At 36.5% G+C, this 144,179-nt stretch overlaps 1 protein-coding gene and 1 pseudogene across 1 annotated transcript; one reads left to right on the forward strand and one right to left on the reverse strand.

The window, feature by feature from the left end:
• Nucleotides 1-6,112: 6,112 nt before the first annotated feature.
• Nucleotides 6,113-96,108, reverse strand: LOC123237825 (galactocerebrosidase-like). Its single transcript, XM_044664987.1, has 17 exons — nt 95,881-96,108; nt 81,774-81,842; nt 78,486-78,549; nt 71,827-71,940; nt 68,592-68,731; nt 67,738-67,776; nt 59,272-59,402; nt 46,829-46,984; nt 45,942-46,066; nt 39,317-39,444; nt 35,359-35,448; nt 33,400-33,486; nt 31,659-31,803; nt 29,127-29,307; nt 24,961-25,124; nt 20,661-20,737; nt 6,113-6,878 (listed from the first exon to the last, which is right to left on the reverse strand). The coding sequence occupies exons 1-17, from the start codon at nt 96,106-96,108 to the stop codon at nt 6,738-6,740; spliced, it is 2,079 nt and encodes a 692-aa protein (XP_044520922.1). The 3' UTR covers nt 6,113-6,737.
• A 36,160-nt stretch (nt 96,109-132,268) lies between these two features.
• On the forward strand, nt 132,269-134,102 carry LOC123236637 (annotated as a pseudogene).
• The last annotated feature ends 10,077 nt before the right edge of the window (nt 134,103-144,179 follow it).

The raw sequence follows: 144,179 nt of genomic DNA on the forward strand, positions 1-144,179 counted from the left end.
GTGTAAATTCATTGACTACTAGTTAAAAATGGAATTTCTGTTAAATTTAAGAATGCACAAAACTTATATTGAAAAGCTATCTATTAGGATTTGCAGTGTGGGAATGAACAGACTTACCAAAAATGCTTATCGAACTGAATTTAGGGAAAACATATGAACATGTAAAATTGTTACTCTAAGATCTGTACCATCATATTAAGTAATAGGTAAAAATATAATTAACATTAGGGTTTCAAATTTTGGTAATTCAAAAATAATATTTTTGCATTAGGAATCTAGTATATTATGAATATAAAAAATTTGGACAGCATTGTAATTTATTAGGATATAAAATTATTTTAAAAGTATGTGCAATGTATTAGAAGAAATTCATGATCTAAGGAATAACATGCAATTTGTTTAAAGAAAAAAAATATTATTATGGGTAAGAATAAACATGTAGAATAGCTTCATGTGAACAGACTCAGAGAGGTACAGTGACCAATCAAGTGTGACTTGCCAGCTTAGCTCTGTAAAGTGAAAAAATGAACAAGAAGCTAATAGCAACTTTATAACATCAATAATGATTGTGCAAAAATTCAGGTTTCCCTAATTCACCACAATTGGAGCATAAATTTAAAATAAAAAGGGAAACTGCAGATATTATAGAGAATAAAAGACAGTTAATACAAAGGAAATATGGTTTGGAAATTTATAAAGCAAATAACATATGTTGTGACAACTTAAAATTAAGCCTTAAGACAAAAGGGAGATTTTACTCCACAATTAGAAGTATTTTTCATGTAAGAACTGATTTTAAGGGTTGAGGATTGCTAATGATTTTCGATATGATACAATGTAATTTATTTATTGTGGTAACAGAAAAAAAGTTGTAATGTTAGAGAACTTATTCCAGAATTTAACTTGGGATATTTCAAATGAGATGTTCTTTTAATGTATGTGCTGTCAGAACTAGCAGCAAGTAATCATGATACACAAGAAGTTTTTAAAGTGGTTAATCTATGCATGGGTTTTAATAATACAGGTTCTAAGAATTTGGTAATTTTCAAAAGATGGAGTTTCTAATGGATAAATAAATAATAGGTGTGAATTCTAGTGCAAAATAGACACAAAAAATGATGAATCAGAATAATCTTGATGGTATTTGATCAGCTATGTAGCAATGTTTTGAAGTAAAAGGAAACTAAACTGGAGATTCTATTATATTCTGTTTTAAAGAGAGGTTTGAAAGGAATAAGAGTAAATGCTTTGAAATTCATTTTGTTTACATACTGAAAGATTGCTAAAGGACTTAAAGTTATTTGTAAGTTATGGAGTTCAAACTAAAATCTGTTTCAGGAGATAATACAGCCCTGTTTTACATTTACTATGAAGCTACTCAATCCAGCACTCCTGTTCCTTAATTCAGGTTTTGTGACTAAAGTGTGAGATGTTAATTATTACCAAAATATGTAAGAATAACTGAGTGATCAGTCTTGTAGGGATATGAGGAAATGTTTTCCCTGTTTGTTTTTTGTGACAAGTCCCATAATCAGCACATGAGGCAAATTATACAATTAAAGTTTCCATTTCCCCAAACAACCTATTAGGTAGATAATTGGAAATTATCAAATTGTTAGGGAACATGCTTTGAGAAGTAAATGAAGTTAGTGATAGATGACTTGTAGCTTGCAGCTTTAGTTTACCACAATTGAAGTATTAGATCTTGAGCTTGGAAATATAACCCGAAACTTTCTGGATTTCCTCCAGAATCTGGGAGATAAAGAAATTTATTTGTAAAATAATAATTCAAGTATTTATAGATGTCCTATTAATGTGAGCTTTGCAAAAGGATATTTTGTAACAGAAACATCACTTGTCAACTCTGCAAACAACTTAGGAATCAAACTTCCTAGAAGGATCAATTCTTATCCAAGAATGATTTCTGGAGATGAAGTATGTTGGCAAAGATACCCAAATGTTAAGGTTTAATATCAGTTTCTCTTGTACTAAATTTTCTTGTGTTACTCTTTTGCCTGAACCCCATCTAGGGATTAACCCCCGTGGCCTTCTCCCCGGCCACCTATGGCAAATGGACGTCACCCACGTCCCTTCTTTCGCTAAACTCAAGTATATCCATGTTTCCATCGACACGTTTAGCGGTTTTCTTTTTGCATCTGCACAATCTGGCGAAGCCACCAGGCATGTTATCAAGCATATGTTCCTTGCCATGTCCATGATGGGAAAGCCCCTCTCCCTCAAAACAGATAATGGCCCCGGCTATACCAGCCAGGCCTTCAAGCAATTCTGTTCTCAGTTAGGCATAAAACATGTTACAGGAATCCCTTATAACCCACAAGGACAAGGCATTGTTGAACGAGTAAATCAAACCCTTAAGAACACCCTTTTTAAACTCAAGTCCCAAGAGATCCTTTACCCATTGTGTGGCAATCAGACTCTGCTTCTTGCACATGCCCTTTTTGTTCTTAACTTCCTTACACTGGATGCGGAAGGACGTTCCGCTGCTGATCGCCACTGGCATCCACATTCCACATCCAATCTGGCAAAAGTCCTTTGGCGTGACCCCCTAACTGGGCGTTGGCACGGTCCTGGCCCCGTCCTCACTTGGGGTAAAGGCTCCGCTTGTGTTTTTGATTCTACTGAAAACAACGCCCGCTGGGTCCCGTCTCGAATGATTAAGAAGATCGACGCCCCGGCTCTTCGCCTCCCCCTTGCCCTCCTCCTTAACCCCTCCTTTCCAGGGCCTGTCCCTGAGAACCTTCTCTCTGCTTTCTTTCAGGAATCGCGGGAGATGGCCCTGACAGCTCCTTTTGCCTTGGCTATCTCGCTGAACCCCAACACACTCCTAGGCCATCCTCCCTGCTGCATCACATCCTCCCATCGCCTTACTCTACCCTCCCTCTTTCACCCTCCGCACATTTTCTCAAGGCCCCGAACAATACTTTTTGGGCCTGCAACACTGGACTCACCCCTTGTATCGCCCTCCTGGTTTTTGATACTTCTTCTGAATTCTGTATTCTCGTTCAATTATGGCCCCGCATTTCTTACCACGCGGATGACATTGCCCTGTCACTTCTCTCCCCGTCCCCTAGAATGCGTAGAGAGCCCTTTGTTACTCTAGCTATCTTCCTAGGAGTTGGTGGTCTCGCCGCGGGCATTGGCACCGGCACCATCGCCCTCCTAAAGGCCCAACATCTGGCCGCTCTCCATATGGCTATGACATCTGACTTAGACGCATTGGAGAAGTCTGTCACGGCCTTGGAACAGTCCCTCACTTCTCTTTCAGAAGTGGTCCTGCAGAATAGGCGAGGTCCCAACCTCCTTTTTTTGAAAGAGGGCGGACTATGCGCAGCCCTGAAAGAAGAATGTTGTTTTTACGCAGACCACACTGGCATTGTAAGGGAATCTATGGCAAAATTACGAGAACGCCTTGCCCTAAGAAAAAGGGAGGCCGAGGCTCAGGAAGGATGGTTTAACAACCTCCTAAAAGGTTCCCCTTGGCTTTCCACCCTGATCCCCACCATTTTAGCCCCCCTTTTTATCTTCCTTTTAGTCCTCACTTTTGGCCCTTGGGCTTTCCAACGCCTGACCGGATTTATTAAAATGAAAATTGACTCAGCCCTCACTAAGTACCCTATGGTCCAATACCATCGCATAGAAATAACAGACACTGAACGGCCACCCACCTCGCCTGACAGTGACCGTCTCCGTTTCACTGGCAGGGCGGTAACCCAATGACGGGATTAGCACAGGTCCTTGACCTTTGATGGTCAAGTAACTCCCCCTGTGTAGCCTAAGACAGGGGCCGTCGCTGCGGTCCTGGCAAAATCACCTCTTTAAAAGAAAAGAAAGGGGGAATTGTCAGAGACCAAGGAACGAAACCGAAAAACCATAGAGACCATAGAAACAAAACCATAGAGACCATAGAAACAAAACTTATAGAGACCATAGAAACAAAACTTAGTGAAGGGTTTCCCAAGAAACGAAAATAGAAACTTATCCAGCTTTACCCGGGATAGGCGTGGCGAGACCAACGGCCTAAGACCATCAGGAAAATTCTTTACCCCAGCCCTAGAAGTATATAAACCCACTCCCTGCACACAATAAACGAGCCTTGTCACAATTAAGACTGATTTGTCTTTATTGCGCCTCGGTCTCCCTTCTCTCCCCCTATGGTTCTTTCAGGTGGCTGACTCATGGGTCTCGCGGTTGTATCCGGCTGGATCCGGATACTAGTTGTTAGGAAAGGCTTCATGGCAAACGGGAAATCCTAAAAATTTCATCTTCTTAATTAGGACAAATATTCATTCTAATTTTGTTTAGCCTTAAAATCTGAGGAGCAAAAATTTTCTTTACAAATGAAAGGCCAAAGTCAATTAATCAAAAATTAAAAATTAGCAAAATATAAAGGAGCATAGCAAAGCAATTCTCCTTTTTGATGCTAAAAGATATTCTATAGTATACCTAAGTTTAAACTATTCATTTTATAGTTGTGAAATGGTTAAATAAATTATTTAAGCTCTTCTAGAATCTAGTTGTTTTTTTTTCCTTCTGGACTATATAAAAAATATAGTCCATATAAATAACTGAGATGCTCCTAAAAAGAATGCTGTCTTTTAGAAGAAAAATGTATTATATAAAAAGCATATGGGACAGTGGCTCAGTGCATAGTGTCAGGTCAGGAAACAGGATGTGCTGGGTAGCACATTCAGCCTCAGACTCTTCACACTTCCTAGCCTTGTGATACCAAGAGACTTGCTCAACTGTCTAGACCTTATTGCTCTTCTAACTTGGAACCAATACTAAGTATCAATTCTAAAAGAAATGGTTAAAAAAATTAAAAAGCACATATGCTGGGGCTGCTAGGTAGCATAGTAGATAGAGTGCCAGGTGTAAAATGGAATTCTTTGTTCTCTGAGTTTACACTTGTGAAAGGGAATCCTTATTCTCTTTACCTAGTTGGAGCTAACACTTTGGTTAACAATAACTTGAGTACCCCTACTTAGTACCTCACTAGATTATGAAGACAGAATTAACTTTCCTTTGTCTACCTTTTGATTGAATCAACAAAAGGCTGAACTAGGTGGAGGAGCTCACAAACCATTTAGAGAATTCACACCCTCAGAAACGAAATCATTCAGGAATGGGTGAATCCTTTTGATGCGTATTTACCCCTCCAGAAGGTGAGAAGTGGTTCCCCAAACACTGGCCCCTGGGCAGTGCTGGGCAATTTGGAAACTGTGATTGGCCCTTGTGAAAAAGGAAGGGACAAGAAGTCCTGAATTTCTGGGGCTAAAAAAGTCAACTCCAAGAGGGAAGTCAGCTTCAAGAAGGTCAGCTCAAGGAAAACAGTCAGTCTCAAGAATCACCTTCAACTTGAGTCATTGTCTTGACCTGCCTCTTGGAAGGAATTTAGGTGAGTGAAAAACTGGCTTTTTCTTCTTGTCTTCTGAAGAGAGTTTAATTCCTGTTGAAGGTCAATAAGCCCTGGCTGAGTTGAGCACCAGAGAAATATATAGTTAGATAGGCTAATGTCTTTTCTACCCTTTTGTATTTCTCTGCTTTCACTCTTTCCATCTCTTTTGTAAATAAAAGCTATTAAAGTCATTTTGACTTTGAGCAATAATACTTTGAATTGGCAACCACAACTATTATTTATAATCTTCATATATTTTAGCCAAATCATAAAAATGTAATCCTTACAGAGACCAGGAGTCAGTAGGAAGTAGGTTCAATTTTGGCCTCAGATACTTTCTATCTGTGTGACTCTGAACAAGTAACTAAACCCCCGATTGCCTAGCCTTTACCTTATCATACTGATACTAAGTCAGAAGGTATGAGTTTAAAAAAAATGTATATGCTTCACTCTTCAAATATACACTGATCGATGAATTAAAGAGTTATTCAATTGTAGCCAGTTGTGATAACTCAAAAAGTTATTCAGCAATTTCATTTTGTGTGATAAAGCAAGGCACAATTCTTCCTATCTTTCTGAAAGTAAAAATATTAAGCAATTCTCCTAGGTTATTAAAAAAAACTGCCAAGAAAGAATTTATTTCACCAACAAAGGGAAAATAATTACATAATGAAGATTCCAAATTATCCATTCATTTCTTTATTATTGACTGAAGAAAGTTTAGGAGGTAATTTATTAATAAGGCATTTTAGAAATGGTCCCACCTTTGCTTTCATTACCATTTTTTAAATGTCTATATACAATGTAAGGATGAAAATGCTACCGTAATTCACAAAACACTGAAAAAACTGCCCTTGAGGATCCCTTGGGCATTGCATAAAACTACCTGGAAGAAACAAAAGACTCTGATTAAGACATCATTTTTTTCACCATGAGATGTGATGCACATGAGTATATTAAATACTAGCAAATGAATGTTTAAAGTTCTTTTTACTAGTTATTACAACACAACTAATTGCAAAACACATAAAAGAACTCAATTCCTTCAACATTAGAAAAATTTTTTGTGAGATCTGAAGGGCAAAAGTGCTAAGAAATGGAAGCAATATGATACTCTGAAATTAAAGGGGAAATATAAAATAAAAAAATTAGAAAATATTTTTAAAAATCAATAAGATATGCAATAGTGTCAAGTGTAAAAATACAAATTCTTTCAATGTTTTCCTGTCTCAAAAATCCCAAAGGAAATGACTCTAAATCCAAACTCAAAATAGGTGTGGAGACAGGAGTCATTATTTGAAAGTTTCAAGATTTGTAACTTTTAAATCTGGATATGAAAGTTATCAAACTGTCCAAACTCGAAGCTACGTGTTCCAATTGCTACCCAACCCTTCTCCGGAAATGAATTCAGTGGAGCTTTCCACAGAACTGTGGCATTTAGCATGCCATAAACAGAAGTCTCCTGTCAAAAAAAAAAAAAGAAAGAAAAATAAGAAAGAAAAATGTTACCATATATTCATACATGTTTCTCCTCCTTAATGGTATGTAGAACTATTAGTACCTAGCCTAGCTAGTTGAACAAAATACATTTATCACTGCATATCTAAAAAACAAAATCATAATTTAACAAAGTTTAGTTCAAAGGCAAAAAATTAAAGAAAAATGAGTTTTAGATCATTTTCTTCATTTAGCTCTGTCTGGCACATAGAAGGTGCTTAATAAATACTGATCAATTAATTAATTGATTGATCTCTTTTATGTATACACACACAGTTACACACATATACACACATACACACACACATATAGTATTTGGGTGAAAGAACTACCTGAATATTATAACAATTTTTAAAATATAAATGATAGTTAAAACTGGAGACGAATTTAGCAACAAATTATAATGCTCTCCAAATAAATACTAAATTAAGAAAAATACTCAAAATCAAATCAATTCATAACTTCATGTTATATGTTAACTTATTTTTATATATCCTCTGGCACTTATAATTATCAAAAGCTTCAAGTCACTGTGAACAATTCTACTTCAATTTAAAGGATCAATGGCACATTTGTAGGCTATTAACTAGCCTTTAAAAAAATTTTTTTTTTAAATTTTTACCTTCCATCTTAGAATCAATACTATGTTTTGGTTCTAAGGCAGAAGAGTGGTAAGGGCTAAGCAATGGGGGGGGGACGTTAAGTGACTTGCTCAGGGTCACATAGCTAGGAAGTGTTTAAGGCCACATTTGAACCTAGGACCTCCTGTTTCTAGGGATGGCTCTCAATCCACTGAGCCACCCAGTTTCCCATTATTAACTAACCTTTTATCACCAAAAACGATTTAAGACTCACTACCATTTGATGTGGGCAGGTAGGTAGAGTAGAGAACAGAGTGCTTAACCTGAAGTCTTGAAGATTAATTTTCCTTGATCCAAACCTGGTCTCATACACTTACTAGCTGGGCAAGTCATTTAACCCTGTTTGCCTCAGTTTCCTCATCTATAGAATGAGCTGGAGAAGGAAATGGCAATCCACCCCAGTATCATTGCCAAAAAAAAAATCTCTAAAGGTGGTAATAAAAAGTGAGACATAGCTAAAAACAAAAAATGTGATGAAAGAGTCTAGAAAAGGGCTATTAATCCAAATATTAACTTGAGAACAGCAAGGTAAAGAAAGGCGTACTCAATTAACTTCATGGAATATAGAAATCCTGTTAGGAGAGATCTTTTCAACTCATCCCTCCCATAATAACTCTAACTTTCTTTTCTCTCTTCCTCTAATGAGCTTTCATTTGAACATCCAAAGATAAGAAAACCATTCACTTCCTCAAGGACCAAAATAGTCCATTCCAACTTAAGCTCTAATACATTGTCCCTTACACTGGATAAAAATGTTTCTTTAACTTCCTTCCACTGTTCCTAACCTGTCCTATAGAGCCAAGCAAAATAACTATAATTTTTCTTCAATAAGACTATTATCTTCAAGTATCTGAAATACTTAATCTCTTACTATCAAAAAAATATATATCTACCATTGCCCCTACATTTTCCCCCTATTCTCCAGAATAAAAAAATCCCCAAGATTAGCCAACTTTCTTGAACTCAGTTTCACGACTGCTATTTAAGTCATCTTTCTCTGGATGTATTCAATTAGGGCAATATTCCTTCTCAAAAGTGGCACACAGAATTGAATGTAACACTCCAGACATGCTCTGTTTAAGGCAGAGAGCACAATAGAATTACAAACTTCCACATTTTGATCAGCATGCATTTATTTTGTTTTTTTAAAGGAAAAAGTATTTATTGAAAACTTACTTTGTGCCAAATATGAAGGTTAAAAATGAAAACATGAGAGTCCCTGTCCTCAAGGGGCTCACATTTGAAAAGAGCTAACACTCTCTTTCCATAAGAGGTACTTGTGAGGCTGTACTGGTAATATATGTAAAACACTATGGAATTCATTTTAGCATGAAAGTCTGCATCATCTTTAGAAAACAGCATACATTCAGTCAATAATTTCATGTCCTGAATTGTAACTTTTTTAAATATATTAACTTTTAGCAGTCTTTTAAGTTTTTAGATATGATTCCCTCTCTTCCTCCCACCTCTCTCTTCCACTGAGAAAAAATTAACAATTACACATGAGAAATCACACAAAACATATTTCCATATTAACCATGTCACAAAAAATTAAAAATAGAAAAGCAAGAAAAATAGACTTCAGTTTGCCCTCAGAGTTCATCACTTCTTTCTGTAGAGATAGTTGGAAATTGGTTATAATATTTCTGAGAGTTTTCATTTGGGGATCACTTTCAGGAGATAATCAATGGATTCTTTCTATTTCTATTTTACCCATTGCATCTAAGACATCAGAGTGATTTTTCTTGATAATTTCTTGAAATATGATGGTTAGGGACTTTTCTAATCACAACTTTTTTAAGTTATCTCACCTTGATGTATTTTTCAGATCAGTTCTTTTTTTTAATCAGATATTAAAATTTTTTTCACTTTGTTTTGTTGTTTCTCATGCAGCCATTGGCTTCCATTGACCAATTCTAAATTTTAAAGAATTATTTTCTTCAGTGAACTTTTGTACCCCTTCCATTTAGCCAACTCTGCATTTAAAGAAGATCTTTCTTTTAATGATTTTTTTGTAATTCCTTTTCCATTTAACCTATTTTGCTTTTTATGGAGTCCTTTTCTTCAGTGAATTTTGGGGACTGTTACCATGCTGTTAATTATCTTTTCATAATTTTCTTGTACTACTTGATTTCTTTTCCCAGTTTTTTGTCTATCATTCTTATCTCTTTCTTGAACTTCTCTAGGAATTTTTGCTGACTTCCAGTTAGCATTTTTCTTTGATGTTTTGCTTGTCACTATTTTCAAACTGTTGGCTTCTTCTAAATTTGTCTTGGTCTTACCTGCCACTACGGTAGCTTCTTATGTTCATATTCTTTTGCCGTTTTGGTTTGCTCATTTTCCTGACCCATTTCTTGACTGAAATTTGTAGTAAAGTGGAAGTGGGGAGACATTGTCTCAATTTCAAGCTTTTTTCTGCTACTGTTTACAGAGCTAGTTCTAGGAATATTCAAGTTTTCAGGGTTTCCAAAGTGTATTATTCCTGGAAGAGGAGTGGCCACTGCTCTCCTGATCTACTCTCTGGGCTTTACCCAGGAAGGGCCTCTGCTCTTCTGTAGCCACAGGTACTTCTGCTCCTCTCTACCCTGGAACTGTAACCCAGAACTGATTCTGGGCAGTAGAGTTGCCAATTAGCAGCAGCTGAACCTAGTGCCAACAAAATGCCTTCTGTAATCCTTTCCCAATACTGTCTCTGAGCTGAGTACTCTCAAAGCAGCTGTTCTTTCTTCTGCTACTGTATCAGCTGTCTTCTGGGTCCACCACTGGACAGTACTCAGTCAACTTGTCTCAGTTCATAACTATGCTTTTATTAACATAGTCCAAGACTACACTGCCTTTTTGGAGTGGGGTGGCAGAAAGGTACTTCGTGTCATATTATTTATTAGACTGAGTGGTATTCCACTAAAGCCCATAGGTATTTTTCATATAAACTGCTTATCCAAGCATATCTTCCCTATCTTGTACTTATGAGGAAATTTTGAATGCAAACATAATGATTTATATATGCCTCTATTAATCTGCATTTTTGAATATATTAAGTCTATTGTCTAAAGTACTAGCTATCCCTCCTAGATTAATTTCATCTGCAAATATGGAAAACATGCCATCTGTAACTATACCCAAATAACTACTAACAGTGTTTTAAAAAACTATAGCCCTTAAAGTTTGGTTGTACTTACATTCCCACCAACATAAAACTGACACAATAACTATCACTTTTGGGGGTGATCACTCAACCAATTCTAAGTTCTCCTAACTATATTAGCACCTAGTCTTTATGTCTCCAACTTCTCAGAGAAGACACTAGGAGACTGACCAGTGTTTTACTTAAATTAATGTATATTATAAGTACAGTAGGAGTAAAGTGTTTTTCCTGATCAATATTCTAATACTGTATCTACATTTTTTAATGAAAAACAGAAATAGGATTAATCTAACATGAGTTTTTCATAGAATAAATTGGATAATAATAACAGCAAATAGAATTACATATTACTAAACAATTGATCTCCATTTGATGCTCCCAAAAATCTGTTGAGATAGATATCACTACTATTATCCCTATTTTGTAGTGAAGAAAATGAACTTGCCCCAAGGCATACAGCCATTAAATGTCTGAGACAGAATTTAAACTCAGTTCTTTCTGGCTCCAAATCCAGTGTTTTAACCATCATGCTACTTAATCAAATGACATCATAAATGTAAAGCACTTTGTATCTTCTAAACACTATATAAATGTTAGGGATTAAATACAGTACTATCCCATAAAATATAAATTCTAAACCAATTAATTCCAAAATAAAAGCAACTAATATAATACTAAGAACTAAAACTCAAAATAAACTAGTTATGTTTCTATGTCTACAACTGCAAATACTCATCTGGATTTATGCTCTCATTCACTCAGCTGTGTACAATGCTGCCAATCACAACTAATTCATGAATGCTTATCTATGTGACTCTTGTCCAAATCTTCTCAAAATATTTCTAGAGGAATGGTGAATTTGGGCTACCTGTTATCTCTCATTCTCACTATATGACTGGTCTATCTGTACTTTTAATCATACATTTATTTACCTGAAAACATCCCTTATTGTATTTCTTCTTTCAAGGTCCTTTGGCACATAATGTGGCCTGTTCAAACCTGTAGGAGTCTCTGTATTGCCTTCTTAAGTGATACTCAATTTATATTCCTTAGAATCTGCCATGGTGCATGGCTTACAGTAATACAACACCAAAAGAATGTTGTTATTGAAAAATGGGTCTTTGTTTCCTGGGGAAGTTTTGGGTTATTAAACGGGCTCAGAAATTTTCTGAAGGCAATTCATCCTATTATCATCCTGCTTAATCCTAGATCCACTTTGTTACCAACTTTTAATATCTGTCTAAGACACATATTGATAAAGGAGCACTATAGATTGGCCATCTTACTTCCAATCCATAATTAGATAATGATTATTCTTCATAATCTGGAATTTCTTTGTGAATGGGTAAAGCAAACTTTTTTGAATGGTTACTAGTCTCCTCCAGGAAGCACTACAATGTTGTAAGTAAGGTTTAAAACAACCAGCAAAATGTCGTCCATGAATAGGAATACATGAACCCTAGGTAAGTCTTTCTTGAACTAGATCTCAATGTCCTCTGGACCAAATGGCAAACAGTTGTCATAAGCAGAGATCCCTTTGTCTCATATCTTATCTGAAGGATTATGGTCAGAAGTTCAGTGCGCAGTTAGCCCTTTTGTTTTTTCAGGAATCTTTTATAATTTTTAAACATGGATGGAAGACATTTTGTTAGAATGTCCTGAAAACAGAATTTTACTCTAATGATTCAAATGTGCTTTTATAATCAACAAATAATAAGAGCAGTTGTATATTCTGACTCTTCCAGTCAATCACATTATTTTAAAGAAGAGGTCTACTTTAGAAGGGTGAAAGATTACTAATTCATATATGTGATTTTTTAAAAACAAAAGTAGATAGGAAAGTAGTTATCAAGTGAGTAAACAGTGGTTACTTTACCTTTTCAAGTACTAATAAGAGTAATAATATTAATGAGATTGTTTCCACCAACATTTTATCTTCCTCTTCTTTGGATTCTTTGTATATTGATCCCTCCACACCTTCACAAATGTATCCTCTAGGTATAACTGATCTACTAATTCTTCCAGATGCATTTCTGGTCTTTGTTCTCTTATCTTCTCTTTAAGGACCTCTGAGAATGTGATGTTAGTATGATGTCTCTTATTGTCCTTGATAGTGAAAAAAATTGGTAACTTAAGAATCTGCAGATCTTTGCATTGCTCTTCTGTTTTATTTCTTCCACTTATCTTTAAAAGCTCTCAAGATTACTCCGTATTTTCAGCCAACTTTCTTCAAGTTAGTTTTACTATATGCGTTTTCTGTTTTATGAGGTGAAAGTACTCATAATCTTCTGTCATCATCCTCAATAAGTTTATTTTTTATTCATTAATTAAGAAAATTTTTCCATGGTTACATGATTCATGTTCTTTCCCTCTCCTCCTCCCACGCCCCTCCCATAACCTACACACAATTCCACTGGGTTTTACATGTGTCATTGATCAAGACCTATTTCCACATTATTGATATTTGTGCTAGGGTGATCATTTAGAGTCTACATACTCAATCATATCTCCATCGACCCATGCGATTAAGCAGTTGTTTTTCTTCTGTGTTTCTACTCCCACAATTCTTTCTCTGGATGTGAATAGCATTCTTTCTCATAGATCCCTCAGAAATGTCTTGGATCATTGAATTGCTGCTAGTAGAGAAGTTCATTACATTCAATTGTGCCACAGTGTATCAGCCTCTGTGAATATGGTTCTCTTGGTTTTGCACCTTTCATTCTGCATCAATTCCTGAAGTCCAATTCACAGGAATTCCTCCAGTTCATTATTACTTTTAGCACAACAGTATTCCAACACCAGCAGACACCACAATTTGTTTAGCCATTCCCCATTCAAAGGACATCCCCTCATTTTCTAATTTTTTGCCACCACAAAGAGCACGGCTATAAATATTTTTGTACAAGTCTTTTTCCTTATAATCTTTTTTGGGGTATAAACCCAGGAGTGGTATAGCTGAATCAAAGGGTAGGCAGTCTTTTAAAGCCCTTTGGGTACAGTTCCAAATTGCAATCCAAAATGGATCAATTCACAAATCCAACAGCAATGCATTAATATCCCTATTTTGCCAGAACCTTTCCAACATTTATTACTTTTCTTTGTTGTCATGTTAGTCAATCTGCTAGATGTGAGGTGATACCTCAGATTTGTTTTGATTTGCATTTCCCTACTTATAAGAGATTTAGAAAACATTTTCATGTGCTTATTTATAGTTTTTATTTCTTTATCTGAAAATTGTCTATTCATGTCCTTTGCCCATTTATCAATTGGGTAATGGCTTGATTTTTTATACAATTGATTTAGCTCCTTAAAAATCTGAGTAATTAGACCTTTGTCAGAGGTTTTTGTTATAAAGATTTTTTCCCAATTTGTTGTTTCCCTTCCAATTTGGGTTGTACTGGATTTGTTAGTACAAAACCTTTTTAATTTAATGTAATCAAAATTATTTATTTTACTTTTTGTATTTTTTCTAACTCTTGCTTGGTCTTAAAACCTTTCCTTTTTCATAGATCTGATAGTTATACTATTCTATGTTCACCTAATTTACTTATGGTTTCCTTCTTTATATTCAAGTCATTCACCCATTCTGAGTTTATCTTGGTGTAGGGTGTGAGATATTGATCTAAACCTAATCTCTCCTATACTATTTTCCAATTTTCCCAGCAATTTTTGTCAAATAGTGAATTTTTGTCCCAAAAACGGGAATCTTTGGGTCTATTATACACTATCTTTCTAAGGTCATTTACCCAAGTCTATTCTACTGATCCTCTCTTTAATATCTGATTTAAGATCTGGTACTGCTAGGCCCCTATCCTTCACATTTTTTTCATTATTTCCCTTGATATTCTTGATCTTTTGTTCTTCCAAATGAACTCTGTTATATTTTTTTCTAATTCAGTAAAACAGTTTCTTGGTAGTTTGATAGGTATGGCACTGAGTAAGTAAATTAATTTGGGTAGTATTGTCATTTTTATACTGTTAGTTTGTCCTACCCATGATCAATTAATATTTTTCTAGTTGTTTAGATCTAGTTTTAATTGTGCTGAAAAAGTTTTGTAGTTGTGTTCATATAATTCCTGTGTTTTGTCTTGGCAAATAGATTACTACATATTTTATATTGTCTAGGGTGATTTTAAATGGAATTTCTCTTTCCAACACTTGCTGCCAGGATGTTTGGAAATATATAGAAATGCTGATGATTTATGTGGGTTTTTTTATCCTGCAACTTTGCTAAAGTTGTTGATTATTTTCACTAGTTTCTTAGCTGATTCTCTAGGATTGTTTAAGTAGACCATCATATTATCTCTGAAGAGTCATAGTTTGTTCTCCTCATTGCCTATTTTAATACCATCAATTTCTTTTTCTTCTCTAACTGCTACTGCTAGTGTTTCCAATACCATGTTAAATAGTAGAGGTAATAATGGGCATCCTTGTTTCATTCCTGATCTTATTGGGAAGATTTCTAATTTATCCCCACTGCAGATGATGTTTGCTGGTGGTTTTGAATACATACTGTTTATTATTTTTAGAAAAGTCCCTTCTATTCCTGTACTTTCTAGTGTTTTAAATAGGAAAGAGTGCTATATTTTGTCAAAGGCTTTTTCTGTAAATATTGAGATAACTGTGTGATTTTTCTGATGGTTTGCTGGTTAATATGGTCAATTATATGGATGGTTTTCCTAATATTGATCCATCCTTGCATTCCTAGTATAAATCCCACCTGATCATAATGAATAACTATTGTGATCACTTGCTGGAGTCTTTTTATTAGTATTCTACTTAATATTTTTGCATCTATGTTCATAAAGGAGATTGGTCTATAGTTTTCTTTCTCTGTTTTTGATCTGCCTGGCTTTGAAATCAGTACCATATTTGTGTCACAAAAGGAATTTGGTAGAACTCCTTTGCTTATTTTGTCAAATAATTTGTGTAGTATTGGGATTAGTTGTTCTTTAATCATTTGATAGAATTAACTTGTGAATCCATCTGGCCCTGGGGATTTTTTCTTAGGGAGTCCTGTGATGCCTTGTTCAATTTCTTTTTCTGATTTGGGATTATTTAAGTATTCTACTCCTTCTTCTATTAATCTAGGAAATGTATATTTTTGTAGATACTTATCCATATCATCAAGATTGTTGTATTTATTGCCATATAATTTGGCAATATAATAAAATAGTTTTAATAATTACTTTAATTTCCTCTTCATTAGAGGTGAGGTCTCCCTTTTCATCTTTAATATTGTTAATTTGGTTTTCTTCTTTCCTATTTTTTTTATCATATTAACCAGTACTTTATTTAATTTGTTTTTTTCAAAGTACCAGCTTCTAGTCTTATTTATTAATTCAATAGTTCTTTTACTTTTGATTTTATTAATTTATCCCTTAATTTTTAGGATTTCTAATGTAGTTTTTATCTGGGGATTTTTAATTTGTTCACTTTCTAGTTTTTTAATTTTCATGCCTAATTCATTGACCTCTGCCCTTCCTAATTTGTTAATATATGCACTCAAGGATATAAATTTCCCACTGAGTACTGCTTTGGCTAGATCCCATTGAATTTGATAGGATGTCTCATCATTGTCATTCTCTTCAATGAAATAATTAAATGTTTCTATGATTTCTTTAACCAATTTTGGAGAATCATATTAATTTCCAATTAATTTTTGATTTGCCTCTTCATGTACCCTTACTAATTATTATTTTTATTACATTATGATCTGAAAATGTTGCATTTATTATTTCTGCTCTTTTGCACTTGTTTGCCATGTTTTTATACCCTAGTACATGGTAAATCTTTGTGAATGTACCATGTGCTGTTGAAAAGAAGGTGTATTCTTTTTTGTCCCTATTTATTTTTCTCCATGTATCTATTAACTCTAATTTTTCTAAGATTTCATTCACATCTCTTACTTCTTTCTTATTTATTTATTTTGATTTATCTAAATCTGATAGAGGAAGGTTCAGGTCTCCTACTAGTATGGTTTTACTGTTTCCTCCGTAAGCTCCACTAATTTCTCCTTTAGAAATTTGGATCCTATACCATTTTGTGTATACATGTTAAGTACTGATATTTCCTTATTGTCTATCCTGCCTTTTATCAGGCTGTAATTACCTCCCCTATCTCTTTTAATCAGATCTAATTTTACTTTGGCTTTGTCAGATATCATGATTGTGACTCCTGACTTCTTTTTCTCAGTTGATGCCCAACAGATTTTGCTCCAGCCTTTTACCTTTACCCTATGTGTAAAACCTGCCTCATGTGTTTCTTGTAGACCACATATGGTAGGAATTTGGTTTCTAATCCACTCAGCTATTTGTTTTTGGTTTATGGGTAAATTCATCCAAATTACATTCAGAGTTAAGATTGCCACCTGTGTATTCCCCAACATTTTTATTTCCTAGTCTCTCCTACTCCTGTTCTTTCTTCATTTGTTATTTCCTTCTATACCAGTGGTTTGCTTTTAATCAGTCCCTCTAATCCCCATCCTTTTTACTTCCCTTTCTGTCCCCTCCTTTTTTATTCCCCTCTTATATTTTTAGGGTCTATTAAATTCCTCCCCGCCCCCATTACCCTCCCTTTTTGTACTCCCTGCCCCACTCTCCCCCCTTGGTTTTTCCCTCTCAACTTCCCTAAAGGGTAAGATAGAATTCAGTGCCCTAATGGATCTAGATGCTCTTCCCTCTCAGAATTGATTCCACTGAGAGTAAGGTTTGAGTATTACCTATTAGCACTCTCTTCCTCTCCTTATCATAGTATTCTTCCCCTTCCCCTCCCATGCACCTCTTTGTGAGGTATAGATTATCCTATTTTTCTTATTCCTTAAAGTTTCTCTTGGTGCCATCTATTCCCCCCTCTCTTTTCTCTTTTTGTATATCATCTTAAACCACTTAGTACCCCAATACCTATGAATATTTCTTCTAACTACTATAATAGTGAATACAATTTTTGAGTTACAAATAACATTTTTCCACATAGGAATATAAACAATTTGACCATATTGAAGCCCTTAAAGAAAAAAAAATTCCCCCTCTCTTTCTTATTTAACTTTTCATTTTTCTCTTGGGTCTTGTATTTGGATATCAAATTTTTTTTGTATAGTTCTGGTCTTTTCTTTACAAATATTTGGAAGTCTTCTATTTTGTTGAATGCCTATACTTTCCCTTGGAAGTATATAGTCTATTTTGATGGTAGGTGGTCCTTAGTTGTAGACCCAATTCTCGTGACTTTTTGAATACCATATTCCTATTGCCTTGCAGTCCTTTACTGTGGAGCAGGGGTTGGCAATGTATGGCTCTCGAGCCATATTTGGCTCTTTTGAGGGCCAGATATGGCTCTTTCTGCAGGAGCCATTAAGTCAATTTTTTTTCAGGCGCTTTTACAGGAGAGCACACTGTGAGCACTGTACAGCTCTCGCAAAATTACATTTTAAAAAATGTGGCGTTTATGGCTCTCATGGCCAAAAAGGTTGCCAACCCCTGCTGTGGAGGCTGCCAGATCCTGTGTAATCCTGATTGGTGCTCCTTGATATCTGAATTGTCGCTTTCTGGTTTCTTGTAATATTTTCTCCTTAGCTAGGAAGCTCTTGAATTTGGCAATTACATTCATAGAGGTTGTCTTTTGAAGATTTAATGTAATGTAATGTAATGTAATGATCTATGGACTCTGTCTATTATGCCCTCTTGTTGAAGAACAACAGGATAGTTTTCATGGATAATTTCTTGTAGCATGATATTAAAGTTTCTGTTTATTTCTGGGTTTTCAGGTAGGCCTATGATTCTCAAATTGTCTCTCCTAGATCTGTTTTCCAAGTCAACCATCCTCTCGATGACATATTTTGTGTTTCCTTCTAATCTGTCATTCTTTTGACTTTGCTTTAATAATTCTTGGGTCTTGTGAGATCATTGGCTTCTACTTGCCAAATTCTAGTTTTTAATGACTGGTTTTCAATTAAGATCTTTTGATTTTCCTTTTCAGTTTGATCTAACTTGCTTTTCATGGCTTCCAGAAGGTTATTTCTGGTCTTCAGTTTCCTTATTATTTCATTTGATTTTGGGGGTTTCATTTTCCAAGTGGGAGATTCTGTCTTTTAAACTGTTATTTTCTTTTGGAACTGTTTCCCACTTTTCTTGCCAAATCTCTTCCATCTTTCTCATAATCTCAGATTTGAACTTTTCAAGAGCTTGTGATTAATTTCCATTTTGGGGGGAAGTTTTTGGTGTGTTTACTTGTTTGTCGTCTTCTTTTGCCTCTTCTTTATACTGGATTTTTTCTGCATAAAAATTATCGAGGGTTAAGGTTTTCCTTCTTGTTTTGGGTTTTTTTTTTGATGGTTATGGATTGTAGTTCCAGGGAGTTGGTGGCCATTGCCTTGTTCCTTCCCAGTCAGAAGTCTAAGTGAGGAAGGTGGGTGATCTTTATATGAGCTCCAGAGATTTTTGCACTGAACCTATTTTTCAAGTCTCCACAGCAGCATCTGCTTCACCCAAGTTCCATGTTCTTCAGCCTCCTGGAAACCTAAGTGCTCTTAGGGGCAAATCCAGTCCCTGAGAACCGAAAGATTGTCCCTCATAGGTCTGGGTGTGGAATGTAGACAAGTCTCTGTATTGAGCTCCGGAGAGGTTTATTTCCGAGGCTATTTTTTGAGTCTCTGTAGTGTCTGCTGTGAGCCACCCCTGCCCAATCTCTGTGCCCTATCTCCACATTTCCTCAGCCTCCTGGGTTCCCAAGTCTTGTTTATCTTAGGGGTAAATCTGTGTTGACCTCAGCCAGCCACCTTCCAAGAACCTAGAAGTTGTTCCACTCTTGCTCCAACTCTGGCACCATAGGTGGAGTGGGGGAGGTATAATGAGCTCACCCCTTGGTGGGGGTAATTTCGCACCCTTTTAGCATGGAAATAGCCAAGCTTTGCCTATCTTCAATGCTGCACCCTATAGTGGAGCTCGTTCGCTCATCTGACTGGTTTTGTTCTTTTGAGGCACTTTATTTCGGGCAGTGGAGAGGGGAGGAAGAGCCCTGCTTCTACTCTAGGGCCATCTTAACCCAGAAATTTCAAGAGTTTATTTTCTAAAATAGTTTTGTCTACAATCTCTTTCCACTGGGCAAGTCAAATGTTTACTAATCAAGGTACTATTTAGACTCTTTTATCTTATGGCTATCTAATCGCAGACATTAAGTGAGACATAAGGCAAGGAGACAAATACTCACTAAAGCCAGGTGCCAGAACACCAAGCTCAGAGCTTTGACCTCAAAACACAAATCTTTGCTACCTCTTTTTTAGAAATTAATGATTCTGAACTATCCAGTATTTTTGAACTTAAAATTACTGCCCAGTGCTGTTTGTTCACTGCTATAATTAGCATAAGCTGGAAAATTAAACTCCCAATTACTTTTACACAACAAGTAGTTCCTTAAAATCTGAAAAAAAAAAACTGCCAAAAAGTAGCATCAACAATAAAATTATTCACATATAAACCAGAAGCTATTCTCTTCTAACCTGGGGACCAGGTTTATTAATGTAGAGCACCCAACTGGTACCAACCTAAATAAGCAACTTATTCTGTTTCCTTTTCTTTGTGGCAGTGTTACTCTCCACTGACAAAAATAAATCATGAATCAAAGTAATAAAAGAGGTACTATTGGCAATTAAGTGGCACAGTGGATGAAGCCCTTGAGTCAAAAAGATATGAGTTCAAGTCCAGCTTCATTTCAAATACTAGTTATGTATTTGAATTAAGTCATTTAATCTATTTGTCTCAATTTCCTCTTTTGTAAAATGGGGATAAAAATAGCACTTACCTGCCAGGGTTGTTGTGAGGATCCATTAAAATTATAGTTGTAAAGGACTTAGCAGTAGTGCCTAGCACATAGTTGATGCTGTATAAACATTAGCTATCATTATTTTTTTTTTTTAGTACTATAAAAGATTGCTTTGGCTGTGAGCATATTGAATGGTATTACTTACACTAACAATCAGAGTGAGAGTGTACCATTGTTCAGCTGTGAAGTTAGAAATTCCTCTCTCTATTGTCGATACACCTGCTGCAAAAGAAACAGCATATAGATTATTTTTTTAACCTAAATCAAAGAAACAATAGTCAAGGTGGGAGCTTAAGAAGGCATTTAATCCTTGCCTTTCAAAAAATGATCCTTTATGAAATTATTATCTAGCTTCATTTATAGATTTATAGTTTAATTAATATAAATATTAACAAATATTTCAAACACCTTCAAGTTGCTGACACTCTAGTGGGGAGAACAATCAAATTAACCCATCCATTCAAGAAATATGTATTGAGAACCAAATCAGTATTAAGCACTGCATTAGGTATGCAAGGAGAATCAGAAAATCTCTGTAGTTAAGTGTTTGAGAAACAATATGGATGGGCATTAAGTATATGGAAAGCATATTATGTGGGATTTTAATACTTGTGAAGATATTTATCAACTTCATTAGAACGCCCAGTTTTCTGGGGTGTAATTGTATATATTAGTTAATTATTTTTATTTCCTCTCTGCTCACTGTCAGTTCAAGTTTGCAAATATGATTTTCCATTCTATTACTTAATCAGGTTAGTAAATTTGTTATTTTTATAAATCTGGTTCTCCCTTGTCAAAGTCTGTCTCATTTATCAACTTTCTTTTAACAAATTATCAAATGATTTTGCTGGTTGCTATGATAATGAGATTTGCCCATTCTCAAATCTAATCACCAAAAGTGTAAACAACTCCACTTAACTCACAAGTTGGATGGTCTATGCTAGAGTGAGTGAAGAATCAGAATTTACTGACTGCCTCATGGACAGTTCTAAGAAAAGCGTCCGTTGTGATTGGACACATAAACTAGGAGGAAGGCATAGGAAGTGATGCAAAAGCCCCTTTAAAAGACAGTTCAGTGAGTTCAGTTTGTGTCTTGGATCTCAAGGATCTTTTCTTGTTCGTTGCTTGGACGTGGAGGAGCTCTGGAGCTGGGACCTTGAGACTTTGGTGAGGCTGTTTTTAAATCTTTCCTTTGGAATTCCACGTGGTGAATGTAAAGACTGAATCTTCCTGAACTTCTCTTAAGGAACTTCCCTTTCAAAAGAGACGCTGTGACTGAAGCTTTTGCTTCATTCGCCTCTGGGCCCTCCAGGCCTCTGACTTTCTGGCCTTGGGCTCAAGGCCAAAATTCCCTCAGCTGAGGGTTAATTAGATCTGCCTGGGTCAAACTAGAGGATCAGAGCAAATTACCTAGTGTATTAGATTTCTTATCTTATCCTCTCATTTCCTTATTTCCTTTTCCTCTCCACATTTGTAAATAAACTTCCATAAAAGTCATTTTGGGGGGCAGCTGAGTAGCTCCGTGGATTGAGAGCCAGGCCTAGAGATGGGAGGTCCTAGGTTCAAGTCTGGCCTCAGACACTTCCCAGCTGTGTGACCCTGGGCAAGTCACTTGACCCCCATTGCCTACCCTTACCACTCTTCTGCCTTAGTCAATACACAGTATTGTTATTCTTAAATTGGGGACTGATAATTATTTTATTCCCTGGAGACCAAACCTTTTAAAATTCACCCAATCAAAACCCATTTTTACCCCTTACACTGTTGCTTGATAATGTAATTTGTGGTGTAGATATACTAATGCCCCCTTCATTTCTATCTTTTATCTATTATTTCTCTTGATTCTAGATATTGCTCCCTTCTCCCAGATGAATGCTATTTTCCTTTTATCTAAGTTTGTAAAGTATCCCTTTGGTAATTTTCAAGATTCATTATAATGTTTTTCCTTGTAAATTAAATCTGAGGGGTTCTAATTGCTAATTGCTTACCATCTGAGAGAGAGCAGAGAGCAGAGAGAGGATGGAGAGAATGTGGAACTGAAAATGTTAGAAAACAAATGTCAAAAACTGCCTTTACATGTAACTTCAGAAAAATAAAACATTATTGAAGGGGGAAAAAGAAGAATGTACCAAATAACAAAAAGAATTGTTGGGGTGGCAGTTCTTTCAGTTAGTCTTTTATGGATTCTCTCAATCTGTACTGGACCATTATTCTTCCAGCATAGCCTCCAGGGCTTCTTTTGCTAGATTTTTCCTTCCTGAAAGACCCATATATCTTAGACTAACTCCATATCCAATTTCCAAGTCTAGTATGTAAGTTTTTCACCAATTTCATATATCCTTCCAATCTTATTTGGTGTTTTAAAATTTTTTTCCATAACTTTTTCTTCTGCCTTTTAGTCTTGCATTGTAATTGTTTTTTTTTCTCTTTTTTTAGAGAATCCACTGTTTTCTGAAAAGGTTGAAAAATATCTTCTTTCTTAAAGTCTTTATTATTTAGACTTAATGATTTCGGAGCTTATTTCTTTGACATTTTCATTTTAGTTGGTCTGATTTACAGACTTCAATCAGCCCAAAGAAATTATGGGATTATGATGAAGGAGTTAACTCCAATAGTGATAAAAATCACAGTAGCCACAAGAGTCACAAGACCATCCTGAGCCACTATTTAGCCAGGAATAGGACACTGGGGGAGCAGTAAAGGGGTGTAAATTGTAGTTTTTGGCTACATATGACCTCTTCCCAATACACTTTTTACTTTAACATTTCAAAGGATGCTTTATTTCAATAAAGTGAGCATTTTCCTAAAATAGTGTAAATAAGAATTTAAACATAACTTCTCAATCTATGGAACTAGAAAATTACCTAAAACATAGGTGCTTTAAAAAAAAATCCTTTACTGACTCATTTACAACATCTGCCCTAGAAGTGGAGTTCTAAATCCTAAAGGGGGTCTACCTAATGAATCAGAGGCCTTCATCCTTATTTCTTAGTATTATTAGCTATCATTAGTAATTAGCTCTTTTAATACTACTAATAAGTAATAATATTAGAGTAGTAGGACCTCGTTTAACATGAACTCAACACACAAATTCAGGTATATACAATTAGCAATTTTAAAAAAGGCAAAATAATGTGGAAAATAAACAATTTTGATTATACTAAATTGATGCCATTTTTCCTGTAAGAGGGAAAATTATAAGACTGGCCATGAATTAATAATTTTATTAAATTAAAAGTGGTAGGGAAAAAAGATGGAAAAATAGGAGTAGCAGTAGTAGTAGCAGTAGCAGCAGTAAGCAGGGTCCCAATTCAGACAACGCTGATGCTGTCATTAGCCGTTGCTTTTGCTATCAATAACCAGCTTTGAATGGAACGCATCATTTTCAGAGCACAAGAGGTCAGGGAGTACATGGTAGGTGCCCAGGACAGCCACTGTAAAGGTGAGGAGGTGGGAGAATGGGTGCTGTATGGGAGGAGCTGCAAAGTCAGTCTGTGTAGAGATGGTAGAAGTCTGGAGGAGGAGTACATGTAGGAAAAACAGGAGGCAGCAAACACTCACTAAACACTTGCCATGGGCCAAGCACTATGCTGTTCTGGGGATACAAAGACCAAAAAAGGAAAGAAACAATATCTGCTCTGGAGGAGCTTTCATTCTAGCAACCAGGCTGTAAAGGCTTTTTTTAGCCTCACCTTCCATCTCAGAATCCATACTGTGCATCAGTTCCCAGGCAGAAAGGCGGTAAGGGCTAAGGCAATGGGGGTTAAGTGACTTATCCAGGGCAGTGTGGACTGTTGAATAACTAGCTCACTTAGTACAGACTCACAGAAGACAAATAGCCATTCAACAGTTTAACAATGTTTATCAAGCTCATTTGTTGCTATCCTGAGCCACCAACAATCCCACTCCTGGCTATTCACTGCTATTATTCCCCTTTCTTGGAATATTCCTCTATACTCTAATTCTCATAGCCTAGTAAAAAGTTCCCACTCCAGTCACACCTCCTCCATGAAGTTTTATATAACTACTTAATTCCTCGATGGTTCTTCTATTTGCTGGATGCCTAGACTGATGTCTTTATTAATGAAACACAGTCTTTTCACGTTTTCATGTATGTTCCTCTTTTCTGCCTAATCAACTTGTAGAAGAATCATTTCCATACCTTCCCACCACAGCTATACACAGCAAGTGCCTAGGAATATAAAACAGTCAATGAACACGGCAGCTTAGTGGAGCAGTGAGTAGAACACTGGGCCTGAAGTCAGCAAAACCCAAGTTCAAGTCTGCCCTCAGACACTTAAAAGCTTTACCCTGGGTAAGTCACATAGCCCTGTTTACCTCAGTTTCCTCAGCTGTAAAATTTGTTTGCCAAGAAAAGCCCAGATGGGGTCAGACAGGAGTCAACAAACAGCTATTCATCAAGTCACACATAAATATTTACTTACCAAGATCACTTGTAACTGAAAAGGACCCATCTGCAAAAACCCAGAAGAAAATTCCTTGGGCATGTCGAATGGATGACCCACCCTTATTTACTCTTGCAGCAACGAATATACCCCCCGTATTCGGTGTTTCCATGTAGACATCACAAGTTATTTTTAAATCCTTCCTAAGGAACAAAATTGTTCATTAGTTCCAACCAAAGTTATATTTTTCTAAATATGAATTAAAGGTATTAATTAAGCACTTGCTTTTGCACTTATATTTAATAGAACTGACATTTTCTAGGAATTAATGCCATCTACTAGTTAACTATACCACTAATAGTAATAATTAACACTATTATATATTATATAGCACTTTAAGAATAACAAAATGCTTTGTAGGTACATCGATATGATTATCTTATTTCACCCAAACAGCAACCTTGAGATTGGTTCTTTGATTCCTTTGATTTTACAGGTGAGGGAAACTGAGGCAAACAAAGGCTAAGTCCAAGGCCCCAGAGCTTTGTGACAAGGCTTAAGTGCCTAAAGCAGGATTTGGCCTAACATCTTCCTGACCTGAGGTCTCTGTTCCCTCTATTCGCTGAACTCCTGCCTCAAGAGGCCTAACTAGCAGGAATCCCCTCTTCTTAGTTATAGTAATGCCTTCCATGAACTAAATCAAATAAATCCATTGCTTCTGTTATGTGTATCTGGAGAGAAGCATTTTCCTCTCAACTTAACAAGGCTTAAGTGTCCAGAAGGAGGACAGCTTGATGACTCCTCCATGAAGTACTTCCCTGAAGGTTGACTCTGAGAAGAAGGAGACGATGCATTCTCAAAAGCGGTGGCAGGAGCTCATACACTCTACTGAGTTCTATCCACCATTCTGGAAAGATTAGTAGTATGTAGGTCCTGGCAAAAGCTGGGTCTAACTCACAATCAAGAGACTGATCACTGATGAAGAATTCCTTGGTCAGGGCATCCCCGGAAACAGAGCTTTGATTAGCAGCTAACATGCCCTCACAGCCTATATGAGCAGCTATGCAGCACAGTAGGTAGAAGGCTGGGCCAGGAATCAGGAAGACCAGAGTTCCAATCTAGTCTCAGATGCTCACTCTCTATGTGACTCTGGGCAAGTCATTTCATTGCTGTTTTAAAATAGAAGTAGTAATACCTAACTTGCAGGGTTATTGTAAGGATCAAATGAAATAATAATTGCAAAGCATTGAGCACAGTGCTTGGCACATAGTAGGTACTGCATAAATGCCGACTGGCTTCCTTTCTCCTCCCTCTGATCCTGGTGCAGTAGGTGGTGTGGGGGAGGGGTGATCAGCTCAGTATTCGGTAGGTGTGATTTTACCCCTAGTAGAAGGGAAATGCCCAAACACTGCCTGCCTTCAAGGCTGCTCCCCCTGGCCGAGCTCTTTCACTCATCTGATTTTGATTTTTGTCCTTTTGAGATGGTTTGTTGTGATTGATTTTGAGGAGAGTCCTACTGTTCCTGCTACTCTGTGGCCATCTTGGCTTCACCCTCCATCTCATTTTTCTATTTAAATGGACAGAGATCTTATACTTTTTTCTTCATATATACACACATATATATATATATGAGAGAGAGAAAGAAAGAGAGAGAGAGAGAGAGAGAGAGATCACAATCTATAAGTACTTAGGAAATTTTATAGATAATAGATGAAATAGAAGAGAGCACAGTTCACTCTTCCACAGCCTTCCTCTATAGTGCTGACAAAAGCAAAAACATTATATATATATGATATACATATATAGCTATCTAACAATAAAATAAGCAAATTTGATACTCAAGATACAGAGTTCAGATATATGCCATGAAAGACAATTTTCTGGTTGACAATCTGATTACAATCAATGCTTGCTAACAAAATGGAAAGTTTTACACAGCTTCAGTTAAAGTTCCTCAGTGTTAAAATGATTCTGTTTGCACTCCATGAAAACTAAACAAGAGGGGCTAGTCTCCTGCAAACTGAAGTACTTTTACAATTGTTGGCACTATTTCTTTACTTTTCTAGAAAATAAGGTTTGATTTACTTAAGAAGAACTGCAAATAAGCACTGGAAAGTTCCTTCTATATCCTACAATTTAAAAAAAATTAGCCTTTTTTTTTTTTAACCAGCCTATACTGCCCTTAGAAAGTAATCAGTAAATAAATTACCATTTCTTCCTAATATTTCTTCCTGTCTGGTAGAAAAAATTTTTTTTTTCTAAAACAGTTTTTCTGAGGTTTTATTTTTTTTAACCTCAGGACACTGAATCTCCTATCTTGAGGTGGAGTAGCTACTGAAGGTTTCACACAGGAGACTTGATCCCCTCAGCTTCCAACCTCCACAGGCAGTCTGATGGCCTCCACTCCCACAGTCTTACCATATTGGTATTGGACTTGGGGTACATACCCAATTCGCTTTAGGCCCCCATAACTCAGAACACTCAAGCTTCAGAATTCCATGAGCCTTTGTCTCCCCTTTAGGAAGGATTAATGATGTATGCTATCACACCGAACCACTGGTAGAAATTCTTGCTCAGAGGTGCACGGCACTTTTTGGAAAGCTATCCTACCAGCTTACCAAATGGGTGGCATTTGCAAGTCAGAAATGTCATGTGACCTGCAATAAACTGTAATCTAACTTACTCAAACCAATAGTTACTTATGAGAACCAATTAATTGATTTCAATTAGGTATACATTAATGTAATATAGTGCCTCAGCCATTCCTCAAAAACTTTGTCACCTAAAATGCTTACTAGACAGATTATTGAACTGGGAAGAAATTAATGTGGAATTAAGTTTGGAAAATGTTTCATGGAAGAAATGGGATGTAACCCTCATCTTGACAGGTGAACTATTTGCATAATGGGAGAGTAATGGTACTCAAAGCAAGGACAATGGTAGGAACAAAAACACAGATATAAAAGAGTAATGGCCTATGTAGAAGGCAGACCTGTGTGACTAGGGGGGCAGCTGGCAAGTTGAGGGAATTCAGGCAAGGGACCATTTCAAAGACAATTTTGAAAGCCAAGAACAAAAAAAAAAGACTTGATATAGTTGGTAATGAAGAGCCATTGTGGGTTCCTGAGCAGGAAAGAGATAAAGTAAAAGTAATATTTTAGAAAGCATAATAGGACAATGATGATTAAACCAGAAGTAGGAGAAACTCAAGGCAGGAAGGTTATGTTGGAGGATTAAATTATATTTCACTCTATATAGAGATATTAGGACATAGATCAAAGAATGTTAGAACTGAAAAGGATTTAAAATTCAACCTTTTGGTCATTGAGATTGTGTGGTCTTCAGCAATTCATCCAACCTCTATGGTTCTTAGTTTCTCACATGTAAAAGGGAAGAAGCTGGATTAGATATGACTCCAGAGGAGCAAATGCCAGTGTCATAGTTTTAACTTCTATTTCCTAACTCTTAACACTACATCTCTCCAATTTAATATTGCAATAGGTAGAGAAGACGACACTTGATTCAATTCAATAAGCAAAGTTCAGAGTCGTATTACCTCAGAGTCGTATTACCTCTCCAGCTATAAAATCTGCTTTTGCCTCTTACCATTGCTATCTAGTGTATAAAGACAATACTTGGCCTTTAATTCCAGAAAAGGAATTTTCAATACAATCCTAAAACCCATCCAGCAGGTGGCATTATGAGACCAACAGCTACAAAATGAGACTTACAGAATCTAAAACATGGAACTTGTGAGCACATAAAAGCCCATTGTCAAATGAGTCACAAGTTACATTTCATCAAGGATCCTTTCATTTTTACATTCAAGTCAAAATGCCATTGTAACAGACACTGTTGAATGATATCTAAAAACAGCATACTCTTCTCTTCAAAGGAAAAGGGGTTTGCAATTGTGTCATCAGAGACTCAGAGTGGAGAGCTCAAAAAGATGTTAGAGCCTGCTTAATCTAACTTCCTCATTTTATAGAAGAGGAAATTTAAGCCCAATTAGGGAAATGTAGTTTGCCAAAAGTGATGAGAGCATAAATCTATGAAATGGATATTTAGCCACTCCTACATGGTAACCCAAGAGAGACTGTGGGAATTGTCTCAAGACTGACCACAGAGATAGAGAGCCAGCATCTGGCACATGTATATACCCAAATCTCCACCAGATCAATATGAGGTAGCCCCAATGAACATACCAGTTATAATCTCCTATAATACTGATAGTCTGATCTGCATCCTCAGCCCAAGTGATAGGTCGTTGATTGAGCATTTGTCGAAAGGTAAAAGTATGATCCCCCTCGACCAGGTCATTGGTGAAGTATTCGAATACACCTGTCTGATCTGCAAAATGTGGAGCTCCACTAAAATATGGATTGCCTATTTTGAAAATAAGAAAGTCATCATTTTGAATATACTATTAAACTCTTTTGATTTATATTTCTAGTAATTCATTGAGCAATTATCAAAAAACCTTTCAACTTCAAAATATATAAATCACATGTATATAGGCCAGTGTACAAATAAAAACACTTGCACAAACACATGGATGTGCATGTACAGGAATGTACCCACATACAAACAGACTGGCTTAAGATTCCGTATCAATGAGGAACTAGCAATTATTATTATCTATGTAATGAATTAAGTATATTAATTTTTGTATAACTGTTTTACCCTATTTTTTGAAATCAAATACTCCTTTCCTTTACTAGGAGATAATCACAATTTGTTTCTAATGTCTTTTGAATGTACTTCTCAGAGTTCTTTGCAAAAATTTCAGATTTCTTTATGTGTAATAAAGAACCTAAAACTGCTGAACTTGGGTATTTTTTTCACTATTAAAATGAATTTACAGTTTTTGTCTCAAGCTACCTCCCTGTCAAGGCTTCTACAAGACCATCTTCGTTATTAAATAAGAGGCTCTCATCCTTGCTGAAGGTTATATAGAACAGCAGTTCTAACAACAATCTCTACTATTTATTTGTATAGACGTTTTTATTTGTCAAAATCTTTTCACATTCATTACCTTATTTCAGTCTCATAATAATCCTGTAAGAGGTATTCAAGGATTACTTTTGAATTCTAACTTTTCTAACTAATTAATAATAACTTAAATTTTAGATTTAATGTCTCAGGAAAGCCTGATAGCTTCAGAGATGAGAGGAAAAGCAGCTTTGGCACAGGAGTTCTACCACATCTGTAACTAGCCCAAACTCTCACACATGGATAATCCATGGAAGTCAGTGAAAGCTAAACTTCTACATAGAGAATTTGGGTTAATGAATTCTTCCAGAGACCTGAAGTAGAAAGTTAAACTAACCAGGCTGCTTCTAAGAGAGTTGCTCAATAAGCAACCATTAAGCTTTACTGAACATTTGTGGATATTGTGGCTGGTCTTCTATCAAGCCATACCTTGGTGGAATCATTTTGAAACTGAAGACACTATGGACAAGGAGAGCAAAGTATGCAGCATTCCTCTGCTCCAGAGAACAATTTCAGTGTCATCCCCAACTCTTCATTCTTATCTACTCCATATCCAAGTCTTATCCTTTCTACTTTCCCAGAACTCTCCCATGCATCCTTTCTCTCTTTTCACCAGCCAATACTCTGGAGCCCTCATTGCATCTAGCCCAGAAATGTAATCCAATGCAATAACTGGTCTCTCTGCCTTCAGTGTCTCTTCCTGAAATTTTGACTATCCACTCAGATGCTCCCATGATCTTTCTTAGGTACAGAACCAACTATATCACATCCCTACTCAATACCCTCCAGTGGCTTCCTATTAATCCCAGGATCAAATATAAAATTCTTTGTTTAGCATCCACAGCTTTGTGTAGCCTGGACCCCCTCTGCCTTTCCCATTTTCTGACACTTTATTCCGCCCCCCCCCCTCGTGTTCTACTGGCCTCTTTGCTACATTTCCCTTTCTATACTCCATCACCCACCCATGTGCCTCTAAATTAGCCATTCTCTTATGCCTTTTGCAATGTATTCCTTTCTTTTCTTTTTAAAATTAAAACCTTACCTCCAAGGCAGAAGAGCAGTAAGGGCTAGACAATGGGGGCTAAGTGACTTGCCCAGGGTCACACAGCTAGGACATGTTGGAGGCCAAATTTGAGCCCAGGATCTTCTCTCCAGGCCTTTTTCTTTATCTACTAGGCTAACTAGCTGTCCCAATGTCCTCCTTTCTCACTCCTGTCTTAGTTTCTCTGGCTATCCTTCAAGGCTCAGTTTAAATCCTACCTAGTACAGGAAAACTGTTCTAGTCCTTCCAGCCTGGTAACAGTCACCCCTTTGAGATTAACTACCCTCTACTGTTTGGAGAGCTTATATAACAACACACAGCCTCCTCATCAGAATGTGAGTGCCTTGAGATCAGGGACTTAATCTTTCATTGTGTCTTCTGCACTTAGCACAGTGCCTGGCATATTAATACTTTCAATTGATTTATTACCAGGTACAGTAAGGTATGTCCCATAAGATCCCTTACCATAAAATTAAAGTATCATCTAGTGAAACATCTATTCAAAGCTAAGACGGTTGGAGGTCTTCAGTAAAGGCTTAAAGTCAACTTTACCCTCATAAAAAGATAAAAAAGACTCCAAAGACTAAATCATTTATGATTAAAGTTTCACATCGACTTCACAATGAAAACAAACTGGTGCATGGCATCTGACACAATTCTAAAATAAAGTCTATGTTAAGATGCTTTAAAAAAAAACACTTACCAACATCGAAATTATCTTCAAAGGTAGATGGAAATGGCCGTGACTCTGGAGGAGTAGGATGACTGCCCTTTTGACCTGTAGTGAGGGTTGTTAAAGTATACAATTCATCTATACCCAATTGTAATGTGACTATTCCTTCAATAACCTGAAAGGAAAAAGTGAAATCAATAGTTAAGTACAAAAGGAGCTCCTACGTGGACAGATTACTGGGGCCACTGGGAGAACTTCAGTGAGAAGTTCCTAAGTAGCTGTGAGAATCAAACAATTTATCATGGAAGGTTATAGAACTTCTCTCCCTAGAGGATCTGTGAAAAGCACAGATAAGATTGGACACTTTAGTTATTTTTCAGAGTGGACAAAAGAGGGGCCTGCCTCAAGGAAGGAGAAGGAAGTAGTTATGAATTCAATGAGAATAATAAATCATAAAGCCCTTTACTCACAGTAAATCTGAAAAGACCTGGTTAAAAAAATATCATTCAACCATTTTGTCAGTCTCATAAAGCGGAAGTGATTTGGCCAAAGTTCAACCAAGATTTTCTGAGATCAAATCTGGTGTTCTTTTTTTTTGGAAAAACACTGTTCATTTCTCTCTCTAACTCCAAATATCTATATATGTATATGTATATATCTCTATACACACACACATACACACACGTGCATTTGTAATACATAGTCTCTATATGTATATTCTCCCTCTAAACATGTGTTCTCCATATACATGCTCTCTCTCTCTCTCTCTCTATATATATATATATACATATATATATGTATATATATATTTTTTCTCTCACATCCTTTCTCCTTCCCTCCCTCTCCCCTTACTCCTCTCCTTCTCTTTCTATTATCTCTGTTCCTCCTTCCCTCTCTCCCCTTTCCCTCTCTCTCCCTTACTCTTTTCTCTTCCTCTGTATATTCTATACGCTTCCTTCCCTCCCACCCTCCCTCTATCTCTCCCTTCCCCTTTCCCTCTCTCTCCCACCCTCTCTCTTCCCCTTCCTGCCTTCTGCCTCTTTCCCTCTCTTTCACTCACTCTTTCTCTCCCCTTCCCTCTTTTTCCTTCCCTCTCTCTCCATGGCCTGTCCCTTCTACTTGTTTTATAACCATATCTATCTTTATGACTCCACTAAGGGAGAAACGATATGTTATTGTTTACTCAGAATTTGTTCATTTAAATATTTTGTAATTATTATAGTTAGTATATAAGTTTTAGGTAAGATTTATGATAGCCATATTTTTATGTGCTATATGTATATTTTGGAGTACACTGAGCCCTTTTTTAGAATAAATGCACAAAACAATTTATGTCCACTGGACATAAATTGTTTTGTGCATTTATTCTAAAATTTACTAAATAGTAAATAGCAAAATTTACTATTTTAAAGTTTTCTTAGCTTTGCTTTTGTGATAAATTATTGGTCATAGCTATGATTTCACACCAAATCTCTAGTTCAGAAGACAAATTAATAGCGTGGAAAAGCAATTTGTTTTATGAAAATTCACTTTACAAACTTTTTTTTAGACCCACACTATGTCAAAGATAATATGCATGATATTTTACATAGATGACAGTGTTTAAGACTAATAACTAAGAGTCAGATTTTATCAACAGAGAGAGAAGATGAGATGCAAAAAGATGAAATGGTTTGTTTGCTAAGGACGGACAGACTCCAAAGCTATTGTCTAAGAGTACTGTTTTGTTTGAAAAGAGTTTTATTTTCTATAAAATGTCACTAATTCCTACCTTTAGAGGCTTTTGTTTTTCGAATGCATAATTCCTATTACCTTTCCCGACTTTGGAAAACCATACCTGTAGCGTTGTTAATCCTTTCTGGGAAGATAAAATCATCAGAAAAATAGGAAGAGTTTTCATTAGTCTAGACCAGTTTTAGAATTTAAAAAATGAATGTTAATGAAAGGCAACTCAATTTGCTAAACTTGCTAAATTTACCAGTCACCCTCAACTTTGAGAAGAAAACTTTAGATTTTTACTTTTCTCCATAAGAATCTTCCCCAAATGCAGAAAAATACAACTCTAAACCTTGGAATGTGGAGTCAAAGAAGCAGTTGTAAAAAGTAAGATATGACGTAAACATTTTTCATCGGTATCACATAGACAGCTGGCATCCATTGAAATGCTAGACTTCCTTTGGGGTGCTTGGATTTTGATGTTAGTTTCCAAGGGCTTTTGCAAAAAAACCAATATGTTTTGACAACAATGCATATAGAAGAGAGCTAACATAACTTGTTATGAATTTTTGTTAGTGGTAGTGATTAAGTAGTTTTTGTCTTTTTTTAAGATCAGAAAGAAACTTGGGGAAGGACTAGAAGCTATTCTTTTATGCAAATGTTGCTAACCTATAAGAGCATGGTTCATCTTTCTATAGAACAATATTAAATTCTAGCTATCTCATTTAGCATAAACTGCTTTTAAATTCTGATTAACCAAGGGATGACTTCTACCAACTGGCATATAGTGATGCCAAAGTATGTGGTTATAAAATCCAACAGCGGTGCTATGCCCTGTTCCCTTTCTAACCTCCTCCTTCACACTGCTTCATTTTAACAGCAACATATACAAGGAGAATTCAGATAAACAGGTTTAAATCATATAAATAAATATATCATTTTTTTTAAACCCTTGTACTTTGGTGTATTGTCTCATAGGTGGAAGATTGGTAAGGGTGGGCAATGGGGTCAAGTGACTTGCCCAGGGTCACACAGCTGGGAAGTGGCTGAGGCCAGGTTTGAACCTAGGACCTCCTGTCTCTAGGCCTGACTCTCACTCCACTGAGCTACCCAGCTGCCCCCTAAATATATCATTTTTTATGAATACATGAGAATTTAGAGAATTCTACTACAGTCAGAACTTTGGGGGAAAAAATACCTAGAATAGACTATTTAGTACCTTGTTAGAATGCCCATGTAAAAAAAGTTCATTTCCAAAGTGTTTACATATGCTTCACTTATGCTTAATTAGAAATTCCAAGTCTGAGTGACACTATTTTCAGTGTTTTCTGTCTTTAATGCAACACTGTGTAGAAACTGTAATACTCTTCTCTCTTACTAGGTACAAAAGTTCTTGAGATCTTTCATGAAAAGGTTCATCTTAAGCAATTAATGATTATTTACAAAAAAAGTTCAAAGCACATGACCTTGCAATTCTTTTGGAATTATAAAACAGTTTCTATGCCAAGATTCTCAATAAAATGACTAATATTAGTCAACAAGAAATAAAGAATGACATCTCGCATAGTTGTCCAGTCATTACATGTTGACGTACTGCCAATCTGAAAAAACTGATAATTACTAATGCAGTTAAAATAGAATCCATCATTAATCAAAACACGGGAGACAAAGCTAATTGACCACTATGCAGAGTCACTACTCTGGGAATACTGCATATACATTTATACACACATACCTTACAGAGCAGAGGCAAGGAGGAACAACAGACTGGTTACAAGACACTTGGGAAAGAGTTTGTAGCCAGAGCCTAGAATACCTGGGAGCCCCCTAGATATAATAAGAGAAACTAAAGAGACAAAAAGGGTACTTAGTCCCATCTAGGGTATTCAATGGATTGTTTGATGGTTTATTGTTCAGGCAGGAACAAGGACAAGGACAAGAGGTTTCTTGAAAGCAAGTTACCAGGGACAGGTGTTGATTGGGCGTTTCATGAAACAAGGCTTTCAGTACTTACAAATTTTCCCTGAAGAGAGAAAACGATATGTTGTCCAGACAGAAAGTAATAAGGAAGCTCTGGCTTTATGCATTTTGAAACACGATGAGACTGAAAAAAAAAAAATCAAACAATCCCAAATAAAAAATAAATTGATTAGACATCTCTTATTTAAAAAAAAATTAAATAAGAAAGAATAGTACTAACATTTGTATAGCACTTAAGATTTACATTTTATATACATTATTCCACTTGATCTTACCACCATTGTTCAAATTAGGCAGCATAAATATCATTTTATAGAAAACATTAAATGGAAAGAAATAAAACAAAACAAAACAAAAACAAATGGAAAGAACAAAAACATTAAAATTGCATCCTGTCTAATATAATTAACAAGTTGGTTATGTATATACATATATAAAACATAACCAACTTGTTAAATTGGTTCCAAAGAAGAGGAAAAAGGAGTTGAATATGAAATAGGACATATGCTGTCAACACTCAGATGACCAGCTAGTTATTTTTGTTGAACTAGTCAGTCTATAAACATTTGTTAAGCACCAGCTATATGCCAGGCACTGTGATAACCAATAGGAATTCAAAAATAGGCAAGAGTAGTCCCTGCCCTCAAGGAGCTTACAATCTAATGGGGGAAATGACATGCAAATAAATATATGCAAAGCCAGCTATACACAGGATAAATAGGAGATAACTAACAGAGGATAGAAGAGTACATATTGGAGGAAGGTGTCAGAAGACTGAAGAGGTAGGAGGAGGCTAGGTAATTAAGGGTTTTGACCACCAAGCAGAACATTGCCTAGAAGCAATAGGGAGCCACAGGAGTTTACTAAGTTGGGGAGTGACATGATCAGACATGAGTTAGGAAAATTACTCTACTGGCTGAATGGAGGATGGAATGGAGTGGTAGCAGACCCACGAAGAGGTTATCACAGTCATCCAGGGTCTGCACCAGAGTAGCAGTGACAGTGGCAGAGGAGAGAGGGGGTGTTTCAGAGAGACGTTGCAGAGGTGAAATCCACAAGTCTGGACTACAGCTTGGATAGAGGGGGGGAAGATAAGGAGGAATCCGGGATAAATCCTAGGATCTGTTCGATGATGTTGCCCTCTACAGTAGTAAGGGCGGCAGGAGAGGAGTAGTATTTAGGGGAAAAGATGATGAATTCTGTTTTTGACATATTGGGTTGAAGGTATCTACTATAAATCCAGTTTGAGATGTCTGAAAGAGATCAGCAGAGAGGTCACAGCAGAGTACATAGGTCTGAGAATCATTAGCCTAGAGATAGTAGTAATTAAATCCGTGGGAGCTGAGGAGATCACCAAGGGGAGTACTATTAAGGGAGAAAAGAAGAGGGGTCAGTGCAAAACCCAAAGGGACACCTATGAGAGACTGTGATTGGGAGAAGGATGCACCCAAAGAACAGAGAAGGAGCAGTCTGAGAAGCAGATGAAGAACCAAGGGAGTGTGGCACCCCAAAAACCAAGAGAGAAGAGAGTATCCGGGAGAAGGTGATCATCAATGTCAGAGGCTACAGAGAGGCCCTGTTTTACTACTTCTCTTCCTTCTGAAGGCTGAATATTAGAGAAAATTGCTCTGCAGAAGAAGGAAGTCCCCCACCCCATTGATTTCTTCTTCCCTTTCCCTCAAGGGAGAGGCACAGGAGTCTTTAGCATTATGGCTGGGAGATCAAGCTGGCCTTGGGAAGCACAAAATGCCTTTTGTTGGTACAGCTGTTCTTCAACATCTTGCCTCCTTCCCTCAGGGACATGTAGCAGAAGATGGAAGGCTCTGGATCAGAAGAAGGTCTCTACTTGCTTTTCCTTCTTTTTTTTTATCCTTTTCATGAGACTTTAGTCAAGGAGGTGAAAATGGAGGATAATATAAAAATATTTTAAGATCAAGTAGTAAAGAGGAGGATTTTACAGCAAATGGTTACACAAATTTTTCTAAAATTTTCATATTGCACAGGTATAATTCATTATGTTCATGTGACAGTTTGTTCATATATTTCCAAACTGAGAGAGAGAACATATTTTTGTTATCAAAAATAATTTTCCTATGAAATTTTTTATGTATAAATATTGTTCTTGGTGTCTACATCCTCCTGAATGTAAGATAATAATAGCAGTGGAATCTCTGGTCAAAGGATATTAACAATTAATTAATTTTTCTTGCATAACTAAAAAGTGTTTTCCACAAAGCTACACTAACAGTTTGGACTGCATTGGGTAAACTGACCAATTCTGTAATGCTTCCAACAAATGCTTATTCCTAAAGAAAACCTTTCTCAATCCTAGCATTTTCTTGGTATTACCAGGAGGTCAAGAACCATAAAATTTCAGAAGAATTAAAATTACACTCTGGAGGGTAACTGAGAAGACAGTGGCTAGAAGCAGGCTACAGCACATTACCAATGATGCTTGTTGTGCTATTCAACATTTTACCAATAAGTTTGGATTATACCAGGGGTCAGCAACGTATGGCTCTTTCTGCAGGAGCCATAAAGTCAATTTTTTTTTCAGGCACTGTTATAGGAGCGCACACTGTGAGCACTGTACGGCTCTCAAAATTACATTTTAAAAAATGTGGCATTTATGGCTTTCATGGCCAAAAGGGTTGCCAACCCCTGGATTATACCATAGAAAGCACACTTGCAGAAGATACAAAGCAGGGATGGAAAGCTAGGAAACAGGATGGTTAAAACAGAATCCGAAAAGATTGCCTGGCAGAAAAATTAGCCAAACATAATATGTTGAGATTGATTAAAGATGTTCTAAATTTGTATTCCAAAATATCAACTTCCTAATTATAGAATAGGGAAGATGTGGCTGGGTAAAAGTTTATCTGGAAAAATATCAGGGACAAAGGGAAGGGGACAAATTGATTAATACACAATTGATATTCAATAAACCTCTAGTATCTGAGCTCAAAATGAATCAATAATGTGAAGTGACAGCTACACTGACTGGCAATAGGAAAACAGTGTCCAGAACAAGGAAAGTAAGAATTGCTCTGTTCTTTGTCCTTGTTAGACCATACCTGGAGTATTATATATTCACTTCACAATGCCATATTTAAGTAAAGACACTGAGAAACCAGAGTATCAAAAGAAAGGCAAAGAGAAAGGTAAAGGTACTAAAAGCCATGTCATAAGGGACTTAAATGAAAAAAAAAAAACCTTAGAATGTTTGACCTAAAGAAACATAATTGCTGCCTTCAAGTACTTAAAGGATTATTAAATAGGATTGTCAAAGCAGTTTCAGCTTTCGTTGCTATGAAGCCACCATCTTGGCTCAACCCCCAGGACTATTAAATAGTACAAACATATGGTCATATACATTTGTTCTAATGTGGTGGGAGGGAGAGGAAGGGGTGTCAAGAGGAAATGGCAGAAGTTGAAAAGCTTCAGAGGAGCAAATTTAAGCTTGGGATGGGGGGGGGGGGAGTTTCCTAAATTAAAATGGAATGGGCTTCCTCTACAAATAGAGAGTTTCTGTGAAATGGAAGCTTTCAAACAAGAGCATGACATTCCGTTTCATAAGTCCATAACATAAATAGTAAATATCAAGGAAGTAGAGAATATTGTCACCCATGTAGGATGGGAGTAGTCACAGAACACTTTACATAACAGGCAAAATTTAAGCTGGTTATTAAAAGAAGCAGAATGTAATTTAGTGGAGAGGAAGTACATTCCAGGCAGATGTTAAGGACATGAACCAAACTATGGAGCAGTAAAGAATATATTCAGAGCACAGCACTGAGATCAACTTAGCCTAAGGAAAAGCCTAAGAAAAGAGAAGTAAAAAAAAGAAAACTATTCTGGAACTGGTTCAAATGCTCTGGGAAATAAAGTTATATAACAACAACAACAACAACAACAAAAAAATATATTTATATATATATATATGTAATCACTAATCCTCTTTCTTGCAATTAAATGAGCTTTAGAAATCTTACCATAGTTTCAACGATAATAGTGAGGTTACCTAAGCCATCTGTAAGAGCTACATAGCTTCCACCTTCTTTTAAAAGGCCAACTGTTTTCAGGTATTTCCACCCTGGTTGAGCAAACTGAGTGGTATGAGCTATAGAAAGGCAGAAAGAACAAGAACTCAAGGTTTGTTTCAAAAAACATAAAGAGCATTATCATTCTATGTTACTATATTTTTTGCTCTAACATAGCTTTCTACATATGTAGAAATCATCTATCAAATCCACTTCTCTTTTGGGGCAACTAGGAGGCCCAATGGATAGAGAGAACACAAAGGCAAGAGTCAGGAGGACCTGGGTTCAAATCTGACCTCAGATACTTTCCACCTTTGTGCACTCTCTCCCTCTTGAAAAATATTAATGATTTCTGTGCCAATGAATCTCTATGTTATTAGTCAGTTGTTTATGCTTGTCCAATTCTTCATGACCCCATCTGGAGTTTTCTGGGCATCTTCCATTTCCTTCTCCAGCTCATTTAACAGAGAGGAAACTAAGGACAACAAGGTTAAGTGACTTACCCAAGGTCACACAGCTAGTAAGTGACTGTCTCACGCTGGATTTGAACTGAGGAAAATGAGTCTTCCTGATTTCAGGCTAGGTGTTCTATCCATTGTATCACCTACAGGTCTCATATATATCCAGATTCATTATCTCTCTCCCTAAGTCCATTCCTTCTTCAAACTTTCCTTTTTAGAGAAATAGATTCATAACTACATTCTTTTCATTGACTTCTTCAGAGATTATCTGGGTGTTAATTCAAAGTAACAACCAAGTTTATAACTTTGGAATAATCCCGAAGTGTTCCCTTTCAGGATGAAATAAGTAACTAGAATATACAAGGTGTTTTATTGGAAATTTTGGGGTCTCTGAACTATATTTCCCATGAGCCCATTGGCTTCCTGTCTTATGTAATGACATAGACAGTTACATAATGACATAGACAGAAGGATAAATTATGTTGTTTTTTTTTTCATTTCTTTTGTCAATTGATTCACACAACCCCAGAACTCAGCCATGTATCCTTAGCTGATCTGGGTGTTGGTCTTTACCCTCTTCAGGGGGTAATGTGTTATTAATTCTCCTCAGAAGATATGTATGTATTATAACCTATAATGCAGTGATTCCCAAAGTGGGCGCTACCGCCCCCTGGTGGGTGCTGCAGCAATCCAGGGGAGCGGTGATGGCCACAGGTGTATTTATCTTTCCTATTAATTGCTATTAAAATTTAAAAAAAAAATTAATTTCCAGGGGGCTAAGTAATATTTTTTCTGGAAAGGTGGCGGTAGGCCAAAAAAGTTTGGGAACCACTGCTATAATGTAAAGTTTAAATTCTTTTGAGAGTAATTTCAGGATAAGAAATTTGCCACCTCCCCAGAATCCAGACAACAAACCTGTTTGGAGAAGGCACCATGAAGATGCCTGCAGAAACCTACAATGCATCGAGAAGATCCAGAATGAACTTTGGGGTGCACTTGATTGAACTATGGGGAGGGGTTGAATACAGTTATTTTGAATGTACACTCTTATGCCAAAGGGAACTGCCCCCAATTGGCTTTTTGTCAATGTGCCTAGCAATCATTGGATCATTGATTTTGTCCTCTTTTCTTCTATCCCCAAATTTCTGGAATTTATAAGTTAATTATGTTTTTATGATCCTTTTGGAGAGACTGGTCTCCCCAAGAGGATCACAGGGGGGAATGTGTTTTTGGAAATTTGGGGGTCTCTGAACTACATTTTCCATGAGCCCACTGGCTTCCTGTATTACGTGATGATGTAGACAGTTACATAATGACGTAAAAAGGAGGATAAAATTATGAGGCTGGACTTTTACTCTCTCTTTGCTATCCATCCACCATGGAGGCGACAGGCAAGGAGCGTGATCTTTTTAACTGACTTAGCTAGCATGGCATGTGGCTTCATTTTCTAATGGCTACCAATAAATCATTTAAAACCATAATATTTTTATATTCATTTTATTTCTTACAAAGGGTAGTAAAGGGATGTTGGTAGGTTCAAGAAATGGTTACTTAGGGCCAGTATCAGTAGATACACAGGGTTTGGGAAGGCCAACAGGATAACAAATATAGTCTAAGCCTGGGTTAATAAACACAGGGATGGTTTGGTTTATTTAAGGGAAGGGAAGATAGGGAAGCAAATTTGGATAATCTTATCTCACGTATCTAACTAACCCTCCCCAACAAATCTACAGTTGTCCCCTCACAGGAAGCCTTCAGAGAGAGTGTAGCTACACTGTCCTTTACCTCTCTACCTGAAGTCTCAGTCCCTAATATAAATACACTCCACTAACCCAAATCCCTTGAATGGTAATATAGTTATTTAGTTTGGAAGCTAAGCAGGAACAGGGCTCAGGGAGAGGTTCTCACTGACAGATGCTTTAGATGATTCAAGCAGCTCTGTTGATGTTATCTTTCAGCCAGCAGGAGCAGGATAACCACAGGAACAGGTAAGATGATAAGGTGAAGTAGAAGGAAAGCCACAGGAGAGAATAGCCAAGCTCACAAGGTCCACCCCAGGAGACAAGACAAGACTCAGCCTTAGGCTTAACTGTCTCCTAGAAGAGAGCCCAGTCACCTCTGCAGAATTCCAGAACCTTTCCTTTCTCTGTTCTTTTCAGCAGATTGTGCCCATATGCTCTTTCCTTATAACAAGGCACATGCCATCCAATTAGGATGTCTACCTCCAACCAGATACTACTATTTCCAGACATTTCAATTTACTCTTTCAACTATTCTATGAATCAATCAACCAATCAGTCTGGACCTACTTTCTGTTACCTCAACTCAGTTCTGTCACCTACCACCAAACCTTTGCATATTGTTCCCTCTGCCTGGAACACACTTCTCACTTCTGTCCCTAATACCTCTTACTTTCTTCAAGGATCAGCTCAGGTGCCATCTTTTGAAAAAATATTTCCTGAACCCTTTGATTATTAACATTCTCTCCTGCAATTATCTTACCTGTGTTTTTCTGTGTAAGAATTATATATAGCAGAGGTCGGCAACCTTTTTGGCCGTGAGAGCCATAAACACCACATTTTTTAAAATGTAATTTCGTGAGAGCCGTACAGTGCTCACAGTGTGTGCTCCTGTAACAGCACCTGAAAAAAATTGAGTTTATGACTCCTGCAGAAAGAGCCATATCTGGCCCTCAAAAGAGCCAGATATGGCTCGAGAGCCATACGTTGCCGTCCCCTGGTATATAGAATATAAAATTCGTCAGTAAAAGGGTTATTTTTCATTTCTTCTTGGCTCATTGTTGGTTCTTAATGAAAATGTGTTTAATTTAATTATTAAGGGGTTTCCTCTCCAAGATCAAAGTAAAGTTACCACACTATGATTCACAACGATAGCAATTTAATTTGGAAAATATGAATTACGAAAGATTAACTTGTATAGTATTTAACTAGTTTTAAAAACCCTAGTTCCATTCATTTAAAAAAGGGGACATTTAAAATATAATGTCCAGAAATAAACTGGCCTTCAAATTAATCAAAGAATAATATATAACTGACCTTACTAGATTATTCCAAGACCTTAATCTAATCTATAGCTTAAAATTCAACTCCTATTATTCTATAACTTAACAGAATTTTGTCATTCAACTAATGTTTCTCCTTTTTTCAATTTTGTAAAAAATAAAATGAATCTATAAAGATAACTTTAAAAATATTATGTTTTTTTTTAAAGATTTATTAGTAGCCACTAGAAAATAAAGTCATCTGCCATGCTAGCTTAAGCTGTTTAAATAAATAGGATGCCATTGACTGCCACCTCCAGGAAGCCAGTGGGCTCATGGGAAATGTAGTTCAAGGACCTCAATATTTCCAATAACACAATTTCAATATTGCTACTGCTGCAAACTTAATTTCTATTAAGTTTTTTCTCCTTTGTAAAAGGTGAGTCACTTTGAATTAACACATAGATAATCTCTGGAGTCAAAAAGAACATAGTTATGAACCTAAAAGAAAAACTTAATTTAATTTCTAACTACTCAATACTTTTTTTTAAAAAGAATTCAAATAAAATGCTATTAATGGTAACCAAATTTGGTGTGTATGATCTTACTCAGCCAACAAGAGGCACAATGGAGTCTCTAATAGAAGAATAACTGGAGTAAAACAAAAATATAAAAAGGGATGAAGAGGCTGTGATCCTACACCAGTATGGGAAGTAAGCCTTATAGTGATGAGATTGATATTGTGTGGGATGAGATTCAGAGTGTAATTCTCAGAGTAGTATTTGGCTCATAACCCCAATTCTCAAAACCCCTTAGTATTACTATTCCTTAGAATAAAACTGCCCCACCCCATCCCATAAGATTTTTTGTCTCCCTTACTTATTTACAAAAACCTTGAGAAGAGTTTATCTGTAGCTTGGGATACATGCAAGCTCTAGGAAAAGGGGCAAGATAAGCTATGGAGGAAAGAACGTGGAGTTTCAACCGTATCTTTACTGTCCCAGGCTGAAAATCCCAAGATAGTCATAGTTTTTTTTTTGATTGGGAGGGTCTTTAGGGGTACATAATGATGAAAATGACACATTGAAGATTAGAAATAACACAACCCACCTCCCACCCGGGGACTAGACATAGGGAAGGAGGAGAATCATGCTTCAGAATATTATAAAAGTCTATGATTATACTATACATAGAAGGAGAGAGGACATTTTCTCCCCAAAGAAGCAGCTTGTGTGGGTAGAATTCTTTTTCCTTCCCTTCCCCTCCTTCTGCCTCCCCTTTCTCTGCTGTCCACTGTTTCCTCCAAATAAAACCACTTTTTTTTCTGCCAGTACCTTATCTAAATCTCCTGTCTGCTCACTAAAGTGATTTCTGGGGGTACAAGTTCTCTCAAAATTCCACTCCACACAATAGGATTGCAAACCTATGCTATAACCTCCCAAAGGGCATTTTTTCTTAAACCCTTACCTTTCATCTTAGAATCAATACTGTGTATTGCTTCCAAGTGTTATGAGGAAGAGATAATTATAGTAAGATAGATGATGGTTTGCAGAGGACAGATGCATGAGACCTGAAGATGGAAGATTCTGGAATGCTAGAAGGAAGGGTTAAGCTGGAACTGAAGGGCTGTTAGCTCTCTCTCTCTCTGGGGCTGCTGACAGCATGTGGACCTGGAAGGAGTGACTGCCTAGTACCTGGTGAAGACCTTAAGTTTCTGATCCTGTCCTTGTTGCTGTGGCCTGTGCTTCCCTGGAAGAAGATCCTGTTAACCTGATGCTAGCCTGAACCAGCACCCAACTATCTGCAATGACTGTAAGCAGAGGTCTGCGTCCAGTTGGATCTGGGACCAGAACCTCTATTAATACTCAAGAGAGGTTTGAATAGTGCATGTTAGTCAGAATAGGGCCTGGGTTCCAGGTTATAAAGGATAGGGTGAAAAGTGTAGGACAGCAAGATCTCTGAGGGCCCCTCTTGCTAAAGTTTAGGTTTGGATTTTATTAGCTAGTGGGAACCAGTGACAGGGAATCCCCTTTCCCTGCAAACCTCTCTGTGGAAAAGAAATTAAATCTTCCAGTGACTTTGTACTATTCTGTGACTGATTAACCTGTATGCCAGACCCAGATCAGGCTCTAGTTTGTCCAGAACTAACTGCTGGACACCTTCAACCCACAGTGGGCAACACTAGTAGTGGTCAAAATACTCAGTTGGTCCCTCATCTGACCATGTCTACCAAAACCACAAATACACAAGGCAGAAGAGAGGAAAGGGCTACGCAATGAGGGTTAAGTGACTTGCCCTATAAGGAAGTGTCTACAGCCAGATATGAACCCTGGACCTCTAGTCTTTGGGTCTGGCTCTCAATCCACTGAGTCACCAGGCCATCCCACCTCCCTAGGACTACTTTAATTGACTGAACATACTATCAAGTCTTGAAATAAATCAATCTTACATATAAAGAAAAAGACATCTTTAATCGAGGATCCTTTGAGCCTGGGACATTACTACATGCCTTAGTACATGGTTATCCACCAAGAAAACTGACAGAAATATTTTTATGCATTCAAGAGGAAAGAGAGGGAAGAGTCATATGAGAAGTGAGGCCTATGAGAAGTGAGGTCTAGTCATGAAGTTTTGGCTGCCTCTGGCAATTTTAGCAGAAAAAAATTAATTCATTCTCATCAGTTTCTCCTTCATGATCCAACTAGCCTAAAATCTTCATGAGGGGGATAAGGGCAGCTGAGTCACTTTGGTAGCTAGGAAAAGCCCAAGTTAGTTCTGTGTCTAGAGTAATAAGCAGGGTTTACAGGACTCACAGTGTCAAGCCCCAACCAATCAAGTTAAGAGCAAAAATGCCCTAATGGTGGGAATATAAGGACTTTCCTAGAACTGCTTAGGAAGGAGAAGGGAAGGATTTATCTTTAAACAACTATCAGGATGGTCTTTTAAACAGAAAAAGAATAGTACAAATTGATATTAATAATCAAATGATACAATAATCAAAATCATTCTTTTCAATAGCATTACATAAAAGCCTTACAATAAAAGCTATTTACGTTTATTCTAACTACATTGTATCTCTTTGAAGGAGGATTAGTGGGAGAAATCTCCTATATACCTGAAATCCAAATAGGAGTCTCTACAACATAATGCCCACTCCAAGGCTCCTTAGCAGTCAGCATCCCGTCTCTCTCAGAAGGTATTCGAGGATAATAGCTAGCCACTAAGTTCCAAGCAATTGTGCTGAAAAAAATTGGTTTGGCAAATAAGAAAGACCAAAATTACTTTATGATACAGTTTAAACTTGTAGAAGCTTAAACTTTCTCAACCCAAACAGATTTGAAAACTTTCAAACTTCTTTCCTTCCAAAAGAAAAAAGTCAACAATTGTCAAAAAAATCTAGCCAAAAACAATCTTCTTCCCTTGCTTCTGATACTTCTCATTAAACAATAATTATATTTTATTTTATATTTTCTTCCTTAGAGCTTATAATTTATATCAAACTATGGAACACTAATACCCAAGGATCTGCTGGTATTTATCAACCAGCTTTCCAGAAAAAAAAATATGCACAACATAAACTTAAGTTTAATCTAATTTTCTCCATCACTTTTTAAAGTCTAGACCAGGGGTCAGCAACATATGGCTCTCGAGCCATATATGGCTCTTTCGAGGGCCAGATATGGCTCTTTCTGCAGGAACCATGAAGTCAATTTTTTTTCAGGCACTGTTACAGGAGTGCGCACTGTGAGCACTGTACAGCTCTCACGAAATTACATTTTAAAAAATGTGGTGTTTATGGCTCTCATGGCCAAAAAGGTTGCCGACCCCTGGTCTAGACAATAAACAAAACATAAATCAAACCCTGATTTATAGCATTAGGCAGTTTCCAAGGCATAAATGATCACAATTAACATTTTAACAATCAGCTCTCCCAGTCATTTGAGCTAGTCCCAGCACACCCCTATATATTATTTAAGTGCATTGCTATGAAAAGGTACTCACGCAGTCATTTGACCTTTCACATAATTCTGATTCAAGATGCGGGGCCAACAGCCTGAACCTTCATCATTATTAAAAATGCTGCAATCTTCAGAAGACCAGAGTTTTTTGTTAGTCTTCAAAGAATCATTTTCAGTACGTGCTCCAGGATAATGAACCCTAAGACAAAAAATGAGAGAAAATGATACCCATTCATTTCTTAGATATTTCCATTTCTTAGCTATTTCAAAACAATGGTGAAAATTTTGAGAAAGAATTGTAAATAAGCATACACACATACATAGAATCACTATGGATTAACTAAAATAAGGTAAAATTTCAGCTATTCAGAACCCTTGAAGAAGGAGTCATTCCAGAGATTGGAAAAGCCAAATATCTTTTACACCTGAGGTTTAATCCTTTAAAAAAGGTCAAACTTCACTCCCCAATTGACAAATGCTCAAGGGATATTAATAGGCAGTAATCATATAAAAAATGTTCTAAATCCCTCCTGATTAGAGAAGTGCAAATCAAAACAATTCTGAGATACCACCTCACATTCAGCAGGTTGGCGAATATGACAATAAAGGAAAATAATAAATGTTGGAGGGGATGTGGCAAAATTGGGACACTAATGCATTGCTGGTGGAGTTGTAAATTGATCCAACCATTCTGGAAGGCAATTTGGAATCATGCCCAAAGAGTTTTAAAAGAATGCACATCTTTTGATCCAGCAATATCACTACTAAGTCTGTATCCCAAAGAGATAAAATAAAATGGGGATGGACTTGTTTGTACAAAAATATTTACAGCTGCACTTTTTGTAGTAGAAAAAATTGGAAACTGAGGTGATGTCCATAAATTGGGGAATGACTGAACAAATTGTGATATATGATGGTGATGGAATACTATTATGCTATAAGAAATGATGAAACTATAGATTTCTATAAGAACTGGAAGGACCTAAATGAACTGATGCAGAGTGAAAGAAATAGAATTAGGAGAACATTATATACAATAACTGAAACATTCTGTCTGTAAGAAGTACTTCAAGCATACCTTAATTCTAACCAAGAGAATTCATAATAATATCATTAATAGACTTATTAAAACCCACAGAATCACACAGCCTAAAAGCAATGTTGCATGGACATTCACTTGAGAGCTATTATATCTATGAACCTAATTTCACCCCATAATCTGTTTCAATTAATGCTGTGCTTTTATGAAACCAATTTACTTCAATAAATGTTAATCAGCTGTTAGATGTAAGGGGCCAGGCTAGCACTGATAATATAAAGATAAAAAAAAATGACACAGTCCCTAGAGTGTAATCTAAACAAAAAGCAAATTATTATTAAACACTCTAAGAAATCTTGAGAGAGAGAAGAGGGAGAGGGGGATCAGGAAAGACCTCAGAAGGATAAGACATCTAAGCAGAGTCTAGAAGGAAAGGTTTCAATAACAGATAAAAAAGGAATCAATTTCAAGAACTGGGGACAGTTGAATCAGGAGTCAAAAGGAAAAGATAATCAAATAGCTACTAACCCAGGTCTATCTAAAGGCTAGAAGAAGAGCTCTTAATTTGGGGTTCATGAGTTTGTGGTTTTTAATATTTTAATAGCTACTTCAATATATTTATCTTTTATGTTAGGCATTTAAAATATTCTTTTGAGAAGGGGCCCATTGGCTTCAGCAGAATGCCAATGGGGGCCATAACACCTTAATTATTAAGGACCCTAGATCAGAGGGGATGAGTAGGAGGAAAGGTACAGCCACTACTATATATGGATTGCTTAAGAGTGAAGTATTTTTGAAACTGGGCAATCCTCAAGGGCAGGTACCATACCTTATTTAATTCCACATTTCTACCCCTATCTAATATTACATATCCCAAATAAATAGTTAGTAAGAGAATGCCCACTATTTCTTTGAAAGAAAAAAATAAGCTGATTTCTCTTTCCCAGCACCAAGTACCTCTTAAGAGTTAGCATTTAATGGTGATATTTGTTGTTATTTACCCAATGTTTCAAAGATGGGCTAGCCTCTAGTTCACATTATATCATAAGTAATTTAGAGATGAAATTATAACAGCACTCCCACCTCCACTTAAATAACTTCTAGCTAAAACATATTCATCATTAACATGAATGGCCTTTTTTTTTAAGTTTCAAGCTATTTTATAAAGCTCTTCAGCAGGTAGAAGGGCACTATAGAAATTTCCATTTTAATAATAATGTATGCAAAGTTTAAAAAGATTTTTAAATGCTAATTTTAACTACTCAAGCTCTGAAGCTTTCCAAATCTAGGGACTAAAGTGACTACACCAGTAAAGTTTCATTTGCAGAGAAGGGTTCAAGTGTATCTAAACACTTGATAGCCTCTACCAACAAAAAGACCTGCATCCATTATATCTAAAGCCAAAAAGAACCAGAGGCTTTGTCTTCTCTAGGACTGGAGGACTGGAGGACTGGAAAGCACAGTGCTCACCTGCCATGAGGTCATCTAGCTGTAGTTATTCCCATCTCTTCTACTCCCATTCTGGGATTGAGATCCACAGCTGGCAATGAAAGTGAGGTCAGGAGTGCTGGAAGGACCCTAATATTTGTTGTTTACTCATCCAGAGGCCCAGACAAAACTCTCTTTCACTTACACTCTGAAGTACCCAATGCTTAGAATACAAGCCATTTGTTACTAACAGCACTTGCCTACAGCAACAACACTGCACTTGGCCATCACAAGGTCTCAGAAGATGGGGGTTCCAAACAAGTTGTGGTTCCTCCATCTCACAAATGGTGAAAACTCCCTCTTCTTGTTCCCTCCTTACCTCTGTGACTGAGTTAACAACATTATCCCACCATGTCTTAGTAGGCCCTTCCCCTTCATATTTCTTATCTTCTCTTTCCATCATCTACCAGGCCCTAAGAAACTCCTATTATTAACAAATCTTTCCTCTTCCTAGATCTCTCTCATATCTATCTTTCTATCTTCTGGCTTTCTGGTACTTCCAGAAGACACTTGCCACCTTCTTTTCCAAATAAAAGGAGTGATCATACCTCTTCTCACCTAGCTAAACTGGACTACCAGCTATTCTCTAAGTCCGAGCCCCACAGAATCAATTTTTCAAATTGTAGTGATAGAGAAGACTTTTGAGAATCCCTCGGACAGCAAGGGGATCAAATCAGTCAACAGCTAAAGAAATTAATTCAGGCTATTCACTGAAAGGTCAAATATTGAAGCTGAAGTGTAAATACTTTGGTCACATAATAAGAAGCCAGGACTCATTGGAAAAGACCCTGATGCTGGAAAAGACAATGCTGGCAAATGCAAAAGGGAACAGCAAAGGATGAGATGAATAGAGAGTTGTCACAGAAGCTATGACCATGAACTTGGGACAGACTTAGGGAGATAAGGGAGGATAAAAGGGCCTATCATTCTAAGGTCTACAGAATTATGAAGAGTCAGACCCAATTGAACAACAAAAACAATCTTCCATCTCCATGCAAATCTCCAGTTTGAACAATTTAGGCTGCGTGCCTGAATAAGTATTCCTTCTTCACCTCTACCTCTTAAGAATTTGGAGCTTCCTTCAAGGATCAGTTCCAACACCATGACCTACACGAAGTCATTCCTGAACCTCCCAGTTAGTTGTTAAGCATTCTCTGTTCTCCCTCAATTTTCCTGTATTTATAATTCATAGTATAATCTTCTAAAATGACCTAATCATCTTCTAGGTACTGTTTTATCTTTGTATTACTGGCATCTATCCAGTGTCTTGGATTAAGCAGGTACTTAATATGAAATGTTGTAATGAACTGAATTGAGTAAACAATGTCTTCTTCTCCACTGTTAATCATAAAACTAATTTCACTTGGAATATCATCCTCATCTTACATGAGAAATAATGACCAAAAACCTTTAAAAATAATCATCAGGATATTAGAGGTCAGTCACTTAAGCTTTTCCAAGTGGTTTCTGTTAACACCATAGACTGACATAGGAAATAAATTAGCTTTAAAATTTGTAGATTCAGTTTCCTTATTCCCTTTTGAAATCAGAAGAGGTTGCTTTATTTGGAAATTATGTCCTTCCTACATAACCTTCTCCCTCTACAGGTTATACATTCCTTCTCCCATGAAACTGTCTCCTGCTCAGGGGTTCCCTAAATTATTTTATAATAATAATATAATAAATTAAATATATATATATATAATGAAGAATAAATAATTAAGATTATCATAATAAAATAAACCCATTTAAAACTGAATCCCTTTCACAGGCAAAGAATATATATGAATATGTAAATCTTTATATATACATATATATGTATAGTAGCTAAAGTTTATCAGCTAGCTACTGTTCATGAAAAATTTTTAATATAATCTGTGTTGACATTTCCCTTCTCATGCAAATGTTTTGTTTTCATCATTAGAGACTCTAAGCATACAAAGAATATTTTGAAAATTAGCCCTAGAAAGGAGTAAACAAGCAAAGTTTATCACATTGTCAGGTTTAAACACTACTTTAATGAACTACCATTCTCTAATGAAGACAGAAAGTATTAGCTAAACAATTAGACTGCAAATACATGTGTCAACACATAAACAGTTTTTTAGTCTATAGCTAATCATAGAAAAATAGGATTTGATGTATTGAAGGAACCTTAAGGACATTCTAGAGCAGTGGTTCCCAAACTTTTTTTGCCTACCGCCCCCTTTCCAGAAAAAATATTACTTAGCCCCCTGGAAATTAATTTTTTTTTAATTTTAATAGTAATTAATAGGAAAGATAAATGCACCTGTGGCCATCACCGCCTCCCTGGATGGCTGCAGCACCCACCAGGGGGTGGTAGCACCCACCTTGGGAATCACTGTTCTAGAGTGACCTGCATATTTTAGAGAAAAAAGAACTAAGCCTAGAGAAAGGAAATGATTTGCCCAGGACCACCCATTAAATCAATAGAAGAGCTTAGGACTCAATTCCAGGTCTATTCTCAGTCTCATTTTCTTTCCACTCTACCAATATGATATCATATATCATTACTTGACTGAAGGACAACAGGACAAATAAATAGTATCATGTTCACATTCACTCGCTTAATCTGTAATTTTAATTTCATTGGATCATACGATTAAAGTTAGAGCTAGAAGTAATTTACAGGTCACCTGGTCCAACCTCCTCACTTTATGCATGAGAAAACTGAGGTCCAGTGAAATTAAAAGAATGCCCAAGGCTATATAGGCCATAAGTAGCAGAACTACTATAGAAGTGTAGTAAAGGAAGAAGAGAAATGGGTTGCAAGAAGTAAGAAAGAGGGTTTTGCAAAAGCCAGTCACATGCCAGAAACTAATGATGATCACCCAGCTAGGGTGAATCCAACTATCCTGGGTTCATTCCTAATTATATCTGAAGACCTGTTACATTCTACAACTCAATCTGGGAGGATTAAATAGTGTCAAGTTTAGCTAGTCAGCCATTGGGATCTAGACAGATAAGTTAGGGCCTAGGGAGCATGAAGAAAAAGAAGAAATCTCCGTGAGGAGATTTTTAGGAAGGTGGGAGGCTAGTGAGAATCCCTAATTCCTTAATCTTCCCTGTCTAAAAACCTTCTTTTCCAAGAATAAATCCCTGTTCCTGTTTTTAAGAACATGTCTGGTGGATTGAACAGAGCACTGGTCCTAGTGAGAGAGGCTCACAGGCATATCTCACTAAGAGATACTAAGGACTTCAATAACCTTAGTCTCTCAATAACATCTTCAACACCATCCCCATTAGGTCAGTATTTCAGAAGTAAATTTCTCTCTTCCCTGTGTTACCTTTTTAATGCCATCTCTCAGAGACCTGGAGGTCAAATACTACTGGATAAATTCAGGTATAGATAAGCCTTCAGAGAAAGGAAGCTAAAGAACCAAGGAACCAACAAGACTTAAGCTGATTCCACAAGCACTGCCCCCCTGGTTCTTGAGATGTGACATGTGAGAGTTGGTGGGTGGAGAAAAGACCTAATAAGGTCAGACCAGGAGCCAGTCTTGGTCTTCTTGCAAGAGCGTGGAAAGCAGAATGAACCCTCGTCAGTTTTAGCTAGAGGTCCAAATGGTGTCTGCAGATTAGAAAAGCTAAGTCTCTCTCTACCTCTCTCCTACCCATCTCTCTCTTTACTACTACTACTACTACTACTACTACTACTACTACTACTACTACTACTACTACTACTACTACTACTACTTTGATTTAATAAAGTTATTGAGCTATTATAAGCCTCATAATTTTAATTATTATACTACTTATTTATATACATACACAAAATATAGCACCAATATGGTGGGGTGGCTGGAGGGAGAGGGTGGGTGGCATAGAGAAATCAAGTTGCCTAAAGAGAGAGGAACTAGCCCATAATGTATGAAATCGTTAAAGCTTAAGTGCCAGTCTTTGGGGAGGTAGGAAGTTGTTGTTTTTTTAATTGTTTCCAACTCTTTGTGACCTTATTTAGGGTTTTTTTTGGCAAAGATATGAGAAGGTTTGCCATTTTCTTCTCCAGTTCATTTTATAGATGAGGAAATTGAGACCAACAGGGTCAAGTGACTTATCTAGATTCACACAGCTAGTAAGTAGTTGAGGCCAATATGAATTTAGATTTTACTGATGCCAGTTCTGGAACTGTCCTAGCTACCATTGAGATAGGAAGATTCAGTGTCAAATAAAAAATTAGATAGATGGGGGCAGCTGGGTAGCTCAGTGGATTGAGAGTCAGGCCTAGAGACAGGAGGTCCTAGGTTCAAATCCAGCCTCAGCCACTTCCCAGCTGTGTGACCCTGGGCAAGTCACTTGACCCCCATTGCCCACCCTTACCACTCTTCCACCTATGAGACAATACACCCAAGTTAAGGGTTTAAAAAAAAATTAGATAGATGGATAGAAGGATGGATAGATAGATAATCATTAGGTGGATGGATGAATAGTTTGGATGACTGGAAAGATAGATTGGATGGATGGATAGATAGATGATAGATTAGATAGATAGATAGATAGATAGATAGATAGATAGATAGATAGATAGAAAACTAATTTAAATTTTGGAAAAGAAACACCCAGAATTAATAGTCAGATACAATATCATTACACTGGGATATAAAAATATGCTGAGTTGAGGGTTTCATGAAATGTTTACTTTATTTAACACTTGTAAAGTTTAGAATAAAAATAAATTTCATGAGTAAAACATGTAGATTTTCAGATATCTCTCAAGAGAATGATGGGATCTGAACTCTTAAGTCACTTTAACTACTAAATCATAATAAAGAATTCTGTAACTATTCTGTAAGCAGAACAGTAAATATGTCCCTTCAACAGCTTTATAAGAAAAAAAGTACTGTAAAATGAAAATAAATTTTAAAATATGTTATAGATTTTTTACTCATTTTAATAAAAGTCACCTCCTGAGGTTGCTTAATAAAATACCTACCAGCAATGGTATTATTGACTTCATTACTATTAAAGCCCAAGTTATGGAAAAGTTATTACCACCACATTAAAGAATTAAAAATCATGAATTAAAAAATTCTGATTTGTCAACCATATTCAGCAAATAAAGTAAATTCCAGATGCCATTTCTCCATTTCTGCTGCTCACAATTGTTGCATAATTTCTAACCACAGGAATACAAATTAAAGTTTCCAAGCCATAGGTTTATAATAAGAGGGCCAGTCTTATAATAAAGCTGGACTTCTGACAAAAGCACTGTGAAAGACTTTCCTATATACCCCCCAAAATATCACAACTTATATACTAAGTTAAAAATAGATCAGAACATAATTCTCGTTTGCAGAAGAAGTCTTATGATGACTTAGAAGTCACTTGATGGGAAAAGGGGGTAGTGGTGGAGCCTTGACTAGTGACACAAAGATAAGAGTGGGTGGTGTTAGGTGGTACCAGGCTTCTAACCTGGATCAAGCCTATTTCAAGACTATGATGATTGCTGAGAGTGCATGATATAGCAAATTTGAAGCATGGGGCTGACAATAAGGTCTATGCTAAAGCAGTTATTTATTTAATTCAAAACCTTAATACTTATAGCAAAATAATCACAAAAAGTCTACTAAGATAATGACCTATGTAACTATCTTAGAATTAAGATGCTGCTAACATAAAAATCTAATCCTTATACAAGGGGGAAGGGGATTTTTCTTTCACACAATGAGATTTTGATACTATGCTCCAATCCTTGCTCTACATATATTTTCTTTAAGAATAGATCTGATCAAATTGTTCTATTCAAATTTCAGTAGTATCCTTATGACACCTACAAATGAATATAAATTCAGTTTGGCTTTTAAAGCCTTTCACAACTAGACACCAGCTCACCTTTCCAGCTTCATCATACACTGGTCCCTACTCCTGTCTTGAACTCTACAATCCAGCTAAATAGGACCTCCTGCTGGACCTCACACACAACCCTCCATCTCCCATCTCTATTTCTTTGCACTGACTGGACCCCCATACATAGAATAATCTCCTTCCCTCACCTTCATAAAATTACCTTTTTTGTTCAAGAACCAGTTCAAGCACCATGTACAACTCTTCTGCTTCTACTCACAAGCTGCTGAACAAGTTTGAAGAAATCATGCAAATGGATTCAGTCAACTACATTTGATTTGCTCTCAGTGAGGCATGCAGCAGAGTGAAGGATCTTTTTATTCCTCTCTAATTTATTTATTCGTGTATTTATTTATTTGTTTGTTTGTTTGTTTGTTTGTTTATTTAAAACCCTTACCTTCCCTTTTGGAATCAATACCGTGTATTGGTTCCAAGGCAGAAGACTGGTAAGGGCTAGGCAATGGGAGTCAAGTGACTTGCCCAGGGTAATACAGCTAGGAAGAAGTGTCTGAGGCCAGATTTGAACCCAAGACCCCCCATCTCTGAGCCTAGCTCTCAATCCACTGAGCCATCCAGCTGCCCCCTTCTCTAATTTATTTTCTATCCAACAATACACAGAGGCTATTTCCAATCACCTCTTCTAGCTTCAAGCCTCCCTTCTATAAATGAGAAAATAGAGACAATTTGTCATGGGATCCCTTTTCTTCCATTCTCTGTATCTCACACTGCTTTTGATATCGTCTCACTTCTTCCTCCCTTACCAGTCTATAGAAGTGATTCTTCCTCTCATGAAAGTTAACCTCTCTACATGTACCACATGCTCTCCAGAATAATGACCATAAAAGAATCCGCTTTCTTTCTCTAATCTTCAATAGATGTCTTTAAAAATTTTATTTATTTATTAATAAAATTTATCCATCTTATCTACCTGCCTCCCATCACAGAAAGTATCAACCAGGAGACAGACATGTTTAAATAAATTAATTCTTTTGTTGCTTCTGCCTTTTAGTTCACTCTCTGGAAGTAACATTCACAGATTTATTCTTTCAGCATTATTTCTACAGCTGTGTATAATGTTATCTTGGTTCTACTCATTTCACTGTTCATTATCTCATGTAGTTCATAACAAGTCTTTTGTTTTTTTTTTAAAGCTCATTTCTTATAGCACAGCAGTATTCCATCCCAGTCATATACCACAATTTGTTTAGTCATTCTTCAATTGATGGGCATTCTCTTAGTTTCTAATTCTTTGCCACTACACACACACACACACACAATATCCATAAATATTTTGTAATTTAATTGATCTTTATCAAAAAATTCCTTTCCTGCTGCCTACAAAGCTGTCCAAGACTCCTCATTCTGGAGGAAACCAAAAAACCTTCACCTGACATACCATCTCATTAAACTATCTTCCTATAGCTCTACTCCCCTTCTCAGCCAACTATCTATCACACAACTATCTATACTCATTACTTCTTCTCAACCCTATAATCTGGCTTATAAAACTCAACTGAAACTCCTCCCTTAAAAGTTACCAATGTTCTCTTTAATGTCATATCTAATGGTCTTTTTAATTAATCCTTATGGTTATCTCTTTAACATGACACTATTGATTACTTTCTCCTCTTGCATACTTTCTCCTCTCTTGAGTTTTTATGACACTGATTTCCCTCAGTTCTCCCATGTCAAACTACTCCTCAGTTTCCTTTTCTGGTTCTTTATTCTTGTCATGCCCTCAAACTGCGATGTAAACCAAGACTGAATCCTACATTCTCTTCTTTCCTTTAAATGCTTCACTGACTCTATACACAGACCTATACATTCTATCTTAATCTCTTTCTTTATCTCCAGTCAAACATCTTCAATTGCCTGTTAGAGAATTCTAAATGGATGCAATTGAGTGTAGTTTGATCTGGTGATCAAACTTAACATGTCTAAAACAGAACTCATCTTTCCTCCCAAATTGACCCTTCTTTCAGTCACTAAGGTTTATAACATCAGGGTTATTATACTCAACTCCTCACTTCTATTCATCTCATATATCGAATCAGTTGCCAATTCATATCATTTCTACTGTCACATCTCTTATATCAATTCCTTTCTCTCTACTCACCTGGATACCACCCCAGTTGAGATTCTCATCACTCCCCACCTTGATTATTTCAACAGCTTCAGAGTTAATATTCCTGCCTCAAGTCTCTCCTCTCTCCAATCCTTCCTCCAGAAATGGTATCTGACTTAAAAAGAAACAGATCCTGAACTGCATAATGACTTAAAAGCTCATAAGTTACATTATAAATTGTGTGCATTAAATATTTAGAGGGACCACCCAATCCTGGAAGACTTACCTAATCAGTCATATGTCTTAATTTGCCAGAATCACAGGTGAGATTCCTGACTGGGAGGAAGTCAAGGAGTGTGATGTGTAGGGAATGAAGTGAAACTCTGGCCAACTAGAACATCATAGGAAAGGGTTTAGACTGAACTTTAAAAGTCAGCATTAAAGTAGTGGGGGGACTTTGCCATTTTTTTGGCTTGTGGAAGAAGCTCTCAATCCCTGGTAAGCCATCCTGGTGCTTATCTATGTAAACCATCTCTGGTAAATGGCCAGGACAAGAATGGGTCAGCTGGGACCATGCTGGGCTAGGAATCCAGGAGCTAAGACTTGCAACCAAGGCCAGATTGGTAAGGTTAGGTAGCTGGGCCAATAACCTAATTCCTTTCCTTCTCTTTACAGGTAAACACTTACAAATTTAGTATAAAGTCTCCAAGATTAATTTTTTGTTCATTACACTATATTGCACTGAATTTTGAGTTGTTCACCTCTGATCTAGAGAGCTTCCCAAGTGATACTCCAAAGGTCCAGATCTAGGCATGTCAATTCCTTTCTAAATAAACTCCAATGTCTCCCTACTAACTCCAAGATCAAATATAAGCTCTTCTGTTTAGCTTTAAAATCTCAACCTACCTTTATATCATTAATCCACTCCACACACTGTATAATACAGTCAAACTTGTGTCCTTACATTTGCTCACACACAATACTCTACTCTCTCATCTCTGCATCTTATTACTGGGTTTTCCTCCAAAACAAGAATCCTCTCCCATTTCACCTCTACCCCTTAGAATCTTGTTTTCTTCAAAATTCTGCTCCTTCACCTTCTATTAAAGCTTTTCCTGATACCCCATAACGCTGTTAACATCCCCCATCCCAAAAGATCATTTAACTTGTATTTGTTTGGTATGTATTTATTTACCTATATAAACTCTGTTCCCTAATAAAGGCTCCTTAGGACAGAGATTATTTCACATCTGTCTTTGCATCCCTGGCACCTAGCATTGGTACCTAGGAGATAGTAATCACTACGTAAATCTTGTTGATTAATAAAGACTAATAAGGGTGAGGACAAAATATCTATTTTTCAACTTTCAGATCTTCCCCCAGAAAAAACTAACATTGTTTCCTACACAAAGTGGGCATTTAATACAAATTTAACTTTTTCCCAGTGGTCAGTCAACAGTCATTTAACAAGTGTTTAAGTGCTTATTGAGTGCTAAGTACTATGATAACATTTATGAAATTAGATAGTAGGCTAACTATGGCTAAAGTCACTTCTAGCTTGAAAATGCTAAGATTTGAACCTGGGATCAAGGAGCTACATAGAAAGAAGTAGTGAAAAAAAAACAAAAACAGAAACTGAGTCAAGGCAAGATTGCAAATCTAGATAACCTTAAAGTGTGAGCATCTAGGGAAGCCAATTTCACCTAGTAACAACTTTACAATTCCTAACAGTGGAATCCTACCACATACTTTAATTTAGAACTGTTAATTTGAATTTCCGTAACAATAAATTAGACTCCTTTGTATCAGACTAAAAATCTTGCCTATATTTATACTATGATAAAAAGACCTAAAAATAATACTAACATGTTAAAAAAAAGCATCAATCTATCTGGTGCAGATGTCTTATCAAAGGAATATTTAATTAAAGGAAACAGAGAACAGATGACTCTGTAAAGATGTGGAAAAGACATAAACTTAAGATATATAGGGCAAAACCAGAAAATAACAAATCTCAAGCATTTCCTACCCAATAACATCGATGGCGTCCAGGAGTACACGATCGAATTGCATGAAAGCAGAAAGGGGCTGCCAAAATTGATCATTGGCTATGATTTTCACTCTTTCCAGGCCTTTTTGATTAAGCATTGTTCTTAGGGTCTTCAGTACGAAAAAAGCATATGTACAAAAAGCAAAAGCAATAAATGGATTTTAGATTTTATTAAATGACTCAGAAATAGCTAATGGCATTAATTTTTAAAAGAATACTACCATTTTAACATATACCACAACAACTTGTTCAGTCATTCTCCAATTGATAGACATCCTTTCAGTTTCCAGTTCCAAATTATTCCTATAAATATCTTTGTACAAGTAGGTGCTTCCTACCTATTTTTAATCTCTTTGGATACAGACCTAGTAGTGGTATTGAAAATTCAAAGGATAGAGTTTTATGACCCTTTAAGCATGGTTCCAAATTGCTCTCCAGAATGGTTGTTTCAGTTCACAGCTTCACTTACAGAATATTAGTGTGAGAATTTTCCCGCATTCCCTCCAACATTTATCATTTTCCTTGTCATACTAACCAATCTGATAGATGTGAGGTAGTATTTCAGAGCTGTTTGAATTTGCACTTCTCTAATTAATACTTATTTGGACCATTTTTCATATGACTAAAGATGTTTCAATTTTTTCATCTGAGAAATATCTGTTCTTATATTTTGACCTTTTATCAATTGAAGGAACTTGTATTCTTATAAATTTGATTCACTGCTATCCACCTCGAGAGAAAGTGCTGTTGGAGTAAGAAAGTAGATGGAAGCATATGATTTATCACTTGTTTATTTGAGTATGTTTTAGGGTTGTGGTTTTATAAGATTCATTTACAAATATGAAAACATGTTTTCTTTTCTTTTTTTTTTTTTTTTTAAACCCTTAACTTCTGTGTATTGGCGCCTAGGTGGAAGAGTGGTAAGGATGGGCAATGGGAGTCAAGTGATTTGCCCAGGGTTACACAGCTGGGAAGTGTCTGAGGCTGGGTTTGAACCTAGGACCTCCTGTCTCTAGGCCTGACTCTCAATCCACTGAGCTACCCAGCTGCCCTCGAAAACATGTTTTCTTAATAATACATGCATAACCCAGTTTGAATTCCCTGCCAGCCCTGGAAGGGGAGAGAGAAGGGAGAAAAACAATTTGGATTATATCTCTTTGGAAAATATGTAGAAATGTTATCAATATAAATTTGATTCAGACATGCATATATTTGAGAAATAAGGCCTTTGTCATACACACTATAAAAATTTTCCCCCATTTTGTTTTTCTTCAAATCTTGGTTGCATTGGTTTTGATTGTGCAAACCTTTTTTAACTTAATGTAGTCAGAATTATCTATTTTATCTGTCTTAATGTTGCCTGTCTTGTTAGATCATAAATTCTTCCCATATCCATATATCTGGCAGAGACACTATGTTGTACTCCTCTAATTTGTTTATGGCATCACAATTAATTTCTAAATTAAATATTCATTTTTACTTTATCTTGTTTTAGGCATGAGATGTCAGTCTGTGCCAGGTTTTTACATTTTTTTTCCAGATTCATAACAGTTTTTTGCCAAGTAGGGAGTTCTCCTTCCAAATGCTTGGATCTCTGGGTTTTTCAAACACTTGGTTACTATGTTCATTTACTACTCTGGTTTGAGTGTCTATTCTAATCCACTGGCCCTCTACTCTATTTCTCAGATATTATCAGATTGTTTTGATGACGGTAACTTTATAATACAGCATGAAATCCAGTTTAACTAGGCTACCTTGCTTCATTTTGTTTTAATTCCCTTGATATTCTAGGTCTTTTTTTCTTCCAGATGAATTTTGTTAATACTTTTTCTAGCTCTAGGTAATTTAATTTATGTAGGATTGTCTTTTTTTTTTTTTTTAAACCCTTACCTTCCATCTTGGAGTCAATACTGTGTATTGGCTCCAAGGCAGAAGAGTGGTAAGGATAGGCAATGGGGGTCAAGTGACTTGCCCAGGGTCACACAGCTGGGAAGTGTCCAGATTTGAACGTAGGACCTCCCATCTCTAGGCCTGACTCTCAATTCACTGAGCTACCCAGCTGCCCCCAGGATTGTCATTTTTATTATATTCGTATGGCCTGCCCATGAGCAATTAATATTTTTCCAGGTGCTTAGATTTAACTTTGGGTAAAAAGCATTATGTAGCTGTGTTCATACAGTTCCTAAGTTTATCTTGCCAGGCAGATTCCTAGATATTTTATGTTGTCGATAGTTATTTTAAATGGGATTTCTCTTTTTATTTCCAGTGGTGGATTTTATTGGTGGTATAGAGAAATGCTGATGATTTCTGTGGGTTTATTTTATATCCTGCAACTTTGCTAAAATGGTTAATTGCTTCAATTAGTTTTTTGATTGATTCCATAAGTATATCATCATATCATCTGCAAAGAGTGATAGTTTTATTTCCTCATTGCTTAGTCTAATTCCTTCAATTTCTTCTTTTATTGCTATAGCTAGCATTTCTCGTATAATACTGAATAGTAGTGATGATAATGGACATCTTTGCTTCATGGCTGATCTTATTGGGAAAGCTTCTAATTTATCCCCTTACAGATATTGTTACCTGGTTTTAGATAGATGCTATCAATCATTTTAAGGAATGTTACATTTATTCCAGTGTTTATTAGTGTTTTTAATGAGAAAGGATATATTTTTTCAAAAGCTTTTTCTGCATCTATTAAAATAAACATGTGGTTTTCACTGGTTTTGTTATTGATACGGTCAATTATACTGATATTTTTCCTAATATTAAACCATCCTTGCATTTCTGATATTAAATCCATCTGGGTCATTATATATGAACCTTGTGAAATATTGGCAGAATCTCTTTGCTGGTACTTTAAATTTTTAGCATCCATATTCACTAAGGAGATTGACTTATACTTTTCTTTCTGTTTTTTCTCTCCCCAATTTAGGTATCAACATCATATTTGTGTCATAGAAAGAATTTGTTTGAATTCCTTCTGTGGCTATTTTTCCCAATAGTGTATAAACTATCAGAATTTGTTCTTTAAATGTTTAGTAGAATTCACTTGTGAATCCATCTCCTTGGGGGCCCATGGGGTTTTATCTGAGGTAATTCATTGATAGCTTGTTCAGTTTCTTTTTTGTTGAGATAGGGTTGTTTATTCTATTTCCTCTTCTGTTAATCTGGGCAATAAACATACTGTTTAATATTAATGGATTTATTGGCCTATAAATAGGCAAAATACAGTCCAATAATTCCCTATTCATTTGTTATCCTGTTGGTAATTTGTTTTTCCTCTCTCTACTCTTTGAAGATGATTTCTATGATTTGGTCTTTGACCCACTTATTTTTTAAGAAAAGGTTATTTAGTCTCCCCGCCAGCCCCCACCCCGGGCCTTAGTTGAGAATAATTTTTATAGCATTATGGTCTCAAAAGGATGCATTTATTATTTCTTCTTTTTTGCAACTGGTTCTGAAGCCTTTATGACCTATTACATGGTCAGTTTTTCTGAAGGTGCCAGGGTACTGCTGAGGGAAAAGTATATTACTTTCTATTCACATTCAGTTTTCTCCACAGGTCTATAAAATCTAAACTTTTCTAAAATTCTATTCACCTCCTTAATTTCTTTCTGGTTTATTTTGGGATTGATTTATCTAGTTCTGAAAGGGGAAGTTTAGCATCCCCTACTAATATATTTTTATTTCCACTTATAACTCATGTAACTTCTCCTTAAGGAATTTGGATGCAATGTCTTTTGGTGCATATGTTGAGTACTGATATGATTTTATTGTCTATGATACCTTTTATCAAGCAGTAACTTGTAATTTTCTTCCTTATCTCTTTTAATTAGATCTATTTTCTGGAAGAAAAAAAAAACCTTAAACCAATTTTCACTTTTGCTTTGTCTGAGATCATAAATGTTGCCTTTGATTTTTTTAAACTTTAGCTGAAACACAGTATATTCTGCTCCAGCCTTTTATTTTTACTCTGTGTATGACTCCTTATTTTAAATGTGTTTCTTATACACAGCATAGTGTGAGATTCTGGCTTTAAATTCACTTTATCTTCTGCTTTATGAGTGAATTCATCCTTTTCATAATCACAGTTGTAAGTACTGTGTGTTTCCCCCTTATCTTCCCCATTTATCTTTCTTTCTCTCCTTTCAGCCTTTCCCTGTTCACAAATGTTTTGCTTCTGATAACCACTTCCCCTGTTTACCTTCTCATTTGTCTGTCTTCCATTTCTATTATTCCTCCTTCCCTTTTTACTCTCCTATTGTGTAAGACAGGTTTCTATAGCCAAGTGTGGATCTTTTTCCCACTTTGTGCCAATTCCAAAGAGAGTAAGGGTTCAGGAATTGTTTGTTACTCTCCCATCCTATCCACACTGTATTGATGTATGTGTCTCCTCATGTGAAATAATTCATCTCTACCAACTTTCCTTTTTTCCCAGTGTGTTCTTTCTTATCCTTCAATTTTGTTTTTTATCTGTTATCCCATCATATTCATCTTACTCCTTGTACTCTCTATGTATACTCCTTGCCCTAATAGCTGTAAAGTCCTTAAATATCTTCAGTACTTTGAATATTCTAAGTACTTTAAATTTTTTAAGTATCTCAAGTCTCATAGATATAATAAGTGTCTTATTACTGTGAAGATTAGAGACACATGAGGTTTGGAAAATGCCTTAAAGAATTCTGGGCTGCAAGATAGAAGCTTGTAGGGGCAGGGTTGCTTCCTTCCTGAGTCAAGGAGTGGGCGGGGGTAGAGGGAAGTGTGGAAGCATCTCCCTAAGTGGAACCATGAGGGCTGTCTAATTGTTGCCTGAGAAAAAAAACAGCCAGCTCACCTGGCAGCAGCCAGTAATTCAATTGCTTTACATTTAAGGGTCAAAAAGAAGAAAAGAAAAATTTAGGACTTACCCTTCCTCGCAGCAGAGGCCAACAGCTGTAGCTCATGGCTAATCTGTTTTAAACTGTTCTACCAACTTAGAGTAGAGTAAGAACTCTGAACTCCAGAATTTAGCTACTAAAGACCTGACTTAAGTATAGTAAAAAGTGAAGAAAATTGAAGAAGATTGAGGGTAATCAACACAACCTTTGTGATCTGCCAATTAAATGTAAGAATTTAAGATTCATATTTTATGCTAATATGAAAGTTCTAAAGTAATATTGTGGTCACCAATTTTTAAAAATTAACATAAGTCATGAGCCTGTTAGCAGCTCTTAAAATTTAGTTTAATAGAGATATAGTAAAAGAGAGAAATGTAGGAAGGAAGGAGTATGTGTTGCCTAGCTAGATACACTATAATTTCTGTCTCGTTTTACATATGAGAATCAATCCAAGAGTCCTTTTCTCTAATTTTGATAGCTGTTGGAGTGGTTAACGGTACTTAAAACAAACCTTCCCAGGCAATCTGAGTTGCTCCATTGTGCTGGAATTCCTTTATGTACACCTTGTCTCCTGAGTTTAGGTCATGAAGTAAGAAGTCTATAAGTCCTGCTTGTATTGTAGCTCTGAATTCATGGAGTTTTCGCACTTTGGTCTGCAAGTCCTGTATATAGGAAGCAATAGAAGTGTCCCCCCCTAGTAATGATGTGTATGCAGGAGAAAAAGGCTTAGCTTGTAAAGGGGGATGTCCAAAAAGCATCTCAAATGGTGAGATGTGTATATCTCCCCTGGGCCTGCTTAGAAGATAAAATAGAGCTGGGGGGAGAACTTCAGGCCATTTTAAATGAGTCTCAGTGCACAATTTGCCAATCATAGTTTTAAGATCATTGTAAAGAGAGGATAAACTCTCTCCTCAGTCTATATTTAGCTAAACAAATCAAGAACATAAAGTACCCCTACTTGACACTAAGTAAGAGAGTTCAAAGTCACTTGCTAGAGTGGGTGACAACTCCAAAGGCCCCTGCCACGCCCCTGGGCCACAGTGCTAGGCAAACTGAAAGACTGTGATTGGTTCCCATAAAGTGAGAAGGAACAGGAAGTGACATGGAAAAAGGACTATAAAAAGTCCTGAACTTCCTGAAAAGGAACTTCTCCTTTGGAGTTCATCTTTGGACATTCTGCGTCAGTGAGCTGGACTGAAGAAGGAGACTCTTTCCCTGGATCCTGCGATGCCTTGCTGGGTGAGTAGCTGGACTTCTTTTCCTAGCTTCTAGAGAGATTGGTTCCAGAGAGGACTTCCTTTCCTGGAGGAGGCTGCAATGGTGGAACCCTTGCTGAGGACACCACCCAGCACCAGGATTCCTGGCTTAAGAGAGTACCACGACTACACATGGAGATAGGGACTTGAGATCCCTTGCCGGGTGGTGAGCTGGACTTCTTTGGACAGAAATTATAGGGCTTCTATCTAGGCAATACTTTCTACTTCCTTCCTACATTTCTCCCTTTTACTATATCTTTATTCAACTAAATTGCGAAAAGCAGCTAACAGACTCGTGACTTTAAGAGTTAATTTTTTAAAAATGGCGACCACAATATTACTTTAGAATTCTCATATTTAGCATAAAAATTTAAATTTAATTTCTTACATTACCTTACCATGTAGTAGTCAGTTTCACCCAAAAAATTACATTGAGTATATTAAGTATATTAAGTAATCACCTAGGTAGATATGTAATGAACTTTATCACCTTCCTATCTAGTATTGTAATCAGTCTGATAATCCCACTGATTCTTTTGAATACCACAAGAACCTTAGATATTTCTTTTAACATAGATATCTTAAGTATCCTAATTACCATTTTCCCTTGTAGGAAGGTAATGAGTACCACCCAACTGAGTCTGTCTTCTTTTTTGTTAACCTGTTTATATTTCTTTTAAGTGTCAGATTTTTCCCATCAAACTTTCTTTTCAGCTCTCTAGTCTTGTTATAAGGAATGCCTGGAAATCCTATATTTCATTACATATAAATTTCTACTCCTGGAGTATTATGCTCAGTTTGGTTGGATAGGTGATTTTTGATTGTAGTCCTAAATTCTTTGTTTTCCAAAATATCATATTCCATGTCTTCAGGTCCTTTAGTGTAGAAAATACTAGGTCCCATGTAATCCTAATTATGGCTCCTTCATATCTGAATTGTTTTTTGTTTGTTTTTTCTAGCAGTTTATAGGATTTTCTCCTTGGTCTGGGAGTTCTGGAAATTGGCTATAATAGTCCTGTGAATTTTTAATTTGGGATCACTTTTAGGGGGTGATTAGTAGATTCTTTCAATTACTATTTTCCCTTCTTGTTTGAGAATATCAGGGTATTTCAACCATTTGTCGGTTATCTCTCCTGGATACTTTTTCTAGTTCAGTAGTTTTACCAGTGAAAAATTTCAGGTTTTCTTCTATTTTTTCATTCGTTTGAATTTCTTTTATTGTTTCCTGATGTCTTAAGGAGTCAGTAGCTTCCATTTGTTCAGTTCTAATTTTTAGAGAACCATTTTCTTCTTTTGATTTTGTACTTCTTTTTTTGGGAAGTTATTTTCTTGTTTAAAGTTTTGCACTACTCTTTTTAAGAAGTTGTTTACTTCAATGAATTTTGTTCTAAACCACTGAATTTTTCTACTAATTTTCTTTTCTAAACTTTTTTCCAAAGCTTACTCTTTCTTTAAACATAACTTCCATCTTAAAATCAATATTATGCATTGGTTCCAAGGAAGAAGAGCAGTAAGTGATAGGTAATGGCAGTTAAGTGACTTGGCCAGGGTCACAAAATTAAGAAGAGTCTAAGGTCAGATTTGAATGCTGGGGCCTCTACTTGGCTCTCAATGCACTGAGTCACTTAGCTACCCTATTACTATTTGTTTTTTTTACTCTCTTTTAGAGCTCTTTCAGGAGTTCATTTTGACCCTGACATCTTTTCATATTTTCCTTTGAGGTGTCATAAATTTTGCATTTTTGTACATCTGTCTTCTAAGCTTGCATTTTGGTCATTTCTGTTGCTGTAAGTATTCTAGAGTCAGGCTTTTTCTTCGTATTTTACTCATTTTGTGGGGTTTTCACAACTTTTGCCAAAATGTTGAAGCTCAACTCTATTCCTGGGGTGTAAGAAAACTGTCTTGAGTTTCTATTGAGGTCATTTTGAGGCCTGGGATGAGCTAGGCTGCTTCTAGGGTCCCAAAATGAGTATTCTGCAGACATTGTTTGAGCCAGATTCCACTGGGTTGCACCTTCTCTTTTCATGGCTAGATCTTGGTAGCCTCAGTTCCTCCCAGTGTTGTCCATGCTGTGTCGTGCTGGACTCATCAGTACCTAAACAGTGCTGAGCCGCTATTTCATTGTCCATGGAGTTAATTTATTATAGCATGAAACAAATGCTAAGACACCAAGGTGATCAGGAGATTAAAGTTAAAAGCAACATATTATACAAATGTTTTAGTGTTGCCACAGCTTCAATTTCAGTGAGCTCATAATTTTCCTTGTTTGTCAATAGTACAGAAATAAAGCATTTCAAGGCACTACAAACCTTTATATACTTATTTTCAGGTCCTCTTTCATTCCAAATCTAAAAAACAAAACAAAATTTTAAAAAAGGTTGAAATATAAATTTCAAATGTAAAACAAGAGCCATAATAAATGGAAACCTTTACCCATGTTTCAAATTATGTGACTGTCACTTTTCTTACTTTCAGTCCTTAGAGAATTCATATATTTATAAGACATTAGGGTACCTTTAAAGAAAAAAACCTTTATTTTAAAAGGATTAAATATGCTACACAATTTACTAGAAATCCAGGGGGAAAAAATCAAAAGATAATATTCAAAACAACAGGTTATAAAAATTAATCCTCTGCTTACATTCTTAAGGGCAGGTCAGATATTAGTCAGCAAACTGTATTTGAACCTGTTAAATGGGCATCCATAAAATATATTACTAAGCCAAATAGACAAAGCAAATGCTTAATGGCCATGTGAAGGAAAACAGCAAGGAATACCAATGAAATCCATTAGGATTAGACAATCACAGAATTTCAGAGGCACGCTCACAAAAAAACCCATTTTCCCTCTTTTACAGATGAGGGCACCAAGCCAAAGAGATTAAGTAATTTGCCCTAACTCTCATAGTTACTTAGTGACAAGACTGAGACTAGAAAACAGCTCTCCAGTTCCCAGTGCCTGATGGATATACAGAAGAAGAGGAGACTGGATGCCGGTTCCAAAGAAGTAAAGGCCATTTACATTACCAAAAGAAAAAAATTAGACAAATGGCAAGGAAGACCAGTTATACGATGGAATGTAGTAGTATCTAAATATAAAAGTTAACTAAAGGTGCAGAGTGAAAAGAAACAAATGAAAGAGAACTTCAAATATATTACTAACCCCAATATAATCGATGTCCAATTTATGGTGTTTTTTAGCACCCAATATCCAAGACACAACATATAAAGCAGTCATTGTCACATTTTCAAAGGGATTGCTTTTACCTGGACCTAGCCAACCAGGAAATGACCATGGCAACCCTAAGAAAGAGATAATCAAAGCATAAAAGGCTGAGTTACTAGAACAAGTCAATCAACATTAAAATAATGCTTAGTTTTTTACAAACACACACACATCTGATGAATTTCACAGACAGAATATGTATCCATTTTCTTTCCCAAAAATACTAAAAGTATTTTTTTAAGTGGAAAACAAAATGTTTTTTGATATTCAATATCTTCTCAACTGTCAATTGCCTCTCCACTTCGGCTGGAGGCTAGAGGGTGGAACATTAAACTCCTCCTGAAGTCTTCCTTCATAGCTGGCTCAGAACTATCCAGATAACCCCATTTTTCTTCAATTCCTCTATATAAGCTACCTCTTGGAGCTTACTTTTGTGTATTGTTTTCCCTATTAGATAGTAAACTCCTTGATGGCAGAGTGTCTACCTATTATATAGAAAGCGCTTAATAAATGTTTATTGAATTTAGAAAATGTGCCTACTGCTTCAGGGGATAGAAGAGAATATTTTTTTTTAATTTAGTCAAATCAATCTGATTCTAAACCTCAAGTTGAATATTAGTAATAAATTGGTATAAATTCATCAAGAGATCATTTATATATATGTATATATATATACACACACACACACATATGTGTGTGTCTGTGTATAGTATCTATATAAATTATTTTATAGTATATTTTATATATTATATCATATCTACTTATTATATTAATATAATATGCTTAATATATCATGTGTTATTACATATATGTAATTGCATATTGTTATATATTTTAGAGTATTATATAATATGTTGTTATATAATAATCTATATATACTTATTACATTATCAAGCACTGTATATTTACTATACAATAGTATATATTTTATATTATTATATAATATAGTATACATACTTTATTATATAATATAACACATGTATAATATATATGTGCTACCAATTATTATGTTACCATTTTGAAGATAGAATTAACTCATCCTTTGTCTATTTTTAGCTAATCAAATCAAGAACTTAAAGTACCCCTACTTAGTAGCGAGCTAATCATTAAATAAGAGAACTCATAAGTCACTTACTAGTTCACACCCCCAAAAGCCACAAGCATTGCCCCTCCTTGGGCAGTGCTAGGCAAATTAGGAGACTGCAATTGGTTCCTGTAAAGAGGGGGAGAGGCAGGAAGTGACATAAAAAAAGGATATAAAAGAAGAGATGAACGTGGTCTGGCCCTCTTTCCTTCCTTGGTTTTTGGAGAGACTGGTTCCTTGGCTCTCTTGGCTTTCTTGGTTTTGGAGAGGCTGGTTCCTTGCAGACTCTTCCCTTGGATTCTGCATCAGTGAGTAGAGCTGAAGACACCACCAGGACTTCTAGCTGAAGATTACCAGGAAATCCACGTGGAGATTGGGACTTGGTGAAGTCCCCGATGGGGGCTGAGCCAAACTTCACCAGAGCAGCACTTAGGGTTGGTAGGCTAAACCAGGCTTTGTCTCCTTCCCACTTTCACTGTCTCTACCTTGTTGTAAATAAAAGCTACTAATAGTCATTTTGACTTAGGGGCTAATATTCCATAAATGTAGAGAGCCATAAATAAACAGTTTAATCTCTAAATCCTATCAGATCCAGCTATAGCTGATGATTATAACTAATTGATGACTCCTTTCATTACTAAAAGTTTTCCTGTGTAATAAATCATTTTAATTTAAAGAAAAAGGGGAAACATGTGGGAAGCCAATAAGAGAAACAGTCTCAAATAGATAAAAATCTGAGACTCCTCTTTTGACTCCTTTTCTGATCTACACCTTTCCTTATTGAAAAGCTTTAAGTTCCTAGCAAACCAACAGTTAAGAGGTTAACAATTTCTCTCCAAGACTAAAGACAGAAATTAAGCAAAAGGCTGCCTGGACTCTGAATCTGTTTCTAGACACCTCAAGGTCAATAATGGACAAAATTTAGATAAAACCTCCTCCAATGGGGGCTATTTGTCCCTGAGAAAGTATTCCCAGACTTAACTTTTGATAACAGACTAGCCAAAATTCAGCCTTGGCCTTGTTCTATTCTGAAGTCAAATGAGATTTTTTGTGTTTTGATATGACATAATTTGTAACTTCTGCACATCTGTGAAGTTTCGGGGCGGGGGGTGGTTCTTTTGTGTGAAATGAGTCTTGAAATATATATAATAAACTCTATGCTCCTAGAGCTAGAGCTGGAAGCATGAGATAAAAGATCTTCAGTGTCCCTTGCTTCCTTATCAACTAAGCTGTCTTTATCAGATTATCAGAGATGATAAATAGATCTAGAGACATAAACAGTGACCACAATATTATTTTTTAACTCTCATTTTGAGTCAAAACCTAAATTTAATTGCTAGACCATATGTAATAATATAGTAATAATTTAGTGATCTCTCAGGGAGTTTATACCATTATATTTTACTTTAGATTATATACATACACACACATATTGGGGGCAGGGTAACATATAAGTAAACGGCATAGATTTGGAATAAGGGGATCTGAGTCTGAATTCCAGCCCAATCTTAGTCCCTGTGTGACTAAAGAAATCAATTAACCTTTCTAATCACTATTCTCCAAATTTTTAAAATGAGAGGTTGGCATAACTGTCTTCTAAGATGCCTTCTAGATCTCAATCAATAATCAGGTATTTATGATGTGAAAATAGAAATAAGAGAACTGATTTAGTAAGGATGTCAACTCTGAAGTTAATTAGCTAGTTAGTCACCCTGAGACAATACATTTTCTGATAATGTTACAGTTGTTCACAACACTCTTTGAAGACCTTTTCTACAACTACTCTAAGTTTAGAAAATGTACTCTTAAAAAAGCCATGTGACTTTACAATCATACCTTGTTCTAGAATAAAAAATTGATATTAATCTTCAGCCTTTTAGATTTTTGATTTAAGTAATTAGCCAAGTCATCTGAATCTCCAGTGAATGATTGAGTTGTTACTAAAACTGATTCTAATAATTTGGTTTATTTCCCAAATCTAACTCATGTTCAAAGAATAAAGTGTAATACCATTATAAAGTAATGAGAGCTTGACTCATCTGGATAATAGGCAAGCCCTGAAGGAGAATAAAAAATTAAATTTCTTACCAACAAGTTTAATATTGGGATTCCTCTTCTTAGCTTCCTTCATTAACCACCATTCATAGCCCCGGAAATAGTTCTCCTCGTCACTATAGTGCATATGAGAGGGCTCAGTGCCATCTAAACAGAAAAGAGGGGAAAAAAGGTAAAGAAATTTTTAGTTTACATCTCTTCAAACTATGCTAAATTCACCTAAAAACACACTTCTAAGAAATAGTATTCCAGGTTTAACTCTGAAACTAAAAAATAATTTCACAGGAAGATTTCTTAAATGATTGGTCAAAGTTTAATATTTAATATATTTCTTATAATTAAATAATGTGCACACAGAAAGAAGTATTTAGAGCCTGCTTAGAACTTTTAATCCTTAGAACTTTTCATGGTTGTGTGAAGATGACCAAGTAGGGTGTAAGACTTCCTTGCTCTCCAAACTCCACCACAAACAATCAGAAAAAACTCTACAGAATCAGTGCTAAAAGCTGCAAAACCAGATAAGAGTCAGGAGGGAAGCTAAGCAGCCAAGGACAAATAGGGAGGAAGCTCTCTCTGATTTCTCTAGCCTCAGTCTCACCAGGCAGGGCAAACAACACCACAGAATCAACAAGTGCCAAGCCCTAGGGCAGTGATGAGAAACCTTTTAGAGATGGGAGTGCTGCCTCCACCTCATTCCAGACCAAGTGCCATGCCATGCCCGCCCACCCCACCTACCCTCCCATCCCCCTTACTTGCCCCAGACAGGGGAGGAAGGAAGAACTACTATTGGGAGTCTGGGCAAAAACTAGATCTACACCAATATATAATACCATTTACAAAAATAAAACCAAAATTGATGTATGATCTGGACATAAAAGGAGATACAAATAAATTGGAGGAGCAAGGAACATACCTATCAGATTTATGAGTAAATAAAAGATAGAAAGCAATGTGACATGTAAAACAGATAATTTTGAGTGCATTATATTAAAAAGGGTTTGTACAAATAAAACAAATGTTGCCAAAATTAGAAGGAAAGCAGAAAATTGGGGGATATCTAAATATATATCTAAAATATATCTAAAATATATCTAAAATATATGGAGAAATCTGTCAAATTCATAGGAATAAAAGCCATCCTCAAATAGACAATTGGACAAAAGATAAGAACTGACAATTTTCAGATAAAAAAAATCAAAGCCATATAGAGGTATATAAAAAAATGCTCTAAATCAGTATTGATCAGAGAAGTGCAAGGCCAAAATAATTCTGAGATTATCATTTCACATCCATAAGATTGGCTAAAAAGATAAAAGGGAAAAATGACAAATATTGGAGGGGACATAGAAAAGTGGGGGCATTAATATAATGTTAGTGGAATTGTGAATTGATCCAACCATTCTGGAGAGCAATTTGAAATTATACCATAAGAGTTATAAAACTGTCAATATCCTTAGAACTAGCATCTGTTTCCCAAGGAGATAGGGGGAAAAAAAGAAAAGAATCTGTATGTTCTAAAATATTTCTAGAAGCTCTCTTTGAGTTGGCAAAGAATTGGAAATTAAGAGTATGGCCATCAACTGGGGAATGGCTAAAGCAAATTGTGGCATGTGGTTATGATGAAATACTACTGCACCACAGGAAATGATAAGCAGGCTAATTTTTATAAAAAAAACTTGTAAAGAACTACACAGGATAATGAAGAACGAAATGAGTAGAAACAAGAGAGTATTATATATGGATAAAGATTTCATAGTTAAAGAATAACTTGTGAATGACACCTTCAGAGAATGAGCTGAAAAATGGAACAAAAAAGACACAATCTATATATACATGTCTATCTCCCCAATGACACCTTTTATGATGTAAGGATGGGAGGAAGTGGCTGAGATACTTGCAAATAAATTCTGTTAATAAAAGGAAACAATACATATATGTAATGAGTTTTGCCTTCTCAATGTGTGAGACAGGAAAGGGTAGGAAGAAGAGTTTGGAACTGAAAAGAAATAAAATTAAATTTTAAAAAATAAAAAAAATTTTGCTCATGAAGTTTGCTATGCCTTGAATATCCTCTACTCTTTTCTGTGCCCACTGAATCCCAACACAGTCTTTTATAATATTGATAGTATATGATCCAAAACAATCCCAAAAGACTAATGGTAAAAAATGTCATTTGCTTCCAAAGAAAAAATTGAGTATTTGAATCAAGACGATTAACATTACCAATGTTCCACTGCATTTTTATTTTGTTAAATACTTATATTTTAATCTGGCTTCTGAAGCACTAGAGAACATTGCAGATATTGCACTGGCCCATAGGAGACATGTTAGACCCTGCTAATGTTATCCATACAGAGAGATTAAGGAATAAAGGAACAGAATGAGGTACGGGGAGTGGGGAAGGATTTGTGGATGTGTATGCTGTAAAAATAATAAGGCAAGCTGTAAAAATAAATAGTAAAAACTATGCCAATAAAGATTCAAAACTGTTCAGATACTTTTGATAGATGTAATCAAAAGTATCTTCAGTGATAAAATGACGTGAAGCTCATAGATGAACTTCCCTTCAATGTCAGGCACAAGGATGCTAAAGAGACTCTTGTTATAAAAAATAAAATATTTATTGAGCTATATAAGGAAAAAAGGATTTCTAATTCTAAGGGACTCTAACTCCACTCAAATAAAACTCCCTGGTTCCACAAGGAACCACTTCTCCTTTGTTTCACAGGCTACACTGATCCTTATAATTCTTAACTTCGCCTTGAAGTTATAAAAATAACAAAGGCTAGCTGGTTGAGTCTCAACAAGAATCAAATTAGGATGCTGAGCCTTAACAGACTCAGAATCCAAACCAAAGACCAGAATTTTCTTTGGTCTTTTCAGAGTTAAATCAATCTGTAAACAGCAATAGATAGTAAATAGTTTTTCCCAAGTTGGAAAAGGAAAACACTAAGCTCCTTCAGGTCTTTCCCTCAGATAGAGAAAGAGAAGCAAAGATGTTACCTCCTCTAGCCCTGAGAGAGAAAAAGTCCCATTGTGTGACTCTCTGACAACTTCCAGAGACCAACTGCCAACTGCCACACCCAGAGAGAAAGTAACTGTCACAGAAAAACTGCCTACAACTGTCAACATTTGAAATTAACACTCTCAACTCTGCTTCAAACTCCAATTCTTTCTCAAGCCAGCTTCTTCACTTCTTATCTCTAAACTAATAAGACAATACTTATTTTCTAATATCATCCTTATATTGCACATATGAGTATGTACATGTAGGAAAGGTATGACTGGGTATGGGTGTGAGTCCAGCCATATGCAATACATATTAGTTACAAGGAATTTGGTTTTTTTTTCTTTTTTTATGAGTATGGGATGTGAATGTAAATGGAAAAAATTTCTGTTCCCTATTTTCAAGAAATAGGGAATATTAAGGTGTGAAATGTGCACATATATGCACTTTCATGAGGTTATTGTTTTATTTAACTCTTTTATTTTGTTCTAAGAGACCTCTCAAAAATTGGAAATAATCTGTAAATGTGAAATAAAAACATTAATAAACTTAAAAATTATATCAAAAATAACAATAATAATACTTAACATTTACATAACACCAACTATGTACCAGGTACTATGCTAAGCACTTTAGAATTTTAATCTTGTTTTACCCTCAAAACAACCCTGGAATGTAGATGCTATTATCCCATTTTACAAATGAGGAAACTAAAGCAAACAAAGACCAAGTGATTGCCCAGGGTCTCCCAGCTAGTGTTCTCCCACCCAAATGCTACTTCCCTCAAGAAATTTTCCCTCATTTCCCAAATTATTAGGGATCTCCTTCCTCAGGACTCATAGAAGCTTTTGAACTTCTTTCATACACCCTAGATAATGACAATATACAATCATGTTATCCCCTGATTGAACTTTCAGACGTTCCAATGGGGTATGGAGCATGTCCTCTCTAAATTTTGTAATTCATCAAGGATAATATCATATTCATTAGGCTCTTTATAACAATCTACTGAACTGAATTCATACTATCAGAACATGATATTATGGCCACGAAAAAGGCAAAAATCACAAACTAATGGCATATAATCATTACAGAGTAGGTACTACTCAATTAAAGAATGTGAAATCTCTAAAGTGTTACTCCTAATCTTCCGAACTCCAACTGGGGAAGAGGCCTAATTTCATTTTAGTTGTCTTCATATGAATTTTGATTTCCCTTACTTTTGAATACAATTTTCAGCCAGTGGTCTAGCATGGGCCATAGTTCAGAGTTCCTGCAAGTCTTACAGGTTATGATTATTTAAGACTAAGATAAGAAAAGAAAAAATATACTACAAGGTAGTAAGCACCTGTGATTCAAACATGTTCACAGCCACCCTTCAAAGACTTCATATCAGGGGCAGCTGGGTAGCTCAGTGGATTGAGAGACAGGCCTAGAGACGGGGGGGTCCTAGGTTCAAATCTGATCTCAGACTCTTGCCAGCTGTGTGACCCTGGGCAAGTCACTTGACCCCCATTGCCTACCCTTACCACTCTTCTGCTTTGGAACCAATACACAGTATTGATTCCAAGACAAAAAGTAAGGGTTTTAAAATAAAAAAAGACTATATCACACAGCTTTCCATATTTACTCCCATTCTACAAACCTGCCTTTCTTAACAGAAAAGGAAGTAATAAATATTGGAATAGGCTTATGTATAAAGTATACTATTTATTTCCTTTTGATATATAAATTTAGTGAGTACCAGAGACTCCAGGGATTATTTGCTGCCATATTTCTTTTGTCTTTTGGCCACACAGTTAACATATACAACATGAATTGCCTTTAGTTTAGCAAAGACAACTATTACAACCTAAATGATCATATTATGGTTGCTGTGGGACAGAACTGTGTAAGCTTTGAATTTCTTGACATATGCAAAGAAATTCCTTTTATAACAGCTAAAAATGTTTTCTTTTCTCTTTCCTCATTTTAAGAATATAATTTTAAATTTCCATTATGTATAACAGATGCCTTTCATCCACTTGTCTTTCCTACTGTGAGGAAATGGGTTCCTGCATCTTGACTGGGCCAACTACTCTGGCTATCATTATCCTGGATGCCAAGCTAAAGAAACTTTTGGTATCCTCATATCCAGAGATGGCGAACCTATGGCATGGGTGCCAAAGATGGCACACAGAGCATTCTCTGTGGGTACAAGGCCATGCCCCCACCTTCAGAATTAATTCCTAGAAAGACAGAGGGACTTGAGCAGAGCTGCTCCCCTCCCCTTCTCTGCTGAGCCTGATGACATTTTTTCACATCCTCAAGAAGCCCAATGGGAACCCATAGAAGATAAGGTGGGCAACTCACAGGTGGCAGAGCTAGAGGGGAGCAGAGTGCTCAGGCCACTACCCTTCCCCTCTCTACACTCACTGAGGTCATTCCTCACATCACCCACCCCTCTGCCAGCAGCCCAATGAAATTGCTTTCTCCTTCCCCTGTGTGGGGTAAGGACGGAGGAGGGGGCACACCCAGCACTCAGAATGAAAGAAGGGCATGGCAATCAGTGGGAGAGGGAAGGACAGCATTCAATTGGAGGGTGGGGGGGGGGGTTTGTGGAGGGGGGCCTGGCACTCCATCACTAAAAGGTTCACCATTACTGGCCTAATCGGTCTCTGCCAGGAGAGGAGTTCAGGAAGAGGGGTTGTTTGTATTACCAGACTCAGTGATAATATACAGTACAAAGAATGAGGCTCAGATCCTAGCTCTACCTTGCACAGACAACTTTATGTCTCTGGGCCTCAGTTCTAAATATTTAAATATGGAAAATGTGGGGATTAGACTAGGTGACTTCTAACATTCCTTCTTATTCTCAATATAGATGAAGATGATGCAGGTCATCACTGGCTCTATTTATAGTTCATCCTTTGGCTAGAAGATATACATATAACCTCCTTTTGATGTCTTTTGGGAGTTACAATTCAATTAGTTTTTTGGTGCTTTATTATTATTTATTATTATATATTTTCAATATATATCATAAAAATATTTTCAAATACAAAAACAAAATTATATACATTAAAAAATTACAGGTCTCCCACCAATGGCCTACTTAAGAAGTATTCTTCCTATAAAACTGAAATTTTTCTGCAACAAAAATGAATATCTTTTCCATAGAGCTTAATATATTGGGATCCAGACTATAAAAATGTCCCCTACATGAAGCCTGAGGTTCTAAAATTATTAAATTAGTACTATCTGCCATATACACTTAAACAAAACGACCATACTATAGCATATAGCATTTCAAATATTGATAATTCCTTTACAGCCATTAATTTTTTCCAAAGGGCTAAGTCACTTATTTTTAAACAGAAATGTGCTTTTAAGTGACTTCCCTTTATTTCTTGGCAATTTTCTTTTATACCTGTCCCTTTTTTTTTCAATTTCTCAGTGAAATTCCAAACTTCACATTTTCATCTATCATCTTTATAAAATGGTTCTTTTCCATTATATATTCACTTCAGCTAACCTAAGATTAATTTGTGGCTTTTAGACAGAAATCAGCTTAAAATAAAATGAGGATTATAACAATTTCCCAACCAAGACACAAAGTAGGGATGTTATGTTCCAACGGGAGGCATTTTAAAGTTAAACATATAGATCACTGTAAAAAAAAAGCCCATTTTCCCAAAATTCCTACCTGCTGTTAGTCCATCACCACCTACTTCCACTTTCAGAATTTGCAAAGAAGCACCAAAGTTTGGCTAGGAAAAAGAATTAACAAGATTAATAATATCCTTAATTGAATCATGCATGCTCAAAGTACTTTAAGAGAAGTTACTATCCAGGTTTTATAGGTAAAACAAACAAGACAAAATGTAAAGCAATAACCATTTTTATGACAGTCAGTTAAAGTTTGCATTTGCAATTGTTTGGGAAATTTGTCTCTGATATGTATTGCCAAACCCATTAAACTCATTGTTAAAACAGTTGTTGTATCCCTAAGTATTCTCATTGTAGTTGTTAATGGACTGCCTTGGTTTCCCCTGTAACTCTGGAGAATTTTTCTCTGAATCTACTATCCTTCATCATATGGCCAAGTCTGTTACACAGAAAGCATCTTGGTGGATTTTGTCTATACTGCCTACGGTTGAAATTGTTTCTAGGTGGTCTATATGTACTCAGTGCAGCCACAGCCTTATCTTGCTGAACTTTATTTCCTTTTCATTTTAATTTCAGCTCTTTTATTTATCTGGTTAGATTGTCAATAACATCATTCTTCTCATCTGCTTATCTGTCTTTTTCATCCTGGTATATATAGCCCCATGCTAAAACAATTTGGACAGCTGCTTCTGAAAAAGTTCCTAATAAGTGGGCAAGCATTTTTCACAAATTGACGGCGTATGTGACAATGTTGTCCTCAGTCAATAAATCAATTCCTATCCATTTTTCTCCACATTCAATTACACGGTCCAGAAAACTTGCTGGGGTCTCTCCCACCTCCTGCCTAAGACATTCAAACTTTGACCAAGTCCCCGGGTGCTTAGAATTCCATCTCCTTGTCTCAATTATGGCTTCCCTGGCCCTAAAGAGTTCCCTGTACAATAAAACCAAGTTGGGCTCCCAATCTGGGTCCAACTCCGGCCAGTTGGGGAGTCTGGGGTTCTTTTCCCATTTTGTTAATACCTTGTCCATTACAATTTCAAAATCCAGATACAAGTGGTCAAAGATCTTAACTATCCTTTTAAATTCTTTTACTACTCCTATAGGTTCTTCCTCAAATTTAGGAATTCTTTTTTATTGCATCTAGGTCTGCATGTGTAAATCTTTGGTAGGCTTTGACATGCCAGATACCCATATCTGGTGAGATCATGGGTACCTCTCTTAGAGGGAACATTTGTACAGGATTATTTTGTAGAGCTTCTGTTTCTATTTGGAGTTTAGTTGGTGCATTAGGTTTTTCTGCATCCTCTACCTTTGTTGCCTCTCCTTTGACAATTCCTTGCACTATTACTTTTGCCTTAGCTAATTTCTGATATTGTGCCTCCATCCAGTCTAGCTTAGTTTTCAGATGTTGTAATTCTATCTTCATTTCATTCTTTTCAGTATTAGTCTTATTAATTCTGTTCCATCTCTTAAAAATTGCTACCAGAGCTTTTGTCTTCATGTAAAGGCAGGCCAGGATCAGAATCAATAGTAGTATATATGATATTACTTGTTGTACTGTCATAGACATTACTGGCTTTAGTATTTCATAACCATCTGAATTGTGTATGAATTCTGGCATAGTTATGAGGAAAAAATTAGTTAGGCCACACAAACTGCAACATCTTGCTCTTATTTGAGCAAGATTTATAACAGTAGAAAGCCTGTGTTTTAATGTAGCTTGTTAAGTTAACAGTAGCTCTAGCATGCACAAACCTATTACCTCTAATCCATTTTTTCCCTTTATATGCCCTTACACTAAATTTTTAATTGACTTATGAAATTCTTGTGCATCTACAAAAAGTTCACTGGATAATCCTTCCTTCCTCCTTTGTCAGAACTACTTTTCTTTGTTTCTTTTTCATTTCAGTATTTGAGAGCTTTTAATTCCTTCTAGATTGACTCCCCTTAGAGAATTTTAAGCCCAAAGATCCTACCATTCTTTTTTTTTTTTAAACTTTTTGAAGTTAGCACTCTCATTGCAGACATTGACTAGTTTTTTTCTCCTCTTGTCATAAATTCTCAAATGGAATAGTATCTTCTCCATAGGGTTCCCTTCAGCAACCTTTCAACTCAAGCAAGTTGATAAGATTCACCACTGTTACAAAATAGCACCCTCTGCTGCCTTTCTCACTGGAATTGTAGCTATTTGAGTGCCAGTGAGTAATGGACCCCTGCTGTGAAGCAGCATTCTAACAGACCATGTACTGACAGTTGATCTTTAAAACTAAAATTTTGTGAGTTTCTTGTCCAAAAAACATGCCAAAAATGTAATAATGATACTAATAAAGGTGTTTAATAAGAAGGATATTGTTGTGTAGACTTTCTCAGATGTTCTCCTCCTTGAAGGAAAGGCCAAGAGTGAACTTCCCTCCACTGAGCACAGTGCACAAACTGCCTTGGAGGCTTCTATATATAAAAAAATCTATTTATATTATATAGCTGAATATAAGGATTAACAACAGGATGCCTTAACTCTAAAGGAACTAGATTCTCCACCCACTTTCCTTTCACCTCATGGTGAAATATTTCTTCATCTTCGGAATTCATCCAAGCTACTCTTCCAAACTCCTAAGTTTTGCCAAAAATGCTGACAAGTCTAACTAAATCCGTATATATCAGTAAAATTATCTACATTAAGGTTGTCTCCAAGTACACAAAAACAGTGAGCTAAAATGTCTCAGATGCTCACTGGGAATAATGTGGCCCTGAAGTGAGCCTCAGAGTCCAAACAAGCAGGTCTTCTGGTCTTTCTCCTTTCACACAAAAGTTTTCACAGCAGCAGGCCTTCTGGTCTTCTTCCTGATGTTTCCCACAGTGAAGAAAAGTGAAAAACCTACAAGATATTTCCAGAGTTTCTCTTTCTTTCCTGTCATAAGCAGGGCTATATTCAGAGAGAGAAAGAGCAGTGCTGGCTAATTCCACAGAAGACAGGGATTAACTGACTCAGAACTCTTTCTGCCCTTCCCCCTTTCAATTCCAAAACATGCCCAGAATTCTTTCTGCCTCAGCCACTCTGCAGCCTCTGAGACAAAATTTCTTAACTTATCAAAACCTTATCAATATATTTCTAATTTCATCCTTATACATGCATGCTCAAAGTACTTTAAGAAAAGTTACTATCTAGGTTTTATAGGTAAAAAAAAAAACAAGACAAAATTTAAAGCAATTATCATTTTTATGACAGTCATTTAAATTGGCTAAAAAAAAAACTCACTTTTAAAATTCAAGGTCTCCAAACAACTCAACATAATCATAAAATGTCTCTTTTAATAAATATTACCTTAAATAAATAATCCAATATTTCAGAACGCTGACGCTCAGGGTAATTGACTAGAAGTCGGGAGGCTGCCTAAAAAAAGAGATTTCAAAAAAAACCACTATTATTGAATAAATTTTAAAACAACTATAGCCACCTAATCAGATACCCAACTTACCCATATTAGAAAGAGACCATGGATTTGATTTAATGAAACATTCATTGCCTACATTAGAATATGGAAGAGCCAAGAGGAGACATGGAGAGATGCCTTTAAAAAAAAAAAGCCAAATTAACACTTTATTTCACTTATTTATTATCAGTGAGGAAGTTAGTGTTATAAAAAATGAAAGTTTCTGAGAGATTGTTGGTCTGATACTATTTTCTTAAATCTTTTTAAGAAATTATAAACATTATCAGAGGGCAAACATCAGGATGAGCCATTATAGTTTCAACTACAAAAGAAAGAAGCAATGTGCCTGGAAAGTCTCACCTACACCAGCAAACATCATCAGCACTGAGATATAATCAACCATGAACTTCATACCATGTCAAAAATGCCTTATGCTAGGGGGCAGCTGGGTAGCTCAGTGGAGTGAGAGTCAGGCCTAGAGACAGGAGGTCCTAGGTTCAAACCTGGCCTCAGCCACTTCCCAGCTGTGTGACCCTGGGAAAGGCACTTGACCCCCATTGCCCACCCTTACCAATCTTCCACCTATGAGACAATACACTGAAGTACAAGGGTTAAAAAAAAAATGCCTTATGCTGTTTGCCTGCAAAAAGCAGTTAGGATCTATATTTGTGTATTAATGAGTCCTGTAAAATGCCTTGGGGAAGGTCTCTTTCTCATCTGTAATACATATAATCAAAACACCCTGCTTACTTTAAAGCTGTCATAAAAAAAATGAGATAATATGAAAATTCTCCTTTAAAGTATAAAGATTATACTAATAAAAGGCAAGGCCAAAAAATTTATTTTTTAAACTATTCAAGAGGACAATTACATCTGATAGTCCCATTTTATGTCTTCTCATTGTAATTTTTAATACCTGAGTTTAAAGAACTATGTTCCTAGTTTGTGAATTAATCATTATTTCAGCTTTAGAACTTAAGGCTATCAGAGTAAAGAACTAATCAGTACCTTTAAAATGCATGGTTATGGTTTGCGTGATAATACATATATAACCCAGATTGAATTGCTTACCACCTCCAGGAGGGGAGAAGAAAGAAGGGAGAGAGACAATTTGGATCCTATGACTTCAGAAAACTTATGTGGAAATTTGTTATTAAAATTAAAAGATAAATAGATGAAATGTAAGGCATGAAATGTACGGTAGCTAGGTCACAGTCCATATGTTGCCCAATGCCTTTACAAGTGGCTTTATTATAATGATTAAAAGTCAGAAATATGGTGAGGTCAAAAAACAGAAGGGGAGAATTGGGTTGTAAAAACTGCAAAGGTCAAAGAAAAACAGTTGAATAAGAGTAGATCCTAAGTCTCAAGTTTTTATGATCTTTAATTCAGGGCCAAGATTTCACAGCATGCTACCAGACAGCCACCCAATGGGCTAACATTTCACTATTGAAAATTTCATTGACTCAGTGACCCACTGTCCCCAACTCTGCTTGCAGTTTGGGGACAGGTTCCATTCAGTAAGGCAACACTGAGTCTACAAGTTTTTGTATTACATAGTCATTGTCACATACCTGCCCCTAACTAGAAATCATTCTGTACTATTCCCACCTTGGAAAGAAACTTAGATGCAAGGGCCCAAACTCTTTTGCAGACATTGACTTATGTAAATTGTCTTTTATCTCATTACAAAAGTTATCCATCTAAGCTGGTCCCATTCTGAAAGCCATTTGCTGATCTCCAGTGATCAACTTAGTCAATGTGTAGATTAACCAAGACATACTTATAATAAATTCCTTTTATTTCCCTCTGTCCTGATTTTTGCTTCATTAATCAAAGTAGAAGCTCAAACACAGACTTTTGCTTTTAATTGTCTCATCTTGTCCAAGTAGTATCTGATATTCTGCAACTACATTGACTAGTGGTCATCAAGCCTTTGAAGAGCTCTAGCACGCATAAACCTATTACCTCTAATCCCTTTATATGCCCTTACATTAAATTTTTAATTGACTTATGAAATTCTTGTGCATCTACAAAAAGTTCACTGGATAACCCTTCCTTCCTCCTTTGTCAGAACTACTTTTCTTTGTTTCTTTTTCATTTCAGTATTTGAGAACTTTTAATTCCTTCTAGATTGACTCCTCTTAGAGAATTTTAGGCCCAAAGATCCTACCATTCTTTTTTTTTAACTTTTTGAAGTTAGCACTCTCATTGCAGACACAGACTAGTTTTTCTCTCCTCTTGTCATAAATTCTAAAACGGAATAGTATCTTCTCCATAGGGTTCCCTTCAGCAACCTTTCAACTCAAGCAAGTTGATAAGATTCACCTCTAGAATAAAAATCCCCTCACCCTTGGTTCCCCTGCCTATTAAATGATGCTTATTTCATTAAGGTGAGTCAAAAAAAGATTAGTTGCTCCATTTGGAAAGAGAAATCTAGCAAGTCCTGGAGAGTAGAAGTCTTCCATTATTCAAATGTTATGCCTGGGGTGTAGGCTTATGATTTGTTTAACAAAAGATCTTTCTATCCAGCTACTTTATACTATATTTCAATGATAATAGTTCTTGCTTCTGCAATGTTTACTCTAAATATTCTCCCCCAATTCTTCTCCACTCTAGCTCCCAATTTCCTCACATAAGTATAAGTTCTTAAAATACAATGCTATTCACACACATGACTCATGATCAAAGAATAGAAACAAAAATTCTCAAAAGGAAGAATTGACAACTATTAACAATCACATGAATAAATGCTATAAATCACTAATAACAAAAGACATGCAAATGGAAACAACTCTAAGGTTACATACACCTCAAGTCAAGCAAATTGGCAAAGATGATCACAAAAAAGGAAACAATCATTTTTAGAGTGGTTTTGAGAAAACAAAACACTAATACCTGAGTTGCGAGGTTACGAATTAGTACAAACATTTTAAAAAGTAATTTGCAATTACACAAATAAAATTATTAAAATAAAATAGTCAGGAACTTTGACCCAGAGGTTCTACAGTAGTAAGCCTATTCCCCAAGGAAATAACTGATTGGTTTGAAAAAAAAAGGCTCCATAAACAAAACTTTCATAGTATGTGATGTAGAAGAAAATAATGTATTATTCTCAAAATATATTATAAGAATAATAGTAGTAAATTACTCCAGTGGAAGTTAGTAAAGCTCATTCCCCATACCCTCCCCCCCATCCTTCTCCCTTCAAGAGGAGCTTAAGCCACCCCATCCATCTTCCAGGAGGACAGGACTTCTCCACCCCTTTGAAATACAAAAACCTCTTAATGTCCTTTGGTTAACCTTACTCCATTCATTCAAATGGAAAACCTTTGCCTCCAACCACGGTAAAAACATTATAATCTCTTCACTGTATCAGGATTCTCCTATAAATTTGTCTTAGGTCTGTGAAGGGTTAAATTTTGGGGGTAGGAGTTTGAACAGGTCAGAAGAGCAGCTTCTTAAACACAAAACACCTAGTTTGTGATTAGGAAAGTACAGAGAAGAAATAGAAAGAAGAAAAGTGAGAGTAATCTTTTAATAGCTAATAACTATAACTAAGATCCCAGTCCTATCTAAAATTTTCTAAAAAACCCCTAAATCTGCCTTCAAGGGCAGGGTCTTCTGCCAGACCAGGCCAGGCCTACTTTCCTATTCTGTCTATCTGATAATTTACCACTATCTACGTATCTACCCAAGATAATCAATAATCAATAAGGCTCTTAAGACCTCAACTCCATTTCTCAGTCTCCAATTGTCAGTTAGAAAACTGTCCTTCTCAGAAAGAGCAAGCCACACACTCCTCTTCCCAGGGGACCCAGAGACAAAAGCCCTCTCCAACTGCCAGCTGTAATTGACTAACTCCACTCAACCACACCCTTCTGTCACCAACTGACAGTTTGCACAGCACTGGGGCTCTTATTCAGAAATCTTTCTGCTCCCTTGCCTCTTAAATAGAAAAAGGGAGAAATTAAGAAAAACTCTCTTAACAGGTCAATGACTGGAGACACTGCCCCATATTTCTCTATAAATCTTTGTTGGGGGGTGGGGAGTTGTCTTAGGTCAAAGACTTGAGATAAGTGTCCCACATTTCTCTCTCTCTCTCTCTCTCTCTCTCAATAAAGCATCGCATTTTAAGTGATGGTTCTCCTGTCTTATTTTGAAAAGTAGCTAAAGAGGGTACATCTTGTTACCTCAAGATCCCCTTAAAATTCCACTTCACACAATAGCTATACTTTTTGGTGTTACAAAAACAAAAACATAAAAACAAAGAAAAGATGCCCATCAGCCAAAGAAAGACTGACAAATAGCAGTACATGAATGTAATAGAATATTATTGTGCTATAACAAAAAAAATTAAAAACTAATAAGGAAATTGAAACTTAAATGAACTAAGGCAGAAGGAAATAAGTTGAGAAAATAAAACTATATAAACAATGACTGACTACAAAGACATAAATGGAACTAACAACCACAAAAAATGGAAAGTGAATTTGCAAAAATTGCAAAACTCAAGCATCCAAAAAAGAGAGATGAGAAGTTAAGCAAACATTTTCAGGTTTTTTTCAATGAATTGCCTGGCTTTGCTGATTTTCCTACTCTTTTTCATTTAAAAAATATTCTTTGTTATATGTGAAAGCTCTCTGAAGTAGAAGGAAAAATAAAGGGGAAAATTTGAACAATTTTAAAGACAAAAACATATCAATAAAAATTTACTTTGAAAAAAAGCATGTAAAAGACTTCCCAAAGCACTAAAAATAAGAAATACAAACCAAAATAGCTCAGGGGTTTCAACAAATACCAAGTACATTAACAAAGACAAGAAAAGATCAGAATGGTCAATAGAAGGGGTGGGAGATCATGAAAAGATATACATACTAATTCACTCTTGATGGAGGTGTAGGGTGGGCCAATCATTTTGGAAATCAATATGGAATTATTCAAAGAAAGTGATTAAAGTGAACATGCTTTGCCTAAGACTGAGCTTGATTCAGAGCAGTATTCTTGTAATTAAGGTTCAATACTGGAACAAAATAAAACATTCAGGTCATTTGAGAGTTAATTTAAAAAAAAAATGTTCATTTAGCCAAAGCAATATTAGACTATTCAACAAAGAGGGATATAGGGAACCTTGATTTGACTGAGCTAAGTAAAGTTTCCTTGTCTGAATTACTCATCACAATCTCCAATCATATATAACCTAGAGATCCACATAGCTACTGTGTATTATGGCAACTAATAAATGATGTCAAAAACCTGAATCTTTAGTCCCCTGAGCCAACCAAGACATGTGGACAGCCTCAACACATTTTAAGGAACTAACCTGTATAGAGGAAGAGTGAGGATAGTGCTCATACCATACCCTTCGAACTAGAGATTCCACTGATGGGAGACAAGGAGGTGAATGAAAGAAATAAAGGACACAAATACACCATAATATTTCTAATAGCACTTAAGACAGAAAGCAAAGAACTAGAAACAAAGCAGACACCTCTCTATTGCAGAAGAGCTAAAGGAATTGTAGCTCATAAATATGGTGGATATTACTTCATGCAAAGAAACAATGAATATGAAAAAATAACGAAAAGCATGAAAAAGTAAATGTATGAATACAAAATGGAAATGAAGGCTATACAGTCAATTCAGAGGAATTCTCTCCCTACCCCACCCTCAAAGATTTAGATAAGAGACAAGACCATTACAGATCAGGAAATACAGTTAAAAACCACAGTGTGTCATCTTTTCACTTCAGATCAGCCAAGGGAGACAAAGAAAAAAGGGAATAATGTGTGAGCTATTGGGGACATGGTGTCAGGATCGAGGAGGGAACATATGGTGCTGAATATTCCCTGCCAAGGGGCTAAATGAAGACTCCTCTGATCACCACAGCAAGCTCAGAGATTCTAGATCCAATATAGAGGGCCTGAGATCTTGTACAGGGCACAAAAACAGTGTCAAATAGCAGCTCTGTAACACAAATACCATGCTTGGGATTCGAGGAGGATTAAATTAAGTCCACAGATTCAATTAGGATTAGAGAGGGGACCTGTCCCAAAGAGTAGAAGACTACTTCAGGGTAGAGGCCAAGGGCAAGGACAGAGGTATTAAATTATGTCTTGAGCAAGAAGCAAATACAGAAGGGAACAACTAGGTGGTTCTGAAATAGAAATAAAAATGGAAATGGAAGTGGAAATAGAAATAGAAATGGAAATAATAGAAATAGAAATAGAACAATCTCTTGATTCTAGTCTCAAGCTTATAGAAGAATACACAACAGCTATTAAGTGTAATTTAATGGACTAATGATAGCTAGGGAAATAGCTATTACTAAAAAATTGTCACATTATAGCATATTATTAAATAATATTGAGAAATGAGAGAATAGCATCTTTTCAGAGGTGAAAATGGGTTGGTTTTTTAAAATGTTTTATCTAGAATTGGGGTAGGAAACCCAGACTAATGGGAAGTCTTCAGTCCTGTCACTATGAACTAGCAGAGCTATCCAGATCCCAATAGCAAGCCTATAGGTGTGCTACTCAGGCCCGGACTCTCCTAAAGATCCTTGAAGAACACAATACCCAGTGCCATGAAAAAGCAGCAGCATGACTGACGAAGACAAAAACAGTACACAAAATAACTCACATATTTCCACCAGAAGTGGACCTAACACAAAGTCCAAGGTCAAGTAGAAGGGCTAGAAGAAATAAGCAAATTTAAAAAGAATCTCACCAAAAAGAATGATATGGTGACAGAAATAGTCCAAACACAAACCCAGAAGAAGAAAATGACTACAAAACATCTATAAGCAAAGTCTCGAAGAAAACCCAGCTTTTGAATACATTCAACTAGAATTCCAGATAGAAATGAAGCAAGAATTTTTTTTTTAAGTTAAAATTATATTGTAATGCTAGCAGGTTTGGAAAAGAATAAAAGTGTTGGAAGAAAGAAATGGAAAAGAGAGTCATCAAAGAAATTTAAAGAGAATATCTTATTCAAAAAAGATATTTCCTCGAAAATTAAAATTACCCAAACAGAAATGAGTAATTCCATAAGACAAGAAATATTAAAACATTAAGACTGAAAAATAGCAGAAAATGTAAGATATCTCATATCAAAAAACAAATGAATCAGAAAACAAATTAAGGAGAGACAATTTAAGAATCTCTAAGCTATGTCAAAGCTATGACTGTAAATTACACAACTAACCAGATCTCTTAGACACAGAGAGCAAAGTAAAAATGTAAAGATCCCACTAAGAAGTTGCTAGGTGGCACAGCTAATAGAGTACCAGGAGGATATCTGGATATAGAGGAGTGGATAGAGTCAGGAGAACTTGGGTTCTAATATTGCCTGGGACACTTTCTAGCTGTGTGGCCCTGAGGAAGTAACTTAATCCAAATTCCCTAGCCCTTTTCATTCTTCTGTCTGGTAAATGATACAAAGAGAGAAGGCAAGGATTAAAAAAAATTTTTTTTATCCAATTTACACTAATAACGTTGACAATATAAATGAAATGCATGAATATTTACAAAAATATCAAATGCTCAGATTCACAAAACAAGAAACAAAAGAAAAACTTAAAACCACTCATCCATAAATGAATTCATGAAGAAAAAAAAAGCCACAAGACCAAATAAAATTTACAAGCATATGAAACATGTAAAATAAAACTGATTCCATTATTACATGAGTTGTATTTAAAAAATAGGAAAAGGAAAGGTAAGGGCCTCCAAATTCCTTTAGTGATACAAAGATCATCCTACTACTTGAGAGTCAAAACAGAGAAATAAAGTCATAGACCAGTATCCATAACAAATACTGGGACAAAAATTATAAATTAATGACAAAAACTATTGGAAACAGCTCAGAGTAGCTGAGTAGAAATTACGTATGTTTTTAATATCTCACATTGTATAGCAAAATAAACTCCAAATTAGTACATGAATTAAATATGAAGGGTGGCATCATGAACAATTTTAAAAGAATAGAGTAAGTTACTTGTCAGATCTGTTATAATAATAATAGCTAACATGTATATAGCATCTACAGAAAATATAAATATATAAACGTAATGTAAATATATTAATACAGGCAAAAAAGAAGGACACTACCAGGCCTTAAGAAGCTTGCATTCCAATCGGGAAAGACAATACATCAATGAAACTGAAAAGGAATAGAGGATGGTACTCAATTAAGGGCATGGTGGCAAAGTCCAAAAAATAAACTGACTAATGTGGACTCTCCCCAAAATGGAGATGTTGGGAGGAAGTCACCAATGGAAAATGGGAATCAAGGGAAAAAACCAGAAAGGAAAAGCATGGTATAAAAAAGCCCAGTGAATCATGGCTGTTCTGAGTCCTTTAAAATGAAGCTTCTATGGGGCAGCTGGGTAGCTCAGTGGATTGAGAGTCAGGCCTAGAGATGGGAGGACCTAGGTTCAAATCCGGCCTCAGACACTTCCCAGCTGTGTGACTCTGGGCAAGTCACTTGACCCCCCATTGCCCACCCTTACCACTCTTCCACCTATGAGCCAATACACAGAAGTTAAGGGTTAAAAAAAATAAATAAATAAAATGAAGCTTCTGAATCCTACCCAAATTAATTTACTTATTCAGTGCCATACTTTTCAAAATACTAAGAAACTTTTTTATTGAATTAGAAAAAAATTATAACAAAGTTCATTTGGAAAAACAAAAGATCAAGAATATCAACAGAAATAATGAAAGAAAAATGTAAAAGATGGGGGCCTAGCAGTACCAGATCTTAAACTGTACTATAAAGCAGTGATCATCAAAACAATATGATACTGGCTAAGAGACAGAAGGGAGGATTAATGGAATAAACTTGGAGTAAATGACCTCAGCAAGACAGTGTATGATAAACTCAAAGATCCCAGCTTTTAGGACAAGAATCTACTATTTGACAAAAAGTGCTGGGAAAATTGGAAAACATTATGAGAGAGGTTAGGTTTAGATCAGTGATTCCCAAAGTGGGCGCTACCGCACCCTGGTGGGGGCTGCAGCGATCTAGGAGAGCAGTGATGGCCACAGATGCATTTATCTTTCCTATTAATTGCTATTAAAATTTTAAAAAATTTAATTTCCAGGGGGCTAAGTAATATTTTTTCTGGAAAGGGGGAGGTAGGCCAAAAAATTTGGGAACCACTGGTTTAGATCAACATCTCACACCCTATACTGAGATAAATTCAGAATGGGTAAATGACAAATATAAAGAAGGAAATAAGTAAATTAAGTGAACCTACATTAGTATACCTGTCAAATGTATAGGAAAGAAAAGAATTTAAGACCAAGCAAGAAATAGAGAATATTATAAAATGAATAATTTTGATTACATTAAAATAAAAATGGTTTTATACAAACAAAAACCAATGTAACCAAAATCAGAAGGGAAGCAACAAATTGGGAAAAAAATCTTTATAACAAAAACCTTTGACAAGGGTTTAATTTCTCAAATTTATAAGGAGCTAAGTCAATTGTACAAAAAAAGAAAGCCATTCCCCAATTGATAAGTGGGCAAGGGACATGAATTCTTAGTTCTCAGGTAAAGAAATCAAAACTACCAAAAAGCACATGAAAAAGTATTCAAAAGCCCTTATAATTAGAGAAATGCGAATCAAAACAACTCTCAGGTACCACCTCTCACCTTGCAGATTGGCCAATATGACAGCAAAGGAAAGTAATAAATGCTGGAGGGGATGTGACAAAATTGGGATATTAATTCACTGCTGGTAGAGTTGTGAATTGATCCAACCATTCTGGAAGACAATTTGTAACTTTGCACAAAGGGTGTTAAAAGACCACCTGCCCTTGGATCAAGCCATGCCACTGCTGGGTTTATACCCCAAAGAGATGATAGGGGAAAAGAGCTGTACAAAAATATTTATAGCCACACATTTTGTAGCAACAAAAAATTGGAAAATGAGGGGATGCCTTTGATTGGGGAACGGCTGAACAAATTGTGGTATCTGTTGGTGATGGAATAGTATTGTGCTCAAAGGAATAATGAACTAGAAGAATTCCATGTGAACTGGAACAATCTCCAGGAATTGATGCAAGGTGGAAGGAGCAGAATCAGGTGTACATTATACACAGAGACAGATACAGTGGCACAATCAAATATAATATACTTCTCTACTAGTAGCAATGCGATGATCCAGGACAATTCTGAAGGACTTATGAGAAAGACTGCTCTCCACATCAGGAGAAAGAACTGTGGGAGTAGAAATACATAAGAAAAACAACTGCTTGATCACATGGTTCAATGGGGATATGATTGGGAATGTAGTCCTAAATGATCACCCTAGTGCAAATACTAATAACATGGAAATAGGTCTTGATCAATGACACATGTAAAACCCAGTGGAATTGTTCATTGGCTACAGAAGGGGGCATGGGAGGAGGGGAAGGAAAGAACATGATTCAACTATGGAAAAATATTCTAAATTAACTAATTAAATAAATAAACATAAAAATAATTTTAAAATAAATTTAAGAAAACAAAAAGTTGAAAAAAAAGAATCTCACCAAAAAGAATGATATGGTGACAGAAATAGTCCAAACATAAATCAAGGAGAAGAAAATGACTACAAAACATCTATAAGCAAAGTCTCAAAGAAAACCCAGCTTTTGAATACATTCAACTAGAATTCCAGATAGAAATAAAGCAAGAATTTTTCAAGTTAAAATTATATTATAATGAATTTTAAATACTAGCATGCTTGGAAAAGAAATGAGAGTGGTGAAGAAATGGAAAAGAGAGTCATCAAAGTAAGAAATTAAAAGAGAATATCTTATTCAAATAAGATAGTTCCTTGAAAATTAAAACTACCCAAACAGAAGTAAATAATTCCTTCAGATAAGAAATATTAAAACATTAAGACAGAAAAATAGCAGAAAATATAAGATATCTCATATCAAAAAACAAATGAACCAGGAAGCAAATTAAGAAGAAATGATTTAAGAATCTCTAGGATATAACCAAAAAGAGTATAATTATATGAGAAATTACATAACTAACCAGATATCTTAGAACCAGAGAGCAAAGTAAAAATATAAAGATCCCACTAAGGGGTGACTAGCTAATAGAGCACCAGGAAGATATTTGGACATAGAGGAGTGAATAGAGTCAGAAGAACTTAGGTTCTAATATTGCCTGGGACACTTTCTAGCTGTGTGGCCCTGAGGAAGTCCCTTAATCCAGATTCCCTAGCCCTTTTCATGCTTCTATCTTGTAAACGATACTAAGAGAGAAGGTAAGGGTTTAAAAAAAAGGAATAAAGAAAGAAAACATTTTTTCCAATTTACACCAATAAAGCTGACAAATGAAATGGATGAATATTTACAAAAATATCAAATGCTAAGATTCACAGAACAAGAAACCAGAGGACTTAAACCAATCTCATCCATAAATGAACTTGTAAAGAAAAAAGCCACAAGACCAAATAGATTTACAAGCAAATTATATAAAACAAAATTGATTCCATTATCAGATGAGTTGTATGAAGATAGGAAAAGGAAAGGTAAAGAGTGTTCCAAATTCTTGAGAGTCAAAACAGAGAAATAAAACCATAGACCAGTATCCCTAACAAATACTGGGAGAGAAATTATAAATTAATGAAAAAACTACTGGGAACACCTGAGAGTAGCCTAGCAAAAATTGGGTATATTCTTAATATCTCACATTGTGCAGCAAGATAAATTCCAAATTAGTACATGAATTAGATATGAAGGGTGACATTATAAACAATTTAGAAAGCATAGAATAAGTTACTTGTCAGATCTATTATAATAGTAATAGCTAACATGCATATAGCATCTATAGAAAATATAAATATATGAATATAATATAAATATAGCAAAAAGAAGTACACTACTAGGAACTTGCATTCCAATCGGGACAGACAATACATCAAAGAAAACTGAAAAGAAGTGGAAGATGATACTCAATCAAGGGCATGTTGGCAAAGTCCAAAAAATGAATAGGTTGATGTTGACTCTTCCTCAAAATGGAGATGTTGGGAGGAAGTCACCAATGAGAAACGAGAATCAAGGGAAAAAACAAGAAAGGAAAAGCATGGTGTAAAAAAGCCCAGTGAATCATGGCTGTTCTGAGCCCTTCTTTAAAATGAAGCTTCTGATGAATATGCCTATGCATATTTATTAAAAGAGCTTTATTTAATTTTTTCAATGAATGAAAATCCTTCTCTCCTTCCCACCTCCACTGAAAAAGAAAGAACAAAGCCCTTATAACACATAAAGGTAGTCAGGCATATTTAACTGATCTTGTTTCCTTTCAGAAAAACATTCTCTTCCTGAGTCATATTCTAGGGAAAGGGCTGAGGCTACTAACGTTTAGTGATTCCTATGAAGTCAAATTTGCCTCCCTGCATCTCTACTTCTTCTTGCTTATTAGTAAGGTTTTGTTCATTTTTATATGGGGCCATGAGATAAGCACTATATCCCTTATTAGATTTTGTTTCCAGTGAATTTTTGGTGGCTCTATTACTATTCATTCCAGTGATTTCTAACAAAGTCAATAGTTTTCTCTCCCTCCCCTTTGGTTTAAAGATCCTTTTGATTAGATTTACAAGACTTCGGTAAAAAGCAATGGTGTATGATGATAATCTGTGAATGACTTGATTATCAAAAAAGGCAAGGGATCCAGGATAACTCTTAAGGGAACTGTGATGAAAAGTGTCTGATTACAGATTGAAGTATACCATTCTTCACTTTATTTCCTCCATAAATTTTCCCCAATGCAAGCAACGTGTCTCATTTCACAACATGATGAATATGGAAACTTGTATGATAAAACATGTTCAATTTAGATTATCTGCCTTCTTGAGGAGGCAGGTGGAGTAGGAAGAACTCGGATTGCAAAATGTCAGAAAACACGTAATAATTTTATCTACATGTAATCTGGGGGGGGGGGGAGATTCTTAAACTTCAGGCAAATACATTCTAACCAGCCCTTGCTGCTATATACATATCATTCTTGAAAGAAGTCTATTATTCTTTTTGCTTTAAATTGTTGGCAAGAAACCGGAATCCTATTTTTGGATACAATCTACTACTACCTGCTACTTACTTCCTAAACTCGCCTCTCTCTGCTAAAGCTCTTGCCTTCAATTTGCTACACTGAAAAAACTAAGACTTGTGTCTCTAAAATCTTCACGACGACTTTGAATTTTTTAACATTTCTGGAAGTATAGCTTATGCCAAAACGAATCATTAGAAATGTGTAAAATAATTGGTAGGCAGATCTCTTTGTAGTTATCACATCAGCATTACTCAGCACACCATTTGTGTCTTTCCCCATTGGAACTGGAAGATCTGAGAGGCAGAGAGTATTTATTTTTGCCTACATTTATATTCCAATTCTTCAAAAGATGTTATACACATATATTAATTATGATTATTATTATTATTCTAGACCTGACAGGTAACTTCTATGCTTCCCAATTTTTGCCCCAATTACGGGATCGTTTGCCCTGCCTTGAGGCTATCTCCTGCCTTGGTATCCTCAAAGTGTCCTTTAGCATACGGGAGCTAAAGAATGCTTGTTGCCTGGCAGTAACTCAAATTTATGCCGGTTTCTAAAGTTTGCGAAAGTATTCTCCATCCGTTACCTCACCTCACACAAACATCTCCCTGGGTGGTAGGAGCTATAATTACCCATTTAACAAGCAGAGAACCTCGTGGTCAAGGAAGGTTCCAAAGTCAAAATAGCCGTGGACTTCTGGGAGACTGGTGGGATTGGGACCAGGGTACCCCGAACTGCAGGGGTAGCTCCATCCACGGCCGCCTCCCATGGGAATGACCCAGACGTGCACTTCAACAGAGAAAGGAGGGAAGGGGAGGAGAGGAAAGGGGAGGGGGCCACAATCGCGAGTCGTCACCTCCTTCTCGCCCAGTCACTGAACTCCCGCTCCCCGTCCGCTCCCTCCTCAGGCTGCTTCTCGGCAGCTTCTGGGCTTACCCCACCACTGCTTATCGCGCCGATCCCATCGAACACCCGACCGAACCCGGATGCATCATCCAAGATATACTTAGTCGGGATGATCTCGGGGATACGCTGCTGGGGCTTGTAAAATAATCTACTTATGAATGCCCCAGTGGCGCTCAGAAGTGGAAGAAGAAGCAGCAGCCAATGCAGCAACTGCCCTTCCGCCGGTAGGCGGTTAGTCCAAATCTTGCAAGGAAGCATATCTCAACACGCTAATGCTAGAAATGATAGCTTGCTCAGTACTTTTAGCTTAGTGTGATTCACGTGACTCCGCCTCCGGAATCATCTGACCAGAAGAAAGGCGGTTCAGGGAAACGAAGCATTCTAGGGTGTCGCCATGTTTGAAAATGGCAATAGGCCAGTGACGAAGCTAGCTCCATCTTGGAAGAGGGCAATCCTGGCTAAAGGGAGAAGATACAGAGCCCTACACTGCCCCTAGGTGGAAAGGGAAATAGATCTTTAGCTAGAACTCTAGATCAGTTTTACAAGACTGGGGTACAAGTCATGACTGAGAGAACTGGTCTTCTGAAGCACCTTGTTGTGGTTTTTCTTTTACTTGTTTGTTTTGCCTTTCTTTGCTTCCTTCCTGCTTTGTACAGTCTAGCAGAGAGTATTTGATTGATAAATTTCAGCTGACTGACTTGACACTTCCAAAAATGTTTTGAGAACATTTATTATGTGCCTACTATGTACCAAGATAGTTAGGTGAAACAATACATGAAGTGCTGGACCTGGAGTCAGGAAGATATGAATTCAAATCTAGCCTCAGACATTTAACCCTGAGCAAGTCACTTAACCCTGTTTGCCTCAGTTTCCCCATCTATCAAATGATCTAGAGAAGGAATTGAAAAACTATTCTAGCATATTTGCCAAGAAAACCTCAAATGGTGTCACAGAGAGTTTGACAGGGCTAAAACAACTAAAGACACTGTGCTATAAACTAGGGCTACAAGGAGAAAAGTACACCTCTGCCCTCAAGGACCTTACATTCAAATGTAGAGGCAATGCACAAGCATATCTAACAAGTTGAGGCTGCTGGGCCCAAGGGGCCATTCTCCCTCTCCAGTAAGGAATCCTTTTAATCTGTGTCCAAATCCTGACTGGTTTCTCTCCTGAGGGAGCCTTTTCACCTAGAAGTAGGTTCAGAGACCCTTTTCCCATATTCTTTGCCTTTTATACTCCCACTCCAACCACAGAGAAAAGTTAGAGCTTAGGTTTGACTCATGCTCAGAGTATCCCCAAAGGAATTCATAGAAAGCTATTCTATTCAATATGAATCAAGTAGGAGACACAAAATGCATTTCCTTCACACAAATGAAATGCTATACAAAAGGTTTTCCCAAGCTCCCACTGACAAAAACTTAAACAAGCAAAATATAATAATTACTGTTATAATAGGAAGTTGGGATCTGAACATCAGAACAAGAAGCAGCTTATAGGACTATTGAATAGATATTATAATATTTTATCTCATTACTACACTGTCCAAGGTATTCTGGGAAGACCCTGGGATTCAGGGTTTTTTGCTTGATACCCTAAAACTACAGAAATATTCTAGATCAAAGATGACTTAAGAAACTCCTTTCTGCTTCCAGAAGAAGCTTCCAACCCCTTTTCAACTTTCTCCTAGACCTTCAGTTAACATAGATATGCACTTCCTAGAATCTACTGGGTTAAAACTCTGGATGGTATCTAATCTAATCATCCTTTGAATTCTATAGACCAGTGGTTCCCAAACTTTGTTGCCCTACTGCCCCCTTTCCAGAAAAAAATGTTACTTAGTGCCTCCTGGAAATTATGAAACTATTTAATAAACTCAGAATAGAATGTAATACAAAAAAAGTGTGGCCATCACTGCCCTCCTGGATCGCTGCAGCACCCACCAGGGGGTGGTAGCACCCACTTTGGGAATCACTGCTATAGACCATCCTCTGCACCCACAACCTAAATTAAATTATCTCATTCCTAATTTACCCCATCCCCCTACTCAATTTACCAATCAGCAAAGTCTTAGAATGTCCAAGAAAGGAAATGATCATGGAGTATATAAAGAGCTACTCCAGAAGAGTTCAAGCTTTGGGGCACCTTTTGGATCATAAAGGGAGTCAACTGACTAATTGAGGAGGTCTTGAATGGTCAAGTAATAAATTAATTTAAAATCAAGAAATAGAGGGCAGCTGGGTGGCTCAGTGGATTGAGAGTCAGTCCAGAGATGGGAGTTCCTGGGTTCAAATCTAGCCTCAGACACTTCCCAGCTGTGTGACCCTGGGCATGTCACTTAACCCTCATTGTCTAGCCCTTACCACCTTACCACTCTTCTGCCTTAGAACCAATACCCAGTATTGATTCTAAGAGGGAAGGTAAAGGCTGAAAAAAAAAAAAAAAAGAAAGAAAGGAAGGAAGGAAGGAAGGAAGGAAGGAAGGAAGGAAGGAAGGAAGGAAGGAAGGAAGGAAGGAAGGAAGGAAGGAAGGAAAGAAGGAAAGAAGAAATAGTCTCCCAATAATTCCATCATTACAGTAATCTATAGTCAGGAAAAGAAAAACAAAAGGAGAAAAAACAGTCAGAGCTTCCCCAACTGGACTCAATTCACAGAACTATATACCTGCTTTAGCTCCTCGTGATGATCTTGTTTTATAGACCCCTGAAATTTATCTTTGTCTCTTGGGAACTTTTCCAGGAACTCCCAGACTGACCCTTGTCTTAGACTGAACAATAAACTTTAAAATACCCAACAATTTCAGCAAAGATAGAATTAGTAAATATAATCAAATCTTAAGTACTCTTTTGTCTTAGAAGTTCCTTCCATTGTATTTAGGCCTCTCCCAGGTAGTCCAGCCCCTGGTAGGATATATAAGACCCCAAGTTCTTCAATTCCTTGAGAAAATCCTGAGATTGTTCCTAGCCTCCCAGAATTTGGCTCTGTGTGGTGGCTGTTAGGACATTGTCCTGATTAAAGACTTGTTCTTTCTAACTACTTGTGTGGTTCTGTGTTTTTCAAGGTTGACACTCACAAGGTATAGGGATCCAAGTGTGAACTAACCTTGAAAATATTGTTGATCTATGCAAAAACTGACTTGTGAACAGTATAGTATACTCATGTACCAAACTTCATGATTAATAACTTAAGCCTTGTAACAAAGTGTAAAGCTGAGCTTATGGTATGCTGACCACTCCCTAAATCTGCAATCCAAAGGTCAATTGGATCTCTGGGTAGGACACTGAGTCCTAAATTAGCTTAACCTCCTCTTTGATCTTGTGGTTGTTAACTGAGCCAATGTTAAATTCTCTGCCATGTCACATATTCATTAACTACCTCCCATCACCCAATCCTTGACTCTCCAATAAAAGATTGGGGACAAGAGTAGCTCTCTCTTTTCCACCACCAGAGGAGAACGCACACTAGAGCCCATGTTGTTGAAATCTTTGTCTCTGAGTCTTTCTTCCTTTATTGTGTTCCCTCTCTCTCTCTCTCAAGCCTCTCCACCCATTTTCCCTCAGTTTCTAACTTCCCTTCTTAGATGTCCACCCAGGAATATTAATTTCTAGCTGCAGGCAGCTACACAAGAATAGTTCAAATGCAGCTGGGTTGATAGGAAAGGAAGTCATTAATCCCATTCCTGGGAGCATTACTTGTCACATGGAGATTTGAAGGAAAGTGAGCAACAGGGGTGGAATCACTTCTTTTTTAAAAGGTACACTATATTATTAATTCTTCCTTTTCTGTGGCTAGAGATTGCCTCTAGGCCACAAAGCCCTAGAGTTTTTCAGTACTGAGTTATTCAGCCATAATCTGATTTCCCAAATTAGGAGGCACATCAGATAATGTAAAAGCAAGAGGTACTGTTTTATTGCAAGCTTGAGCTTGGGTCCCATAGCCTCCAAGGCAAATGGAACACTGAATGAGGGGCTTAGCCAGCTTATATAGTTTGACTACCAGGAACTTGGGGGCTGGATGTTTGTTGTTTTTTATTCAGCAGATGCTATTGTTTGAGAGTCTTCCTGTCATTCATTCAGCAGATGTTACTGGTTGGTATCTTCCTGTCATTTAGCAGATGTTACTGCTTATGGGTCTTCCTGTCATTCAGTAGATGTTTTGGGTTTTCCTGTCATTCTGCAGATGCTGCTTGTTTGTGTTATCTCTTATTATTTGGGGCTCAATCGGCTTCCCAGGCCTATTAGTGGAGATGGAATGTTATATTTGAGGAACAAGGCCAATATGGCTGGACTTCATGTGCATGGAAAGAGGGGAATAATGTGCAAAGAATCTAGAAAGGTGGCAGCTTTCAATGTAAGACATAGTTTCTATTTAGTCCTGTAAGTGATAGAAAGCCACTAGATTTTGTTGAGTTGGGCGGTCAAAAGGTGAGGATCAGGGAGGATATGATCAGATCCATGCCTTAGGAAAAATCACTTTGACACTAATGTAAAACCAATTAGCAGGCTATTATAAAAATCCAGGTATGACATGCTATAGGCCTGAACTGAGATTGAAAGTATATAAATGAGAACATCATGGATACAAAAGATGTAGAGAAAAATAATTTAACTACTCATTGGATTTATGGAGGAAGGGAGATGAAGGAGTAAAGGTTGCAAACCTGGATGACTGGGAGAATGGTGGTACCCTCAACGTAAGTAGAAAAGATGAGAATAAGAGTGAATTTCATGGGGGAAATAATGATTTGTTTTATATATATTGAATCTGAGATGATTGCAGGATATCTAGTTCAAAATATCCATTAGGCAGTTCATAACATGGAACTGAGCTCAGGACAGGAGACTATGACTAAATAGATACAATGGACTTGAGAGTCACCTAAAGAAAGATAATGAAATAAGGAGACTGCATCCAGAAGTGAGTTTAGGCTCCATAAGGGAATTGAGTCACAGCCGGTGATTAACGGTGAGAATTGAATGAACCACACTGAATTATTCTAGTGACAGAGTTCTGGAGCTAGCTCAGTTCCCTTTCAATTCTATTACAGGTCTTGTCCAACTTTTGTGTTGTATGTGTGAGAGAGAAAACTTTATTCAATTGTGGGAATTGGAAGAAAATTCCATTACATTGTTTGAACCTAACCCTGTGTGACTAGGAAATTAAACTACCTTTCCCTGCTGTCTAGAGATCCTTCACTGAGGACCTAGGTCATGTTGAGCAAAAATCTAGTCAAATCCTAAAATTGAAGCAAGGAGTTTTCTCACAACTGCACATTTCAAGCAGCCCATATGACTTATCTGAAAATTGGTCTCATATTAATCAGTCCCTCATTATTTCCATGTTCCTTTGATTGTATACAGACTCTTAGGAGAAGCGGGACACTTTTTCTGAATTCAGAGAATCACATCTGTTCACTCTCTTCCTCCCAACTGCAAAATCCTTATATTTTTCTCCAATTAGAAATCAGATTATCCAATGTTGTGTTGTTTCCTTTTAATTAGATGGCTTTCTTTGGTTAATTATTTTTATTGTATAAAAGTCTGTCTCCCCATGTATTCAGAGTCCAGCACTAAGCTGAGGAAGGGGCCTGGTCCTGATGTGCTGGGTAATTGCATAGCTTAAAAAATCAATATGCTAAGAAAGTCAAATCTATGCTTCCTCAGTCATCTCATCTTTCACTCACCACATCCATCAGTCAAAATGGATAAAAAAGAAGTGTCAGAATATTGTAATAAGGGGGAAAAAAGGACTCTGGAGGCAAGTGACACGGGTCTGAATTCACCCCAGATTGCTTGCTTGACCATGTAATAGTGGGTTAGTTTCTCACTTTGAGCCTCTTTCCTAGTCTGAGGAATGTGGGGTTGGGCTCTCTACTCTGTAAGGTCACTTCTAGTTTTAAATCTAGAGTATATCATCATGTGTCTCCCTTCTGTAGGAAAGGCTATCATTGATTAAGCTCTTAGACATCTTGGATTTGGTAAGATGTTCTTAAATATTTTATGTTTTTGGTAATTTATTTTTTTAACCAATCGCTGAAAGGAAACTGTCAAAATGGTCAATTATTTCATAAGCTACACACCTAAGGACTTTTTTTCAATCCTCAGTATTCCTGAAGCATTTCAGCCTGGTTGGCCATTTTCTCCTTCTAGATACTCTTTCTTCTCTAAGCTCCAGAAACACTGCTCTCTGTATACCCATTAAATGCTTCTTGACAGTTTTATTTTCTGAATTTCCACCTATATTATATCTTCTAACCATGTTTATCCCAAGGCTCTCTGGGCCCTGTTCTCTTTTCTCTATACATTCTCTAACTTGCTGACTTCATTAGCTGCCATAGGCTCAATTATTTCTACATTATAATTTGCTTACACTGTCCTATTTTGAATCTATTTCAATTTTTTTGTGTTCTATGTTGGTTATTTGTCTAATGCCATAATTTGGATTCCAGGTTCCTCATTAAGAAGGAGAGTAGCTGAGCAAACCCAGAAATGCCTTCACTCTACATCACCCTAGGAAACCAAAGAGTCCTTTTCAATATAAGAGTAACTACATCTATACACTTATCCTATTTCTAAATTTTTGTTTCCAAATTTTCTAAGGGCATCTGTTGGGTCTTAGTTATCTTCCTTGGTTATTTTCACCACTAGGATATAAGCCTGGAGCTACTTGGTCTCTATTCTCTTACCCCTCTAAGTAATGGGTGATTTCACTGCCTTCTATTTCTCTTATCAAAGATCATTTTCAAGAACACACAGTACATTACACACCATAAGATAATGTGGTTACAGATGATGAAGGAAGATAATAACAAAAAGAAAGAACCATACTCCACAACATAGAAGAAATAAGGAAGTTGAAACCAAATCCTCAAAGCTTCTTACTAGTGTGCACCATCTGACACATCATCTGAAGTCATGTATATGAGAAACACAATATATTTTCTGTTGGAGGAATGAATGAAGGGACATTCAGCATGCTTAACTTGGAGCATATTGCTGAAATTGCAAAACTGAATTAACATGGCATATTAGTCAGAATGAGATAAATTCTTTCCTAGAACCTACCACTCCTCTAGAACCTACCACTAGTTCCTCCATAGTTCATTAAAATGTTAATTGCTTAGATGTAATATGGCAGGGAAAAAAACAATTCTTAACTTTACAAACTTTTAATCTACATTATGAACATTTCTCTCTCTCTCTCTCTTTTTTTTTTTTTAAAAACCCTTACCTTCCACTTAGAATGAATACTAAGTATTGGTTCCAAGGCAGAAGAGTGGTAAGGGCTAGTCAATGGGGGTTAAGTGACTTGCCCAAGGTCCTATAGCTAGGAAGGATCTGAGTTCAGATTTGAACATAAGACCTTCTGTCTCTAGGCCTGGCTTTCAATCCACTGAGCTACTGAGCTGCCCCCATGAACATTTCTTGATCATTCAGAGTATATAAAATTTTAGATAAGATTACTATTTTTAGGATTATTTTCAAGTTGCTGTCTGTTTTCCAGCTTCACTGTTCTGACCTGTAGGGGATGGGCCAGTAGAATCAATTCTCCAGCAGACAAGAGATTCCTAACAGAAGAGGACCCAAGCCCTCTGACTCCTTTGTGATAAACAACTAGATAGCTTTAGGTCTTAAGTATGGTTAAGATGGTATGGCTACCAATGGCTATAGATATCTTAAGTTGTTGGGGAATGAATCACAGGCTAGAATTAGTGGAAAGCCTATGAAACCCATCACAGCAGGGAGACTCTCAATTGCCAAACTGGGTAATATGGAGATTCTTTTGGAGTTGATGAACCAGAACAGCAAGATGACTTCAGTTTCTTCAACAGGTAACTTTTAAACTTGATGGAATGGGGAACTTAGAAACGAAGGGAAAGGACTGAGGATTCACGTTAATCTAAGACTAAATATAATGAGTGAGGATCAGGCCCTTCCCCACAGGGAAGCCTCTCATGGAATTCTCACTCGGCTTGTTTACAGCTTTTGCCTGCTAGCTGATGGATGACAATGCTAGCTAAACCAGATGAAAGTAAGTAGCTGTTGCTTCTTCAAAGATGACTTGTTGAAGTTTGAAGCCGTCCAGCAGCTCCACGAAGATTCCTAGTGGGTTGGACACTTAGATAGGGGAACCAAGGACTGAGTGAAAATGGGTAGCGGGTTAAAAACTAGTGGAAAGAGAACATAAGGTGAGAATAAAGACACACAGACATAGAAAGTTTCAGGATAAGGTAGACAGATAGCGAGTAAGCTCTGGTGGTCAAGAGCTTTTTTGCCAACTGACTTCTTGTCACCTTTATTGGGGTTACAACTGTATGGGGGTAAGGGGAGAGCCCAGTGGCTAGATACATTAACATTATGAAGTAATCATCATAAAATGCAAACTGCCAGAACCTAAAACAATAGGTAGAGCTAAGGTCTGGATCCTGAGCCAATATGGCCTAAGGCATCTACTGATGTTTGATACCTATGTTAATTGATCCTTGAAGGTAAAGTAAGTAGACTGAGATAACTGACCTGTCTTCTAGGGTGTAGCCTTAGGGAAGGGCTAGGGATTTGGCATGGTCTATGTTCAATTTGACTCAAGATTACAGAGATCAATCATTAGCAGTATAAGAGTTAAGTTTTTGAGCACTCTTAAAATAATATCACAATTAATGTATACCTGGATTGCTACAAAGTTGTTGTTGATATTTGTTGATGATGATGTATAAATTTGCAGAGTGCAAACTATGACAGGTATTGACCTAAGTTGCTAGACCCAGCACTGTGGATCAGACTAACACAATCCTGGTGAAGTTTCAAATGGAGAGCTACCTAACCTCCCAATCCACCCTTTCCACCTAAAACTCAGGACTGAGTTGGTTTGCCTGGGTGTCACCTCCTTTTTATAGAGCCAGTCCAATAGTCTTTCAACTGTCACATGCTTTGTCACATTCTTTGGGGATTCTAAACTCTTAACCCCATCTTGAAACAGTTTGTAGAAGATGGTTACTTACAAAAGATAACTACAGTTATGCTGGTTTTCTATTTGGTAGAATTTTAACCTAATACTTCTGTGTAAATCTTATTCCTAATGCCCTAAACTATTCTCTCCCAGCTAACTCTATTCCCTCTATGTCTCCCAACTCTAAAATAAAAAATCTACCACTAATGCTGTGTTGTCTTAGCTAATTCTAGCTTACCTACAACCTAAGATGAGTATAGGAAAGTAATTTTCTGCAAACGTTGGGGTTTCTTGTGAATAGTACATGCATAACAAACAATAAAGCAAAATCTGAACATAAACATGTAACAAATAACATTGAAACAATCAAAATTGTAAATGTGCAATAAAATTATGCTTTATCTTACTTATTACTTACATGAAAACAAAACATTTACAGTATCTATCCTATAATGTTTTAACACTAACAGTATAAATCTAAAACAATCCTATTACTTCAACAAAGAAATCAACAAACCTTAAGTGTTAGTACATGTGTTAATATTACTTACTTATGCAATGTTAAAATTGTTAGTTCCTAAATCCTAACTGGTTAATAATCTTAAGAATAAGCTTAAAGTGGTTAGTAATATCTATATGTATTTCTATATAGCATTACTTATGCTTATAGCTAACATTTATTTCCTTAATCTAACTATATTTCAAACTCCCTATATATCTTTCCCTAAGATTGTTAGTAATTATAATCTATTCCTGTGGGTTAGTGAGTATAATACAAATGTACATATATACGATATATATATATCAAACTTTTTTACAAATGAGAGTAACGGAAGCACTGTTAACCACATCAAGGAATCAAAATATCCCTTGCTATGGCTAAGGTTACTTGAAACGCTCAACCATGTGCAATATTTACATATATGTACATGTGATGTGGAGACACATTTATATATGTACAAGGTCTATGTGAGAAGTAGTTTTGTGCTGTGTATTTTGTCCTACACTGTTTTGTGACATGTGCATACTCACCTCTACTTCTAGACTCTACTTCTGTCAATCCTGGAAAAACAGAGTTCTTCTTCCAGGCATCTATGTACTGTGACATGCATTCTACTATGTGATATGTAATTTGTACATAATATGATCATGTTATCAAGCAAAAACCTTAAATTATCTAATCCCATAGTCTTCTTCTTCTTGCCATTGTGTTACTCAGTTCATATTTCTATCCAAAGTTCATTCTTTTCATGCCGTTTCTGCTGATCCTTGTGATATATTGATGTTCCATTCTTCTAGTCTTCATCTGTTTCTGGATACACATGTTGTTGGTTATAGATTCTTGACTGTAGGATAACTTGTCACCTTCTTATTCTGGAACCGTAGTAGTTGTAGTTATGGAGTTTGTGGTTGTGTTAATTATGTCATATAATTTTGTGTTGTACCAATTTTGATTTTTACTTTTGAATGAGTTTCTTTTGGTTCAGTCTTCATCATCTGTGTCATTCGTATTTGGATCTACTTGTGTGTCTTCTATAGATTGTTGTTGATCTAATTCAGTTGTGATTGCTGGGTTTTCATCATGAGCTGTTTATTCTTTTGCTGATTTCACATATGTGATATGAAACCACGGATATCTGTCTTCTACTTTAATACTTGAGCAAGATTTCATAAGGTCCTGTCCATTTGGGATCAACAACAGATTTTCTGGTGAAGTTTCTAATGTAAAACCATATCTCCTGGTTGGAATTAATGCAAGCTGAAATCCAGGGGAACTCTCTGGTTCAACAAGCCTAGTCTATGTAATTCATCAAGCCTCTTTTTTAATGCTTTTATATATTCAAATGGCTTGCATTCAGCTCCTAGATGTGACAAATGAGCTGAGTTTTGAGGTGCAGTTCCATGCCAAGGCAAATGTCCATATAAGAGTTTGAATGTTGATAAATGAGTGTCACCATTGGGCTGGCTTCTGAGATGGAGTAAGGCAATTGGGAGAACATCTACCCATTTTAGATGACTTTCTGATTAGAGTTTCCCAATCAAAGTTTTTATTTGCCTATTGAATTTCTCTACTTACCCTAATGACTGAGGGTGATAAGCTGAATGGAGAAGTCCTTTTATCCCAAGGGTCTTGTAAATATCTTGTAAAATTTTATTGACAAAAATGTGAAAACTCAACCAGAATTGATCCAGGCTGGAATTGAAAAATGAGGGACTATTTCTCTTAAAAGGATCTTCACCACGAATGCTGCATTGTTTCTTTTTGCTGGGTAGACTTCCAGCCATTTAGTCAACCAGTCAATGATGATAAGACCATACTTGAATCCCCGACATTTTGGCATGGAGATGTAGTCCATCTGCAGACATTCAAATGGGGTATGAGATAGTTGTCTACCTCCAAGCCCTTTAATTCAGGTCATACCCTGATAAAATTGCAAGCAGATCTTACACTTCTGGCACACTCTATTACATAGGTCAAAATGCCTTTTGCTATCCAGAGTCTCCTCATGGAATCTATTAAGATTTGAGTTCCATAATGCCCTTTCTCATGTAATGCATTGCTCAGGGTTTAATACAATGCTTTTGGCAGGATGGGTTTGCCAGACCCTGAGAACCAGATGTCATTCACCAGTTTGGCTCCTAGATTTTTCTTCCAGTTCTCCACTTCTCTTGAGGAAGGCTTGTTGTATATCTGCCTCTTCCACCAAAGAGAGGTTCAGAACATAGGAAGGTCCAAACCAGGCTCCATATTTGGCTATAATATTGGCCCTATAATTTCCCGTCACACTATCTGTTTTCTTTTGATGGCTCCTGCAATGCATCACTGAAACTTCTCTAGGCAACTCGACAGCTTCTAGAAGTTGATTTATTAAGTCCCCATATGCTATTTCCTTTCTACCAGAGGTAATAAACCCAAGATGTTTCCAGATTTGATCTGCACAATGTACTACCCCAAAAGTGTATTTTGAATCCGTGTAGACATTGATTCATTTGTCTTTGCCAACCTGGAGTGCTCTGGTGAGGCCAAGTATTTATGCTCCTTGAGCCCTAAGAGTCTTTGGTAGGGCTGCATACCATAAAGTCTTGTCTTCGGTCACAACAGCTGCACCTATGAACCTTTCTCCATCTACCATATAGGAGGAACCATCAGCAAATAAAGTCATATCTGCATTGATTAAAGAAATATCAGTCATATCCTCTCTGGTCTTTTGTACTATCTCCAAGGTATCACTGCAGTTATGGATGCTTTCCCTTTCTAATAGTTCATCAGGAATCAGTGTGGCTGGGTTGATGTCTTTGCAATCATGAAATGACAAGTTTTCATTTTCCAGCTACACAGCTTCATATTGAGATAAATACTTAGATGTAAAAGCTTGTAATATACTATTCCTGAGGGTGATTTCAATCTGGTGTGGGGAATACACCATAAGCCTGCATCCCAATACAAGATCAGATCATCAATACAAGATCCTTATCATTAGAGCAGCCGTGGCAATGGCCCTAAGGCAAGGTGACATTCCTTTAATCTCGGGATCTAAGTGTGAACTATAATAATCTATGGATCTTATCTTATCCCCCAGAGTCTGCATCAATACACTAGAAGCAATTCCCTTGTCTTCATGCACAAATAGATGGAATGGTTTTGCATGGTTGGGAATTCCAAGGGCAGGGGCTGTTAGAATAGCTGTTTTAAGCTTCTCAATGGCATGCTTGGGATCCTGTGTGAGTTTCAGAGGTTCTGAGACAGTGTTCCTAGTTAAGTCTGTCAGAGATTTAGAGATCAGACTAAAGCCTGGAGTCACCACTGCCTGCAGTAACTAGTGATTCCTAATATTGCACAGAGCTGCTTCTTGGTCTTAGGTATGCTCAATTTCTATGTGTCTGCCACTCCCTTTTGTGAGCTTCTTCTTATGCCTTTTTCTAATATGAACCCAAGATATTCAACTTTATAAATTTTGCAACTTGGCTCTGGAGACTTTATGCCCTTGCTTGCATAGTTCTTTCAGCAAGTATACACTGTCTCTCTGACAGATATGAGTGGTTAGGGACATTAGCAAAAGATCATCCATATAATGTATCAGTTTGCTGTCAGTGAAAGTGATTGATTCAAGGTCTCTCTGCAGGATTTGGCAAAAGATATTTGTGCTTCTGAAAATCCCTGTGGAATTTGATTCCAAGAGAGTTGCTTCATTACTTGCAACAGGTCATCATTTGTGTGTTTCTTCGTTCCCAACAATAGTTGTAATGCTTTCTTGAGCCCCCAAATTCCTTGGATAGTTATTATGATCATTGCTGATAGGTATGAGACAAAATCAGCCATAGTGAATGCTAGATATTTGTAGGCATCATATATGGTCAGAAGCTTTATGCAGTATTCTGGTATAACATAAAACCATAGCCTAAATATGCTCTGAGTAATCGAGTAAAAGAATAGGGATAAGGTTGACGTGATGAAGATTGCCCTGGCAAATCCCACAGTTCCTATTCCCCTTTAGGTTTTTGCCCCTTATGGCTTTCCAAGCTTTCCAAGTTAAGAAGACATCCCAAATGAATTAGTCTACTTTGACCTGTGACCATTATTATATTAAGCAGAATTTTAAAATTTGTTAAAGTATGAAATAATATTCTTAAGACCCCTTTTAAATCAAATACGATTCTCTGATTTTGGTTTTAATAACTAATTGGAATATAATTAAAACACTATGCAACCTTTCACTTATGTGGTAGAAATAGATAAGCTATTGCCATATATTCATCAAGATTTTATTTTAATGACATGTCATGAAATCATGGCCTATGAATCATGAGTTGTAGGCATTTAGTCAAGGAAAAAGTAAACATTCTCATACTTACAAATTGACATCTTTAAGTGAAAGAAAATGCTTTATATTATAATACATTTGCCATTTACATTACATACAATTTATACATTTACTATAACATTAATTACATCTGTAATGGGCTGTTCTTCCTCCTCCTCCTTCTCCTTCTTCCTTTCTTCTTTCTTCCTTCCTCTTCCCCCTCCTCCTTTTTCTTCTTCCTTTTTTTCTCCTCTTACTTCTTAATCTTCTTCTTCCTTCTCTCTCCTCCTCTTCCTATTTTTTCTCCTCCTGTTCCTCTTTGTTTTCTTCCTCCTTCTCAAAGCATAAGGAAGCTATATTCAGAATTTTATGTTATCACAAAGAAACAAAAAAAACTCATTATATTTTGTATCAAATGGCCTTGACTTTCCTACTCTCTTTTAGTGCATAAATTATTTAAAATGCTTGGGATAATGTTTTATTTTACCATAAACTCTCAGGGGGAGTTTATTGTCTTCTATGTTTCTTTAAGAAACCTGGATTTTAAACAATGAGATTTCTATAGCTATTCTGAACTGATATACTCTGAGAAAAGAATATACAGGTTAAGTGGATCCTTGACTTCAGAGTTATAAAATGAAATGAAACCATAAAGTAAGCATCTGTAATGCTGCATTTATATTCATATTTTATGCAGTTTCTATAACTCTGCAAAGTAAGGAGGTTATCACTTTCTCTTAGCCTTATACAAATTTCTTATGCCTTTTTAAAAAAATAATGACTAAAACAGTTGGTCAGCAAACAGTGCCCATAATAGGAAAACAAGATCTTTTTTTTTTACAGTTGCTCATTTTCTTCCTTTTTATAATAATATTTTATTTCCCCCCAATTACATATACAAATTATTTTAATTTCCATTTTAAAAATTTTGTTTCAAATTCTCTACCCCCCTCTACCCTCCCTTCATTCCACCCATCCCTCCCTCATCCCTGAGACAACAAGCAATCTAATATAGATTAGACATATCAAATAATATAAATATTTTGCCATATTAAGTTTTTCGTGGAAAAGATCTCAAATAAAAAAAAAGAAGTGGAAAAAATAAAATATAAATTGGAATATAGTATGCTTTGGTCTACATTCAGATTCTTCAGTTCTTTCTCTGAAGGTAGCTGGTATTTTTTGTCATGAGTCTCTGGGATTATTTTGGCTCACTATATTTCTAAGAATAACTAGGTCATTAATAACTGTTCATCAAAAATATTGCTATCACAAAGGAAAATAATAAATGTTGGAGGGGTTGTGGCAAAATTGGGACACTAATGCATTGCTGGTAGAGTTGTGAATTGGTCCAACCATTCTGGAGAGTAATTTGGAATTATGCCCTTTGGCTTTAAAAGAATGCATATGCACCCTTTGATCTAGCAATATCACTTCTGGGTTTGTAGCCCAAAGAAATAACAATGAAAAATGTTTGTGCAAAAATATTCATAACAGTGCTCATTGTGGTAGCAAAAAAAAAATGGAAAATGAGAGGGTGTCTCTTGATTGAGGAATGGCTGAACAAATTGTGGTATAATACTATTGTGTTCTAAGGAGTGATGAACTGAAGGATTTCTGTATGAACTGGAAAGACCTCTCAGAACTGATGCAGAGTGAAATGAGCAGAACCAAGAGAATATTGTACACTAAAAGTGAAACATTGTGCAACTATCCAATGTAGTGGACTTTACTACTAGTAGCAATGTAATAATCTAGGACATTCCTGAAGGACTCTTGGGGAATAATGCTATCTACATTGAGAGAAAGAACTATGGGAGTAGACACACAAAAGAAAAACTTAATGATTTATCACTTGTTTATATGGGTATATGATTTGGGTTCTCTGGCCATTTATAATGATAAGGTTATGCATTTTGACTTATAATTCCATGAATTTCACCCTTGAGTTCCTTCACATTTCTTGGGTAAATGCCATTTAATACAAATGGTTTTTGGAAAACCAGTTTGTAAATTAGGCCTAGATATCACTGATAACAAGAAAATTTAAAATAGCTCTGAGTTTCCTCCTAAGCAAAATGCAAATATTATAATGAAAAAATAGAAATGTGCAATAATTGAAGAACTGTGGGAAAAGAAGCACACTGATACACTATTTGTGGAGCTGTAAACTGATTTGGTCATTTTAGAAAATCTTAAATGTTTTTTCCTTTGACTCTGATAAACTACTACTTAGACTAAATCTCAAGAATATAAAGACAAGAAACAAAGTTTCAACATTTAGAAAAATATTTATAGCATTAGCAAAGAATTGAGAATTAAATGGATATTCACTGAATTTAACTATGTCAGAACAAACTGTGGAATATAAATTTAATGACACTGCTATGCAGCAAAAAATAATTAGTATGAATTTTTTAAAATGGGAAGATTTTTTATGGATTTATGTAGAATAAATAAATGGGAAAATTCACAACTACTACAATAAAAAAACAGAATGATGCTAATCTATGATAATTATAACAAAATATCAATTACATAGATATGATAACAAAAATACATCTCTCTCTTGTCAGAGACATGAGACAACATGAAGAGAACTTTACATATGTTTTCACAACTAATTGTTTATTTCAATATAAAGAATAATTATTTTAATACTAATTAAACTATAAAGAAAGTTGTGAAGTCCACAAGGTGATCTGATTTTAGATTGTATCCTATAAATATATAGTTTTCTCTTGACTCAAGTTTTACTTGACAGCTTAAAGGTCCATTTAACCAAATAGCTTGGTTAATAGTACAAATTAATAATACCAAAAGAATAAAATAGAAATAGGTATCAAATGATAACACATAAATAACCCAGTGAAATTGCTTGTCAGCTCCGGGAGGGGGAAAGGAAGAGAGGTGGGAGAGAAAATGAATCATGTAGCCATGGAAAAAATATTTTTAAAATAATAATGTATTTAAAAAAAGAAAAAACCAAATTAGTAAACCAGTAGTGATTAATTATAAATATATTAATAATCCAAATAAATCTAGTTCCAAATAAATGACCTCAATCTTAATTTACTTAGAAAACTGAGGCTATTCTATCTGAACTCCTCCATTCTCTCCGCTCCTATGAATTCTTTAATGTACTCATCTATATTTTCTTCCTTCCTCAGTCTCAGAAAACTATGGGATCTTCCTTCTCACCAAGCTTAAAATTTCCCTTTATTCCTTTGATTTCCTCCTCTTCAATATCTTTTGTATCTGTGGTAAAAGAAGATAATTTGTTTTCTCTCTCTTGCATCATCACACTTGCCTTTCCCTCTGCCTTTGTAATAGACCTGTTCAGGTATTTATATCCCAAATCTTTATCTTGATTTTACTTCTACTTCATATTGTCTCTTTCTTTGTTTATTCTTGTCAATGCCAAGGTTCTATAAAGTGTTTTTAAAAATAGTAAAAAGTATATAGAATGTATATTTTGTCTTTTATCTAAAGTCAATAGAAATCCATTGAGTATGGTATAAAATGGTCAATTGCAATTTTTAGTAAAATCAGAGTATAAGCTTTGCAGAGGATACATTGGAAGGGAAATTAAGTGAAGAAAAGGAAGTTAACTGGGAGAAGGATAATCAGGACCTGGATTAGGGTAGTGGTTGTGTGAGAAGAAAGAAAGGGAGAGAAAAGAAAAATGAGAATAGGTTTGAGAAATGCTGTGGTTACTGTCAAGATGATTTAATTATTTATTTGGATATAGAGTATTGAAGGAAGAAGAGGATATGTCAAGGATCACTGCATTATTGTAAGCTTAATTAATTGGAAACGTGGTATTGGAAATTTGGGAGTCCTTGAACTAATTTTGAGGTCTCTGATCTAAACTTCTTTTAATATCCATTTTATTTCTTACAGAAAGAAGGTGATAATTTCACTTGAAAGATGAAAATTTAGAGGAGGGCTGATTTTTGGCTAAAATGTAATTAATTCTATTTTGGGTGTGTTTTATTTTTCCCACATTGCATGTCGATACAATTTTTAATATTTATTTCTTGATATTTTGCAAACCACCTTCTCTTACTCCCTCTCTACTTCTTTCTCCAAAAGACAGGTAATATGATATGGGTTGTTCATATAGTATCCTACAATACATATTGCCATGTTGTTAAATGAGATATCTTGTTTACACTAGAGAAAAATTCAAAAAATAAAGTGAAGAATTATATGCTTCAATCTGCATTTGGCTTCCCTCTATTCACTCTATGGCAATAGACATCCTTTTTTCCCCTATGAGTTCTTGGAGTTGTACTGGATCCTTGACCTATTGATAATAGTTATGTCTTTCAAGTTAATCATCATACATTATTATTTTTACTGTGGACATCATTCCTCCTGGTTCTGCTCACCTTACTTAGCATCAGTTAATATCAGTTTTTCTAAGTTTTTTTGTGATCATCTTGTTCATCATTTCTTATGGCACAATAGTATCCCATTATAATCATATACTGTAATTTGTTCAGCTGTTTCCTAATTGATGGACACCCCTTTAATTGCTAATTCTTTGCTACCATAAAAAGAGCAGCAACTATAAATATTTTTCTTTAGGTAGGTTCTTTTCCCTTATTTTTAATCTTGTTGAGATATAGACCTAGTACTGGTATTGATGCATAAAAGAGTATACACAGTTTGATGACCATTTGGGCATGGTACCAGATTGCTCCCCAGGATGAATGTATCATTTCACAGCTCTACTAACAGTTGTTAGTGTCCCAATTTTTCCATATCCCTTTCAATATTTATCCATCATTCATTTTTGTCATGTTAACCACTCTGATAGGTAAGAAGTGGTGGCTGGGCATTTTGATTTTGAAATGTTTATAGGACATTCAGGTGGAAATGTGTAATAGGTAGTTGGTAATGGAGGACTGGATTTCAGGAATGTGTTTTAGGATAGATATAACAATTTGGGAATAGTCTATATAGAAATAGCAATTTAACCAGTGGGAGCTATTGAGAGCATTTACAGAAAAAGAGAGGAGGGCTCAGAAAATGCCTTTAGGGATAACTCTACATTTAATGAGAACTTGGAATATAATTATGGAGCAAAGTAGACTGGAAAAGTAATGGTCAGATTGTGGACTTCATGCCCTTATATGCCATACTATAGATGTGACTATCAAAATATTTGAGAATTTCATTTAGTAGACAGTTGTAAAACTGAAATCAATAATCAATAATTATTTATTAGTCATCTATGATGTGCTAGGCTTTGGGAATAAAAAAATAAATGAAATAATTAGTCCAAAATATGCTAGGATGTTGTTTGGGAAGATAATACTTATATATTGTTATAAGGAGGTTGCTTAATCTCACTCTGTATCTTTAAGAGCAGAATTTATTAGGGGGAGGAAGGACTTCATATTTGGGCTATTTCTCCTCATAACTTTGAGGGAGAAGGAGACTGGCTCTTAGGGTTTTTTCCTCAGAATTAGGAGGGAGCTAGAATCTGTGTCTGTGTGTCTCTGTGACAGGCAGTTACACTATTTACATTTGAGGAAGAACTACTTTAAGGAGGTGTTAGTGATTAATGTTCATTGATTGGCTTCAGATTAGATCTATTTCTAGATAGGAGTAGTGTAGGTAAGGTAGGACTGTTTTGTCAGGCAATAAGATCCTGCCCAAGAAGGCAGTTAGATTTAGGGTTTCTTAGAAATTTTAGTATAAGGTTTGAATTTTAGGCATAGTATAAGATTTAAGATCTATCATCTCCTTTCCTCACTCCTATTTTCCTATATGAATTTACCTCAAAATAAACCAAATGCTTGTGTTTTACCAACCTGCTCTCTGTACTTGTATCAACTCCTACCCCAAAATTTTAACCCTTCACAACATATGGCCTTTATTTAGGACATTTGCAATTACACTTCAGCTTTCCTAAATACAGCAGATTCCATAATCCCTGAGCAATAATCCCAGGATCCATGTTGTGAAGATAATAGAATCCTCACTACAGTCTTCTCAGCAAGGGTCCAAAACTATTATCAATCTTTTCATGAATATATTTCTTATCTTCCAACCATAACACAAACTCTTTGAAGATATGAACTAAGATTTATGCTTATTCTTTTTGTTCTTCCCTCATTCTAGTTTATAACAGGATATTTTTCTAAAAATGGGCATTCAATTATTTGACTGATCATACCAAATGAATTGGGTCATTGTTAATTGATGAAAGACAAATTAAATGAATGTCACTTTAAGGTCATTTCCTTAGATGTAATTAACAAATTTACAAAATAGCTGCTTTCTGAAAGTCTCTCCAACCTAAAACTTATGTGGAAAAGGGTGGGGGAGAGAATTATGTACCAGTTAGAGAGTTATTAAAGCAGAATGCACAGCAAATAAAAAGACAGAAATAAGATATTTTTAAAAATTTCTTGAAATAACATCATAAAACTGAAATTCATAAAGTTCTTTACCCTAAATCAAGCATAGCATATCTATAAGCAACCTGGCTGCCATATGTAAGTATTAGGGGCCATCTGTAAGGGTCCTGATCAGTCCTCTATTGTAATGGCAATCTATATACCACACTACCCCACAAAAATAGCCAATACTTCTTTTTTTCCTCTAAAAAAAGAAAAGAAAAAGAAGTCAATAGGAAGGGAATTGGAAAATGACAGAAGTACTAAGCTAGCAAGAGGGTAAAACCTTATAGTTTACATTCCTAAGAGGAAATAGAAACTCTACTGGTGTTCTTTAATTTCTCCAGAGTTAGCTCTGAAGACCCCAGCATGGAAAACCCCTCTAAGGATCCCAGCATGAAGGACCCGTCCCCAGCCAGAGGACCCCAGCATGATGAAGTTGGGTCTTACAATAAAAAAGCACTAAGGACCTTTCCCAATAAATAAAGCAAATATACCCCAATGTTTCATTATTATTTGACATATTTCTAGACTCTGGAGAGAACTGCTTAAAAAGAAGTGTGAGGAAGAAACAAAATTTCTGTACTTCAAATCATATTATAAAGTATATTCAACAAAACAATTCAATACTCAGTGGAAAATAATAAAGAGGTCAATGAAAAAGATTAGATGAGCAAGAATCAGAAATATTTTAGTTCAACAAAATAGGGCTGAGTAAACTGGAAACAAAAGATTACAAAGTTTCAATTAGATAAGAAATTAGGTATTTTACATTATATCTTACAATAGGTTCATTTAAAACTTATATTTGCACTTTAAACATAACAATGTCAAAGCATAAAATAATGGAGGCATATTTTACAACTCTAGGAGGAAACCCTAGAACAATAGAAAGAGGAGATCACAAGATATAAATTAGATCATTTTGATAATATGAAATTGGAAATACTTCTTTCCAGCTATTATAACAAAGAAATGATATGAGAAAAAATGAACTTTTCAATAAATATTTCTAAGGGTAACATAGCAAAGGTATATAAGTAATCAACACAAATATATAAGTCCAAAAATAATTTCACAATAGGAAAGTAGCCACAGGATAAGAACAGTTAAAGATGAATTGCAGGGTATTAACAAGTATATGAAAGATTCTCCATAATATTAATAATAAGAGAAATGAAAATTTTAAAAAATCTGTGAGGTTTCACCCAATGCTGAGAAAAGTGAAAAAGATAACAGAGCAAAAGTCAATTTTGGAGGGATGATGGTAAGATAGGCTCATTAACTGATTGGTAGTGGAGATGGGAACTCCTGTGACCATTTTGGAAAGCAATTTGGAAGGATGATAAAACGTTTTTTGTTAAAAATATCCATAACCTTTGTCCCCCAAACCCTATTGCTTTGCATCATCTTGATCATCACCATGATCATCACCATGATCATCATCATCATCATCATTATCATCATCATCATCATCATCATCATCATCATTATCATCCTAACTAGGACTTATATAGTTTGCAAAGCACTTTATAATTAACAACTAATTTTATTCTGACACCACCCAGGAAATAGGTGCTATTAATATCTGATCCATTTTTAAAATAATGAATCTAAGCCAGAAGTAAATTCACTTGTCTTGATTTATAATGACTATGACTGGTTAATGCTTAATTTGAAATTAACTCTATGTACAAAGTTCTATCTACCATATCACAAAGCTGCTTACATGTGCATCTATAAAGTTGTGTCAAAAACAGAAATAAATGTCACACATATGACAAAATCTGAATTACTTTTATCGTAAACACTTTTATGGGAGCAAACAACTGAAAAAATAAATACACACCAATTAGGAAATGGATAAAGAAATTATGGTATGTGATGTGCTTAAATATTATTGTTTGATAAGAAATAACATGAGGAATTTAGAAGACTATGGGAAGAATATAAGAAATGAAGTAGGATGAAGTAAGCAGTACTAAGAAAAATATGCACAATGAAGACAAATTTAAATCTAAAGAATAACAACAAATAATCCCTACCCCTACCCACCCCACTCCACACCCCAAAAAGCCTTCAATGGCATGTAATTGTGACATGCCTTAGCTTTGGAATACCATTGAGGAAAGTATCTCCCTTCTTTCATTACAGAGGTAAGTCATGCAGTATGACTCTCACTTTCAGTGGTTTCTTGTAAACAATACATTGTCAGGGCCTGATTTTTGATCCTTTCTGCTATCCATTTTCTTTCAGTGGAAGAATTCATCCCACTAAGCTCAAAGTCATAGTTCCTAGCTGTGCATTTCCATCTATTCTGTTCCTCCTTGCTGTTTGCCTCCTTGTTTCTTTCTTTCTGCTATATCCCTCCTCCTCAGATTTCCAATTTTCTTTGACCAATGGGCTCTCCAATTTAATCCCTAACCAAAAATCCTCCTTTATTCTTTTGCCTTCTTACTTCAAAATTGGTCCATCTTACCAAAGTTCCCTCCCTTCTTTCCTCTTCCCTTCTACATCTAATTCTCTCCACTTTCCCAAAAATTCCTTCCTTATCTCCTGCACTTGATATGAGTTTGAGTCTAAAAATCCCTCCTCTATCTTGTCCGGAGGACCTCTTTTATCCTCTCCCCTTATTGTTCTACTTCTTAATATATACTCCTTTCTAGGTATCCCTCCCTTTTCTTATTTCCATGGCCTCATTTTTTGTTAATCCACCTTTCATTCTTTTGATTCCTCTAATTGTGGATGTTGTTCTGCCTTAATCCTATATCTGATGAGAGTTGGGTCTAGTACTAGGAGCCCTCCACTCTCTCCTCCCCTTTTCCATGGCTGTTCCTCCATTCATTCCTCCTCCATATAAGATAATCATTCCACCCTACCATTTCCAGATCTGAGCTTACTCCATTGCATTTACATGAGTCTTAAGTCTTCTGTACATGCCCATACTTTCAAAGTACCCAGATAATGATGCCATTCCCAGGGGCCATAGATGACACTTCCCCTTACAAGGATCAACCAATTTGACTTTTGGGGTCACACGATTAATCTTTTTTTAAAAATATTTTATTTTTTTAGAAACATTTTCCATGGTTACATGATTCTTGTTTTTACTTTCCCCTTCACTTCCCTTCACCCCCCCCCCCCATATCCAACACGCATTTCCACTGGTTTTAACATGTGTGATTAATCAAGACTTGGTTACATATTATTGATAGTTGCTTTGGTGTGGTCATTTCGGGTCTACATCCCCAACCATGTCAGCATCAACCCATGTGTCCAAGTGGTTGTTTTTCTTCTGTGTTTCCACTCCTGTAGTTTTTCCTCTGAATGTAGGTAGCATTCCTTTCCATAAATCCTTCAAAATTGTCCTGAGTCATTGCATTACTGCCAGTACAGAAGTCCATTACATTTGGTTTTACCACAGTGTATCAGTCTCTATATACAGTGTTCTTCTGGCTCTGCTCCTTTCACTCTGCATCAATTCCTGGAGGTCATTCCAGTTCACATGGAATTCCTCCAGTTTATTATTCCTTTGAGCACAATAGTATTCCATCACCAACATATACCACAATTTGTTCAGCCATTCCCCAATTGAAGGACATACCTTCCTTTTCCAGTTTTTTTGCCACCACAAAAAGCACAGCTATAAATATTTTCATAATAGTTCGTTTATCTATGATCTCTTTGGGGTACAAACCCAGCAATGGTATGGCTGGATCAAAGGGCAGGCATTCTTTTATAGCCCTTTGAGCATGATTCCAAAATGCCATCCAGAATGGTTGGATCAGTTCACAACTCCACCAGCAATGCATTAATGTCCCAGTTTTGCCACATCCCCTCCAACATTCATTACTCTCCCCTTCTATCATTTTAGCCAATCTGCTAGGTGTGAAGTGGTACCTCAGAGTTTTTTTATTTGCATTTCTCTAATTATTAGAGATTTAGAACACTTTCTCATGTGCTTATTGATACTTTTGATTTCTTTACCTGAAAATTGCCTATTCATGTCCCTTGCCCATTTATCAATTGGGGAATGGCTTGATTTTTTATACAGTTGGTTTAACTCCTTATATATTTGAGTAATTAGACCCCTGTCAGAGTTTTTTGTTATAAAGATTTTTTCCCAATTTGTCATGATTAATCTTTAATTATTATCTTTATGTGTTTCTTATAAACAAAATTTTGTGCTAACTTCTGAGTTTTTCTCTAGGAATATTTGAAACTCTTTTAGTTTATTAAATATCTATTTTTACCTTATATCATTATGTTCAGGTTTGCTTGGCATGTCATTCTTGGTTGTAAACTTTTACTTTATGAAATATTGTGTTCTATATCTTGATTCTTTTAATGTTGCAGCTGCTAAGTCCTGTATTATGCTTATTATAGCTCCACAGTATTTATTGTTTTGTTTTTTTATTTTGTTGCTTGTATTATTTTTTCCTTAACCCTGGAACTATGGAACGTAGCAATAATGTTGCTGTGCACTTTCATCTTTGGATTGTTTTGAGGTGGTAATCAGTGAATTCTTTCAATTTCTATTTTACCTAGTGACTCCAGAATTTCTAAGCGGTTTTCTTTGATCATTTCTTGAAGAATGGTGTCTAAACTCTCTTTTTTATCATAACTTTCTGGGAGTCCAGATGTTCCTATACTGTCTCTCCTTGACCTAGAATATAGGTCAGTTGTTTTTGTGATATTTCATATTCTCTTCTGTTATTTCATTCTTTTGATTTTAACTTTATTATTTCTTGTTGTCTTAGGAAATCATTAGCTTCCTCTTGTCCAGTTCTAGTTCTTAATAAATTATTTTCTCCCATGAGTTAATCAATCACTTTTTCCATTTTTGGTGATCATTATTTCATAATTTTCTTAATTTTTTTGCATTGCTCCTATTTTTTTCTTTTTTCCTCAACCTCTCTCATTTGGTTTTTGAGATCTTTTTAAAGTTTTTACAGAATTTTTTTTTAGTTTGTAGCCATTTATTGTATTTCTTTTTTGTTTTGGAAGTAAGTGTTTTTACTTAACAGGCCTCTGAGTTTGAGATGAATTCTCTCTGTTTCCATAACAAGTATCAATAGTTGAGTTCTTTCTCCTTTGCTTGCTTGTTGTTTTTTTAACTTAAAAGAAATTTAGCTGCCAGGCCAATAGACTTAATTATTGGATTTTTTCTGGAGCCCCAGGGTTCCTATGGTGTTTGGGTATATTATCTCAGGTTTCAGGATTTTATTTTTCATTCGCTTTTTTTCATAGATGATAGGTACTTATCAAAGTTTTTGAAGTCTATAATATGATATAATCCCAGGTACCCCATTCATACCCTTGGCTGTGATTGACCTCAGGTGCTCCAACCAGAGCCCTGGATGTTCTGCCACTGCAACAGCAAGTAAACAGCCTGCCTTCCCCTGTGGAAACAACCAAGGACACCACTGTCCTGAGACTGACCACAGGTGATGGGACCCCAGTCCTTCAAACCAATGTAAGCTTTTTCCTTACTCTTTCTTTCCTACTTCAACCCTACTTCAATAGTCCTAGATAGAATAGACATCCGCTCTGCATTCCTGGGGTTCCCAACTTTCTTCTTTTATAGGCAGCGAGATTTGAGGTCCTGCCTTCAGGGCCTGGTGCCTCTAAACTCTGGGGTTCACTCCTTCAGACCCTGGCTTTGAGTTAGTTGGGGTTCTCCTCAGCTAAGGCAGCTGCTCCCAAGGTGGATGCAAGTTCCTGGGCTCTCAAGAGGACAAGAGATGATAGCAACAAAGATATGTACAGAATGAAGCAACCTTTACTGTCACTCAACAACCTTTTATTCCAAATTTTCCTTTTTGCTTCCCTCTCAGTTATGTATTCCATTTTGTTACTGTACTGTATCTATTGCACTTACACTGATGAACAATTAATTAACAAGGATATAAACAAAATATATAGACAGAAGCCTAGAATGAAGTTCATGGTGGAGGAGAAAGGGTATGTTTTATAGAAGGTCAGTTTCAAATTTCATCATTTTGACTGATAGCACATTTTTCAGGAATATAATTTGCAGTTAGATAACTGCTTTTAATTCAGTATATTTAACATTTTTAAGGAAAGATGAACATTAAGTTAAAATATGTTGCAAAACCATTTAAAATATAGAAGGAAATGAAAAAGGAAAATTAATATGTATATTTCTTATTTTATCATGATTTTTCTCACATTTGTTTAAATCCCTTATGTATTTTGAAGTAAAGCATATACTTCACTCACTTATGTCCCCGAATTGCCACCATCTGCACAAAATAACCACTCACTATTATGACACATTTAGATCTTAAACATAGCCGCTCAATGAATTATAAAGTAAAATAAACACTAACATCACCAGTACTTCAATATTAAATCAAATGCAGAAATAATGGACACCAAGAAACTTTGGTCACATTGTTTCCCCATTGGTCTCATATTTATGAAAGAGAGTGGATACACTGGCATAAAAAATATGAGAGAAGAATCTGAGATAGAAAAACTCATGTGCTCAGAATAATTTTAATTCAGTCACTGTAAATGTCAGTATCCCTTTTCTACAATCCATTAAATAAGCATAAATTCTGAGGTGAACAATTGCTGCTGTTGCAAAACTAAAATGATCTAGTGTCTCAGGTAATATCCATTCAGTGGAAATATTCTAGCTTGATCATTATTAATGAACCTGATTGTTGAAACTGTCAATAACCATTCACTAGAGGCTTACTCATAAATTACTTCAATTCGTTCATAAGCAAACATTTATTCAAACCAATTTTGTTAAAAACCCACTCTACTCAAGCACTTTGCTAATGATGAAGACATACAAGATCAATAAGAGAATTTATAATTTAATACAATGTTCTTTCCCCCAGGCCGCAAAGGAAACCTTCTAATGTATATGCATTGACATTTTTGATGGTTCTAAATGGTGGTTTTATTCATTGATTGTAGTGATTTTTGCTGTGGTTGTTCTTATTTACAGTTAATGTTTGTCTTAGTTGCTATTATTGTTTGATCACTTATCTTCATTTCTAAAAAGAAGCATAATTTTGTGAAATACCCAGTTACATGAGATCCCAGTGTTCAACCTCTGCTGTTGACTTTGTCTCTCATAACTAGTCCTTGATGCTTAATAATTTGAATAATAAAAGCTTTTTTCTAAAACCTTCTATCCCTCTTTTGAAATTTTTATTTTTAAGATTAAAGGAAAGTGTTGCAAAAAGCATGAATTAAAATGATAACATGTTATTTGATCAAAATAAGCATATTAAAGTTGGGAGTAGGAGAGGAGGGAAGGCAGAAGAGAAATCAGATTTGGGATTTCATTGTTGCAGGGAATGCCAGATAAGGAAATTCTCTATAATTACATTACATTAGCACATTCTCTATAATTTATGAGTCTCAGAGAATTGCCAAACTGAATCCAACATGGATCACTAAACTGTACATAAGGATTCAAGATGGTTACTTGTAGACTTAATTTTTTTAAACATTTATTAATATTCATTTTTAACATGGTTACATGATTCATGCTCCTACTTTCCCCTTCACCCTCCGTTCTCCCCCCACCCATGGCCAATGCACATTTCCACTAGTTTTAACATATGTCATTGATTAAGACCTATTACCAAATTGTTGTTGGTTGCATTGGTGTGGTAGTTTTGAGTCTACATCCCCAATCATGTCCTCCTCAACCCATGAGTTCAAGCAATTGTTTTTCTTATATGTTTCCTCTCCTGAAGTCCTTCCTCTGAATGTGGGTAGCGTTCTTTACCATAAATCCCTCAGAACTGTCCTGTGTCATTGCATTGCTGCTAGTACAAAAGTCCATTACATTCGATTTTACCATAGTATATCAGTCTCTGTGTACAATGTTCTTCTGGCTCTTCTCTTTTCACTCTGTATCAGTTCCAGGAGGTCTTTCCAGTTCACATGGAATTCCTCCAGTTTATTATTCCTTTGAGCACAATAGTATTCCATCACCAGCATATACCACAATTTGTTCAGCCATTCCCCAATTGAAGGACATACCTTCCTTTTCCAGTTCTTTGCCACCACAAAAAGCACAGCTATAAATATTTTCGTACAAGTCTGTTTATTTATGATCTCTTTTGGGTACAACCCAACAATGGTATGGCTGGATCAAAGGGCAGGCATTCTTTTATAGCCCTTTGAGCATAGCTCCAAATTGCCAGCCAGAATGTTTGGTTCAGTTCACAACTCTACCAGCAATGCATCAATGTCCCAATTTTGCCACATCCCCTCCAGCATTCATTACTCTCCCCTTCTTTCATTTTAGCCAATCTGCTAGGTGTAAGGTGATACCTCAGAGTTGTTTTGATTTGCATTTCTCTAATTATTAGAGATTTAGAACACTTTCTCATGTGCTTATTGATACTTTTGATTTCTTTACCTGAAAATTGCCTATTCATGTCTCTTGCCCATTTATCAGTTGGGGAATGGCTTGATTTTTTATACAATTGATTTAATTCCTTGTATATTTGATTAATTAGACCCCTGTCAGAGTTTTTCATTATAAAGATTTTTTCCCAATTTGTTGTTTCCCTTCTGATTTTGACTACATTGTTTTTGTTTGTACAAAAGCTTTTTAGTTTAATATAATCAAAAGCATTTCATTTACATTTTGTCATTTTCTCTAACTCTTGCTTGGTTTTAAAATCTTTCCTTTCCCAAAGATCTGACAGGTGTACTATTTTGTGTTCATTTAACTTATTTATAGTTTCCCTCTTTATATTCAGGTCATTCACCCATTCTGAATTTATCTTGGTGTAGGGTGTGAGATGTTGATCTAAACCTAATCTCTCCCATATTGTTTTCCAAATTTTCCAGCAGTTTTTGTCAAATAGTGGATTCATGTCCCAAAAGTTGGGCTCTTTGGGTTTATCATACACTGTCTTGCTGATGTCATTAACCCCAACTCTATTCCACTGATACTTCCTTCTGTCTCTTAGCTAGTACCATACCCTTTTGATGACCTCTGCTTTATAGTACAGTTTAATATCTGGTACTGCTAGGCCCCCTTCCTTCACATTTTTTTCATTATTTCCCTTGATATTCTTGATCTTTTGTTATTCTAAATGAAATTTGTTATAGTTTTTTCTAATTCAGTAAAGAAGTTTTTTGGTAGTTTGATAGGTATGGCACTAAATAGGTAAATTAATTTGGGTAGAATGGTCATTTTTATTATGTTAGTTCATCCTACCCATGAGCAATTAATGGCTTTCCAATAGTTGAGATCCAGTTTTATTTGTTTGTAAAGTGTTTTGTAGTTGTTTTCGTATAATTGCTGTGTTTGTTTTGGTAGATAGATTCCTAAGTATTTTATATTGTCTAGGGTGATTTTAAATGGTGTTTCTCTTTCTACCTCTTGCTGGTCTAATGTGTTGGAAATATATAGAAATGTTGATGATTTATGTGCATTTATTTTGTATTCTGCAACTTTGCTAAAGTTGTTGATTATTTCTACAAGCTTCCTAGTTAATTCTCTAGGATTTTTATTTTATTTATTTATTTATTTATTTATTTAACATTTATTAATATTTGTTTTTAACATGGTTACATGATTCATGCTCCTACTTTCCTCCTTCACCCCCCGCCCCCCCCCCCCTAGCCGAGGCACATTTCCACTGATTTTATCATGTGTTGTTGATCAAAACCTATTTCTGAATTGTTGTTAGTTGCATTAGTGTGGTAGTTTCAAGTCTACATCCCCAATCATGTCCACCCCAACCCATGCGTTCAAGCAGTTGTTTTTCTTATATGTTTCCTCTCCTGCAGTTCTTCCTCTGAATGTGGGTAGCATTCCTTTCCATACATCCCTCAGAGCTGTCCTGTGTCATTGCATTGCTGCTGGTACAGAAGTCCATTACATTCCATTTTACCATAGTATATTAGTCTCTGTGTACAGTGTTCTTCTGGCTCTGCTCCTATCACTCTGCATCAATTCCTGGAGGTCTTTCCAGTTCACCTGGAACTCCTCCAGTTTATTATTTCTTTGAGCACAATAGTATTCCATCACCAGCATATACCACAATTTGTTCAGCCATTCCCCAATTGAAGGACATGCCCTCCTTTTCCAGTATTTTGCCACCACAAAAAGCACAGCTATAAATATTTTCGTACAAGTCTGTTTATCTATGATCTCTTTGGGGTACAAACCCAACAATGGTATGGCTTTATCAAAGGGCAGAGAGAGAGAGAGAGATGAAGTTCCACACAACTTTATTAATACAATGTAAGTATGCAATGTGAGAACAAATGGAAAAGGATTCTGGAAGATATCCAGGGGTACAAGATTCTAATTACATAACAACTATACAAGGAGTTACACTTAACCTCTCAAATTGATTGCTTCATTCTTTCCTTCTAGGAATCATTCCATTCTCAGACTTCCTATTACTTCCTATGGTAATTCCTCTTTCAATGTCACAAATTTTCAATGTCACTTGGGCTTACTATAAAAGTTCCTTTAAAAACTTATTCACCCACAGATTTATTGTTGTCATTCAATTTAGTGAAATTAAACTAGGCATTGTGCAACTGAACCACATATTATAGTAGTTCTAATTGTGAGATTCTGTGACTTATGAAAAGTACTTTCATTTAACAGATGATGAAACTGAGGCTCAGGGAGAAGAAGTTATTTGCTCAAAGTTATATAAGTAATAAAAAGGTAGGTAGTACAGTGAATAGAAAGTTGAACTTGGAGTTAAGAAGACCTGAGTTCACATCCACCCTCAAATACTTCATTTGCTGTTACTCTGGGTAAATTAAATCACTTAACTTCTTTCTGCCTCAGTTTCTGCATTTGTGAAATGGAGAAAGAATCTATTTTCTAGGCTTGTTCTGAGCATGTGATAGGAATATGTATTTGTGAATCACTTCAAGACCTCAATGCCCTAGCTTAAACAAAAGGCAGCCAGAATTCTAGTCCCAATTCCCTAACTACAAATGAAGTGTTTTTTTTCCCCCACTCCATTAAACTGGTTCCCATAGATCAGGGGTCGGCAACCTTTTTGGCTGTGAGAGCCATAAACGCCACATTTTTTAAAATGTAATTTTGTGAGAGCCGTACAGTGCTCGCAGTGTGCGCTCCTGTAACAGTGCACACTCCTGTAACAGCGCCTGAAAAAAAATTGACTTTATGGCTCCTGCAGAAAGAGCCATATCTGGCCCTCAAACGAGCCAGATATGACTTGAGAGCCATACGTTGTCGACCCCTGCCATAGATACTACAGAAATTTGAAGAAGGCTATCATATCAACTAGTGCAAGTTCTCTGAGTGTGTTCTATGTTTTGTGATTTTAGGGATACAAGAAGCATTTTATCCAAATGAGACTTCTAATATTTTCATTACCAGTCATCTGTGCTGTGTGCAATTCTAACCATTGAAACTAAGCCTTCTAGTAAGGGTAAGATCACCAGGAAGTCCCTGTTAAAATGGGACTGCATTAACTTGAACAAATAGTATGATAACTTAATATAATTCACTGAAAACAGTTTTTCAAGGGAACACAAAAGACAGGTTTAACTTAGGTGAGAGAAAAAGTGGGAAGCTACCCAAAATACTTGATCTGCATGGAATGTTATGATGAAGAAAGCTAGCAATGGGAGAAAGCTATATGGACATAGGGTTTGGGGTCCTGAAATGAACAAGATTCAATTCAAATCAATACAACAAACATTTAACATGTACCTATGGGGTTCATTTCCTTTTCCAGTGGACTAAGGCAAACAGAGATAAAGTGACTAACCCATGTTCACACAGCTAGTCAGAGTCTGAGGCCAGGTTTAAACTTAGGTCTTTCTCATTCTGGAGCCAACACTGTATCCATTGTGCCACGTAGCTGACTCCTAGGCCATTGTCTAGTAACAGAATAGCACAAGCACACATGCATACACACACACACACACACACACACAAATCACATACACATGAATAATTTCAGTAAACATTAACATTGCTGAACGTGAAATTCAGAAGGGAAGAAAATTCTAATGAAATTAATAGGTAGAGGTGAGAAGCAGAGCTTTCTGGAGAAAAAATATTTTAGTTTCAGTTTATTTCAGTCAGGTTTTCAGAGATAGATAGGTATATAAAAGGTAAAGAGAGAGAGGGCATTCTAAGTATTGGGAACTGAATGAACAAAAGCATAGAAGAAAGAAAGACCAAATCACATCCTGGGCTCATATTCTAGTGAGGTCCTAGGGGAAGTAAAGATCTCAACTATAGCTTTGGCTTGGTCCTTCTTCCCTTTCCTCTTCTGTTACCTTTTGCTTGAAGGAGACCTTTCAAGATTAGATTTTAAAGAATATCAGACATGAAACTCTCATCAGTTTTTTGGGAAATCCCCAGATCAACTGAAAGCAGAGTGAATCAGGAGCAAAGGAATTCACATAGGTTCACAGCTTCACAAGGAAAACATCAAAAAAAATGATACTATGTCCTAAGAGAACTTCTTGAGTACTCCATGAATGGGAAAAAGGAATCTTAGCAACCAGGAACTCTGAGTGACCTCTTGTCATAAGTGTTATGCAAGATTGAGCTCACTTTTTTCCTGGACTTTGTATTGTTTAATGGGTCAGTTGTTCTTACTGTACAACTTTAGAAAATCTTCCTAGATTATACTAAATGAATAATCTACATGGAAAAGCATATTAGTGGGTATTTAAACAGTTGGTATTATAATGAGAATGACCTTTCCCTGACTCCTCAGGGATACCTCTAATGTTCTCAGGGAGAGATGTAGCCTTGCTCAAGGAATCAACTAATTTAGAGTAATGGGACTGGAATAAGGATTCTTAAGAGATTATGTGGCTACATATTGATGATTTTGACTTATTCTTTTCTCATCTCTGCCACTCTCCATTAATGTTCTTCATGTATCATCCATGGGAACCATCCTTGAAGGAAATATGTATAGTAAAATGTGATTCCTGTGTGCAAGATGAATAGGAGCTGAGCAATGGAAATCAGCTGTTACATTTAAAAGATATTGAAATTTGGTCCTAACTTTAGTATGTTTATACATGTAAAATACTTGTATAATAAATATAAGAATTTAAAGAATCATTTAGAAAAAAATTCTATTTCTATCCATTCCTTCTCTCCAAACACAATCTTTATTCCTCAACCTTTATTTACTTTCTCTCTTTCTGTCCTCTAATTTTTCTACCCCATCCCTCTTCCAGAGGCCTCCTTTTTCCCAACACTCTACTTCACCTTAGTTAACACTGAAATTGAGTTCTACCTCTTTAAGGAGAGAGAAAAGGAAAAGAAAAAGCATTTCTCTAAATTTTAATTTAGCCCTTTAAGTTTATTCTCTTTAGTATTTACAACTACAAAAGTTTGAAAGGTGAAATAGGTATGAGGAAGTGGGATCCATAGTAGCTGAGGGTCACTCTGGTTCTTCAGTATGGGCCCTACTTCTCCAGATGGCTCAGCAAAATGGATTATCTCTATGACATCCTCTTTCCTACTGTATCTTCCTCTTTTTTCCCATCTCTTTTGGTTTGTAGGCTTTGACACTATGTAGAATTTCTACCAGAACATGGCCAAGGCTATTGCAAGTGGAGAAAATTTAGGGGAAAAAAAAAAAACTTTCTTCTATTTTGGTAGTAGGTACTCTAGCTCTGCCTCTCATGCTACCCAATTTGGCTGTACTTCTGTGAAAGAAGCCAAAAAAACTGATTATACAAGCAAAACAAATCAATATAGTTAATGTGCATAAAATTCCTAATTCCACATCTCTCGTCCACCATCTTTTATGAATGGCAGGAAGTAAGATTCCTCATGAGCCTTCAAATATCATGATTAAGTAAAGACAATAATAAAAAGATAATAATAAACAATAGCTAGTCATTATATATAAGACATTAATATTTGTAAAGTGCTGTACATATACATTTTCTTTTAATCCTCACAAAAATTTTGGATAGTAGGTGCTATTAGCACTCCCATTTAACAGAAGAAGGAATTAAAGTAGATAAAGGTTATTGACTAATCTGGAATCACACATCTAATAAGCATGGGAGGAAGGTTTTAAACTCAGGTCTTATTGGTAATAGTCCTGTGCTCTTACCTACTTCATATTCTAACTGCTTCTATTCAACTCACAGTTCTGAATTGTTTAATATTGTTATCCTTCATATAGTATACAATTTCTTGCTTCTGTTCATTTATCTTTGCATCAATTTCTGTGAGTCTTTCCAAATTTCTCTGAATTCTTAATTTTTTAAATTTCCTATGACACAATTATGTTTCATTTTACTTGTTAAATGATATTGATTCACTTAATAAGAAATAGGTAGTCCTTGAGAATTTTACAACAGAGAAATAGCATAGTGAAACAATAGCTGAGGATTCATAAGGAAGACCTAGTGAGAGGCTAAGTCTATTTTTCAATTTGACCTCAAATTGAACCTGCTGGCTATTGAGACAGCATCAGTTGGGAGCCAAATGACAGCTCAGGAATGGTCATTATATCTTGCTATCTCGGGCACCTATCTCTTATCACCCACCTATCTTTAGTGTGCATTTGCCTGGCTCTTTGATGTTAGGTATTAGTACTGAGATGATAGTAAGGGAAATAAGGATTACTTCCAAAAATCTGAATTGTATAGAGAATCTCATTTCCCTTTCAAAAAATTACCCCAGGAAAGAACTAGGCATTTGGTTGCATGGTATCTGCTTCCCAGGCTCTTTGCATAGTCATAGTTAGCATTTAGAAGATAGCATATGTAGAGAGCTTTAGGTTTACAAAGCATTTTCTAAATATTAACTCATCCGATCCTCATAATAACATTGGGATTTAGGTCCAATTATCATCTCTATTTTACTGATTAGGAAACTGAAAAAGTCAGAAATTAACTTATTTGCCCAACTTTATAGAACTAGCAAGTTCCTGAGGCCAGATTTGAATTTAGGTCTCCCCGACTCCAAATCCAGCTCCCTATACAGACTGGCTGCCACTGGTTAAGAGGAAAGGGAAAGATGCTCCCAGAATTATCACTGTCACTCTGTTAGAATCATATTTTTTGTTTTTTCTGTGTTTGAGCATAGCCTAGTGCCTGAGACTTTGAACTAGATCTGGCTCTTGTGTTAGTTAAAATCACTTGGGGTTCTATTTGGAAATATTGAGCCTCAAGATATGTAGTGTTTGACAAACTTCCTGTGGACATGTGGGGGACTTTGAGACTACGTTTTCCATGATCCAATGAGTTTCCGGTTTTCTGACAGGATGACGTCAGTGAACGGGAACCAATGTATAGGGCAGTTTAAATTCAGAGGGCGGGCTGGAGACAGTCTCTTTTTTGCTACCTGAGTGGGTTCTCTGGCATGCGAGAGTAGGAAGATGGGTGGAGATACAGATGGGCAGCATTTTTAAATATAGTCAGGCGCAGTCATATATATTTTACCAACATGGCCATGGCAATTAAAATACTATTTTCCCTTATAATATCAGCCTTTATCATTTTTAATCATTACACTCTGAAAGTTAACTTAGCGGCCATCTAATCCAATCCCCTCTTTTACAGATAAGGAAACTGAAGCTCAAGAAGGTTAAACAATTTACCTGAAGTTGCAGGGGAATAAGTAGTAGAAATAGACTTCTTATAGGACTATATGATATAGAGAAACACCAACAAAGAAACCCTGGGAAAGCTACTACTAATCAATATTAAGTCCTCCATGATAAAGATTACAAATCAGTCATTTACACCCTCTCTCCTTCTAAAGACACAGTTCTTTATGTACAATGGGCCAATCCTAAGCATGAGTACAGAAGTTCTGTACCTTCATTCTTTTATAATTTTTTCTTTTCTTTTGGGTAACAGGATCAGACTTGTATATATTATCCCTCTCTTTGTCTACCGTGTTTTCAGGAGATATTTGTCTTTGATATTTACATCAGTTTTTACACTCAAGCCATCTTATAGTCTTATGTTGTGTCATATTATAATAGTACTTAAGAAATTATTGCTAACTAACCATATCTCTTTTGGTATCTTCAGGGCACCTGTGATCTAAAATACTCACTAATCATGGTACCTATGATTTAAAGTCACATAGTATCACATGTGCATATGTGCATATATGAATACATAAACATACAAATATGTCTGGTGATGCAGGAAGCATCTAGGTATCATTGAAAGCACTTTCCCCTTTATGACTTAACGAAAGCATTGTAATGGCTAGGAAAAGCAACCCAATGGTCAGCCAAGGTCATGGAACATGGTGGAACTCATCATGTTCTGAGTGGCCTGATTGGTCTTTGTGTTCTGTAACTGGAACTGGATCAGGGCACTAATAAACCCCTCACTTTCTATACTGCTTCTCCCTTTATTTCCTCTATGGCTACAAAGATAAAGTATAAGAAAGTGCAGAATCTGACAGGGCCTCCGAACTGAATCCAGTTGTACCAGGAGTGTTATATTTCTTTGAGCAAGGACCAATTGTAGGGTCTCTCACAGGAATTTCACTCAAGTCCCTTTGAAGGATCTGCTTTCCCTGAGTTCACTTTTCAATTCTACACTGAATTCTACACTGTGCACAAGTATAAGCACATGCTAACCCAGATGCAAACACTGTACTACCCTATCTGCAAGAATCCTGACATTCTCCACCAACCTCTGCTGGCTGATCACCAGTTTCAGGACAAAGAACAGGAACTGCTCAGAGCTCTGGAGCCCCAGTTAGACCAAGCCATATTCCCTTCTTTCAGAGGAAGTGGTGGTGTTTTCCCTGTCCCTGAGGCATAAGAGTAAGGTAGTCAAGGTGAAGGTCAACCTGAAAGAGTATACTTTGATGTGGTTCTGGGCCCTGGGTCAGCACAAGGGGATTATTTCACCTAGTACATGGGAGTACCTGGGCTTCTTCAGGAAGCTGCCAGAACAGCCCTATTTTTATTTGGTGGTGAGAACATTGAGCACCAAACAGGACTCCCTGGTGCTCAAGAGTTTCAAGGATGAACTTCTGGACAGCCTGGACTTTTTTTTCCAGGGATGAAGACATTGATTTCCAGGCTTCAGTTAGCTCTGATCAATGCTATGGTCATGGTGTCTGGGCTGGTGACTTTTATCAATGTGAGCATGCTGCTTCTTCTCTCCATCTAACTACCTCTTTGCTCCTGTTCCTTTTTATTTCTGTCATGAGGCACCAAATCTTCACGATTTTCACCCAGTCTGGGAAGCTGAATACTCTAGAGTTGTGGTGGAAAACCTATGACATGTGTGCCAAAGATGGCACAGCAGAGACATATCTGTGGGCATGTGGGGTTATTCCCCACATAGTTGCTCCCTTTTCCCTCTCCACCAAGCCTTCCTGCCCTTCTGAGTTTACTCCCTCCACTGAGTGGAGTCCTCAGGTCTCTCAACTCCTTTGTTCCCTCCCCTGATTGGACTAGGGGCTACCCCATTCCAGCCACCTCACCTGCCCCCATGCCCTAAAAGATCTCCACTTTCTTCCTTCCTTCCCTACTTTCAGTCAGTCTGGAGGTGACCCCACCCCCAAAGGCTAACTCAACTCCCTCCATCCCCTGCTCCCACCCCATAAAGTTTGCAGCCCAGCAGGCAAGTGAGGCTAGATTCCTTGGGGAGGTCCTATGGTGGCAGGAGGTGGTTTCTCCAAACAGCTGGTTAGGAGCCCATCTCCCACCCTCAAACACAGGGGATGGAGCACTGGGTCTCGAACCAACTACAGGTAATTACTTTGCTCTATATGCATGCAAACTTATTGTAAGCATATGAGTAACATAGTGCTGAAGGCTCTGGAAGAACAAACACATCAAGGAGGTCCTGCAAGCCCACAGTTTCCTGAGCAGGAAAGGGGATGTGCCTCTAGAGGAGAGTGCCCAGTCTCTGCAGAAAATTCTAGAAAGCTGGTCATGACCTGCTTGGGCTACAAAGTGAGCTTCAAAGGGGCCTGAGCACTGGATCACCACAAAATTCTTCTTGAAAACATGTCCATTGGACCCCTGACCAACTTTTTCAAGAATCTCAACCCCTTTATGATGAGCCAGACCTCCAAAACCTTGGACCCTCCTCAGATCCAGCCTGTCAGGGAATGAGATACTTGTTGCCCCATCTCCTCTCCTCTCCTCTTGGCTCTCCATTTGGTTGTGACAACAGAGGGCTACAGTTTTGGTGCATGGATGAAGAAGTGTCAATTGCAAATGAGATTCCAGAAAGGAGAGAGGCAATAGTAACAGAAATTTCCCCAAGAGTTCCTGCTACCTCCTGTCTCTTGGAGAAGGGATCAGATAGTGTGCCTTTCCCCTTTCCTAGTAGCTTCCCCTCCCCTTTAAACTCCAGTTATCTTTCCCATAGACTAAGGTATTTAAAATTCAGAATTCAGAAAAAAAAAATTACCTCTATACCAACCACAGGATATTTCCATTTATTCATATCCTGGTTAACCCAAGTAATTTTTTTAACTTCTCCCCTCCACATTCTGGAAAGAAGCATTGTAATGATTTGTACACATTGTTGTTGAAATTAAAGTGCAGTTATGTTCCAATTGTATTTATTCCTTCCTTTCATAAATTAAGTATAAAGATTCCTTTAGCACTATATCATTTGGATAATGATGGATTAGTACAATCTACTGAATATGGACTACATAGGGATCTAAGAGATCTAGGTTCTTATCAATGTTGTTTTACTTGCTTTATAGACTGGAAGCTGTCAATGAACATACTGTTATTAGCATTAGCCTGGTTTTTTTAATCTACTAAATGACTCTCTCCAAAAATAGATTTGATAATCTCTAAATTCCTTTACAGTTTTTAATGTTCCTATCCAACCAGTCTCTAAAGTAGCCCTTAAAGTGAATTCTGCTTTAATGGTCAGATTAAAGTACTATGGACCTTCCTTAAATTCACAAAACAAGAAAAGTAAGCCAAGAGAAGGCTTTCATGGACAGCTTTCAAATGAATTACCTAAAGGAAGGAAAAGCCTCTGAAAATATTCCCATGGTAAAAGAAAAATTTGTCAGCATTGTCAATTCGGCCAGCATTCTGAGTAGAAGCACCCTTGTTTTTGTTTTTTAAGCTAAGACCAGATAGATAGTATTCCTTATCTGCTTTCACAAAATTAAACACCAAATCTCTTCTACAGTCAGATTTGTACAATCAAATACTTCTCTACATTCCACTATTGAAGCAAAATGATAGTAATATTAACAGTATGTGAGCATGTGTGAGCATCAGATTGTGTGAAATTAATAATGATAACGTTATTCTCAATATAGTGATTGATTAGTAGTAATAGCAAAAAATTTGATTGGAAACTTCCCAATAGATAGAAATAGAAAGTTGGGGCCCTTCAGGAGAGGAATTGAAGTACCAATCTCTCCTAATAAAGAGTATAGAGAAACCCCCTTCCCCCATGCAGCTTTTTACATAAACTTTTAATTGTCCTAATTAGCACCCTTTTCAAATGAGGCAAAAAAAAAAAAAAAATTTCCCCCTTTCCCCTTTTCCTTTGAGTGATTCCTTAATACCCCTGACAGAATGTTCAATCAGAATTTCAAAGGTTTAAAGAAGTTAGAAGCTAAATTGTGGTGGAAATTGACAGCTCAAAAGATTGCCATGAAATTCCCCCCAAAAATCCCATTAACTCCTTCCTAAAATATTATAAAACTTGTTTCTGCCTAAAACACCTTAGCCATGTCTAAACTCTGATTCACCTTAGAAATTGAAAACTCCCATGGTTTAAGGACCTGCTTGGAGATTTGGGAGAGGAAAAAAGGAAGAACAAGATAAAGAAAAATATAATATACACAGACAGTGAATCACACCCAGGTGCTGGTGAGTAAAGAGGACCATTGTTTCAATTTTCTGTAAATTCTGAGTTCATTTGTACACCCCTGGACATTTTTTGAGCTGACCACTGTAGTGCAAAAGGTGCAAACAACCCTGCAAAAGGCAAACTACAGAATTTCTGGCAGTTAAGAAGGGTTTAGAGCCCTGACTAGAGGCAGTTGATCCTGGAGGCTCAATTAGAGCAGAAGGGTCAACTGAGCTCAGTCTTGGGGCTGAAACCTGGCCTTGATTCTGTACCTTTTCTCTTGAGATTTGTAGCTTAGCTAATTCCTCTGGATCTCCCTGACCTTCCCTATTCCAATCACCATTTCCTTTCCTAATTTCCTGTGGGTTTTGGGAGAAGGATGGATTTGGGTGGTAGCAATCAAACTCTGAAGACTTAGTTTTCCCCCATGGTCAAGTAAAGCTTACCCTTGATACAAATTATCTCCTGATTCATTGCGTGTAGCTTCCCCAACACTAAAGGCAACAAAACCTCCCAGGACTGAGTGAGGGCAGGCCCTTTCTCAGTCTCCCATTCCTGTGTCCCTCCCCCACCTGAAGCTTCTCCCTAGGTGGTTGTTAGAGAAACCTTGTATCCCTCTGTCCTTTATAATCAACCCTGAAACTCGATAAACACTGTTGTCATTTAATCAAATCTTTTGCTAAATCATTGGTTGAATGATAAAAGAGGGATAAGGAAAGAAAGGAATAGTTTCTCTCTGGGTCCTGAGGGGAGTTGGAGGCATCCATCTTGGAGGAAGTGGTGATTTCTATACTTCCTCTGAATAAGCCCTTCTATTTCACAGACAGGGAAGAGACTTGGGACCCTTCCTTTGTGAACCTGAGAAATTGACTAGAAAGCCCTCTAGTTAGTTTCAAACCATTTCTGGCTGGCCCTAACCTTTTGTCTGTAGAAGTGCCCTTCCTACCTGAAGGGTTCAGCCTGTTTCCCTTCAGTGTCCTCTGTCTCAAGCCTGTGTACCCAGTCTATGTCTCCCTGTTGCAGCTGCCTGCCCAACTACCTCATCCTCTTCCCTTGCTGCTCATTATACTTTATCGTCCTATATTTCCCTAAACTTAGCCATTCCCTTACATCTCTGCTACCACCTCAATTTACTACCTCCACTATTGCACCCTTCTTTTCTACCTACTGACTTAGGGACCCACAAACCCCATCCACCTGCTTTATCCCCTTATTACACCACATAGAACAATGCCCCTGTCTTTTTCTCAATTAGCTATAAAGGCCCCATTTACCCTTCTGCAATTGTCACGAATCCTATCTGCTCATTAGAATGATTTGGGGGGGCATACTTCCCAAAACCCACTGCACACAATATGAGTGTATTGTAAATTGATCATTTACATGATTCTGCTTTAGTAACAATAATCAATGCTCAGATGGATAAGAAAATTCCTGCAATTTAGTCTAGAGAAAATATCAGGCATAAGCTAGCTCTCCTTTTAGAAATTTCCTGTTATAAGTAAAAAATTGTGAATTTCTTGTGGTCACGGTCTGTGTTTTGCTTCTTTCTGTTTCCTCAGTGCTTAACATGGCAACTGGTCACATAATGGGCCCTTCATAAATGCTTATTGCCTGATAGTCAAGAAGTATCTTTGTTATGGTACTAAATATATATGTAGAGACAATTTAAATCATTTTGAAAAATGTTAAGTGCTATATAAATATCAGTTATGTTGATGAAGTTCAAAAGTTATGACTGTCCTAATTAGAGAAATCAAATGAGCCTTAATGAAATGAAATTTCTCAATTTTATCATAAACTATCAGCACACATACATATATGCATGTAAATGTGTATGTATGGCCTGCGTGCAGGAAACACTGATAAAGTGTACATTTTTAAGTTTTAGTCTTATCTCAAACAGATAATTCCTAAGGTAACTCATTTAAGGACCTATACTCTAGTAGTCATTTTTTAAAATTCTATTATCTTCCACACTTTTTATTACCTTGGGAAAGTCTTGTAATGCAAGATTTATGCAAGATTTCTTGCATTTGCAATAGTACCCCTAGGCAATCCTATCAGTTAGCAGAATGGAACTCTGGCCCTGCAGGGGCCAGTCTCAGGAGCTGACAGTTGGGGTGTGACTATATAAACCCCTGCAAACACAACCTTGGGGTTCTGATTTCCTTGACCTCACCCAGACACCCAGATACCTCTGACTTCCCCTTGGGGACCCTGGGAGGTTGAAGGGTGGTTGAAGGGAGATTCGGGTGTGGAACATGGGCAGGATTTTAGCTTAGAATAGCCTAGTTTAGACACCCCTAAATCAACTTAACAACCATATTTGTTTAGCTGGTGGATCATATAACATCAGGGCAGTGTTAAGTTATCTCTGGCTGAGGGCTGGTTCCCTCAGCCTGACCTTACCTTCTAGGTTCATTGCCAAGATTTGCCAGTCACCCCTAGCAACAGCTTCTCAAGACCCTAAACCCTATTACCTAAGTTTTCCCTTTCCTGTTAAAATAAATCCCTTAGCCTGAATCTGGGAGTTCCTGTAATTATTATATCATCACCTAGGCTAAAGGGGCTGATGAGAGGAGAGAATATCAATTAGTTGAGTTTAAAGGAAGTAGTGAAATAAGCCTCCATTGTATCTAGGAAGTTGAGCTTCACTTCCCGATGAATTCTGCTTTCACCCAATAGGAAGACAGTTACTCCAGCAGGAAGGGGCCCCTCACTCATCATCTTAAAGGAGCCTGCAGCTAGCAGTGGAGATTGCCTGGGTGCCACAGCTGAGGCTGCTCATCACTGACAGCTCCAAATCTCCTGCTACTTTAGTTACAGACTCCCAGGCCCCTGGTGACTCACTTTTACCACCAGCTACATATTATTAGCTACTTCATTTACTTATTACATTTGGCGAGCACAGTTAGGTTAATTACCTACATAAAGGATATTCAAAATGGGTTTTGCTAGGATGTTATTCATAGTATCCAGTTTCTCCATGCTTCTCTGGTTGGTTATGCAGGGAGCGATTGATTTTTGGTTCCACAGAGTGCCTCAATTTATACACCAGATGCTAGAACTGTATGACTATTATAAATGGTGTGCCATAACACTGGCAGAATTTATATGTTTTATACCACAGCTATGGTTCTAGTTTTTGTGGTTGTACAATTCATGATAGTCCTGAAGACGGTCCCCTCACATTTATGGCTGCTTTTTGGCTCTACTCCTAATGCAAAACCTGACTCTGTCTCCCTAGAACTGGTGGAACACATGAAGCTATTATTTTAAGTCCTCAAGCAAATTAGAGAAGGGAAAGAACTGGATGAGCATACAATTCTCCAATTGGAGATTGTAGAAACAAAATATTTTGGTGCTACTAACCCAAGCAAAAAACCACAAGCTGTTAAGGACACCCAAACTCCAACTAAGGAACCAAGCACTGAGACCACTGTATCTGTACTCCCAATAGTTGACAGAACCATCTTGCAACTTGGGGAGGGTATTGTCCATGTCAAATCATATAAGGCCTTTCCTCAGGAGACATTTCCCCAAGTTCTTCATCTTGACTTTCAAGAGTATAAAAGAAATGAAGTGTGTCTTCACACTTTTTAACCCCAGTTTTGATGACATGGAGTTTCTTTTAGGGGAATTTTATTCACCCTCTGAAAAGGAGAAGTTTTTGGCTCAAAGTCACTCAAACCCAAATCTCACTGCATGGCCCACAGACCACCATGACCTGGAGTTGACATCACATGCCAATATGAGATACCTAGTCCAATGCTGGACAGATTTACTCGAGGCACTGCGGCTCCATGCAAAAAGACCAAACTCATGGCAAAAATTTGAGAAACTGAGGCAGAGAGAGGAAAAACACCCTAGCAGCTTCCTCAACAGGGTAATGGAGACAGCTGAAACAATATTAGGCCTCAGAGATATGCATGCCCCAGAGATCATTGATCATATTAAGAGGCTGTTTGTGAAGGGTGCTTCATTGCTGGTCCAGACCTATTTCTGGCAGAACTGTCCTCAATGAGAATTATTGCCACTAGAAGACATCAGGCAGCATGCATCTTATATACATGATTCAAAGCAAAAGGAAGTCAGGACAGCCAGTCAGTCAGATTCAGAAAAGGACTCAGTAATAGCTGACCTCGAAAGACAACCAAAGCAGGCTAGGAAGGAGAAAGAAATTGAAGAAATTAAGAACTTCACCCTCCAGGCCAGCAGGGGACGTAGTCAATCCAGGCAACCTGCTAGTGTCACCAAGACCAAAACTATTCTTCAAAGTATTATCTGTGTGGCTGGCCAGGTCACATGGTACAAGCGTGTAGATTTATACAACAAATAGACTTTGGCAGACCTAACAACAACTCCAGACAGAGAGATAGGAATGGCAAAAGGACTTCCTATAACTCTAAATGGTCCAACAATACAAGAAAGGTTGAGGGCACGAAGCATGACAATCAATGTTGCAACCATGCATGCAAGAGGTACAGCCAGTCTCCAGCTCTTGACCAAATGGAGAAATACTTAGCCCAAGGTGAGATTCTGAAGTATCTATGAATCAAGGCTTCTGAATCAGACATAACTAATGGCAATGGCAGGGATGTGTGTATTACTAATCTCGGTGTAGTAAATGATTCTCAAAGACTGGGCATGGGAGAACATATGTCTCTAGCAACTGCACAGAATACAATGATATTTCTGTGGCAGAAGACCAAGAATGGGAGGACTTAGTGCAAATGAGCAAAGAGATTTATTGGACAATTGAGGATGACTATAAAAGGGGTCTGATTTCTCATTCCACCACAAAAGGCTTGGATGAGAAGCATAGGGAACATCCAGGAATCTGTAACACCTTGCCTCCAGAAGCTTTACAATCTTGGTTGGAGTCATCAAAATCTCGAGCTCCTCTATTTATTCCAACTTTAAAATAACAGGTTAGCTTGGATAAAGAACAAAGTGACAGGGATTTTGAATGTATTCAGGAAGGAGTATAATTAGTAACCCTAGATGAGTCAAATCCCAATGTCCAAACCCATTCTCTTGTCTTGAGGTCAGAGAGTAAACAAAATGGTATGCTGAGAGAGGCTTGGCTTTGCCAGAGTAGTTCACTGAGTTGCTGGCTGCTGGCAGCTGCTCAGAGAATTCTCCATCTAGCTTTCTCAATCTCTTAGCTGATGAATTCAAACCAGAAGCTTGAGGAAGGGAAAGTGGTCAGCTGTCATCTCCAGTGGCTAGTGTGCTCAATAATAACATCATTGAAGTCTGCTCATTGGTTGGAGACACAAATCAACTGATTTCAGCCACACAGACTAGAGGGCTAGATAGTGAATTCCAGATGGCCTCCGAGTTGGGAGATGTACCAGAGGTGCTGAAGGGAATATAAACTATCTATCAAATACTCCCTGACACAACTGATGGGAAAACTCCTGATCTGGGGGTTTGTAGTTCATGAGACAACAGAGTGGATGGAGAAACAAGTCAAACCTCCATTTCTTCAGCCCTTAGTCAGAGTCAACCTGAAAATTCTGTGAGCTTAGCTCAAGGCAGCTCAGCTAAACTCAGCCTGGTACCACGGTTACTCACTTTTCAGCATTGAGTGAAAGAGAGAATCTGCTCTCTAAGCCAATGTTCTGTATTAAATCTCCCAGTCAAAACTTGCCTGTTTGTGCTACAGGAAGTTCTGACTAACTCACAGTGACCACACAAGACTTGAAGAGGTGCTTGTGCAAGATCATACTCATGACTGGATCCAAACCAAGTGCACAGACTCAACTGAGGATTCTTTATTAACCTTAGTCCCAGTAAAGTCCAGTAGCAACAGGGAACCCCTTGTTAGCTTGTAAATCAGGAGATCTGTTATGATGCCCTTGTTGACACTGGGGCAACAGCTTCTATTTTCTGTGAGGCTCCCGAAGGATGCAAATATCAGGGTAGCTTGAGAGTCAGAGGTGCTTCAGGGATAGCTCAACAAGTCCCCAAACTAAAAGTCAAAATGGTGAAATTGGGTCCTCTAACTCTCAAACACACCTTTTTATTAATGCCATCATGTCCTTCGAACCTTGTGGGACGAGATCTCTTGTGTAAATTAACTGCCGCCATCCAATGCCAATGGGTAGATCTATTTCCACCTATCTAAGAGATCTCTGAAAAACCATCCCATTTTATTTTTAGACCCATGTAGTGAGGAACTAACTTACCAACAAAGTGACAGCATCTATCAGGTTCCTGATGATATACCTGATTATGTATGGGCTAAAAATTCTAATGAGGTGGGCAGAATTTTGCCTGCTCAGCCAGTGAAAATAGAAGTGAAGAAAGGTTTACCACCATGAATTCCTCATTTTAAATTAAGCAAAAGAGGTGATCGAGGGAGTGAAAACCATCATAGAGAGTTTATTGCAGCAGGGTATTTTAAGATATGGCTTCTCACAGTACAACAGCCCTATCATGCCTGTGAAGAAAGCCAAACTATCTCCTGATGGGAAGACTCAATGGCTTTTGGTACAAGACCTTAGAGCTGTTAATAACCATGTGCAGAAAACCTATGCTGTGGTTCCTAGTCCATCTCAAATCATAACAGCTATACTAAACAAAGCTACTGGGTTTACTGTAGACCTTTGCTCCCCCTATTTCTCTGTTCCCCTGCGCAGAGACAGCCAACAGCTATTCCAGTTTACGTAGGAGGGCAAATCCGTCCTGTGTACTCGTTTGCCACAAGGTTTTGTGGATTCGGCCTCAGTCGTCTGCCAGCTCTTGCAGAGAAACCTTGAGTTGATCACGTTCCAAGATAGCAAGATGGTGCATTATGTTGATGACATCCTGCTAATGTCACCATCTGCTGAAATCTGTCATAGGGATAGTGTTCTTGATTAAAGAGCTAGGCAAGAGAGGCCATAAAATCACCTAGCTACAAATATCCTAAATCCTAGACTGGTGATGGCAAACCTATGACACACATGTCAACACTGGCATGCGTAGCCATTTTCAATGATACACAGCTGCATGCAGCCTCATACAGAGAAGTATGGGGCTGCATGCTGAGGATGAAAACATTTGCTGTAATGTAGTGTAGACATTCTGTGCACTATAGGTGAAAATTTTATCTATATTAATTTATCTATTTTGGTTTATTAAATGCAGTTATATATTACAATTATACATTTTTGTTATGTAAACTATAAATATCATGAAAGTGACATACCACCTGAGTTACGCTTGGTTTTTTGGTGAATTTTGACACACCAAGCTCAAAAGGTTACCCATCACTCTCCTAGACCGAGAATGCAAATCTGAAAGCAAATCTCACCAGAATCTAAAGTCTGAAGAGCAAGGAGATGAGGAAAAGTCTGCTAAGAATCTTCAGCATACATGAGGCTAAGACTGCCAAGAATCTCTTCAGAGCTCACTCTGAAGAGAGTGTCCCAGTGTTCCACCAAAGTGTCAACTGAAAGAGAGAGAGAAAGAGAGAGACAGAGAGAGACAGAGAGAGAGACAGAGTGAGATAGAGACAGACAGAGAGAGACAGAGAGAGAGGAAGGGTCTTCTCCCCAAAGAACCAAGGAAGGAAAGAGATTGAATCTTGTCCACAGTCTCCCCTTTTATAGTCCCTTTTCCACATTACTTACTGTCTCTCTCCCACTTCAGGGGAACCAATCACAGCCTCCTAATTTGGCCAACACTGCCCAAGGTGGGTCAGTGCTTGTGGCCTTTCCGGGTGTGAACTACTAAGTAACTTGTGAGCTCTCTTACCTATTGACCTACCAGGTGCTAAGTAGGAGCACTTAAAATTCTTGATTTGATTAAATTAAAGCTTTCTGGTTGATTACATTAAAAGTAAACTGAGTCTAATTATTTCTTCACATATCTAAAACAAGTTAGAATTAATAATTATTAAATTATAATAAAATATGACTACATAATCCAGAATTAGCCCAAAAGAGGCTAATGTCCATCATCTAGAATCAAACCTGAGGGATTTGTCGAAGTTGGGTCCTGTGCAAAGTTTATTGCTATTTAACTCAAGAAATAAGAAACAGGAATCTATATTTCATGAAAACAGAAGTATTTATTTTCATTACTGTATGGTGAAGAATATTAAGATTTAAGAGTTCGATTTTTTTTTTGCTCTAATATTCCTACATTCAACAAGTAAGTAAGAAAGCAAGAAAATACTGGAGAGTGTATTAGGTGAATAAAGTAGTTAATAATATGTAACTGGTGGTAAAAGTGAGATTAAATACGTAACATCAACAGAACAGTCTTATAGCAAAACATTAGCTAAATAAAACAAAGTAATAAACTCTAGCTATGAAATCTTCTAATTTCATGAACTAACAACAAAAGTAACAACTAAGAAA

This window comes from Gracilinanus agilis, chromosome 2, assembly GCF_016433145.1.
Source record: "Gracilinanus agilis isolate LMUSP501 chromosome 2, AgileGrace, whole genome shotgun sequence".
Classification (NCBI taxonomy): domain Eukaryota; kingdom Metazoa; phylum Chordata; class Mammalia; order Didelphimorphia; family Didelphidae; genus Gracilinanus; species Gracilinanus agilis.

Bases quoted from the DNA above. Each gene is read 5' to 3' on its own strand.
- LOC123237825 (XM_044664987.1), bottom strand. From the start codon at position 96,108: ATGCTTCCTTGCAAGATTTGGACTAACCGCCTACCGGCGGAAGGGCAG. The intron at 25,125-29,126 runs GTATGTTCATTG...TTTGTTCCTTAG, and splicing joins ATTATAGGAGATTATAACTG to GAAGGATTTAAAAATAACTT. The intron at 6,879-20,660 runs GTAAGTAATACC...TTTTTTTGACAG, and splicing joins CTCTCACTCTGATTGTTAGT to GAGACTTCTGTTTATGGCAT.